Source organism: Hypanus sabinus, chromosome 7, assembly GCF_030144855.1.
Source record: "Hypanus sabinus isolate sHypSab1 chromosome 7, sHypSab1.hap1, whole genome shotgun sequence".
Lineage (NCBI taxonomy): Eukaryota > Metazoa > Chordata > Chondrichthyes > Myliobatiformes > Dasyatidae > Hypanus > Hypanus sabinus.
This window is the reverse complement of record NC_082712.1, coordinates 91,551,770-91,673,194: the sequence shown is the minus strand read 5'-3', so window position 1 is coordinate 91,673,194 and position 121,425 is coordinate 91,551,770. Positions and strand designations below refer to the sequence as shown.

The 121,425-nt window shown below is 51.0% G+C and overlaps 2 protein-coding genes across 4 annotated transcripts; both read left to right on the top strand.

Annotated features, from left to right (window-relative positions):
- The first annotated feature begins 47,012 nt into the window (after positions 1-47,012).
- LOC132396988 (transmembrane protein 272-like) lies at positions 47,013-67,078 on the top strand. Of its 2 annotated transcripts, none has more exons than XM_059975162.1 (5): positions 47,013-47,280; positions 53,863-53,941; positions 60,010-60,060; positions 61,424-61,627; positions 66,606-67,078. In XM_059975162.1, exons 2-5 carry the CDS (start codon positions 53,875-53,877, stop codon positions 66,809-66,811), a joined length of 528 nt encoding a protein of 175 aa, XP_059831145.1. In that variant the 5' UTR covers positions 47,013-47,280; positions 53,863-53,874; the 3' UTR covers positions 66,812-67,078. The 2 variants fall into 2 exon arrangements, with proteins under 2 accessions (XP_059831145.1, XP_059831146.1); XM_059975163.1 differs by lacking the exon at positions 47,013-47,280 and adding an exon at positions 56,998-57,186.
- A 16,247-nt stretch (positions 67,079-83,325) lies between these two features.
- On the top strand, positions 83,326-121,205 carry lamtor4 (late endosomal/lysosomal adaptor, MAPK and MTOR activator 4). 2 transcript variants are annotated; one of them, XM_059975161.1, is made up of 4 exons: positions 83,326-83,380; positions 84,528-84,608; positions 119,325-119,442; positions 120,879-121,205. In XM_059975161.1, exons 1-4 carry the CDS (start codon positions 83,372-83,374, stop codon positions 120,974-120,976), a joined length of 306 nt encoding a protein of 101 aa, XP_059831144.1. In that variant the 5' UTR covers positions 83,326-83,371; the 3' UTR covers positions 120,977-121,205. The 2 variants fall into 2 exon arrangements, with proteins under 2 accessions (XP_059831144.1, XP_059831142.1); XM_059975159.1 differs by lacking the exons at positions 83,326-83,380; positions 84,528-84,608 and adding an exon at positions 89,714-90,007.
- Positions 121,206-121,425: the final 220 nt, after the last annotated feature.

The window sequence follows — 121,425 nt, the reverse complement described above, 5'->3', positions numbered from 1 at the left end:
CTACAACCATCCGGCTCCTGAACCAGACTGGATAACTTCTCTCAGCTCAACTCTGAACTGATTCCACAACCTGCGCACTCACTTTCAATGACTCTGCAGCTCATGTATCAGTGTTATTCATTTATGTATCTACTCATCTATTTATTATCACTACTACTATTGTTTGTATTTACACAGCTCGTCCGCTTTTCCATGTTAGCTTTTGTCTGTTTTGTGTGTAGTTTTTCATTGATTCTATTGAACTTCTTCGTTCTTTGGTGAATGCCCGCAAGAAAATGAATCTCAGGGTAGTATATGGTGACATATGCAGTGCTGTGTGAAGGTCTCAGGCACAGTTCTGTATCTAGGGTGCCTGAAACTTCTGCACGGTACTCTATTTGTCAATGTGCAGCAGAGAGCGAGTTTGTAAATCTGGCGGGAGCAAAGGATGTTGAGAATGGTGTGGGTGGAGCGCCCCGGGAGGGGTGTGGGACAGGTGGCAGAGCAGGAGTGCTGGGGTGAGGGTGTGGCGTGGGTGCAGACACACCCAGCCCTGAAACACCAGGCAAGGTCATTTGATCCCAAAGAATTGGTTTATTGATCATTACAGAATGTCTCTGTGGTGAACTACATATACCTGTCTGGACACGCCCCCTGCTGACTGCTCCTGTGGCTCCTCCCACAGGCCCCTGTATTAAGGCGATTGAGGCCTGAGCCCGGCCTCTCAGTCTCCAGGATGTAGTATGGTGGTCAACCACTGTGTGTTCCTTCTTCCAGTCAATAAAAGCAGATATCTCGCCTTACATCTCAGAGTGAGTTATTGATGGTGCATCAGTCTCCCTGATGTTTCCTGCTCCCGCCCCCCTCCCTTCCCCTTTTCCCTACCACAATTCCCCCTCCCTGCCCCCTTCCCACTCTCAGCCCACAGTAGAGACCCAGATCAGAATTAAGTTCATCACTCACATATTTCATAGAATTTCGGGTCTTTTTGCAGCAGAGGTACAGTGCAATACACAAAATGGCCGCAGTACTGTGCAGAAGTGTTAGGCACCCTAGATATATATACAGTAACAAGCAAGAGAAAATCTGTAAATGCTGTGCATATATGCACACAGTAACCTGGGTACTCGCATTCAATTGACTACCTCTCCCGCTGCTTCTCCCAACGCGTTCTCCGCACCACGCTTTCCGCCATGAGGAGATACCCTGGGGTCCCTATTCCTGTTACTTCAACATCTCTGGGATTCCCCATCTGCCGCCCGCGTGGACCTGTCTCTCCGCCACCCACAGTGGACCCGTCTCTCCGCTACCCGCGGTGGACCCGTCTCTCCGCCACCTACAGTGGACCCGTCTCTCCGCCACCCGCGGTGGACCCATCTCTCCGCCACCCACAGTGGACCCATCTCTCCGCCACCCGCGGTGGACCCGTCTCTCCGCCACCCACAGTGGACCCATCTCTCCGCCACCCACAGTGGACCCATCTCTCCGCCACCCACAGTGGACCCGTCTCTCTGCCACCTACAGTGGACCCGTCTCTCCGCCACCCACAGTGGACCCGTCTCTCCGCCACCCGCGGTGGACCCGTCTCTCCGCCACCCGCGGTGGACCCGTCTCTCTGCCGCCTCCAATGCTACTTTATCCTCCGCCAGATCCAGCTTTCAATCGCAGCTTCTTTGGCTTTCTCAAGTCCTGGCATGATCGGAAGATGGTCCATCTACAGACTACAGAACCTGCTGTCTCCAATGCCGGAAGGCAGGGACGTCTCCAGACTGTGGTCCCTGCTGCCTACTTCAATGATCCGGAGCAGATTCAGAATCCAGGCTCCACCACCATCAATGCGGCTTCCAACGACCCCAGACACCTTCAAAGTGCTGCCTGCCCAACCTCCAACTCCGACTCCAGCCTTGACCAACAGCACCTCCAGGTCAGGACTTTACCCGCTGCCACTGGAACCCCCGTCTCCCCTTCCCCTACCACCACTCCACAGTCCCCTATCTCTCAGGTCCCACCACCAGCTCTTGGGTCCTCAGAGACTCCATCTTCCTCTATCCCACATTCCCTGAACAGCCCAACCCTGCCCTCTCCTCTGACACAACTAATTCCCTTCCCTCTTCTGACCCCAACACTCATCTGTGCCGGGCCTCATCTTTGTCCCCCTGTGCCCAGACCTCAGTGAGTTCCACGCCCACCATGACACTGATTTCCTGTTCAATGCCTTCGTCTCCATGCCAATTTCTTTGACAAGAACTCTTCACTCACACCAAGGACCGCTCCTCCCGTGTTTAACCCTCCTCCTCTTCCTGGACACTCCACTCTGGTCTTCTGCCTGCTCTGAACATTTTCATTGCCGTCTCTACTTCACCACTCCTCTCTCCAATTAAAACCTCGCTCCTTCCGAACGAACTGCTCTCCACTCTCTGTGCACTAATCCTAACCTCGCCTCACTGCCTATTAGTGGGGGTGGGGGTAATGCTGAAGAAGTCTGGTGGAAAGACTTCTACCTTGCTGAGGCCCAGCAATAACTGTCAGACACCTCCTCTTACTTACTATTCCAACAGGATCTCAATAAGGAGCATTAGGCCATTGTCTCCCATGCCATCACCAACCTTATAAACTCTGGGGATCCCCTATCCACTGCCATCTACTTCCTACCCAAGATCCACAAACCTGTCTGTCCAGGTAGACCCATTGTTTCTGCTTGTTCCTGCCCCACTGAACTCATATCTGCATATCTGGACTCAGTTTTATCCCTCCTGGGTCAGACTGTTCCCACCTTGAACACTTCACATGTTCTTGATCTTTTCAAAGATTGCAAGTTCTGGGACCCTGATCATCTTATTTTTCACTATGGATGTCCAGTCCCTGTACACCTCCATCCCCCACCAAGAAGGCCTCAAAGCTCTCTGTTTCTTTCTGCACACCAGACCCAACCAGTTCCTCTCCACCACCACTCTCCTCCGTCTAGTCTAGCAGAACTTGTTTTCACTCTTAATCAGCTCCCCCCACGGCCTTCAGAGATGTAACCATGGGAACTTGCATGGGTCCCAGCTAAGCCTGCCTGTTTGTGGGCCATGTGGAACAGTCTATATTCCAAGCCTACACTGGTATCACTCCCCAACATTTCCTATGCAACATCAACGACTGCATTGGTGCTGCTTCCTGCACTCGTGTGGAGATCATCGATTTCATCCACTTTGCCTCCAACCTCCACCCTGCCTTCTAATTTACCTGGTCCATTTCTGACACCTCCCTCTCCTTTCTCGATCTCATTGTCTCCATCTCCGGAGACAGCTTATTCGTCGATACCTATTATAAACCCATTGAATCTTACCTGGGACTATACCTCTTCCCACCCTGTTATGTGTAAAAGCGTCATCCCCTTCTCTCAATTCCTCCGTCTCTGCCACATCTGGGGTCGGGATGAGGCTCTTCATTCTAGAATGAAGGAGATGTCTTCCCTCAAAGAAAGGGACTTCCCTCCCTCCACCATCAATTCTGCCCTCAACTGCATCTCTTCCATTTCACTTCCATTCCATCCGCTCTTACCCCATCCTCTCACCACCCCAGAAGGGATAGGGTTCCTCAAACTCACCTACCACCCCACCAGCCTCCGCATCCAGCACAGAATTCTCTATAACTTCTGGCATCTACAGTGGGATCCCACCACCAAGTACATCTTTCCCTCCCCCCACCTCCCTTCCCAAATTGCTTGTCCATTTGTCCCTCCCCACTGATCTCCCTCCTGGCACTTATCCTTACCAGTGGAACAAGTGCTACCCCTGCCCCTGCACCTCCTCCCTCACTACCATTCAGGGCCTCAAACTGTTCTTCCAGGGTAGGTGACACTTCAGCTGTGAGTCTGTTGAAGTCATTTACCGATGTGGCTTCCTGTATATCGGGAGACCCGATGCAGTGTGGGAGACCACTTCCCCAAGTACCTATGCTCTGCTCACCAGGAAAAGCAGGATCTCCCAGTGGTCACTCAGTTTAATTCCCACACTCAGGTTGGAGGAGCAACAGCTTACATTCCGTCTGGGTAGCCTCCAACATGATGGCATGATCATCGATTTCTTGAACTTCCGGTGATGTGCTTCCCTCTACCCCACCCCACCACCGTCACCATTCCCCATTCCCATTTCCCTCTCTCACCTTATCTACTTACCTGCCCATCACCTCCCTCTGGTGCTTCTCCCCCCTTTTCTGCTCCCATGGGCCTTCTGTCCTCTCCCAACAGATTCCCCCTTCTCCAGTCCTGTATTTCTTTCACTAATCAACTTCTCAGCTCTTTACTTGAGCCCTCTCCCCCTCCTGGTCTCACCTATCACTTTGAGGTTCTTCCTCTCCTCCCCCACTGTCACACTCTGATCCTCATTTTCTCCTCTCCTCCCCCACTGTCACACTCTGATATTCTTCTCCTCTCCTCCCCCACTGTCACACTCTGATCCTCATCTTCTCCTCTCCTCCCCCACTGTCACACTCTGATCCTCATCTTCTCCTCTCCTCCCCCACTGTCACACTCTGATCCTCATCTTCTCCTCTCCTCCCCCACTGTCACACTCTGACCCTCATCTTCTCCTCTCCTCCCCCACTGTCACACTCTGATCCTCATCTTCTCCTCTCCTCCCCCACTGTCACACTGATCCTCTTCTCCTCTCCTCCCCCACTGTCACACTCTGACCCTCATCTTCTCCTCTCCTCCCACACTGTCACACTCTGATCCTCTTCTCCTCTCCTCCCCCACTGTCACACTCTGATCCTCATCTTCTCCTCTCCTCCCCCACTGTCACACTCTGATCCTCATCTTCTCCTCTCCTCCCCCACTGTCACACTCTGATCCTCATCTTCTCCTCTCCTCCCCCACTGTCACACTCTGATCCTCATCTTCTCCTCTCCTACCCCACTGTCACACTCTGATCCTCATCTTCTCCTCTCCTCCCCCACTGTCACACTCTGATCCTCATCTTCTCCTCTCCTCCCCCACTGTCACACTCTGATCCTCATCTTCTCCTCTCCTCCCCCACTGTCACACTCTGATCCTCATCTTCTCCTCTCCTCCCCCACTGTCACACTCTGATCCTCATCTTCTCCTCTCCTCCCCCACTGTCACACTCTGATCCTCATCTTCTCCTCTCCTCCCCCACTGTCACACTCTGATCCTCATCTTCTCCTCTCCTCCCCCACTGTCACAATCTGATCCTCATCTTCTCCTCTCCTCCCCCACTGTCACACTCTGATCCTCGTCTTCTCCTCTCCTCCCCCACTGTCACACTCTGATCCTCATCTTCTCCTCTCCTCCCCCACTGTCACCCTCTGATCCTCATCTTCTCCTCTCCTCCCCCACTGTCACACTCTGATCCTCTTCTCCTCTCCTCCCCCACTGTCACACTCTGATCCTCATCTTCTCCTCTCCTCCCCCACTGTCACACTCTGATCCTCATCTTCTCCTCTCCTCCCCCACTGTCACACTCTGATCCTCATCTTCTCCTCTCCTCCCCCACTGTCACACTCTGATCCTCATCTTCTCCTCTCCTACCCCACTGTCACACTCTGATCCTCATCTTCTCCTCTCCTCCCCCACTGTCACACTCTGATCCTCATCTTCTCCTCTCCTCCCCCACTGTCACACTCTGATCCTCATCTTCTCCTCTCCTCCCCCACTGTCACACTCTGATCCTCATCTTCTCCTCTCCTCCCCCACTGTCACACTCTGATCCTCATCTTCTCCTCTCCTCCCCCACTGTCACACTCTGATCCTCATCTTCTCCTCTCCTCCCCCACTGTCACACTCTGATCCTCATCTTCTCCTCTCCTCCCCCACTGTCACACTCTGATCCTCATCTTCTCCTCTCCTCCCCCACTGTCACACTCTGATCCTCATCTTCTCCTCTCCTCCCCCACTGTCACACTCTGATCCTCATCTTCTCCTCACCTCCCCCACTGTCACAATCTGATCCTCATCTTCTCCTCTCCTCCCCCACTGTCACACTCTGATCCTCGTCTTCTCCTCTCCTCCCCCACTGTCACACTCTGATCCTCATCTTCTCCTCTCCTCCCCCACTGTCACCCTCTGATCCTCATCTTCTCCTCTCCTCCCCCACTGTCACACTCTGATCCTCATCTTCTCCTCTCCTCCCCCACTGTCACACTCTGATCCTCTTCTCCTCTCCACCCCCACTGTCACACTCTGATCCTCATCTTCTCCTCTCCTCCCCCACTGTCACACTCAGATCCTCATCTTCTCCGCTCCTCCCCCACTGTCACACTCTGATCCTCATCTTCTCCTCTCCTCCCCCACTGTCACACTCTGATCCTCATCTTCTCCTCTCCTCCCCCACTGTCACACTCTGATCCTCATATTCTCCTCTCCTCCCCCACTGTCACACTCTGATCCTCATCTTCTCCTCTCCTCCCCCACTGTCACACTCTGATCCTCATCTTCTCCTCTCCTCCCCCACTGTCACACTCTGATCCTCATCTTCTCCTCTCCTCCCCCACTGTCACACTCTGATCCTCATCTTCTCCTCTCCTCCCCCACTGTCACACTCTGATCCTCATCTTCTCCTCTCCTCCCCCACTGTCACACTCTGATCCTCATCTTCTCCTCTCCTCCCCCACTGTCACACTCTGATCCTCTTCTCCTCTCCTCCCCCACTGTCACACTCTGATCCTCATCTTCTCCTCTCCTCCCCCACTGTCACACTCTGATCCTCATCTTCTCCTCTCCTCCCCCACTGTCACACTCTGATCCTCATCTTCTCCTCTCCTCCCCCACTGTCACACTCTGATCCTCATCTTCTCCTCTCCTCCCCCACTGTCACACTCTGATCCTCATCTTCTCCTCTCCTCCCCCACTGTCACACTCTGATCCTCATCTTCTCCTCTCCTCCCCCACTGTCACACTCTGATCCTCATCTTCTCCTCTCCTCCCCCACTGTCACACTCTGATCCTCTTCTCCTCTCCTCCCCCACTGTCACACTCTGATCCTCATCTTCTCCTCTCCTCCCCCACTGTCACACTCTGACCCTCATCTTCTCCTCTCCTCCCCCACCGTCACACTCTGATCCTCATCTTCTCCTCTCCTCCCCCACTGTCACACTCTGATCCTCATCTTCTCCTCTCCTCCCCCACTGTCACCCTCTGATCCTCATCTTCTCCTCTCCTCCCCCACTGTCACACTCTGATCCTCATCTTCTCCTCTCCTCCCCCACTGTCACACTCTGATCCTCTTCTCCTCTCCTCCCCCACTGTCACACTCTGATCCTCATCTTCTCCTCTCCTCCCCCACTGTCACACTCTGACCCTCATCTTCTCCTCTCCTCCCCCACTGTCACACTCTGATCCTCATCTTCTCCTCTCCTCCCCCACTGTCACACTCTGATCCTCTTCTCCTCTCCTCCCCCACTGTCACACTCTGATCCTCATCTTCTCCTCTCCTCCCCCACTGTCACACTCTGATCCTCATCTTCCCTCTCCTCCCCCACTGTCACACTCTGATCCTCATCTTCTCCTCTCCTCCCCCACTGTCACATTCTGATCCTCATCTTCTCCTCTCCTCCCCCACTGTCACACTCTGATCCTCATCTTCTCCTCTCCTCCCCCACTGTCACACTCTGATCCTCATCTTCTCCTCTCCTCCCCCACTGTCACACTCTGATCCTCATCTTCTCCTCTCCTCCCCCACTGTCACACTCTGATCCTCATCTTCTCCTCTCCTCCCCACTGTCACCCTCTGATCCTCATCTTCTCCTCTCCTCCCCCACTGTCACACTCTGACCCTCATCTTCTCCTCTCCTCCCCCACTGTCACACTCTGATCCTCATCTTCTCCTCTCCTCCCCCACTGTCACACTCTGATCCTCTTCTCCTCTCCTCCCCCACTGTCACACTCTGATCCTCATCTTCTCCTCTTCTCCCCCACTGTCACCCTCTGATCATCTTCTCCTCTCCTCCCCCACTGTCACACTCTGACCCTCATCTTCTCCTCTCCTCCCCCACTGCCACACTCTGACCCTCATCTTCTCCTCTCCTCCCCCACTGTCACACTCTGACCCTCATCTTCTCCTCTCCTCCCCCACTGTCACACTCTGATCCTCATCTTCTCCTCTCCTCCCCCACTGTCACACTCTGATCCTCTTCTCCTCTCCTCCCCCACTGTCACACTCTGATCCTCATCTTCTCCTCTTCTCCCCCACTGTCACCCTCTGATCATCTTCTCCTCTCCTCCCCCACTGTCACACTCTGACCCTCATCTTCTCCTCTCCTCCCCCACTGCCACACTCTGACCCTCATCTTCTCCTCTCCTCCCCCACTGTCACACTCTGATCATCATCTTCTCCTCTCCTCCCCCACTGTCACACTCTGATCCTCATCTTCTCCTCTCCTCCCCCACTGTCACACTGATCCTCTTCTCCTCTCCTCCCCCACTGTCACACTCTGATCCTCATCTTCTCCTCTCCTCCCCCACTGTCACACTCTGATCCTCATCTTCTCCTCTCCTCCCCCACTGTCACACTCTGATCCTCATCTTCTCCTCTCCTCCCCCACTGTCACACTCTGATCCTCATCTTCTCCTCTCCTCCCCCACTGTCACACTCTGATCCTCATCTTCTCCTCTCCTCCCCCACTGTCACACTCTGATCCTCATCTTCTCCTCTCCTCCCCCACTGTCACACTCTGATCCTCATCTTCTCCTCTCCTCCCCCACTGTCACACTCTGATCCTCATCTTCTCCTCTCCTCCCCCACTGTCACACTCTGATCCTCATCTTCTCCTCTCCTCCCCCACTGTCACACTCTGATCCTCATCTTCTCCTCTCCTACCCCACTGTCACACTCTGATCCTCATCTTCTCCTCTCCTCCCCCACTGTCACACTCTGATCCTCATCTTCTCCTCTCCTCCCCCACTGTCACACTCTGATCCTCATCTTCTCCTCTCCTCCCCCACTGTCACACTCTGATCCTCATCTTCTCCTCTCCTCCCCCACTGTCACACTCTGATCCTCATCTTCTCCTCTCCTCCCCCACTGTCACACTCTGATCCTCATCTTCTCCTCTCCTCCCCACTGTCACACTCTGATCCTCATCTTCTCCTCTCCTCCCCCACTGTCACACTCTGATCCTCATCTTCTCCTCTCCTCCCCCACTGTCACACTCTGATCCTCATCTTCTCCTCTCCTCCCCACTGTCACACTCTGATCCTCATCTTCTCCTCTCCTCCCCCACTGTCACAATCTGATCCTCATCTTCTCCTCTCCTCCCCCACTGTCACACTCTGATCCTCGTCTTCTCCTCTCCTCCCCCACTGTCACACTCTGATCCTCATCTTCTCCTCTCCTCCCCCACTGTCACCCTCTGATCCTCATCTTCTCCTCTCCTCCCCCACTGTCACACTCTGATCCTCATCTTCTCCTCTCCTCCCCCACTGTCACACTCTGATCCTCATCTTCTCCTCTCCTCCCCCACTGTCACACTCAGATCCTCATCTTCTCCGCTCCTCCCCCACTGTCACACTCTGATCCTCATCTTCTCCTCTCCTCCCCCACTGTCACACTCTGATCCTCATCTTCTCCTCTCCTCCCCCACTGTCACACTCTGATCCTCATATTCTCCTCTCCTCCCCCACTGTCACACTCTGATCCTCATCTTCTCCTCTCCTCCCCCACTGTCACACTCTGATCCTCATCTTCTCCTCTCCTCCCCCACTGTCACACTCTGATCCTCATCTTCTCCTCTCCTCCCCCACTGTCACACTCTGATCCTCATCTTCTCCTCTCCTCCCCCACTGTCACACTCTGATCCTCATCTTCTCCTCTCCTCCCCCACTGTCACACTCTGATCCTCATCTTCTCCTCTCCTCCCCCACTGTCACACTCTGATCCTCTTCTCCTCTCCTCCCCCACTGTCACACTCTGATCCTCATCTTCTCCTCTCCTCCCCCACTGTCACACTCTGATCCTCATCTTCTCCTCTCCTCCCCCACTGTCACACTCTGATCCTCATCTTCTCCTCTCCTCCCCCACTGTCACACTCTGATCCTCATCTTCTCCTCTCCTCCCCCACTGTCACACTCTGATCCTCATCTTCTCCTCTCCTCCCCCACTGTCACACTCTGATCCTCATCTTCTCCTCTCCTCCCCCACTGTCACACTCTGATCCTCATCTTCTCCTCTCCTCCCCCACTGTCACACTCTGATCCTCTTCTCCTCTCCTCCCCCACTGTCACACTCTGATCCTCATCTTCTCCTCTCCTCCCCCACTGTCACACTCTGACCCTCATCTTCTCCTCTCCTCCCCCACCGTCACACTCTGATCCTCATCTTCTCCTCTCCTCCCCCACTGTCACACTCTGATCCTCATCTTCTCCTCTCCTCCCCCACTGTCACCCTCTGATCCTCATCTTCTCCTCTCCTCCCCCACTGTCACACTCTGACCCTCATCTTCTCGGCTCCTCCCCCACTGTCACACTCTGATCCTCTTCTCCTCTCCTCCCCCACTGTCACACTCTGATCCTCATCTTCTCCTCTCCTCCCCCACTGTCACACTCTGACCCTCATCTTCTCCTCTCCTCCCCCACTGTCACACTCTGATCCTCATCTTCTCCTCTCCTCCCCCACTGCACTCTGATCCTCTTCTCCTCTCCTCCCCCCACTGTCACACTCTGATCCTCATCTTCTCCTCTCCTCCCCCACTGTCACACTCTGATCCTCATCTTCCCTCTCCTCCCCCACTGTCACACTCTGATCCTCATCTTCTCCTCTCCTCCCCCACTGTCACATTCTGATCCTCATCTTCTCCTCTCCTCCCCCACTGTCACACTCTGATCCTCATCTTCTCCTCTCCTCCCCCACTGTCACACTCTGATCCTCATCTTCTCCTCTCCTCCCCCACTGTCACACTCTGATCCTCATCTTCTCCTCTCCTCCCCCACTGTCACACTCTGATCCTCATCTTCTCCTCTCCTCCCCCACTGTCACCCTCTGATCCTCATCTTCTCCTCTCCTCCCCCACTGTCACACTCTGACCCTCATCTTCTCCTCTCCTCCCCCACTGTCACACTCTGATCCTCATCTTCTCCTCTCCTCCCCCACTGTCACACTCTGATCCTCTTCTCCTCTCCTCCCCCCACTGTCACACTCTGATCCTCATCTTCTCCTCTTCTCCCCCACTGTCACCCTCTGATCATCTTCTCCTCTCCTCCCCCACTGTCACACTCTGACCCTCATCTTCTCCTCTCCTCCCCCACTGCCACACTCTGACCCTCATCTTCTCCTCTCCTCCCCCACTGTCACACTCTGACCCTCATCTTCTCCTCTCCTCCCCCACTGTCACACTCTGATCCTCATCTTCTCCTCTCCTCCCCCACTGTCACACTCTGATCCTCTTCTCCTCTCCTCCCCCACTGTCACACTCTGATCCTCATCTTCTCCTCTTCTCCCCCACTGTCACCCTCTGATCATCTTCTCCTCTCCTCCCCCACTGTCACACTCTGACCCTCATCTTCTCCTCTCCTCCCCCACTGCCACACTCTGACCCTCATCTTCTCCTCTCCCTCCCCCACTGTCACACTCTGATCCTCATCTTCTCCGCTCCTCCCCCACTGTCACACTCTGATCCTCATCTTCTCCTCTCCTCCCCCACTGTCACACTCTGATCCTCATCTTCTCCTCTCCTCCCCCACTGTCACACTCTGATCCTCATCTTCTCCTCTCCTCCCCCACTGTCACACTCTGATCCTCATCTTCTCCTCTCCTCCCCCACTGTCACACTCTGATCCTCATCTTCTCCTCTCCTCCCCCACTGTCACACTCTGATCCTCATCTTCTCCTCTCCTCCCCCACTGTCACACTCTGATCCTCATCTTCTCCTCTCCTCCCCCACTGTCACACTCTGATCCTCATCTTCTCCTCTCCTCCCCCACTGTCACACTCTGATCCTCATCTTCTCCTCTCCTCCCCCACTGTCACACTCTGATCCTCATCTTCTCCTCTCCTCCCCCACTGTCACACTCTGATCCTCATCTTCTCCTCTCCTCCCCCACTGTCACACTCTGATCCTCATCTTCTCCTCTCCTCCCCCACTGTCACCCTCTGATCCTCATCTTCTCCTCTCCTCCCCCACTGTCACACTCTGATCCTCATCTTCTCCTCTCCTCCCCCACTGTCACCCTCTGATCCTCATCTTCTCCTCTCCTCCCCCACTGTCACACTCTGACCCTCATCTTCTCCTCTCCTCCCCCACTGTCACACTCTGATCCTCTTCTCCTCTCCTCCCCCACTGTCACACTCTGATCCTCATCTTCTCCTCTCCTCCCCCACTGTCACACTCTGATCCTCATCTTCTCCTCTCCTCCCCCACTGTCACACTCTGATCCTCATCTTCTCCTCTCCTCCCACACTGTCACCCTCTGATCCTCATCTTCTCCTCTCCTCCCCCACTGTCACTCTCTGATCCTCATCTTCTCCTCTCCTCCCCCACTGTCACACTCTGATCCTCATCTTCTCCTCTCCTCCCCCACTGTCACCCTCTGATCCTCATCTTCTCCTCTCCTCCCCCACTGTCACTCTCTGATCCTCATCTTCTCCTCTCCTCCCCCACTGTCACACTCTGATCCTCATCTTCTCCTCTTCTCCCCCACTGTCACACTCTGACCCTCATCTTCTCCTCTCCTCCCCCACTGTCACACTCTGATCCTCATCTTCTCCTCTCCTCCCCCACTGTCACACTCTGATCCTCTTCTCCTCTCCTCCCCCACTGTCACACTCTGATCCTCATCTTCTCCTCTTCTCCCCCACTGTCACCCTCTGATCATCTTCTCCTCTCCTCCCCCACTGTCACCCTCTGATCATCTTCTCCTCTCCTCCCCCACTGTCACACTCTGATCCTCATCTTCTCCTCTCCTCCCCCACTGTCACACTCTGATCCTCATCTTCTCCTCTCCTCCCCCACTGTCACCCTCTGATCCTCATCTTCTCCTCTCCTCCCCCACTGTCACCCTCTGATCCTTATCTTCTCCTCTCCTCCCCCACTGTCACCCTCTGATCCTCATCTTCTCCTCTCCTCCCCCACTGTCACCCTCTGATCCTCATCTTCTCCTCTCCTCCCCCACTGTCACCCTCTGATCCTCATCTACTCCTCTCCTCCCCCACTGTCACACTCTGATCCTCTTCTCCTCTCCTCCCCCCACTGTCACACTCTGATCCTCATCTTCTCCTCTCCTCCCCCACTGTCACCCTCTGATCCTCATCTTCTCCTCTCCTCCCCCACTGTCACACTCTGATCCTCTTCTCCTCTCCTCCCCCACTGTCACACTCTGACCCCTCATCTTCTCCTCTCCTCCCCCACTGTCACACTCTGACCCTCATCTTCTCCTCTCCTCCCCCACTGTCACACTCTGATCCTCATCTTCTCCTCTCCTCCCCCACTGTCACACTCTGATCCTCATCTTCTCCTCTCCTCCCCCACTGTCACACTCTGATCCTCATCTTCTCCTCTCCTCCCCCACTGTCACCCTCTGATCCTCATCTTCTCCTCTCCTCCCCCACTGTCACACTCTGACCCTCATCTTCTCCTCTCCTCCCCCACTGTCACACTCTGACCCTCATCTTCTCCTCTTCTCCCCCACTGTCACCCTCTGATCATCTTCTCCTCTCCTCCCCCACTGTCACACTCTGACCCTCATCTTCTCCTCTCCTCCCCCACTGCCACACTCTGACCCTCATCTTCTCCTCTCCTCCCCCACTGTCACACTCTGATCATCATCTTCTCCTCTCCTCCCCCACTGTCACACTCTGATCCTCATCTTCTCCTCTCCTCCCCCACTGTCACACTGATCCTCTTCTCCTCTCCTCCCCCACTGTCACACTCTGATCCTCATCTTCTCCTCTCCTCCCCCACTGTCACACTCTGATCCTCATCTTCTCCTCTCCTCCCCCACTGTCACACTCTGATCCTCATCTTCTCCTCTCCTCCCCCACTGTCACACTCTGATCCTCATCTTCTCCTCTCCTCCCCCACTGTCACACTCTGATCCTCATCTTCTCCTCTCCTCCCCCACTGTCACACTCTGATCCTCATCTTCTCCTCTCCTCCCCCACTGTCACACTCTGATCCTCATCTTCTCCTCTCCTCCCCCACTGTCACACTCTGATCCTCATCTTCTCCTCTCCTCCCCCACTGTCACACTCTGATCCTCATCTTCTCCTCTCCTCCCCCACTGTCACACTCTGATCCTCATCTTCTCCTCTCCTCCCCCACTGTCACACTCTGATCCTCATCTTCTCCTCTCCTCCCCCACTGTCACACTCTGATCCTCATCTTCTCCTCTCCTCCCCCACTGTCACCCTCTGATCCTCATCTTCTCCTCTCCTCCCCCACTGTCACACTCTGATCCTCATCTTCTCCTCTCCTCCCCCACTGTCACCCTCTGATCCTCATCTTCTCCTCTCCTCCCCCACTGTCACACTCTGATCCTCATCTTCTCCTCTTCTCCCCCACTGTCACCCTCTGATCATCTTCTCCTCTCCTCCCCCACTGTCACACTCTGACCCTCATCTTCTCCTCTCCTCCCCCACTGCCACACTCTGACCCTCATCTTCTCCTCTCCTCCCCCACTGTCACACTCTGATCATCATCTTCTCCTCTCCTCCCCCACTGTCACACTCTGATCCTCATCTTCTCCTCTCCTCCCCCACTGTCACACTGATCCTCTTCTCCTCTCCTCCCCCACTGTCACACTCTGATCCTCATCTTCTCCTCTCCTCCCCCACTGTCACACTCTGATCCTCATCTTCTCCTCTCCTCCCCCACTGTCACACTCTGATCCTCATCTTCTCCTCTCCTCCCCCACTGTCACACTCTGATCCTCATCTTCTCCTCTCCTCCCCCACTGTCACACTCTGATCCTCATCTTCTCCTCTCCTCCCCCACTGTCACACTCTGATCCTCATCTTCTCCTCTCCTCCCCCACTGTCACACTCTGATCCTCATCTTCTCCTCTCCTCCCCCACTGTCACACTCTGATCCTCATCTTCTCCTCTCCTCCCCCACTGTCACACTCTGATCCTCATCTTCTCCTCTCCTCCCCCACTGTCACACTCTGATCCTCATCTTCTCCTCTCCTCCCCCACTGTCACACTCTGATCCTCATCTTCTCCTCTCCTCCCCCACTGTCACACTCTGATCCTCATCTTCTCCTCTCCTCCCCCACTGTCACCCTCTGATCCTCATCTTCTCCTCTCCTCCCCCACTGTCACACTCTGATCCTCATCTTCTCCTCTCCTCCCCCACTGTCACCCTCTGATCCTCATCTTCTCCTCTCCTCCCCCACTGTCACACTCTGACCCTCATCTTCTCCTCTCCTCCCCCACTGTCACACTCTGATCCTCTTCTCCTCTCCTCCCCCACTGTCACACTCTGATCCTCATCTTCTCCTCTCCTCCCCCACTGTCACACTCTGATCCTCATCTTCTCCTCTCCTCCCCCACTGTCACACTCTGATCCTCATCTTCTCCTCTCCTCCCACACTGTCACCCTCTGATCCTCATCTTCTCCTCTCCTCCCCCACTGTCACTCTCTGATCCTCATCTTCTCCTCTCCTCCCCCACTGTCACACTCTGATCCTCATCTTCTCCTCTCCTCCCCCACTGTCACCCTCTGATCCTCATCTTCTCCTCTCCTCCCCCACTGTCACTCTCTGATCCTCATCTTCTCCTCTCCTCCCCCACTGTCACACTCTGATCCTCATCTTCTCCTCTTCTCCCCCACTGTCACACTCTGACCCTCATCTTCTCCTCTCCTCCCCCACTGTCACACTCTGATCCTCATCTTCTCCTCTCCTCCCCCACTGTCACACTCTGATCCTCTTCTCCTCTCCTCCCCCACTGTCACACTCTGATCCTCATCTTCTCCTCTTCTCCCCCACTGTCACCCTCTGATCATCTTCTCCTCTCCTCCCCCACTGTCACCCTCTGATCATCTTCTCCTCTCCTCCCCCACTGTCACACTCTGATCCTCATCTTCTCCTCTCCTCCCCCACTGTCACACTCTGATCCTCATCTTCTCCTCTCCTCCCCCACTGTCACCCTCTGATCCTCATCTTCTCCTCTCCTCCCCCACTGTCACCCTCTGATCCTTATCTTCTCCTCTCCTCCCCCACTGTCACCCTCTGATCCTCATCTTCTCCTCTCCTCCCCCACTGTCACCCTCTGATCCTCATCTTCTCCTCTCCTCCCCCACTGTCACCCTCTGATCCTCATCTACTCCTCTCCTCCCCCACTGTCACACTCTGATCCTCTTCTCCTCTCCTCCCCCACTGTCACACTCTGATCCTCATCTTCTCCTCTCCTCCCCCACTGTCACCCTCTGATCCTCATCTTCTCCTCTCCTCCCCCACTGTCACACTCTGATCCTCTTCTCCTCTCCTCCCCCACTGTCACACTCTGACCCTCATCTTCTCCTCTCCTCCCCCACTGTCACACTCTGACCCTCATCTTCTCCTCTCCTCCCCCACTGTCACACTCTGATCCTCATCTTCTCCTCTCCTCCCCCACCGTCACACTCTGATCCTCATCTTCTCCTCTCCTCCCCCACTGTCACACTCTGATCATCTTCTCCTCTCCTCCCCCACTGTCACACTCTGATCCTCATCTTCTCCTCTCCTCCCCCACTGTCACCCTCTGATCCTCATCTTCTCCTCTCCTCCCCCACTGTCACCCTCTGATCCTCATCTTCTCCTCTCCTCCCCCACTGTCACCCTCTGATCCTCATCTTCTCCTCTCCTCCCCCACTGTCACACTCTGATCCTCTTCTCCTCTCCTCCCCCACTGTCACACTCTGATCCTCATCTTCTCCTCTCCTCCCCCACTGTCACCCTCTGATCCTCATCTTCTCCTCTCCTCCCCCACTGTCACACTCTGATCCTCTTCTCCTCTCCTCCCCCACTGTCACACTCTGACCCTCATATTCTCCTCTCCTCCCCCACTGTCACACTCTGACCCTCATCTTCTCCTCTCCTCCCCCACTGTCATCCTCTGATCATCTTCTCCTCTCCTCCCCCACTGTCACACTCTGACCCTCATCTTCTCCTCTCTTCCCCCACTGTCACACTCTGATCCTCATCTTCTCCTCTCCTCCCCCACTGTCACACTCTGACCCTCATCTTCTCCTCTCCTCCCCCACCGTCACACTCTGATCCTCATCTTCTCCTCTCCTCCCCCACTGTCACACTCTGACCCTCATCTTCTCCTCTCCTCCCCCACTGTCACACTCTGATCCTCATCTTCTCCTCTCCTCCCACACTGTCACACTCTGATCCTCATCTTCTCCTCTCCTCCCCCACTGTCACACTCTGATCCTCATCTTCTCCTCTCCTCCCCCTCTGTCACACTCTGATCCTCATCTTCTCCTCTCCTCCCCCACTGTCACACTCTGATCCTCATCTTCTCCTCTCCTCCCCCACTGTCACACTGATCCTCTTCTCCTCTCCTCCCCCACTGTCACACTCTGATCCTCATCTTCTCCTCTCCTCCCCCACTGTCACACTCTGATCCTCATCTTCTCCTCTCCTCCCCCACTGTCACACTCTGATCCTCATCTTCTCCTCTCCTCCCCCACTGTCACACTCTGATCCTCATCTTCTCCTCTCCTCCCCCACTGTCACACTCTGATCCTCATCTTCTCCTCTCCTCCCCCACTGTCACACTCTGATCATCTTCTCCTCTCCTCCCCCACTGTCACACTCTGATCCTCATCTTCTCCTCTCCTCCCCCACTGTCACACTCTGATCCTCATCTTCTCCTCTCCTCCCCCACTGTCACCCTCTGATCCTCATCTTCTCCTCTCCTCCCCCACTGTCACCCTCTGATCCTCATCTTCTCCTCTCCTCCCCCACTGTCACCCTCTGATCCTCATCTTCTCCTCTCCTCCCCCACTGTCACCCTCTGATCCTCATCTTCTCCTCTCCTCCCCCACTGTCACCCTCTGATCCTCATCTTCTCCTCTCCTCCCCCACTGTCACCCTCTGATCCTCATCTTCTCCTCTCCTCCCCCACTGTCACCCTCTGATCCTCATCTTCTCCTCTCCTCCCCCACTGTCACACTCTGATCCTCTTCTCCTCTCCTCCCCCACTGTCACACTCTGATCCTCATCTTCTCCTCTCCTCCCCCACTGTCACCCTCTGATCCTCATCTTCTCCTCTCCTCCCCCACTGTCACACTCTGATCCTCTTCTCCTCTCCTCCCCCACTGTCACACTCTGACCCTCATCTTCTCCTCTCCTCCCCCACTGTCACACTCTGACCCTCATCTTCTCCTCTCCTCCCCCACTGTCATCCTCTGATCATCTTCTCCTCTCCTCCCCCACTGTCACACTCTGACCCTCATCTTCTCCTCTCTTCCCCCACTGTCACACTCTGATCCTCATCTTCTCCTCTCCTCCCCCACTGTCACACTCTGACCCTCATCTTCTCCTCTCCTCCCCCACCGTCACACTCTGATCCTCATCTTCTCCTCTCCTCCCCCACTGTCACACTCTGACCCTCATCTTCTCCTCTCCTCCCCCACTGTCACACTCTGATCCTCATCTTCTCCTCTCCTCCCACACTGTCACACTCTGATCCTCATCTTCTCCTCTCCTCCCCCACTGTCACACTCTGATCCTCATCTTCTCCTCTCCTCCCCCACTGTCACACTCTGATCCTCATCTTCTCCTCTCCTCCCCCACTGTCACACTCTGATCCTCATCTTCTCCTCTCCTCCCCCACTGTCACACTGATCCTCTTCTCCTCTCCTCCCCCACTGTCACACTCTGATCCTCATCTTCTCCTCTCCTCCCCCACTGTCACACTCTGATCCTCATCTTCTCCTCTCCTCCCCCACTGTCACACTCTGATCCTCATCTTCTCCTCTCCTCCCCCACTGTCACACTCTGATCCTCATCTTCTCCTCTCCTCCCCCACTGTCACACTCTGATCCTCATCTTCTCCTCTCCTCCCCCACTGTCACACTCTGATCCTCATCTTCTCCTCTCCTCCCCCACTGTCACACTCTGATCCTCTTCTCCTCTCCTCCCCCACTGTCACACTCTGATCCTCATCTTCTCCTCTCCTCCCCCACCGTCACACTCTGATCCTCATCTTCTCCTCTCCTCCCCCACTGTCACACTCTGACCCTCATCTTCTCCTCTCCTCCCCCACTGTCACACTCTGATCCTCATCTTCTCCTCTCCTCCCCCACTGTCACACTCTGATCCTCATCTTCTCCTCTCCTCCCCCACTGTCACACTCTGATTCTCTTCTCCTCTCCTCCCCCACTGTCACACTCTGATCCTCATCTTCTCCTCTTCTCCCCCACTGTCACCCTCTGATCATCTTCTCCTCTCCTCCCCCACTGTCACCCTCTGATCATCTTCTCCTCTCCTCCCCCACTGTCACACTCTGATCCTCATCTTCTCCTCTCCTCCCCCACTGTCACACTCTGATCCTCATCTTCTCCTCTCCTCCCCCACTGTCACCCTCTGATCCTCATCTTCTCCTCTCCTCCCCCACTGTCACCCTCTGATCCTCATCTTCTCCTCTCCTCCCCCACTGTCACCCTCTGATCCTCATCTTCTCCTCTCCTCCCCCACTGTCACCCTCTGATCCTCATCTTCTCCTCTCCTCCCCCACTGTCACCCTCTGATCCTCATCTTCTCCTCTCCTCCCCCACTGTCACACTCTGACCCTCATCTTCTCCTCTCCTCCCCCACTGTCACACTCTGATCCTCATCTTCTCCTCTCCTCCCACACTGTCACACTCTGATCCTCATCTTCTCCTCTCCTCCCCCACTGTCACACTCTGATCCTCATCTTCTCCTCTCCTCCCCCACTGTCACACTCTGATCCTCATCTTCTCCTCTCCTCCCCCACTGTCACACTCTGATCCTCATCTTCTCCTCTCCTCCCCCACTGTCACACTGATCCTCTTCTCCTCTCCTCCCCCACTGTCACACTCTGATCCTCATCTTCTCCTCTCCTCCCCCACTGTCACACTCTGATCCTCATCTTCTCCTCTCCTCCCCCACTGTCACACTCTGATCCTCATCTTCTCCTCTCCTCCCCCACTGTCACACTCTGATCCTCATCTTCTCCTCTCCTCCCCCACTGTCACACTCTGATCCTCATCTTCTCCTCTCCTCCCCCACTGTCACACTCTGATCCTCTTCTCCTCTCCTCCCCCACTGTCACACTCTGATCCTCATCTCCTCCTCTCCTCCCCCACTGTCACACTCTGATCCTCATCTTCTCCTCTCCTCCCCCACTGTCACACTCTGATCCTCATCTTCTCCTCTCCTCCCCCACTGTCACACTCTGATCCTCTTCTCCTCTCCTCCCCCACTGTCACACTCTGATCCTCATCTTCTCCTCTCCTCCCCCACTGTCACACTCTGATCCTCTTCTCCTCTCCTCCCCCACTGTCACACTCTGACCCTCATCTTCTCCTCTCCTCCCCCACTGTCACACTCTGATCCTCATCTTCTCCTCTCCTCCCCCACTGTCACACTCTGATCCTCATCTTCTCCTCTCCTCCCCCACTGTCACACTCTGATCCTCTTCTCCTCTCCTCCCCCACTGTCACACTCTGACCCTCATCTTCTCCTCTCCTCCCCCACTGTCACACTCTGATCCTCATCTTCTCCTCTCCTCCCCCACTGTCACACTCTGATCCTCATCTTCTCCTCTCCTCCCCCACTGTCACACTCTGATCCTCATCTTCTCCTCTCCTCCCCCACCGTCACACTCTGATCCTCATCTTCTCCTCTCCTCCCCCACTGTCACACTGATCCTCTTCTCCTCTCCTCCCCCACTGTCACACTCTGATCCTCATCTTCTCCTCTCCTCCCCCACTGTCACACTCTGATCCTCATCTTCTCCTCTCCTCCCCCACTGTCACACTCTGATCCTCATCTTCTCCTCTCCTCCCCCACTGTCACACTCTGATCCTCATCTTCTCCTCTCCTCCCCCACTGTCACACTCTGATCCTCATCTTCTCCTCTCCTCCCCCACCGTCACACTCTGATCCTCATCTTCTCCTCTCCTCCCCCACTGTCACACTCTGATCCTCATCTTCTCCTCTCCTCCCCCACTGTCACACTCTGATCCTCTTCTCCTCTCCTCCCCCACTGTCACACTCTGATCCTCATCTCCTCCTCTCCTCCCCCACTGTCACACTCTGATCCTCATCTTCTCCTCTCCTCCCCCACTGTCACACTCTGATCCTCATCTTCTCCTCTCCTCCCCCACTGTCACACTCTGATCCTCTTCTCCTCTCCTCCCCCACTGTCACACTCTGATCCTCATCTTCTCCTCTCCTCCCCCACTGTCACACTCTGATCCTCATCTTCTCCTCTCCTCCCCCACTGTCACACTCTGATCCTCATCTTCTCCTCTCCTCCCCCACTGTCACACTCTGATCCTCATCTTCTCCTCTCCTCCCCCACTGTCACACTCTGATCCTCATCTTCTCCTCTCCTCCCCCACTGTCACACTCTGATCCTCATCTTCTCCTCTCCTCCCCCACTGTCACACTCTGATCCTCTTCTCCTCTCCTCCCCCACTGTCACACTCTGATCCTCGTCCTTTCCTCTCCACAGGCTTGACGAAGGGTCTCGGCCTGAAACATCAACTGTATTCTTTTCCATCGATGCTGCCTGGCCTGTTGAGTTCCACCAGCATTTTGTGTGTGTTGCCTATATACACTATGTGCCCAAGACATTTGCACAGTCTGTCCTCTATGTTCAGTCCTTTGTCAATAAAGCTGCTCTCCACTTTGAACTTTGATATAGATCTAATAGAGGTATACAAAGAGGTTGGGTGAGACGAGAATTGGAGGTCATAGGTTAAGGTGAAAGGTGCAATATTTAAGAGAAAGCTGAGGGGGGATCTTCACTCAGAGGATAGTGCGAGTGTGGAGTGAACACCAGTGGAAGTGTTCAAGGCAAGGTCAATTGGCACATTTGAGGAATTCGGATAGGTTCATGGATGAGAGGTCAGGTCAATGGAACTAGGCAGATGAGGCTGGCATTGACTAGATGGACTGAAGGGCCTGTATCTGTGCTGTTGTGTTCTATGACTCTACAAGCTATCTCAATATGTAACTCTGTCTACACTTCTCACTACCTTGGTAAAGCAGCGTGGTTCACACAATACTTTGCAGTACGGGTAACCAGGGTTCAATTCCCGCTGCTGCTTGTACGGAGTTTGTATGACCTCCCCGTGACAGTTTCCTCCCACAATCCAAAGGCCTACTGGTTGGTAGATTATTGTGTCATTGTAACTTGTCCGGTGATTAGGCTGGGATTGAATTGGTGGGTTGCAGTGTGGTGTGGCTCGAAGGGCCACTGTATCTCAATTAATAAATAAAAATAATCCAAAATCCCACCTACAATGGACATTTTCTCTTCTCCTGTCTCCCGTTGGGTAGAATATACAAAAGCCTGAAAGCAGGTACCACCAGGCTCAAGGACAGCTTCTATCTCACTGTCATAAGACTATTGAAGTCCCCTAGTATAAGATGGGCTCTTGGCCTCACCATCTATCTCATTATGGCCGTGCACCTTATTGTCTGCCCGCACTGCTCTCTCCGTGCAACTGCAACAATTTATTCTGCATCCTGGTGTTGTTCTTCCCCGGAACTACCTCAATGTACTGATGCGATGAAATGACCTGCATGGATGACATGCGAGGAAGGTTCATCACTGTACCCCGGTAACGTGTGTCAATAAGCTAGTTTACCAAACTGAATGTCCATAAAGAGAATGCAAACTGCTGTAACGTTTGGGAACATAAGATCGAGTCTGAATTGAGATGGCTTTGACAGCTTGTGGATCGTTCATCATACAAGCACCTTTGCTCTGTCTACAGCAAAGTTCAAAGTACATTTATTATCAAAGTATGTGCATATTATACAAACATCCTTGAGATTTGTCTCCTTACAGGCAGCCACTAAACAGAACCCAAAAGAACCCATTAAAGACAAAGAAAACTCCCAAACACCCAATGAGCAAAGCGAAAAGAAAGTGGATTTCTCAGAGGCCAAGCATTTAAATTCCAATCTCCATTCTCGTTCCGACATGTCAGACCATGGCCTCCGCTACTGCCATGATGAGGCCACTCTCAGCTGGAGGAGCAACACCTTATATCCTGTCTGGATAGCCTCCAACTTAATGGCAGGAAAATCGATTTCTCTGACTTCTGGTAATTTCTTCTCCCACCCTCCACTTCTCTCTTTTCCCATTCCAACCCCCCTCTTACCCCTTCTCTTCTCCTCACCTGCCCATCGCCTCCCTCTAGTTCCTCTCCTCCCCCCTGTCTCCCACAGTCCACAGTTCTCTCCTATCTGATTCCTCCTTTGTCAGCACTTTATCTCTTCCTCCGATCACCTCGAGCTTCTCACTTCATCCCCATCCCCCGCCCACCTACCTTCCCCCTCACATGATCTCACCTATCACCTGTCAGCTTCCCTTCTCCCCATCTTCTTACTCTGCCTCCTTCCCTTCCCTTCCTGTCCTGACAAAGGGTCTCGGCCCGAAATGTTGATTCCTTATTCCTTTCTGTAGATGCTGCCTGGCCTGCTGATTTCTTCCAGTATTTTGTGTGCATTACCCTTCTTTCTGGGAGTTTGGGTTCTTACATATGATTAACTCTCTACCTCTCAGTCTAATCATTGGTGCTGGCTGTCCACTCTATCTGTGCCTGGTAAACACCCCTATCAATACCCTCTCACCCTCCTTTGCTCCAAGTTGCAACTTTGCACAGTCAGAAATAACCCAGGAGGAGGAGCTGACCAGCAGGTCAGAGGAGCCAGATTGCATTCAGAGGAGCTGACCTGGGTGCAGACCATGTTGCTGCCTGCGACTGGATTTGGTGCACAATGACGGCGTACAGTGAAACCTTGGGTGGTTGTCTTCGACGGTTCTCTTGCAAGACCCTGTTGTACATTTATAATGTAAGATGCCGCAAGCCTGTTGCCTTGTTTGGTGGTGAGACGGGTGGCGTGGAAGTAGCGTGGTGTTGGTTAGAGTGAGGACTAGGCCTCAAGCCGCAGGCTGGCCTACTGCTGCAGTCCAGATGAGAAGATGCTGGGGGCAGTGTAGCATGGATCGGTGCTCGGTTGGGGGCAGGAGTCTCCCATCAGTGCTGCCCTCTAGTGTTGGTGCAATGACAGGCTGGATTGCCAGGATCTGTACTGTCAAATTGTGGGACATTCTGTTCAGGGTCTTGTACTATATACTGTACGTGTTTTCTTACGTGTCTCTGTTTCGTTTTCTTTTTAATATGCTGTGTATGTTTTGCACCTTGGCCCCAGAGGAATCTGTCTCATTTGGCTGTATCTGTGTATGGCTCAATGATAGTTAAACCTGATTTGATTTGATTTGATAACATTCTGGAAACTTGGTGCCCTTGGGACTACAGTACTGCAGTTTAGGGCCAGTGTGGTAATGTAGTGGTTAGAGCAATAATTTTATATAGCCATCAATCCCCAATTAGGGTTCAAAACTCACCATTGGCTGTAAGGAGCTAATCCCTTCACCCTGTGACAGTGTGGGATTCCTCCGGGTGCTCGAGTTTTCCTCCCACAGTCCAAAGCTGTACGGGTTAGGGTTAGTGAGTTAGTGGGCAGGTTATGTTAGCGCCAGATGTGTGGCAAAACTTGTGGGCTGCCCCCACCACAATCCTCGGACTGTGTTGGCCGTTGACGTGAATGGCATATTGCACACCGCTCCATCTGCCAGACGTGGGACTTCCCGGTAGCCAAACATTTTAATTCCCGTTCCCATTCCCATTCTCAGGATGGAAGAGCAGCACCTTAAATTCCATTTGGGTAACCTCCACCCTGATGGCATGAATATCCATTTCTTCTTCCAGTAAAATAAGTTTTGCCTCCCCCTGCCCTCCTACTATTCCCCTCTCTAGCCTTTGACCTCTCTTCACCTGCCTATCGCTTCCTCCTGGGTCCCCTCCTCCTTCCCGTTCTCCTACGGTCCACTCTCCTCTCCTATTAGATTTCTTCTACTCCAGCCCTTCACCTTTCCCACCCACCTGGCTTCACCCATCACCTTCTGCTGGCCTCCATTCCTCCCCCCACCTTTTCATTCTGGTGCCTTCCCCCTTCCTTCTCAGTCCTGATGAAGGGTCTCGGCCTGAAACACTGACTGTTTGTTCATTTCCATGGATGCTGCCTGACCAGAGTTCCCCCAGTATTTTGTGTGTTGCTTTATATTGCACTGTTTGTTTCAAAACATACACAGCACATTCAAAATAGAAAGAAAAAAATATATATATTCACACAAAAAAAAACACATCTATAGTCCAAGAGCCTGAGTGTCCTGCAAATCGATGGCAGAGTTGCCGGCCGTCCAGCCAGTGAACACCGGAGGGCGGTACCTATAGGAGAGGCCCGCCCCCAACAGAGCTCGGACACCACGCTACACCACCTCCTGCGTGTCCACTCCTGGACTGCAGCTCGAGGCCCAGTCCACGCTACAACTGAGGCCCATTTGAGAAAGGATTTTCAGGTTAATCCAGAACAGAGTCCTAGGATGAGGTAGTGTCCCACCCCAGACAGCTACAAAAGTCAGCTTGATATTCTTTGGAATTTTGCAAAATGAGGGGTGACTCTATCGAGACATCGTGAGGGGTAGAGATATTTACACCAATGAGAGAGACCTGAATGAGGGGATGGAGTTACTTTAAATAAGACTATTGAAAAGTCCACTTGAATGATCAGACAGGTTAGGTCCTCAGAGATATTGACACCCAGGAACTAGAAATTGCTCACTCTCTCCACTTCTGATCCCTCTGTGAGGACTGGTGTGTATATCCAAACCTCTCCGGTTGTTCCAATCGGTTTGTTATTGTCACACGTACACTGAAAAGCTTGTCTTCCATACTGCAATTGGAATTGAACTTGGTTTCTTGTTGTCACAGTTCAACACATCACAGAAACCTGCCTCCCTCTCCAGACTCTGGCTACACTTCCCACTGCCTCGGTAAAGCAGCCAGCGCCTCCTGTGAAATCCGGTGCCTCTCCTCTGACGGTTCCCTGTTCCCTCAGTACCGCCAGCCTAGATCAAACCTCTTCTCGAACTGATGACGGTGACTCACTAAGCAGTGAAGGAAGCGAGGAGAGACAATGCAGGTCCGTCAGCTTACCTCTGATTTGCATTAGATGTAACCAGAGAATGGAGCCCAGCACTGCCTGTGAACTTCCAAGGCAGCCCATTGCCCAGTACAGTGACGATCAGAGAGGGCACAGGCTCTCCGAGAAGCTTCCTAGCATCAGGTCCTTACCATCTGAGTAAAAGAATTTATACCAGGGTTTCTGAAGGTCTGCAACCTCCCACAAAGTATGATGAAAGGCTTTGCACGTCAGCTTTTGCCTTCCATTGGCTGTGACTCATCAAAAGCCACAACAGATCTGATCTTATCGTTCGTTTAGGACTGCTTTCTGAAACAGTTCATCACTTGCTTACTTACTGCCCATTGCAACGCTGGTGTCTGGGGCGGCTATGAGGGTCTTCTGTCTATTGCGGTGTTCAGTGCTGCCTTCATTGTGTCAGTGGCTTCCTCTCGATTTTCACCCTTGTCAGTCATGCAAGTCCCGGGGGGTGGGGGCAGACCCAGGAATACTTTCACACCCAGATGTGGCCAGCGGTGATGTAGAGGCATCTGTACGAATGGCACAGGGTTTGAATCCAGCCAGCTCCTTGCACGCTTTCCATCGTGCTGGGTTGAGTGTCGAGCTAGAAGCTCAGCCTCATTAAAAAACAGCCAAGGTGCTAAGGAAATGGCAGAAAATGCCGACCGATGTGCCACAAGGTGTGGAAAGGGACAACAACAGATGTAGAAGGATTCTTCATTGCTCTGTCAGTAAAACAATTTGTTTTACCAGTCAGGGTTGTTCACCCTGAGCTGGATCGCTGACCTGGAGGACCAGTGGATCGGCCTTAGTCAGGCCTTTGCCCTTTGACCTGTTTGGAACGGGTCACCCTACCGAAAGCCAAACCATAAAGCTCCACCTCCAGCTACGTAGCTCCCCAGGTCATTGAGGCAAGCAAACCTCCAAACCCTACGAAGAGGTTGTGATTCTCTTGGAGGAAGCACTTCATCAGAGTAACAGGCCATTCGTCCCATTGAATCTGTGTGTACCATCAACCAACCATTTAGACCAAGCACATTTCACCTTATCAACATTCCTATTAACTATCCTAGCAGATGAATATCCCACCAATCAGAGAGAGACAGCAGCTCTACCCACTGTGTGCCCACGTGTCAACTCTGTCCCAAAGCTTTCTCATGATTTCTTTCCCATGATGCCCTCCATCCCAATAGATTGGTCAACACAATCCGCCAATCAGGCAAGAGCTTTCAGCACACAGAACTTTGAAGAGTTTAATCCAACTGCTCCCAAAGGTTTGTTCACCTTTGAGACGGGGAGGGGCTGAGTGTAAGAAAAAGTCAAACCCCTGGAATGCGTGGACATGCTCACTGGAGGAAACATGGCAGCCTGCTTGGGCACAGTAAGATGCCACAACTGTAGGCCAGGTTTATTGCCGGTGTTGCTGAATACTTGAATAAATTCTTAGATCCAGTTTCCAGACCCAAGCACCAACCACAAATTGCATATATTGGTTCTTGTTGGACCATTGGGAGGGAGTTGGGGGGGGAGATGAGAAAGTCAGCTTCTCTTACAGCATTGTGCCTCAGATATCAGCCAACCATGGCAGATCAACGAATTGGCGCAGACTACCCAAGCGCAAGAGTCTAGCCAACTTTCCCCACCTCTTCACCCCTCCCCCAATCTAATGATACACTGACCTGATCCGGTGGTCCCCACGACTAGCAGGAGAGCTGTCACCAGCCGCAAGATCTCCATGCTGGAGTAGTACTCACTGATTGTGAAGGTTCTGCCTCCTCTATTTATATTATCATTCATTGGAAATTCCCAGCTCAGCCAAATTCCCCTAAGATAGAAATCAACAATAATGACTTGCACATTGATGAAGCAAGAGCAAGAGATGTCGTGTATATGGATTTCAGCAAGGCATTTGATAAGGTACCCCATGCCAGTCTTATTGAGAAAGTAAGGAGGCATGGGATCCAAGGGGACATTGCTTTGTGGATCCAGAACTGGCTTGCCCATAGAAGGCAAAGAGTGGTGGCAGACGGGTTATATTCTACATGGAGGTCGGTGACCAGTGGTGTGCCTCAGGGATCTGTTCTGGGACCCTTACTCTTTGTGATTTTTATAAATGACCTGGATGAGGAAGTGGGGGGTTGGGTTAGGAAGTTTGCTGATGACACAAAGGTTGGAGGTGTTGTGGATAGTGTGGAGGGCTGTCAGAGGTTACAGTGGGATATTGGTAGGACGCAATACTGGGCTGAAAAGTGGCAGATGGAGTTCAACCCTGCTAAGTGTGAAGTGGTTCATTTTGGTAGGTCAAATATGATGGCAGAATATAGTATTTTTAAAAATTTATTACATTTTTAAAGAATTACATAGAAAATGAAATATTAGAATAATGAAAAAAATTAATATTGACCCTCCCCCCTCCCCTTAACCCTCCCCCCTTAAACCCTTATCTAAAGAGAGAAAAAAAAGAAAGAAAGAAGAGAAAGATTGCCTGGATATCGGAGGATCCCCACATGCTCCATGGAGTTCAAAATAATTTTAATTTTTATTTTTACTTTTCCCAATTACTTTGTAATTTTATCTTCAAAGGACCTATATATTTAGTCCTATCTTTTGTAGATATGGGTGCCAAATTTTCAAAAATATATCATATTCATTTCTTAGATTATAAGTAATTTTTTCAAGTGGAATACAGCTATATATTTCATTATTCCAACAATCCATAGTTAAATATAAATCAGATTTCCAAGTAACTGTGATAACTTTTTTGGCTACTGCCAATGCAATTTTTATAAATTTTTTCTAATACTTACTCAATTTAAGTTTCGGTATTGTCCCTTCAATGTCTCCTAATAAAAATAATACTGGACTATGTGGGAGTTGTATTCCAGTAATTTGTTCCAATAAAAGTCTTAGATTTATCCAAAATGGTTGAATTTTAAAACAAGACCAAGTAGAATGTAAAAAAGTACCAATTTCTTGATTACATCGAAAACATTGGTCAGACATATTTGAATTTAATCTATTTATTTTCTGTGGTGTTATATATAATTGATGTAAAAAATTATATTGTACTAATCTAAGTCGGACATTTATTGTATTTATCATACTATCGGAACATAATCTTGACCAACTTTTTCCATCAATTTTAATATTCAAATCAGATTCCCATTTTTGTCTTGATTTATGAATTCCTGATTTAATTGTCTGTTTTTGAATCAAATTGTACATACAAGATGTAAATTTTTTAATTTTTCCTTTTTGAATTAATATTTCTATTTCATTAGGTTTTGGCATTAACATTGTTTGACCCAGCTTTTCTCGTAAACAGGCCTTTAATTGAAAATAACAGAAAATATTTGATATTTTATATTTGTTTTTTAATTGATCAAATGACATCAATATACCTCCTTCAAAACAATCACCTATGTATTTAATCCCCTTTTGAAACCAATTATGTAAAAGTTTTTTATCCATTGTAAAAGGAATGAGCCTATTTTGAATTAAAGTTCTTTTTGCTAATAAAGATTTCTTTATCTCATCATCCATATTTACCTTATTCCATAAATCAATCAAATGTCTTAATATAAGAGATTCTTTTTTTTCCCGTATCCATTTGGATTCCCAGAATATAGTATTAATGGTAACACTCTTGTCAGTGTGGAGGATCAGAGGAACCTTGGGGTCCGAGTCCATAGGACGCTCAAAGCAGCTGCACAGGTTGGCTGTGTGGTTAAGAAGGTGTATGGTGTATTCATCAATCACGGAATTGAATTTAAGAGCTGAGAGGTAATGTTGCAGCAATATAGGACCCTGGTCAGACCCCACTTGGAGGACTGTGCTCAGTTCTGGTTGCCTCACTACAGGAAGGTTGTGGAAGCCATAGAAAGGGTGCAGAGGAGACTTAACCATATAACAATTACAGCACGTAAACAGGCCATCTCGGCCCTTCTAGCCTGTGCCGAACGCTTACTCTCACTTAGTCCCACCAACCTACACTCAGTCCATAACCCTTCATTCCTTTCCTGTCCATATACCTATCCAATTTTAATTTAAATTACAATATTGAACCTGCCTCTATCACTTCTACTGGAAGCTCATTCCACACAGCTACCACTCTCTGAGTAAAGAAGTTCCCCCTCGAGTTACCCCTAAACATTTGCCCCTTAACTCTCAACTCATGTCCTCTTGTTTGAATCTCCCCTACTCTCAATGGAAAAAGCCTATCCACGTCAACTTTATCTATCCCCTCATAATTTTAAATACCTCTATCAAGTCCCCCCTCAATCTTCTACACTCCAAAGAATAAAGACTTAACTTGTTCAACCTTTCTCTGTAACTTAGGTGCTGAAACCCAGGTAACATTCTAGTAAATCTCTTCTGTGCTCTCTCTATTTTGTTGACATCTTTCCTATAATTCGGTGACCAGAACTGTACACAATACTCCAACGCCTTGTACAATTTTAACATTACATCCCAACTCCTATACTCAATACTCTGATTTATAAAGGCCAGCATACCAAAAGCTTTCTTCACCACCCTATCCACATGAGGTTCCACCTTCAGGGAACTATGCACCATTATTCCTAGATCACTCTGTTCTACTGCATTCTTCAAAGCCCTACCATTTACCATGTATGTCCAATTTTGATTATTCCTACCAAAATGTAGCACCTCACACTTATCAGCATTAAACTCCATCTGCCATCTTTCAGCCCACTCTTCTAACTGGCCTAAATCTCTCTGCAAGCTTTGAAAACCTACTTCATTATCCACAACACCACCTATCTTAGTATCATCTGCATACTTACTCATCCAATTTACCACCCCATCATCCAGATCATTAACGTATATGACAAACAACACTGGACCCAGTCCAGACCCCTGAGGCACACCACTAGTCACTGGCCTCCAACCTGACAAACAGTTATTCACCACTACTCTCTGACATCTCCCATCCAGCCACTGTAGAATCCATTTGACTACTTCAGTATTAACACCTAAAGATTGAACCTTCCCAACTAACCTTCTGTGCAGAACCTTGTCAAAGGCCTTACTGAAGTCCATATAGACAACATCCGCTACTTTACCCTTGGCAACTTTCCTAGTAACCTCATCAAAAAAAATCAATAAGATATGTCAAACATGACCTTCCACCCACAAAACCATGTTGACTGTTCCTAATCAGACCCTGTCTATCCAGATAATTATATATACCATCTCTAAGAATACTTTCCATTAATTTACCCTCCACTGACGTCAAACTTACAGGCCTAGAATTGTTGGGTTTACTCTTAGAACCCTCTTTAAACAATGGAACAACATGAGCAATACGCCAATCCTCTGGCACCATCCCAGTTTCTAATAACATTTGAAATATTGCTGTCAGAGTCCCTACTATTTCTACACCAACTTCCCTCAAGGTTCCAGGGAATATCCTGTCAGGACCCAGAGATTTATCCACTTTTATATTTCTTAAAAGCATCAGCACTTCCTCCTCTTTAATCGTCATAGTTTCTATAACTTCCCTACTTGTTTCCCTTACCTTACACAATTCAATATCCTTCTCCTTAGTGAATACTGAAGAAAAGAAATTGTTCAAAATCTCCCTCATCTCTTACAGCTCCACACATAGCTGTCCACTCTGATTCTCTAAGGGACCAATTTTCTCCCTTACTATCCTTTTGCGATTAATATAACTGTAGAAACCCTTTGGATTTATTTTCACCTTACTTGCCAAAGCAACCTCGTATCTTTTTTTAGCTTTTCAAAATTTCTTTCTTAAGATTCTTTTTACATTCTTTATATTCCTCGAGCACCTCATTTACTCCATGCTGCCTATATTTATTGTAGATCTCTCTCTTTTTCCGAACTAAGTTTCCAATATCCCTTGAAAACCATGGCTCTCTCAAACTTTTAACCTTTCCTTTCAACCTAACAGGAACATAAAGATTCTGTACCCTCATAATTTCACCTTTGAATGATTTCCATTTCTCTATTACATCCTTCCCATAAAACAAATTGTCCCAATCCACTCATTCTAAATCCTTTCACATCTCCTCAAAGTTAGCCTCTCTTCAATCAGAAATCTCAACCCTGAGTCCTATCCTCCATAATTATATTGAAACTAATGGTGTTGTGATCACTGGACCCGAAGTGCTCCCCAACACATACCTCTGTCACCTGACCTAACTCATTTCCTTTCTTTTTCTTTCTAAATCTTTTTATTAATATTAGTAATATGGACAGAATACAGATGATATATTGATAAAGAAATTACCAACATACACATTCCATTACATATGAAAAAAAAACATACATAATAGTTACAATATAAATGAGTTTACCAAGACATAAGCCATAAGATATATGTATGGACATAGTAAATCTAAATATTTCATAATGTATAATATAAAAAAACAGAAAAAAGAAAAAAAACAAAAAAAAATTTATATAATGCAAAACTAACTAATCTAATCACTATAACTAATAAGTAATATAAAAGAAAAAAAAACAAACAAAAGAGAAGGAAAAAAAAGTGGGCTGTTTATAATATCTCACAAAAATAAGTATTCATCAATGCCGTCACTTCCGGTCCTCTCAAAATACATAAGCTAAAAGCCGGGAAATCAAATGTACTTGGCACAGGGTCATATTACATCATATGAAAATGTTGAATAAATGGTCTCCATAACTTTTCAAATTTAATAGAAGTCTCAAAAGTACCACTTCTAATTTTTTCTAAATTTAAACATAACATAGTTTGAGAGAACCAATTAAATACAGTGGGAGGATCAATTTCTTTCCAATTCAACAATATAGATCTTCTAGCCATCAGAGTTAGAAATGCAATCATTCGACGGGCTGAAGAAGATAAATGCTGTGAATCTAACATTGGTAAACCAAAACTTGCGGTAATAGGATGAGGTTGTAAATCAATATTCAAAACCGCAGAAATAATATCAAAAATATCTTTCCAATATTTCTCCAAAAATGAACACGACCAAAACATGTGAGTTAAAGACGCAATTTCAGAATGACATCTATCACAAATAGGACTTATATGAGAGTAAAAATGAGCTAATTTATCCTTGGACATATGGGCCCTATGTACAACCTTAAATTGTATTAGTGAATGTTTGGCACATAACGATGATGTATTAACTAATTGAAGAATTCTATCCCAATTCTCACTAGAAATACTAAAACTAAGCTCTCTTTCCCAATCCTGTTTAGTCTTATAAAGGGGCTCTGAACGTATCTTCATAATTATATTATAAAGTTTTGAAATAAGCCCTTTTTGAAAAGGGTTTAATTCAAATAAACTCTCCAAAGTATCTGAAGGCACAAAATTTGGAAACGTAGAGAGTACAGAACTTAAAAAATGTCTAATCTGTAAATATCTAAAAAAATGAAATCTCGGCAAGTTATATCTGTTGGATAATTGTTCAAAAGACATGAAACAGTTATCTAAAAATAAATCAGAAAATCTTAGTAATCCCTTAGTTTTCCAAGCTGAATAAGCTTGATCTATAATGGAAGGGTGAAAAAAACAATTAGATACAATAGGACTATTTAAAACGAATTGAGTCAACCCAAAAAATCTCCGAAATTGAAACCATATACGCAATGTATGTTTAACTATCGGGTTGTCAATTCGTTTCGGCAATTTAGAAAGAGCAAAAGGGAGAGAAGTCCCTAAAATAGAACCCAAAGCATAAGCTGATACCGATTTAGTTTCTAAACTCACCCAACAAGGGCCAAAAGATCCACCCCCATCTTTCAACCAGCATAACAAATATCTAATATTAACTGCCCAATAGTAAAATCTGAAATTAGGTAATGCTAACCCGCCTTCCTTTTTTGTCTTCTGTAAATATGTTTTACCTAACCTGGGATTTTTATTCTGCCATATATATAAAGAAATTTTAGAGTCAACATTAGTAAAAAAAGATTTCGGGATAAAAATTGGTATCGCTTGAAAAATATATAAAAACTTAGGTAAAATAACCATCTTAATAGCATTAATCCTACCTATTAGAGATAGAGACAAAGGTGACCACTTAGTAAACAAACCTTTAATCTGATCAATTAAGGGTAAAAAATTAAATCCAAACAAATCTTTATGGTTCTTTGTGATTTTGATCCCTAAATAAGTAAAAGAATCATTAACTAATTTAAAGGGTAAATTTCCATAAATTGGGACCCGTTTATTTAATGGAAACAATTCACTTTTATTAAGATTTAACTTATACCCAGAAAACTCACTAAATTGAGCCAATAATGATAAAACTGCTGGAATGGATTTCTCCGGGTTAGAAATGAATAGTAATAAATCATCTGCATACAAAGATAACTTATGAATATCTGTCCCACGATTAATACCCAAAATATCCTGTGATTGTCTGATGGCAATTGCCAAAGGTTCTAAGGCAATGTTAAATAGTAATGGACTAAGAGGACATCCCTGTCTAGTGCCCCGAAATAGGCGAAAAAAGGGAGATCTTTGATTATTGGTAACCACTGAGGCTACTGGAGTATGATAAATCAATTTAATCCATGATATAAATATCGGACTAAAATTAAACTTCTCCAACACATTAAATAAGTAAGGCCATTCAACTCTGTCAAATGCTTTCTCCGCATCTAATGAAATCACGCATTCTGAAGTATCATGTGAGGGAGTATAAACAATATTCAACAATCTCCTAATGTTAAAAAAAGAATAACGATTTTTAATAAAGCCAGTTTGATCATCTGAAATAATTTTGGGTAATACCTTCTCCAATCTAGATGCCAGTAACTTAGAAAAAATCTTGGAGTCTACATTCAATAAAGATATAGGTCTATAAGAAGCACAATTAGTAGGGTCTTTATCTTTCTTCAATATTAGAGAAATGGAAGCTCTATAAAAAGATTGTGGCAAATTCTCCAATCTAATGGCCTCCTCAAAAACCTTACCTAACCAAGGGGAAAGAGTAGCGGAAAAAAATTTTAAAAATTCAACTGTATAACCATCTGGACCCGGTGCTTTCCCAGAATTCATTGAGGAAATAGCCCCTTTAATTTCTACATCCGTAATAGGAGTATCCAATATCAAAAGATCATCAGATGATAACCTTGGAAAATTTAATTTCCCCAGAAAATCAGACATGGTATTATAATCTTGAGGAAATTCAGATTGATACAGGGAGGTATAGAAATCTTGAAATGCCTTATTTATCTCATCATGATTAACTGTCAAATTCCCATTCTGCTGACCAATCTTAGTGATTTGACGTTTAACCAGAGCATTCTTCAATTGACTAGCTAACAGTTTACCAGATTTATCACTATGCATATAAAAATCAGATTTAGTTTTCATTAATTGATTTTCAATCGAGGATGTAAGTAATAAACTATGTTCCATTTGAAGTTCAACCCTTTGTTTGTAAAGCTCCTTACTAGGAGCAATTGAATATTTCTTATCAATCTCTTTAATTTTATCAACCAATAAAAGAGTTTCCATCTTGATACGTTTCCTCAAACCAACAGAATAAGAAATAATCTGTCCACGTATGTAAGCTTTAAAAGTGTCCCAAAGTGTTCCATAGGAAATATCATCCGTAGAATTAGTTGAGAAGAAGAAGTCGATCTGCTCCTCCATAAATTTAATAAAGTCAGAGTCTTGCAACAAGGTAGAGTCAAATCGCCATTGTCTAGCATTAAAAGCTGTATCCGTAAATTTCATAGAAAGTAATAACGGAGCGTGATCAGAGATAGCTATAATATCATAGTTACAACCGATTACCAATGGAATAAAACAAGAGTCTACAAAAAAATAATCAATTCTTGAATAAGAGTGATAAACATGTGAGAGAAAAGAAAACTCTTTGTCATTAGGATGCCGAAATCTCCAAACATCAAAAACTCCATTGTCAGTCAAAAAGGAGTTAATACAAGTGGCCGACTTATTAGGTAAAGTCTGAATAGATAAAGATTTATCCATCAGAGGATTTAAACAACAATTAAAGTCACCACCCATTATTAACTTATATTCATTTAGATTGGGTAAAGAAGTAAATAAAGACTTAAAAAAGTCAGGACAATCCACATTTGGAGCATAAACATTAACCAAAGCAACCTTTTTATCACAAAGTAAACCCGTAATTAACAAAAATCTGCCATTCGGATCCGAAAAAATATCATGTTGAACAAATGAAATAGAGGAGTCAATAAAAATTGAAACTCCTTTTACTTTAGCATTCGAATTTGCATGATACTGTTGACCCCGCCAAAATCTAAAAAAGCAAAATTTGTCCTTCCTCACATGAGTTTCTTGTACAAAAATGATATGAGCATTAAGTCTTTGGAATACTTTGAAAATCTTCTTTCGTTTAATTGGATGATTTAAACCATTAGTATTCCAAGACACAAAATTAATGGTCTGAGCCATAATTCTATAATCAACCCTTTGGTATAGAAAGGGTTAACCAACTTATAAACTCATGCACCCGGAAGAGGAACAAAAGTAGTGAGAAGACCCGGAAGTGACGACAACACAGACATATTTGAAGTTCAAAAACAGCCCAAATAAAAAAACTAACACAAACTGGTACAAAAAAAATAGAATTAGAAAACAGACCATCCCCCCCACCCCCCGAGAAAAAGAGAAAAAGCCAAAATATGACTTAAAAAGAGAAAAAGTAAGACTAATCCTACCCCCATGTCAGCTGAAGAACACTCCATATAAAAAGGATATATATAAAAGAATCACCCCGACTTTAAAAATAAAATCGCTATAATAAAAACCATATTTCTAAGTATAGTTAGTTGTAAAAAGAATAATAATATAATCACTAAAAACAATTATAACTCGGGCTCTGGCCCAGACAAAACAAAAAATATTTAAACTGAGATAAGCGATGCCTTGTCTAGAAGAAACACGAAAAATATGAACATAATACCATCTTAAGCAAAACCAAAAATCTTTTCCAAAAAACCACCATCTTAATCAAGGAAAAATTTACCTTCAAAGAATTAAAAATATACCTTCGAAGGAACAAAGTTAATAGACAAGTATGTAGTTAAATGATTAAAGTGTATAAGGCAAAACAATTAACATGACGCAAACACACTTTAACTTGAGTATAAAGTGTAGGATGAACCTACACCAATAACCAGATTATAATTCTGGTTTAAGAGATCGAGAACCATCTTATACGATCAGAATCATTCATTTATTAAAGACTGGTGACTGTACCAGTAGGGAAGTTCTCCTCCAGATATTTTCTCACTTCTGAAGTTGAAAGGAAAACTTGTCGTGGAGCATTCGACGGAGAAATTCGAAGCTTCGCAGGGTATAGAAGCGCAGGTTTCAGATTTTTCTCATAACATTCAGCCATCAACGGTTTAAAAAGAAGCCTTTTTAAAAGATCTGAACTAAAATCTTCGATCAGGCGGAAGGAAAAATCTTTGATTTTAATCATTCCTACCCGACGAGCTGCTCTTATAACTTGTTCTTTGTCATGTACATAATGGAACCGGACAATTACAACCGAAGGTTTGTCTGTAACACTCGGTGATCGACGCCGAATTCTATGTGCCCGATCCAATAAAGGGGGGTGATTCGGGAAAATCGTCGGAAACGCTTCTTTTAAAAGTTGAGCAAAATATTTCGAAGGGTCATCTTTTTCTATGCCGTCTGGAAGACCAAGTATACGTACGTTCTGTCTTCTGGAGCGATTCTCAAAATCGTCACTCTTGGCTTTAAGGGCTTCCATCAGCTTAATGGTCGAAATTAAATCCTGTTGCAGTTTTCCAATAGTCAAATCTCGCTTCCGAGCTTCTTCTTGCAGAGACGCAATAAGAGCTTGTTGCTGTTTAATTACTAAATCCGTCTTAACCATGTACTCTTGAAAAGCCTTTATATCTTCTTTAAAAAATTGTTGTAGTTCAGCAAATTTTTGATTCAAAACCTCCATAAACAATTCAAAAGTTAATGGTGTTTGTTGAGTCGGAGCCTGCTTTTTTCCGTTACCGTTCGGATTACGTCCGGGATCCCGTCCCTTAGACCTGAGAGACATTTCTGTTTGCATATCATCAAAAGTTCACAACAAACGCTTGGCAGTAAATCCAAAAAAAAAGAATAAAGAAACTTTCGGTATAGGTAAAAATAAACTGAATAAGGGTGATCAAAGGTTAAAAAAAGTAAAAGTTATGGAGCGAATCCAAAACGGTACTCACTCCATGAGCGTCTCCAGCTGACCAATTTGAACTCATTTCCTAACAGGAGATCCAACACTGCCCCTTCTCGAGTTGTTACCTTTATGTATTGCTGCAAAAAACTATCCTGCACACATTTTACAAACTCCAAACCATCCAGTCCTTTTACAGTATGGGCTTCCCAGTCTATGTGTGGAAAATTAAAATCTCCCACAATCACAATCCTTACTACAGTGCTTACTACAAATATCTGCTATCTCCTTACAAATTTGCTCCTCCAATTCTTGCTCCCCATTATTTGGTCTATAATACACCCCTATAAGTATTACTACATCTTTCCCATTCCTCAGTTCCACCCAAATAGTCTCCCTAGACGAGCCCTCTAATCTATCCTGCCAGAGCACCTCTGTAATATTTTCTCTGATATGCAACACCTCCCTCTCTTGTCCCTCCAGAAATCCAGGAATATTTAGTGCCAATCACACCCCTCCTGCAACCATGTGTCACTAATAGCTACAACATCATATTTCCTGGTATCAATCCATGCTCTCTCATTCACCTTTCTTACAATGCTCCTAGCATTAAAATAAATGCATTTAAGAAATTCTCCACCTCTTCCTCTCTGTTTATCTCTAACAGTGCAAACAACTGACAAGGATGTTGCCTGGATTGGGGAGCATGCCTTATGAGAATAGGTAGAGTGAACTCAACCTTTTCTACTTGGAGCAATGGAGGATGAGAGGTGACCTGATAGAGGTGTATAAGATGATGAGAAGCATTGATCGTGTGGATAGTCAGAGGCTTTTTCCCAGGGCTGAAATAGTTGCCACGAGAGGACACAGGTTTAAGGTGCTGGGGAGTAGGTACAGAGGAGATGTCAGGGGTAAGTTTTTTACTCAGAGAGTGGTGGGTGCATGGAATGGGCTGCTGGCAATGGTGGTGGAGGTAGATACAATAGGGTCTTTTAAGAGACTCCTGGATAGGTACTTGGAGCTTAGAAAAGTAGTGAGCTATGGGTAAGCCTAGTAATTTCTAAGGTAGGACATGTTCAGCACAACTTTGTGGGCCGAAGGGCCTGTATTGTGCTGTAGATTTTCTATGTTTCTAATCAGAACCAGGATATTTAGATTAAAGTAGCAGTTTCGTAGCCAGTTTTAATTCATTCATGGAATTAATTTTAAAAAGTAGTTAAAAAAGACAAGCTGCTGTTTAATTAACAATTTTTGTATCCTTTAGGCCCTTGAACCAAAGGGGATAGCCACTCAGTTTCATTTGCCCCATCATTGAAATGTTCGCACAACTCATTTCCAATTCATAATTCAAGTCAATTAAAATATTCCCAACAACTTAAGCTGAAATGTTTTCTATCCTGTCCAGACGTACCTGGGCAAGCAGAGGCAGGGTAGGACATGTTGTAGAAAGGGCTGTACGTTTCCATGAAGGATTTTGATATTTGAGACAGACGTTTCCCAGAATAACTGATGCCAAGATTAAGGAAGGCATTTTTGTTGGCTCACAACTCAAACAGGTCATCACAGGCAATTCAAAGAACTTCCAGTGGGACTGGAAGGCATTCAAGGATGTTGTTGAAAATTTTCTTGGCAACGACAGAGCAACAAGTTACATGCAGCTAGTTAACAACCTGCTTCAAGCATAGAAAACCATGAAGTGCAACATGTCACTAAAGATTCATTTTCTGCATTCCCATTTAGACTTCTTCCCTGCAAATCCTGGTGAAGTCTGTGACGAGCATGGTGAAAGGTTTCACTAGGACATTGCAGTCATGGAGAAATGGTGTCAGGACAACTGGAATCCATCAATGTCGGCTGATTGCTGTTGGACTCTTCAGTGAGAAGCCTCAGACACTGAGTACAAATGAAAATCATCAACAAAACTTCTTCAGCTTAATTGAACTCTTGCAAAGTGTCAGCACCATAATGTAATTAAACAATTATATGCAATAAAAGTTAATTTCTAGTTTGTCAAAATTCCTACGTGATACAAATAGCCTGAAATTATATCTGTGTTTAGCTTCAATGGTCGATCTTAAACAAAGACAATCGAAGGGCTGAATAGCCTAGTCCTGCACCTATTGTCTATTGTCTAATAGTTGTTAACAGCAGAATTTATGTTGTTTTGATTTACTGTAAATGAACAAGACCAGCTGACGCCTGGTACAGATAATGGACTGCGTTATACAGTGCAGTCCCCTAATCGAAACCCTAACCTAATCTTTCATCAAGCGTCTCAGCATTTCCAGGAAACATCTCCAACTACACAATGAGGGAAGTGGATTGCTATTCAGACGGGGATTTTATATCTCCTGTGAGTCATTTCCTTTATGATATTGTTTTATAGGCAAAGATGTCATTTGTAGTCTATTTGGAGGAATTCAGTGGGTCAGGCAGCATCTATTGAAACGAGTGGCCGTTCATTATGTCAAGGGGCAAATCACGGTGCAAAAGACGGAAACGCCAGGAGTGAAAACAGAGAATGGAATCCCCCACCTACACAATGAAATTCCCTGAATTACATCAATAAACTGGCTGTGGGTTCACCCGCTGGACAGTCTGTTTATAGCCCAGCAGCAACGGTTGGTGGAGTATGGACAAGATATGAGCTGTTGTAGCGGTGTGCTACACGCAGCGCTGAAATAACGACACGCAGTCGGTGAGCTGCAGTTGCAAAAGAGATTTATTCGAACTTTGCGGCCTCGCTTTAAAGCCTTCCTGATCCCGCCCTCTCCAGGTGGGAATGCTGTAGGGGGCGCGTATTCACAGTCCCGACCCGCGCTCGGGCTTTTCCCCTCGCTGGTGATGCAGGCTTGGTGTCCCCTTTGGGACCGGCCTCAATGCCGGCGCATGCCACTTTGTGAGCCGGTTCGAGTTCGCTGGGAAGTGGGTCGCCACACTGTTACATTTAATTTTGAATTCAGATTCTGCAGCAGGGTACTCACATCTCCCGAAGCATTGAAGCGTCCACCCAGGGGGACCCTTGCGGGCCCATACTGATACGTAACGATCAGACAGGCTCCACTTAACCTGGCACCCAGTGACCTGGCCTCCACAGCCACCTATCGCAATGAATTCTGCAGATTCTGGCTAAAGAAATTATTCCTCATCTCTGTTCTAAATGGACATTCCCCTATTCTGAGGCTGTGCTCTCTGGTCCTAGATACACTCACCAGAGGAAACATCCTTTCCACATCCACTCTATCTGGGACTTTCAACATTCGATAGGCTTCAGAGATCCCCCTCATTCTTCTAAATCCCAGCATGTACAGGCCAAAAGGCTGCGATTGCTGCTTATATGATAACCCTTTCATTCCTGGAATCATTCTCATGAACCTTCACTGAACCCTCTCCAATGTCGACAAGTCCTCTCTTAAATAAGGGGTCCAAAACTACTCACAGTACTCCATGAGGCCTCACCAGTGCCTTATAAAGCAACAGCAATACATCCTGGCTTTTATTTTTTAGTCCTCTTGAGATGAAAATAACATCACATTCACCTTCCCCACCTCAGATTCAACCTGCAAATGAACCTTTAGGGAGTCCTGCACAGGATTCCCAAATACCTTTGCACCTCGGACTTTTAGACAATAGACAATAGGTGCAGAAGTAGACCATTCGGCCCTTCAAGCCTGCACCGCCATTCTGAGATCATGGCTGATCAACTACTATCAATACCCGGTTCCTGCCTTGTCCCCATATCCCTGATTCCCCTATCCATAAGATACCTATTTAGCTCCTTCTTGAAAGCATCCAGAGAATTGGCCTCCACTACCTTCCGAGGCAGTGCATTCCAGACCCCCCACAACTCTCTGGGAGAAGAAGTTTCTCCTCAACTCTGTCCTAAATGACCCACCCCTTACTCTCAAACCATGCCCTCTGGTACCGGACTCTCCCAGCATCTGGAACATACTTCCTGCCTCTATCTTGTCCAATCCCTTAATAATCTTATATGTTTCAATCAGATCCCCTCTCAATCTCCTTAATTCCAGCGTGTACAAGCCCAGTCTCTCTAACCTCTCTGCTTAAGACAGTCCAGACATCCCAGGAATTAACCTCGTGGATCTACGCTGCATAACCATACACTTCCCAGCAACTGTCTTCCATTTGCCACCTCTTTTACCATTTTCCTAATCTGTCAAAGTCCTTTTGCAGCCACTCAACACTACCTGACCCTTCACTCACCTTCATATCTTCTGCCTTCTTACCTTCATAATTTCATTGTCCAAGTCGTTGACATACAGGGTGAAACAAAGTGGTCCCTGTGAACACCACTGGTCACCGGCAGCCAATCCAAAATGAATCCCTTTATAAAAGCAACACACACAAAATGCTGGCGGAACTCAGCAGGCCAGGCAGCATCTATGGAAAAGCGTAAACAGTCAACGTTTGAGCCGAGACTCTTCATCAGGACTGGAGGAAAAAAGGTGAGGAGACAGAGTACAAAGGTGGAGGGAGGGAAGGAAGAAACCCAAGGTGATGGGTGAGGCTGGGGGGTGGGGAGGGTTCAAAAGAACTGAGAAGTTGATTGGTGGAAAAGGTACAGGGCTGGAGAAGGGGGAATACCTGTGCCCACACCTCAGTGAGTTCCGCACCTGCCGTGACGTTCTCATCTTCTGCCACCTCCGTCTCCGTGCTTGCTTCTTTGACAAGGACTGTCCACTTTGCACTGAGGACCCCTTCTCCCATCTCCAACCCTCCTCCTCTTCCTGGACAACCCACTCTGGTCTTCTGCCTGCTCTGGATCTTTTTATTGCCAACTGCTGACGGGACATCAACTGTCTCGACTTCAACACTCCTCTCTCCAATTCCAACCTCACTCCTTCTGAACGCTCTGCTCTTCACACCAATGCTATCCTCACCATCAAACCCGCAGATAAGGGGGTTGCTGTAGCAGTCTGGCATACTGACCTCTACCTTGCTGAGGCCCAGTGACAACTCCCAGACTCCTCTCTTACTTACCCCTTGAACAGGACCCCACTAAGGAGCACCAGGCCATTGTCTCCCACCCCATCATCACCTATCATCTCTGGGGATCTCCCAACCACAGCCACCAATTTCATAGTTCCCTCAGCCTGCACCTCCCGTTTCTACCCGCTAACTAAGATCCACAAACCCGCTTGTTCATTGTTTCAACTTGTTCCAGCCCCACTGAACTCATATCGGCATGCCTCGATTCTGTTTTATCTCCTCTGGTTCAGTCCCTTCCTACCTACATCCGAGACACCTCACACACTCTTGATCTTTTCAATGATTGCACGTTCTGGGACCCTGATCATCTTATTTTCACTATGGATGTCCGGTCCCTACTCACCTCCAGCCCCCACCAGGAACACCTCAACGCTCTCTGTTTCTTTCTGGACACCAGATCCAACCAGTTTCCATCCACCACCGTTCACCTCCGTCTTGCAGAACTTGTCCTCGCTCTCAATAATTTCTCCTTTGGCTCTTCCCACTTCCTTCAAACAAAAGGTGAAGCTGTGGGCACTCGCATGATTCCCAGTTATTCCTGCCTTTTTGTCAGCTACATGGAACAGTCTATATTCTAAGCCCACTGCTCTACTCAGGAACCATGCCAGAATTAATTGGTTCTTGAAAGATCGGTACTAATGCTTCCCCAGTCACTTCTGCTACCCCTTTTGAGAATCCTAGCATGTAGCCATCGTCTAAGTGACTTAACTACTTTCAGACCTTCCAGCTTCCCAAGCATTATCTCCCTAGTAATAGCAGCTGCACTCATTCCTGCCTCCCCCCCTCCCCCACACCCTCGAACTTCCAGCGTGCTATTAGTGTCTTCCACAGTAAAGACTGGTGCAAAATACTTACTCAGTTTGTCCGCCATTTCCTAGTCTCTACAGCACCATTTTCCAGTGGTCCAATATCTACTCTTGTCTTTTTTACTCTTTATCTGGAAAAACTTCTGGTATCATTTTTGATCCAATTGGCTAGCTTACCTCCATAGTCAACTCACCCCCAAGCCTTCTGATGGTTTTAAAAAATTTCCCCATCCTCTACCTTCCCACTAATTTTTGCTCCATTATATGCCCTCTCTTCTGCTTTTATGTTGGCTTTGACCTCTCTTGTTACATTATCCAGCCTTTAGAATACTTGTTCTCCTTTGGGATGTGTCTACCCTGTGCCTCCTGAATTGCTCCCAAACCTCCCACCATTGCTGCTCTGTTGTCATCCCTGGTAGTGTCCTCTCCCAGCTCCTCTCTCATTCCCTGTAGTTCCGGTTACTCTGTGGTAATACTGATACATCTGACTTTAGCTTCTCCCTCTCAAGTTACAGGATGAATTCTATCTTATTATGATCACTGTTACCTATGGGTCCCTTTACCTTAAGCTCCCTAATTATATCCTGTTCATTACACAACCTTGGTCCATAATTGCTGATTCCCTAGTGGGCTCAGCCTGAAGCTACTCTAAAAAGCCACCTCGGGCACATTCCACAAATTCTCTCTCTCGGGGTCCGGCATCAACCTGATTTTCCCAATCTATCTGCACGTTGAAATGCCCCCATGACTAACATAATACAGGTGTTCCCCCCCCCTTTACAAAGGTAGAGCGTTTCTATGAAACCTTTCTTAAGCCAAAATGGCATAAAGCGAAGAACCATTAATTTACATTGGAAAAAATTCTGTATAAACGAAAATCCTCTTTGTAATGCGAAAACAGGTTACCAATGTAGGTCTTTTGTAAAAGTGGAGTGGCATAAAGTGAACATTCATAAAGCGGGGGCACCACCCTCTCTTTCTGCTGTGCTTTTTCTACCTCCACAGATTTTTGTACACCACATCCTGCTGCTGTTCAGAGGTCTGTAAATAACTCTCCTCAAAGTGACTTGGAGTCAGTTCCATAGAGTAACAGTTATGGAACTCCACAGCACAAAATCTAGGCCTTTTGGCCCATCTAATCTGTGACAAACTTATTTTGCCTAGTTCCATCAACCTGCACATGGACCAAAGCCCTCCATACCCTACCCATCCATGTATTTATCTAAACTTCTCTTAAACATTGAAATTGAACCAGCATTCACCACTTCCACGGGCAGCTTGATCCACACTCTCACCAGCCTCTGAGTGAAGAAGTTCCTGCTCAGCTTCCCCTAAAGTTGTTCACCTTTCACTCTTAACCCTTGACCTCTATTTCTAGTCCCACTGACCTCAGTGGAAAAAGCCTGCTTGCATTTACTCTATCTATACCCCTCATAATTTTGTATACCTCTATCCAATCTCCACTAATTCTCCTACGCTTTAGGGAATAAAGCCCTAAACTATTCAACTTCAAAAGTTATAGAAGAAGTTTGACTAGGTTGGCATTTTATTCTGCTTTGTGCTATTCTGTGATTCTGCCCCTCACCACACACAGAGGGAGGGCGATTTACACTTTACCCACTGATCTCACCCATCGTTGGGATACAGGAGGAGGTGCAAACTACACACACACACACATCTCCATCCTAACCCAGAGTTCTCTGGTTCATAGCCCTGGGTCAAAGCCGTGTGCAGGTGAGGGATAGGAGACATGGGAAGTGGATTAGAATGTGGTGGTCATGAAAGGACTGGTGTAACAATAAACGCTGGGGATGGTGGATACTCAACGGGATCTCCAAGCCCCTTTAGCATGACCCAACAGTTGAACCTGGGAATTCAACCTGCCTGAGGGAGTGGTAGAAGAGGAAATGGACCAAGGGCTTGAATCTCCAAGGTACGGAAAGACCAAAGCAGCAGCACATCAGATCATCTCAGAGGGTCGGGCAGTGCCTAGTAGTGTGGGGGAGGGAGGGATTGGGTCAAAATCCTGCATCAGGACTGTCAGCATCCACAGCCTCTTGCGTCTCCGTTGAAAGAAAGATCAAAGGAATCCGAAGCAGGTTTAGGGGCAGCAGAGCAATGCAAGGCTTTAAATTACTATGAGAGAGATAGAGAGATAGAGAGATAGAGAGAGATAGCAAGATAGTAGAGAGAGAGATAGCAAGAGAGGTAGAGATAGTGAGAGAGATAGGGAGAGCGAGAGAGATAGATAAACATAGAAATAGAGACAGAGACAGACAGAGACAGGGGTAGTTCGATCATGGACCATTCAGAAATCTGATGGTGGAGAGGAAAATCTGTTTTGAGAGTTTTGAATGTGTCCTCAGGCTCCAATACCTATCCCTCAGTAGTAACAATGGGAAGGAGGCACGTCCCAGATATGGAGGGTGCTCCACCTTCTTGAGACCACCTTTCGAAGAAGCACTCAGTGGGGAGGACAATGCCCACGGCTGAGTGTACAACCCTCAGCCCTCCATACCAACTCCATGCATGGTGATGAAACCAACTCCGAAATTCTAAACACAAGAGACTCTACAGATGTTGAAAATCCAGGTGCAACACACACAAAACACTGGAAGAACTCAGCAGGTCAGGCAGCATCTATGGAAAAGAGTAAACTGTCAACTTTTCGGCTGTTCTTGACTTGCTGAGTCCCAGCGTTTTGAATGTCGTTCTAAAATAAGAGTAGTGTAGCTGGTCAGCACGGATATAGTGGGCCGGAGGGTCTGCGCCAGTACTGCGTGACTCTTGGAGACGGAAAGTTTGTAATTTGGAGACGCTTCCTAACATAGAACGGTCGCTGAGTCTTCTAGTCTCCGACGAATTGATGCAAACCGCTGAATACAGGAAGTAGGCTGCAAGATGATGTTGATATCTCTCAAATTGTCTTGTGAGCGAAAGGCTTTTTAAAAACTTCCTCCTTGTTCGGCAGAATTGGAAAAAGTCCAGCCCTCCTTAAGCAACACCAATCGACCACCTCTTCGTCCAATTGGCCGCAGGGCACCTTAAATGGGTCCATGTCGCAGTAGTTCCTGCTTTTAGTTCAGACTGTTCCCTCACTCTGAGAAGAAACAAGTTCGATTCCTGACTCGCCACCAAGAAGGTAAGTACGCCTTTACACTCCGCCCTGCCCGACAGAATTGGAAATTCCGTTTTCAAAGGTTATTTAAATCTTATGGCAGTTAATTCTCAAAAGTCCTGACCCAAAATTAACTTCACTCCAGTGGATAGACGCGTCGTTCTACCCAGCCAGCCACCTTATTTACGATTTACTTAGGACACGATGTCGTCTGCTAAACCGCTATTGAATTTTGGACAGGGAAGAAATATAGAACCGGGTGCTTTAAACTTTGAACAAAATTACACAAAACAGGACAGGTAGAGGCAAAATACAAAAAAAAAGTTGCCTTACATAGTCCAAGCTATTAATGCGTATCTACTAGCGAGACGGCTGATGCGGGAGACCCCGACAGACGCTCGTTCGTTATGTTCGGTGTCATATGACGTGGGCGATCACGGTCTTCCCATTGTTCTCGGCAAATTTTTCTACAGATCTGATTTGCCATTGCCGCCATCTGGACAGTGTCTTTACAAGACGGGTGACCCCAGCCATTATCAACACTCTTCAGAGATTGTCTGCCTGATGTCAGCGGTCGCATAACCAGGACTTGTGATCCGCACCGGCTGCCCGTACCACCATCCACCACCTGCTCCCATGGCTTCATGTGACCCTGATCAGGGTGGGTTGGGGGGTAAGTGGGTGCTACACCTCGCCCAAGGGTGACCTGCAGGCTAGCGGAGGGAAGGAGCGCCTTACACCTCCTTTGGTAGAGACATATCTCCACCCCACCACCCACTCGATAGAGGAGTTCTGTCTCGAAGGACGATGGAGTGTCCGATGTAGAGTTGAGTTATAGAACATGCAGAATGCTGTGCTGATGTATATTTTCTCCTCTATACATGCTGCCTGGCCCACTGAGTTCTGCCAAGATTCTCGGCAGAGAGATGCGCCCTCTTGTTACCACCCTCTTGTTTGGAGGTTCTGACGTCCACGCTCTGCCTCTCATATTACGCAAGTCTCCGTCACTCCAAGTAGGATTCTTTTTAACCTTGTACAATTTTTTGACTGTCAAAGTACACTGAAAATTCCAAACTCCTCTCTAAAATCCCCAAATCAGAATTGGGTTTAATATCTCCGGTATATGCCCTGAAGTTTGTAATGTGGCAGCAGTACATTGCAATATATAATAACAATTCTGAACTACAGAAAGAAGTATGTCAAATAAGCAGACCAGAAAGAGGAAAAAGTAGTGAGGTGGTGTTCATGGGGTCAATGTCCATTCAGAAATCGGATGGCAGGGGGGAAGAAGCTGTTCCTGAGTCGTTGAGGGTGTGTGCCTTCAGGCTTCTGTACCCCCTTTCCAGTGGCAGGTGATGAGAAGAGGGCATGTCCTGGGTGGTGGGGATCCTTAATGATGGGTATTGCCTTTTTCTGAGGCACAGCTCCTTGAATGCCTGGGGGGCTAATGGCGTGATGGGGCTGACCCAGTTTACAACTTACTGCAGCTTATTCTGATCTTGTGCAGTGCCACCCCTCCACCCCTCCCACATTTGGAATACCGTGTTTAGTTCTGTTGTAGGAACGATGGCATTAAGCGGAACAGTGTGTAGAGCAGATTTGTAAGGGGTGTTGCTGGGGCTAGATGTCCTGAGTTATAGGGAGAGGTAGGCCAGGTTTGACCTTTATTCCTTGCAGTGTGGAAAAATGAGTGATAATCTGTATAAAATCTTGAGGGACATGGGGTGTGTGCACAGTCTTTTTCCCAGGGGTGGGGAATCGAGAACTTGAGGACATAGCTTTGTGTTCAAAGCAAATTGATGATCAAAATGCATGTAAAACCCTGAGATTAATTTCCCTGTGGAATTTCCATGGTGACATATATTTGGGGTGGGAGAGGAGAGATTTAATAGGAACCTGAGGAGACGGTTGTCAGAGTGTGGAACGAGCTAATAGAAGAAGAGGCTGAGCCACCTAGACAGGTACGTGGATAGGAAGAGTTTATTGCAGGGGCTCCCAACCCTTTTTTTATGCCATGGACCAATTCCATTAAGCTAGGGATCTATCAACCCCAAGTTGGGAGCCTCTAGATTGCAGTCATGTTGGTTGGCACGTAGCCTGTCTCTATGCTGTGTGACTCTAACCCCTTCTAACCTCTTCCTGATTGGTTGGTGTAAATTGTCCCATGATTGGGTTGTCGGTTGGCTGAGGAGTGTGGCTCATTGGGCAGGAAGTGCCTAATCTGTGCTGTATCACTAGATAAATAATTGGTTTTCGGTCAAAGCCCCCTTAAACGTGCTCTTTCTTCATTGCCTGCATCTCAGTGTACTGTCATGCAGTGTAATTGATGATCTTCTTCCCCCCACCCCCACCACCCCAATCCACTTGTACTTTTTATTATTGCGATGCAGCACGGAATAGACCTTTCAAGCCGTGCTGCCCAGCAATCACCCAATTAACCCTAGCCTAATCACAGGACTATTTATAATGATCAATTAACCTACTAACTGGTGCGTCTTTGGCCCGTGGGAGGAAACCCATGCTGTCGCGGGAAGGAATGTGCAAACTTGCTTACAGAGGATGCTGGGACTGAATTCTGAACTCTGTCACTGAGCCATAATATTGTCATGCTGCCTGCTATGATCTGACCTTTCATCCCTCTACTACCTTTGGTTGTCTGTAATTGCCTCCTTAAACCTCTCTGGCTCCGTATTCCCCCCCCCCCTCATGTTTGTTAAAACCAGCCTAGTTACCAACATCTTATGATATTTCTTCAGCTCTCTACCCCATTACAACATTATTTTTCTCTTTGCTTGAACTATTTAGCAAGGTCATTTATTTAAGTAAGCACTGGTAATAAATGTAAACCACAGTTGTACAAGACATTGGCGAGGCTGAATCTGGAGTAAGATGTGCACACCTGGTCACCTACCTACAGGGCAGGTATCAGCAAGATCAAAAGAGTGCAGAGAAAGTTTACAAGGATGTTGCTGGGACTTGAGGGCCAGAGTTGTCGGGAAAGTTTGAACAGGTGGGGATGTTATTTCCCAGAGCACAGGAGAATAAGGGGTAGTTATGTGGATGGGAGGGGTATGCTATAGGCTGGCTGTGAGTCAATGGGGACTAGGCAGAATAAGAGTTTGTCACAGACTAGATGGCCTGAAGGGTGAGAAATGGTCTTCTCACTGCGGTTCTGGGTTATGGACTAGAGAGGGCCCCTCACAGTGGAGGGTGTGTTACTATGGTAACTGCCTCTGAGGGACTGGATTCTGGCTGAATGGCTCGGACCTGTTGAAGTGTTTAGATGCCGGTCGAGGTGCTTCTGTTTCTGACGGTGTGGGGCGAGGTTATCGGATGAAGCCATAATGCACAGGAGCAGAATCGGACCATTCGGCCTATTGAATCTGCTCCACCATTCAATCATGGTGAATTTTATCGCCCCTCTCAACTCCATTTTCTGCCTCTCCCCACTCTCTCCATAACCTTTGACACCCTGACTAATTTGGAAACCCATCAACTTCATCAGTGATTTTGCTACCACAGCTGTATATGGCAATGAATTCCACAGAGTCATCACCCTCCGGCTAAAAAATTCCTCCTCATCAGTTCTAAAGGTACGTCCATGTATTCTGAGGCCGTGCTCTCTTCCCATTACTGGAAACATCCTCTACATGTCCGCTCTATCTAGGCCTTTCAATATTCACTAGGCCTCTCATTCTTCTAAACTCCAGTGAGTCCAGGCCCAAACTGGCCTTGCGTGTTAACCCTTTCATTCCTGACACCTTGAGACTCCAGCATGCTGGAAGCTGCCTTCTTGAGAATCCTGCTGAAGGGTCTCAGCCCAAAACGTCAACTGTACTCATTTCCAAGATGCTGCCTGGCCTGCTGAGCTCCTCCAGCATTGTGTGTGTGTGTTTTGCTTGGATTCCCAGCATCTGCAGACTTGTTCGTTCTTGAGAGGCCTTTCTTTAGAAGAGTTCTTTTTGTGGGCTGTTCTAAAGGTGAGGGACAGGTAGCAGCCAATTATTGGCAGATCTGAGCCTGTACACGTGAGAGTTGGCATAAATGGGTGCCAGGCCAGGAGGCTTTCACTCCCTGAACAGCATTCAATGCAGAATCATTGTCTAAAAGCTCTTTAAAAAGAATTATTTTGATCAACAAAGACTGCCCATGCTGGGGTTGGTGCTGCATCCAGTGTTTACCATGGTTTGTATGATCCTGTTAATGTAGTAAGTAAGTTTGCAGGCGATACCAAATGTGATGTTGTTTTGGGATGAGTAGGGTTAGTTTAGATTATGGCAAGATTGAATTGATCAGGGGAGAAAGGAATTGAAAAATGGGATTTATTTAGGGATAGAGCATGGTAAGGGTGGAGATACATCTCTACAAAGGAGGTGTGAGGCGCTCCTTCCCTCCGCTAGCCTGCAGGTCACCCTTGGGCAAGGTGTACACCTGCTTAGACCCCCCACCCCCCCAATCAGGGTTATGTGGATGGTCGTGGCAGGTGGTGGATGGTGGTACGAGCAGCCGGTGCTCTTCACAAGTCCTGGTTATGCGACCACTGATACCAGGCAGACCATCTCCAATGAGTATTGATAATGCCGGGGGTCACCTATCTTATAAAGACACTGGCCAGAAGAAGGCAATGGCAGACCAGTTCTGTAGAACAATTTGCCAAGCATGATTGTGGTCATGGGAAGATCACGATCGCCCATGTCATATAACATGATGTGGTAACAGGCCCATTCTGGCTCAACGAGCCTCCACTGCCCAATTACACCATGTGACCAACTAACCTCCTGAGCTGGACGTCTTTGGAATGTGGGAGGAAACCAGAGCGCCCGGAGGAAGCCCATGTGGTCATGGGGAGAACGTACAAACCCCTTACAGACAGTGGAAGAGATTGAACACCAGTCACTGGTGTTAGTGCAGTGTCACTGTGGTGCCCGTACAACCAGGACATTGAGGTGTTCTGTAAACATGGAACAGGCCAGTAGTAATTAAATGCCTGACTTATCCAATTCCTTCTGCCCACACAATGTCCTTATCACTGTCTTGTCTGCCCCTTTTGCAACAGTATCTAAGAGCCTCATTATCTCTTATCTGCCTCCACTACCAGCTCTTGCAGTGCATTTCAGACGCTGCACTGCTCCAGATGTAGCCCAACCAGAGACTTGTAAAGTGGCACTTTAGAAGTTGGATTCTCCCACTCCCCAGTCTGGTTCCCTTCTCACCCCTTCTCTTCTCCTCACCCGCCCATCAGCTTGTTCCCTTCTGTTCCCCTCGTCCTTCCCTTTCTCTCTTGGTCCACTCTGCTCTCCTTCAGCTTTTCGACCTATCTCCTCCCAGCTCTTTACTTCATCCCCAGCTACTGATCTGACAAGATGAATGGTCAGTGTTCCCCCCCCCCACCCCCAGGGTAGGGTAGGGGGTGAATTAAGGCGGACCTGAGGGGCAAATTTTTTCCACATGGAAGGCGGTGCATATATGGAACAAGCTGCCAGAGGAAGTGGTAGATGTGAGTACAATTAACAGTATTTTAGAGACAGTTGGGTAGGTAGAAACAGGTTATGGGCCAAATGCAGACAAATAACACTAGTTCATTGGGCAACATGGTCAGTACAAGTGTGCTGGGCTGAAGGGCCCGTTTTCAGTGCTGTAAGACTCCAATATGAATGTCCTAAAACCTTTTCCATAGTTCATTAAAGAGTGAAAGCAGTCAGTAACCAACCTGTGAGTCTGCACACATTGTTTCCTTTCACAGATTGGTCGTTGGTCTAACTCAAAGTAAATTTATTATCAAAGCTTGTGTCTCTCACCATATACCACCCAGGATTCATTTTCTTATGGGCATTCACAGTAGAATAAAGAAAATAGAAGACATGAAATTGCACGCAAAGACTGACTGATGTGTGAAGGAAGAGAAATTGTGCAAATCCAATCACAGGCAAATAAATGATATTGAGGAGATGCTTCAACGTGAGTGCATAGCTTGTGGAATCAGAGTGTTGTGGTGGGTGGATTGAGGGGCAATAACTGAACATGGCAGGCTGGGGACCCTTCCAATAGCAGCAGTGAGAGAAGAGAGTGTGGCCTGGATGGTGGGGGTACTTGTTGGATGCTGCTTTCCTGTGGCACCTTTGTAGATGTGCACTTTTCTTGTGGACTCCGGGCTGTAACCGCCACTTTTCCATTCCTGTGCGTTGGTCTTTCCATGCCTATCCATGATGCAACCAGTCAGGGAACTGTGCGTCTAATCAAGTTTTAGATGACATGCTGAATCTCATAATTTTTTCATAGATTCTATTGTTTTTTCTGCATGAAAACCTCAAGGTAGTGTATGTTAACATACAGTATGTACTCCGATGATAAATTTTAACGTGACTGTCTCTGACTTTGGAGTGGTGGTACCAGGTAGGATAATTGCTGTTTGACTCTTTTTTACGAGGCCGAGTTGCTAGCTCGACATGCAACCCAGCGTGATGGCAAGCATGCAAGGAGCTGGCCAGATTCGAACTCGGTACCATGCGGCTCAAAGCCTGGCGCTGATGCCACAACACCGCCGGCTGGCATGGGTGGGGGTGGCCAGGTTGAAGTAATGTGTTCTGTCTCTTGCCTTCCTTCTAGTTCCTGCACAACATGGAACATGAAAGCACTCCGCTCCTGCAGACCATCAAGGAACACCCTCTCCACCCAGCTGTAAAAGGTATCATTGAATTGGTTCTCTGTGGGACATGGGGATGGGGCTGGTAGCTTCCAATACCTATAGCAGCTGATCCCAAATGATTTAAAGTTTTGTCCTAGGCAGACACAGGCAGGGTATAAATGCCATAAAAGGGTTTTGCAGCACTGGATTCAACACACTTAAATTAACAAATTATGTTGTATCTTGCTCTGCAGAATAAACGTAACGCATCCTTAAAATAAATGTATTGTAAGGAAGCTTGCCTTGGGAGCCAAGGTATCAGTAAGAACATGCGACAAAAGCAATGCGGTGTTCAGGATCACCTGTGGAGAGTGCAACAGGAACTATGTCGGCCAGACATGCCGTGAACTCTCCACTCATTTACGAGAACACAGACTGGTGCGGAGGCATCATCCACCGTCACTGGTCTCGGTACGTGAAGACCGAGAAGGCCACCACCTTAACTGGGGCACCAGGGAGGTTGTGGCACAGGCAACCACGAAGCAGGCATGAGATTTTTAGAAGCGCGGTTCTCATCTGGCAACTCCGTAAACGAACGTATCGATTTAGCTGGAAGAAACGTAAGCCCATAGCATTGAAAGTTTAACTGCAGGGTAGCCAAACAGGACCAAAGCAGGTGAACGGGCTGGGTGGGGGGTACTATATAAACACGAGCACTCCCAGAGAGAAACACCAACTACTGCCTGCGTACTCTAAGATTATGAGAAGCATAGATAAACCTCTGTCAGATCTCCTCTCAGCCTCCGGCACTTCAGAGAAAACAGCTTGTTTGTCCAGCCTCATGGTAGCACATGCCCTCTCACCCATGCAGCACCCTCCACAAAATCTCAACATCCTTCCTTCCAGGGTGAACAGAACCATATGCAAAGCTGCGACATTACTGCTTGACTTTTGAACTCAGTGCCTCTACAAATAAAAGTAAGCACGCCATATACCTTCTCAACCACCTTATCGGCTTGTGTAGCCACTTTAAGGAAGCTATTGACTTGGACCCCTGCTCATCAACACTGCAAAGAGTCTTGCCATTAACACTGTACTGTCTCTTTACATTTGACGTACCAAGGTGCAACTCTTAACATTTGCCCGGGTTAAACTGCATCTGCCATTTCTCTGCCCATATCTGCAACTGATCTATATTGTGTTGTATTCTTTGTCAGTCTTCTACACGGCCCACAACACCACCAACCTTTGTAACATCTGCAAACGTACTAATCTACATTTTCATCCAGGTCATCTACATCCATCACAAACAGCAGAGGTCCTGGTACAGACCCCTGCAGAATACCACTAATTGCAGACCTCCAGCTAGAAAAGGTAACTCCAGCCCCCACCTTCTGTCTTCTCTGCACAAGCCAGTTCTGAATCCAAAAGGCCAATTCACCATGGATCCCATGCATCTTAATCTTCTGGATGAGCCTCCCATGAGGGACCTTGTCAAACACCTTACTAAAATCCATCTAGACCACATCCACTGCTCTACCCTCATCAAAAAAACTCGATCAAGTTGGTAAGACAACACAAAGCCATGCTGGTTCTCCCTAATTAGGCCATGGTTTTCCAGATGCTCGTGAATCCCATCCCCAAGAATTCTCGGCAGTAACTTCCTCACCATTGAGGTGAGACTCGCCACACTATAGTTTCCAGGGTTATTTGCGGGTTCCTCCTTAAACAATATAATAATGTTAGCGACTTGCCAGTCATGGACCTCACCTGCGGCTAGGCAGGATGGAAAGATATTGGTCAAGGCCCCAGCAATCTCTTCAGTTGCTTCTCTCAATAACTTGGCATTTATCCCGCCAGGCCCTGGGGATTTATCTGCCTGAATAACCCAACACTACCTCCTCCCTTGCCTTGAAATGCTTCAGAGTATTGATAGTCTTGGCACTGAGCTCCCTGTCCTTGGTAAATGCTGATGGTGCCAGCAAGCAGGTGGTTCACTAAACTTCTAGTACTACTACTTCCAAATATTATTCTGCTGCCTGTGATAGGAACCTGGGATTTACATCTTAATGGTGTGTTTTTGGGTCAGTTGCCAACGGACTGCAGCATTAAGGCCAGCTTCTTTCACCAGGCACCAGATTGATCAATACACATCGATCTGATCATATATCTGACCGTACATGTATAGAAAACCGTTATGTATACAGTCTAAACATGAGGAAATCTGCAGATGCTGGAAATTCAAACAACAACACACACAAAATGCTGGTGGAACACAGCAGGCCAGGCAGCATCTATAGGGAGAAGAGCTGTCCACGTTTCGGGCCGACACCCTTCATCAGGACTAACTGAAAGGAAAGCTAGAAAGAGATTTGAAATCTGCCCGGCCTGCTGTGTTCTACCAGCATTTTGTGTGTGACGTATACAGCGTTTGGGCAATATCCTCCCAGATTTTCGTTCCCTATTTCTCATACATTGCGACAGAGATGCAACATAAAAGGTTTTTACTCCCTTGGACATAAGAAATTTAAAAAAAAAACACAAATCTGACACTTTGCCGTCTCCAGGGGAGTTTGGTAAGGTTTGGAACAGAGTGAGTCCTGAAAGCCTAGCGTTCATGACTTTGGGGTTCATGTGGCATGTGTGTCCTGGATTCTGTTTCTTTCCTGACTTTTGACTGCTTTGATCGGTGTGCATTTCGACACTTCGGTGAAGAATGGCCCTCACGGTCAGCAGTGGACAAGCAGCAGAGAGCGGAACTGACCAGAATATCCTGGTGTGATGTTTGAAATTCTACCCGTTGCTCGCCCACTTTTTGCCATTTGCACAATCAGTTCTGTTTTTGCACTTTGGGTGCCTGATGTTTTCTTTGAACGGGTCCCATGCCGTTACTTTGTTTTGTGGCTGCCGGTGGGAGGCCGAATCTGAGTTGTTTACGTACTTTGATAATGTGGTTTGAGTCTTTACAGTACTCATTAGGATCTCACTCCATCTTTCACACGTAAGCAAATGTTCCCCATTATCCTTGCAATATTTCAGCTAATACTTATGTTTAATTGGTTTTTCTTGTGAATGCTGCTTATGTGATGCCTGTAAGTCTGTTTTTATTGCTCCAGTACTTGTGCAAATGACCTGCTGGCCAAGAGATACTGGAAAGACAGGGTGTTGGGAGCCGATTTCGCCCGCTCTCTGTGATGGTCACTCCATTGCACTGAAGACTCTCCCATGCTGTGCTCCGTGCCTGCTAATGTGATAGGCGAGACTTTGTGCCTATTCTGGGACTCAGACATGAGGACTTGTTTTCGGTTCGGAATGTTATTGTTTATATGATTTGTTTTCTTTCCCTTGCATATCGGGTGTCGGTCTTTCTCTTTAATTGGGTTCTTTCAGGTTTCTTGCTTTGTGGTCACTTGTGAGCAAACAATATAGTTTATACATTCTTTGATTGTAAATGTACATTGGGCCTTTGAAATGCTAACAGACTTTGACAAGCACCTGTTTTATAGACAATAGGTGCAGAAGTAGACCATTTGGCCCTTCGAGCCTGCACCACCATTTTGAGATCATGGCTGATCAACTACTATCAATACCCGGTTCCTGCCTTGTCCCCATATCCCTTGATTCCCCTATCCATAAGATACCTATCTAGCTCCTTCTTGAAAGCATCCAGAGAATTGGCCTCCACTGCCTTCCAAGGCAGTGCATTCCAGACCCCCACAACTCTCTGGGAGAAGAAGTTTTTCCTTAACTCTGTCCTAAATGACCTACCCCCTATTCTCAAACCATGCCCTCTGGTACTGGACTCTCCCAGCATCTGGAGCATATTTCCTGCCTCTATCTTGTCCAAATCCCTTAATAATCTTATATGTTTTAATCAGATCCCCTCTCAATCTCCTTAGTTCCAGCATGTACAAGCCCAGTCTCTCTAACCTCTCTGCGTAAGACAGTCCAGACATCCCAGGAATTAACTTCGTGAATCTACACTGCACTTCCTCTACAGCCAGGATGTCCTTCCTTAACCCTGGAGACCAAAACTGTACACAATACTCCAGGTGTAGTCTCACCAGGGCTCTGTACAAATGCAAGAGGATTTCCTTGCTCTTGTACTCAATTCCCTTTGTAATAAAGGCCAACATTCCATTAGCCTTCTTCACTGCCTGCTGCACTTGCTCATTCACCTTCAGTGACTGATGAACAAGGACTCCTAGATATCTTTGTATTTCTCCCTTACCTAACTCTACACCGTTCAGATAATAATGCCTCCCTGTTCTTACTCCCGAAGTGGATAACCTCACACTTATTCACATTAAACGCCATCTGCCAAGTATCTGCCCACTCACCCAGCCTATCCAAGTCACCCTGAATTCTCCTAACATCCTCATCACATGTCACACTGCCACCCAGCTTAGTATCATCAGCAAACTTGCTGATGTTATTCTCAATGCCTTCATCCAAATCATTGACGTAAATTGTAAACAGCTGTGGTCCCAATACCGAACCCTGTGGCACCCCACTAGTCACCACCTGCCATTCCGAGAAACACCCATTCACTGCTACCCTTTGCTTTCTATCTGCCAACCAGTTTTCTATCCAAGTCAATGTCTTCCCCCCAATGCCCTGAGCTTTGATTTTACCCACCAATCTCCTATGTGGGACCTTATCAAATGCCTTCTGAAAATCGAGGTACACTACATCTACTGGATCTCCCCCATCTAACTTCCTGGTTACATCCTCGAAAAACTCCAACAGATTAGTCAAGCATGATTTACCCTTGGTAAATCCATGTTGGCTTGGCCCAATCCTATCACTGCTATCTAGATATGCCACTATTTCATCCTTAATAATGGACTCTAGCATCTCTCCCACCACCGATGTCAGGCTGACAGGTCGATAGTTCTCCGTTTTCTCCCTCCCTCCTTTCTTAAAAAGTGGGATAACATTAGCCATTCTCCAATCCTCAGGAACTGATCCTGAATCTAAGGAACATTGGAAAATGATTACCAATGTATCCGCAATTTCCAGGGCCACCTCCTTTAGTACCCTAGGATGCAGACCATCCGGACCTGAGGATTTGTCAGCTTTCAGTCCCATCAGTCTTCTCATCACCATTTCCTTCCTAATGTCAATCTGTTTCATTTCCTCTGTTGCCCTATGTCCTTGGCCCATCCATACATCTGGGAGATTGCTTGTGTCTTCCCTAGTGAAAACAGATCTAAAGTACTCATTAAATTCTTCTGCCATTTCTTTGTTTCCCATAACAATTTCACCCAATTCATTCTTCAAGGGCCCAACATTGTTCTTAACTATCTTCTTTCTCTTCACATACCTAAAAAAGCTTTTGCTATCTTCCTTTATATTCCTGGCTAGCTTGCATTCGTACCTCATTTTTTCTCCCCATATTGTCTTTTTAGTTAAGTTCTGTTGTTCCTTAAAAATTTCCCAATCATCTGTCCTCCCACTCTCCTTAGCTCTGTCATTTTTTTAATGCTATGCAATCTCTGACTTCCTTTGTCAACCACTGTGGCCTCTTTCCGTCCTTTGAATCCTTCCTTCTCCAGGGGATGAACCGATTTTGCACCTTGTGTATTATTCCCAAGAATACCTGCCATTGCTGTTCCACTGTCTTTTCTGCTAGGATATCCGTCCAGTCAACTTTGGTCAGCTCCTCCCTCATGGCTCCATAGTCTCCTTTGTTCAACTGCAAAACTGACACCTCCGATCTGCCCTTATCCTTCTCAAATTGCAGATAAAAACATCATATTATGGTCACTGCCTCCTAATGGCTCGTTTATTTCAAGATCGCTTATCAAATCCTGTTCATTACACAACACTAAATCCAGAATAGCCTTGTCCCTGGTTGGCTCTCGTACAAGCTGTTCCAAGAATGCATCCCGTAGGCACTCTACAAACTCCCTATCCTGGGGTCCAGCATCAACCTGATTCTCCCAGTTCACCTGCATGTTGAAATCCCCCATAACTACTGCGACATTACCTTTGAAGAAGGCATGTGGCATTACTTGTAGAAGAGGGGATGTTTGAATGGAATGAACTCGTTGCTGGGGCGGTTTTCTGTCAGAATCCACCTGTACAGTATACACATGGACTAATGCTTGCAATTCTTTTCGCAGTGTGCTTAAAGCTTCTGTCTCTCCCCATGGCGGTTGCTTCCATCGTGATCGGTGAGTTGTTCCTCAGTTTTAATGATTATCGGAGTGAACAAAATTATTCGTTGTCATGGCCAGTGGGTGCGGCCACCGTTGCGTTTGGCTTCAAAGCAGCAAGTGCAGGAAATGTTCTGCAGGCCGGGCAGCATCTGTGGAGAGAGGAGAAACAATCAAGTCCAGAATCCTTTGAAAATGGAACAGTATAGCGCAGGCTCTTCGATCCATGATATGGTGCTGAATGAATTAACTGTCTAACAAATCCCTTCTACCAGCACAGTCTCTATATCTCTGTACATTCACGTACCTATCTGGGAGCTTCAGACTCCTCCATCATATCTGCCTCTGCTGCCATGTACCAGCTATCCACTGCACATAATTTTAGAAATCTCTTTTCCAGGCGTTCCCAACCTGGGGTCCTCAGACCCCTTGCTTAATGGTGTTGGCCCATGGGAAAACCTGTTGTCAGGTCTCCCTGCCACAGCTGGCTGTGCAGCCCAAGTCACTGGGTGCATTTAAGGCAGAAGCTAATTCTTGATTAGTCAGGGCATGAAGGGACACGGGGAGAAGGCAGGTGTTTGGGGCCGAGATGGAAATGGATCAGCCACGATGAAATGGTGGAGCAGACCTGTTGGGCCAAATTCTGCTCTGATATCTTGTAGTCTCCCTTCACCCTCGGCCATTCCAGACAGAACAGCCCAAGTTTGTTCAACTTCCTTATAGCTCAAGCCCTTTAATCCAGGCAGCATCTACAGTACTCTCTCCAAAGCTTTCACATCTCCCTGTCTGTGCTCAACAAAGCGGTCCTCCAATCTCTGTTTCCATGTTAACTCTCAAAAGCTGTGCACCTGTCTCCGTCTCCTCTGCTCTTTGGCAAACAAACGTAATTTATCCCATCTTTGGTGATAATTATGACATTGGTTGGTTTATTACTGTCATGTGCCCTGAAGTCCAGTGAGAAACTTGTCTTGTTTGCTACTCATAGAGCTCATTTCATTACAATAGTGCAAAAGAAATCAGTTATTTGTAAACTCAAGAATTCCTGCAGATGCTGGAAATCCAGAGCCACACTCGCGTACATGCTGCCTCTGTCTCCCTCAGCTGGTAGAACTCGACAGGTCAGGCAGCATTTATGGAGGGGTTTCAAGGGGTTGTCAGGACCGCTATCCACACAATTTACACCTCAAGTCTTGTACACCTCTCACCCTCCTTTACGCTGTACATGGAATTCTGGGAACTCTGGAGTACTCAAGATATATGAACTGTCCTTGGTTTGTGCAATCAAATTGCTGTCTGTGCCTCATGCAAAGAAGGAATTTTAATGCACACTTGTACATTTGAATAAAACTAATCTTTTTTTTAATCCTCCTCTTTCACGCAGGAGCAATCTATTTGCATTCTTGTACCAAGCAGTACCTCATACCAATTTATCTGATTGTCTCTGGGAGCTTTACTATCTTCTTTGTGATCACGACACTGAAATCGTGCGGCTCCAGTGAGGAAAACTCCATGGAAGTGGCCCATAAATCGGGCAATGCGTGGTGGACCTTGTGTTCGATCTTCTCCTTCGTCTGGTTTATCTGTGGTGAGGGTGCTTTTGTGGCGTGTTTAGTTGCATGGGTGCATTGGAAAGTGGGGAGGGGAGCCTCCAACGCTGACTAGCTTTATTTCCTGCACATGCGCTGAAACGTAGAATGACGTGCGTTGTTTTTGTGTCAATGACCAACACGGTTTGTGTACGTGCTGGTGCTCAGCCTGCAAGTGCTGTCCAGCATCCGATATCAACGTAGCATCCCCACAGCTTATTAACCCTCAGGTGTACATCTTTGGACTGTGGAAGGAAAGCTAATCTTATGTGGTGACATGTATGTACATGGATAATAACTTTGAACTTTTTGAACGTTGATTAAAATACAAGTTCATGGCATAATGCCCATGTTAAACTTCTGCCAACATCTTTCCTGATAAAACATTTGTCATTGAAAGATGCTCCTTCGATGCAAAGACTCAACACTGAAGTATCAAAGTTGGTTTATTATTGCAGAGAGGTAAAGTGCAAAACATAGAAAACCGACAGCATAATACAGGCCCTTTGGCCCACAAAGCTGTGCCGAACATGTCCCTACCTTAGAACTACATAGGCTTACCCATAGCCCTCTGTTTCTCTAAGCTCCACGTAGCCATCCAGGAGTCTCTTAAAAGACCCTTTCATTTCCGCCTCCACCACTGCCACCGGCAGCCCATTCCATGCACTCACCACTCTCTGCATGTTAGAAAAAAACTTACCCCCGACATCTCCTCTGTACCTACCATCAAGCACCTTAAAACTGTGCCCTCTCATGCCAGCTATTTCAGCCTTGGAGGGGAAAAAGCCTCCAACTATCCACACGATCAATGCCTCTTGTTATCCTGTACACCTCTGTCAGGTCACCTTTCATCCTTCGTTGCTCCAAGGAGAAGAGGCCGAGTTCACTCAATCTATTCTCATAAGGCATGCTCCCCAATCCAGGCAACATCCTTGTAAATCTCCTCTGCACCATTTCTATGGTTTCCTGTAGTGAGGCAACCAGAACTGAGCACAGTACTCCAAGTGGGGGGTGAGACTCCAGTTTGTCTTGCGAGCCACCAAAACAGATCATTGTGTCGGGGTAAATAGTGACAACACAGAATAGAGTTCAATGTAAATTTGTTATCAGAGTACAGATATGTCACCATACCCGATCCTGAGATTCATTTACTTGATAAATTTATAATAGAACAATAACACTTGATCTTAGGCAAAAGGCTGAGAAGCTATGTTGGCTGGAGTCTGGGCTTTATGCTTTGGCTCTTGGTAGGGTCAGTCATGCCAAACAGGTCAAAGGGTAGAGGTCAGACTAAGAGTGGTCCACCGGTCCTCTAGGCTTGGGGGTTCAGCTCAGGGCGGACAATCCTGACTGGTCAAACAAAATTATTATGGAACCAGCAATGAGGAATCCTTTTTTTTAATCTGTACGTTTTGGTATGGACAGACAGAGATGGAGCATCTTCACTGTTACCCCAAACACCAGTAGTGTAATGGGCAGCAGGTCAGAATGATTGACCGTAACAGGATCAAGGAAAGACGGCACCAACTCGGGCATTCAGCCAGTGTGTGGGGGGTAAAAACAAACTGTGCAAATGCAAAGAGAAAGAAATAATAAAGAAATAAACAATAAATATCAAGATTATGAGATGAAGGATCTTTCAAAGTGAGCCCATAGGTTGCGGAAATGTTAGGGCAGGTAAAGTCGAGTGAAGTTATCCCCTTTGGTTCAGGAGCCTGATGGTTGAGGGGTAGTAACTGTTCCTGAACCTGGTGGTGCTGTGAGTCCTGAGGCTCCTGTGCAGCAGTGAGATATCCTGGATGGTGGGCTCCCTGCTTTCCTGTGATAGTGCTTCATGCAGAGGCTAGGGAGGGCTTTACCCGTGTTGGACTGGGCCGTATCCACTACAATTTGTTGGATTTTGCATTCGAGGGCATTGATGTTCAGAGCAAGTGGAGGGTGGCACAGCAGCACAACAATTACTGTGACGTTTTAACCGTGCTGGCGATCGGGGTTCAATTCCTGTCGCTGCCTGTAAGGCGTTTGTAAATTCTCCCAGTGTCTGCGTGCGTTCCCTCTGTGCTCTGGTTCCCTCCCACGTTCCAAAGGCCTGCGGATTAGTAAAGTGTGAGTATGATCTGTTGGTGCTGGAAGTACGGTGATACTTGTGGGCACCCCCCTCTCTCTCACCCCCCTCTCTCTCACCCCCCTCTCTCTCACCCCCCTCTCTCTCCCCCCCCTCTCTCTCCCCCCCCTCTCTCTCCCCCCCCTCTCTCTCCCCCCCCCCCTCTCTCTCCCCCCCCTCTCTCTCCCCCCCCTCTCTCTCCCCCCCCTCTCTCTCCCCCCCCTCTCTCTCCCCCCCCTCTCTCTCCCCCCCCCTCTCTCTCCCCCCCCCTCTCTCTCCCCCCCCTCTCTCTCCCCCCCCTCTCTCTCCCCCCCCTCTCTCTCCCCCCCTCTCTCCCCCCCCCTCTCCCCCCTCTCTCTCCCCCCCTCTCTCTCCCCCCCCTCTCTCTCCCCCCCCTCTCTCTCCCCCCCCCTCTCTCTCCCCCCCCTCTCTCTCCCCCCCTCTCTCTCCCCCCCCTCTCTCTCCCCCCCCTCTCTCTCCCCCCCCCTCTCTCTCCCCCCCCTCTCTCTCCCCCCCCCTCTCTCTCCCCCCCCTCTCTCTCCCCCCTCTCTCTTCCCCCCCCTCTCTCTCCCCCCCCCTCTCTCTCCCCCCCCTCTCTCTCCCCCCCCTCTCTCTCCCCCCCTCTCTCTCCCCCCCTCTCTCTCCCCCCCTCTCTCTCCCCCCCCTCTCTCTCCCCCCCCTCTCTCTCCCCCCCCTCTCTCTCCCCCCCCTCTCTCTCCCCCCCCTCTCTCTCCCCCCCTCTCTCTCCCCCCCCTCTCTCTCCCCCCCTCTCTCTCCCCCCCTCTCTCTCCCCCCCCTCTCTCTCCCCCCCCTCTCTCTCCCCCCCTCTCTCTCCCCCCCTCTCTCTCCCCCCCCCTCTCTCTCCCCCCCCCTCTCTCTCCCCCCCCTCTCTCTCCCCCCCCTCTCTCTCCCCCCCCCTCTCTCTCCCCCCCCTCTCTCTCCCCCCCCTCTCTCTCCCCCCCTCTCTCTCCCCCCCCTCTCTCTCCCCCCCCTCTCTCTCCCCCCCTCTCTCCCCCCCCTCTCTCTCCCCCCCCTCTCTCTCCCCCCCCTCTCTCTCCCCCCCCTCTCTCTCCCCCCCCTCTCTCTCCCCCCCCTCTCTCTCCCCCCCCCTCTCTCTCCCCCCCCTCTCTCTCCCCCCCCTCTCTCTCCCCCCCCCTCTCTCTCCCCCCCCTCTCTCTCCCCCCCCTCTCTCTCCCCCCCCTCTCTCTCCCCCCCCTCTCTCTCCCCCCCCTCTCTCTCCCCCCCCTCTCTCTCCCCCCCCTCTCTCTCCCCCCCCCCTCTCTCTCCCCCCCCCTCTCTCTCCCCCCCCTCTCTCTCCCCCCCCTCTCTCCCCCCCCTCTCTCTCCCCCCCCTCTCTCTCCCCCCCCCTCTCTCTCCCCCCCCCTCTCTCTCCCCCCCCCCTCTCCTCCCCCCCCCTCTCTCTCCCCCCCCTCTCTCTCCCCCCCCCTCTCTCTCCCCCCCCCTCTCTCTCCCCCCCCCTCTCTCTCCCCCCCCCTCTCTCTCCCCCCCCCTCTCTCTCCCCCCCCCTCTCTCTCCCCCCCCCTCTCTCTCCCCCCCCCCTCTCTCTCCCCCCCCCTCTCTCTCCCCCCCCCTCTCTCTCCCCCCCCCTCTCTCTCCCCCCCCCTCTCTCTCCCCCCCCCTCTCTCTCCCCCCCCCTCTCTCTCCCCCCCCCCTCTCTCTCCCCCCCCCTCTCTCTCCCCCCCCCCTCTCTCTCCCCCCCCCCTCTCTCTCCCCCCCCCCCTCTCTCTCCCCCCCCCCCTCTCTCCCCCCCCCCTCTCTCTCCCCCCCCCCCCCTCTCTCTCCCCCCCCCTCTCTCTCCCCCCCCTCTCTCTCCCCCCCCCCTCTCTCTCCCCCCCCCTCTCTCTCCCCCCCCCTCTCTCTCCCCCCCCCTCTCTCTCCCCCCCCCTCTCTCTCCCCCCCCCCTCTCATTCACAGCCTTCCTCGTACTGATCTGAATGTCTGCCTATAATCACGCACTAGCAGCTCCATCTTCCTGGAAAGTGGAATCAGTCCAACTTCGACTAAGGGGCCATTTTGGCTCTCCTGTCTTTCAATGCCACGTGCTTCACTGGGAATGGTGTAGGCAAAAGTTCAAGTTTACTGTCGTGGGCATGCATGTTCAGGGTATAAACACTGAGAACTGACTCTTTGCAGCAGTGGTACCTTAAACACAGAAGTTAACAAAATTGTGTATGAAGCTTCACAAAACAGTGAACAGAAGCATTTTCCAGGATCAAGAGCTTAATTCATTAAGAATTTGCTGTGGTGTGTTGGTGTAGCAAAGCCAGCATTCAACAATTCTAAAGAATTATATAAAATAAACTTAAAAAGCATTCAACAATTATTAACAAGAGAAATTCTGCAGATGCTGGAAATGCAAAGCAATACATAAAATGCTGGAAGAACTCAGCAGGTCAGGCAGCATCTGTGGAAATAAATAAACAGTCAACGATTCAGGCCGAGACCCTTCAGGACTGGAAAGGAAAGGGGGTGATGCCAGAATAAAGAAAGTGGGTTGGAGAGAGGGGAAGGAGGACAGCAGGAAGGTGACAAGTGAAGCCATGTGGGTAGGAAAGGGAAGAATCTGGTCATCAAGGAGAGTGGACCATAGGGGAAAGGGAAGGAGGAGGTGACCCAGGGAGAGGTGATGGGCAAATAAGGTAAGGATAGGCAAATAGATGAGGTAAGAGAGGGGGAATAGAAGAGGGGCGGTTGGAGGCTACCCAGATGGAATAGGTGTTGTTCCTCCACCCTGAGGGTGGCCTCATCTCGTCATGTCGGAATAATAATAAAGAATGGTTTATAGTAAACTAGGAGGTTAATGTATTGCGTGTTGTTCATTGCTTAATAACTATTTTCTCCTCCACCCCCAGGTAACGTCTGGATTTACAGCATCTATGAGCCAGAATATATCAACAAATTATCACCCAACTACTGTGATAAAACCCTCTATCTCTTTGCTTTCTGGCTGACCACCATTATGTACATCCTGCTTGGGCTAACACTGGTGCTTAGCTGCTGCTGGCTCATTGTGATATGTGCCATAGGCGGGAGCATCTTCATGAACCGACGTACATAGGAACTCTCCCAACTTTGTCCGTGGTTAGTGCAGGCCTTGTTGTCAGGCACTTTGGGCTTTTGCAGTTAATTCGGCTGGAATTCTTGTCATGTTATTTTACAAACCCTTGCATATCTTTATTTTGCCTGTTATTTGCATACAATTGACTTTAAGGAAGCTGATGTGAAAGAATTTGTATGTTAACTGATCAGTAACAATTTGAGTTTTAAGTAGGTCCTTGGGCAATATCGTTAAATCACTGCAATTAAATATCGCTTCAATTATTAAGTCTTGGTTTATTATTGTCACAGGCACTTGCTGAGATACAGTGAACAGCTTATCTGTATTCAGATCATTACACAGTGCATTGAGGCAGAACAATAACAGAATGCAGAGCAAGGTGTCACAGCCTCAGAGGGGGCAGTGCCTGTAAACAAAGTGCAAGATCATAATGAGGTAGACTGTGAGGCCAAGCATCCATCTTGTAGTACAATTGGTCAGTTCAAGGAGCGATGCCTCAGAAAGGTGGGGGCCATCACTAAGGACCCCCATTGCCCAGGACATGCCCTCTTCTCATTGCTACCATCAGGGAAGAGATACAGGAGCCTGAAGGCACACACTCAGCGATTCAGGAACAGCTTCTTCCCCTCTGCCACCTGGTTTCTAAATGGATATTGAACCCTTGAACACTACCTCACTACTTTCTTAAAAAAAAATTGTTTTCCTCACTTATTTGATTTAGCTATTTACTATACTTTAATTCACATTTCTCTCTATTATTATGTATTGCATTATACTGCTGCAGCACTGTTAATAAATTCCAGGGCATATGCTGGTGATATTAAACCTGATTCTGATAACAGTGCAGTAGAAACTGTCCTCGAACCTGGTGGTACGTGCTTTCAGGTTTTTGCATCTTCTGTCCGATGGGAGGGGGGAGAGTAGAGGATGTCTGGGGTGTGAGGGGTCTTTGAGACTGCTGGCTGCTTTACTGAGGCAGAGAGAAGTGTAGACAGAGTTGATGGAGGGGAGGATGGTTTCCGTGATGTGCTGAGCCACACCTCTCTGCGGTTTCTCATAGTCACCAGCAGAAAAGCTGCTGTCAAGTTGTTCATAATCTGGTTTAATATCACTGGCACATGTTGCAAAACTTGTTGTTTTGTGGCAGCAGTACAGTTGCACAATTTAAAATGTACTCTAAAACTATATATTACATAAAGAGAGCAAAAAAATCTTCATGGATTGGTTCAATGTCCATGAGGGGGAGAAGCTGTTCCCTAATCACTGAGTGTGGTTCTTCAGGCTTCTGTACCTCCTCCCTGATGGTAGTAATGAGAAGAGGGCATGTTCTTGGTGATGGGGGTCCTTACTGATGGATGCCACCATTTTGAGTCGTCATGATTTGACGATGTTCTGGATGCTGGTGCCCCTGATAGAGCTGCCTGTGTTTGCAACTTTCCACAGCTTTTTCTGACCTCGTGTACTCGCCCCTCCATACCAGATCCAGTCTGTTAAATATCCAGGCAGAATTAACATATTTTCCTGAGTGTTTGACTGCAGAATTGTGGTTCCTGCTGCCTGCAAATCCTCTGTCAGTTGTATGCTGCAGAGTTTAGGAAGGTGTGTGTGACAACTTGAGTAAAGGCCAGAATGCCTCGCTGGGAAAGGGGGCGGCGGAAACATGTGGTTAAGTCGTCATCAGTTATCTGATGGAAGCACGAGAGACTGCGGTGCCTGAAATTTGAAGCAGCAAGCTATCTGTTGGAGGAACTGAGAGGGTTGAGCCATGTGTAATGACAAGGTAATGACAATGTGTAATGACAATGACAATATGAGGGAGCTCCCAGTGGCCGCCCATTTTAATTCCCTTTCCCATTCTGATATGTCCACCCATGGCCTCCTCCACTGTCATGACGAGGCCACACTCAGGTTGGAGGAACAACACCTTGTATTCCATCTGGGTAGCCTCCAACCTGATGGCATGAACATCGATTTCTCAAGCTCCCAGTAATCCACCTTCACTATTTCCCATCCCCTTGTTATCTCCGTGCCTGCCCATCACCTCCCTCTGGTGCTCCTTTCTCCCCCCCACCCCCACCCCTCACTTTTTTCTTTCTTCCATGGCCTTCTGTCTCTTTCACCAATCAACTTCCCAGCTCTTTGCTTCACCCCTCCCTCCCTCAAGTTTCACCTATCCCTTTGTCTTCTCTTTCCTCTCCCCCCCCCCCCCCTTTCAAACGTCGACTGCACTTTTTTCCATAGATGCCGCCTGGCCTGCTGAGTTCCTCCGGCAATTTGTGCATATAACACAATAACACGGGAAAGTAAGAATTCAATCTACAAGTGAAGAGCACATTGATAAAGCAACGAGCATAAATTAAATATTGTAGGGCACGGTACAGCTTTACCAGTGTCACTTTGAATGAAATGTGGCAGGGAGTTCAGAAGCCTAACGGCCTGAGGGAAGAAAGTGTTTCCCATCCTGACCGTCCTTGTCTTTATGCATCAGAGTCTCCTGCCTGACGGTAGGAAGTCAGGAGATGCTGGATGGATGGGATCCTGCATAATATTAATGGCCTTGTGTATTATGCACTCCTAAAACCTGCAATAGTAAACATATTGAAGTGACCTTAAGCAAAGTTAAGCAGAGTTACGGGATTTCAAACATATTCAAGTGATACTAAGTGATCAACAAAAGATACAATACCTGTCGGTCCCAAGCTCTAAAACTAACCTGAGCAAAGCATAAGTACATAACTTTGCTTTTGCCATGTCCCCATCCATGTGACTGACTACCATACTAAACAAGGTAGACGGGCAACTCAGATAGAAAACAAATGCAGGGCTCCTACAGAGTGGTTGGAGAAACCTGTTTCCTGTGGATCGGTTGAGGCTGTGAGGATAACCGACAGGAATTTATAAGATTGTGAGAGGTACAGTTATGATAGAGAGCCAGTATCTTCTCCAAGGGTACAGATGTCTAACTGAATTGAATTGAGTGATCTTTATTGTCATTATACATAGGTACAATGAAACTCTGTTTAGTTCCTCTCAGGCAATCAAACAAAGCAGCAGATAAAAACAAGACAGTAATAGAAAAACAGTATTAAATGGATAAGTAGCAGAAAATAAGTTGCAGCAGCACCAGAATATCACGGTAATGCACGAAGTGCCGTTAGTGCAAGTATTTGAGTCCTTGTGTGTGCTCACAGTTTCAGTCATTGTTCTGTGGGGTGGTGTGATGGAGGCCACAGCTCTGGGGTAGAAGCTGTTCCTCAGTCTATTTGTTCTGGCTTTTAGTGTCCTGAACCTTTTGCTGGATGGCAGCGGGTCAAACAGGGAGTGGCTGGGGTGTGTGGTGTCTCTGGTTATGCTGATTGCTTTCCTCCTGCGTCTGCTGGAATAGATGGTGTCCAGTCCTGGGAGCTCCAACCCAACAATTTGCTGGGCCGCCTTCACCACGCGATGCAGGTCTTGTCACTCAGCGGCTGTGCAGCTGGCACACCACACTGTGGCGCTGTTGGTCAGGATGGTTTCAATTGTGCTTCTGTAGAAGTTGAGCAACAGCTTTTGTGGGAGTTTGGCCTGTTTCAGCTTTCTGAATCCATTGTTCCCTCAATGATTGTAAACTGTCCAGGCCCTGAGGCAGCAAAGCAGCCCCAACCATGATGCTCCTTCCACCGTGGTTCCCAGTTGGGATGTGGTTTTGGTGTTGGTGCGCAGTGAGTGCCCTTTTTCCTCCAAACATAGCAGTGTGCATTTTTGCTGAAAAGTTCAACTTTTGTCTCATCTGTCCACAGAACACTGTCTCAGAAGCATTGTAGAACATCCAGATGGTCTTTTGCAAACTTGAGGCACACAGCAACGTTTTCATTTTGGAGACCAATAATTTCCTTTGCGGTGTCCTTCCATGAACACCATTCTTGTTCAGTGTTTTTCTTATAGTGGACACATGAACAGATTTAGCAAGTTCTAGAGATTTCTGTATGTCTTCTGCTGTTACCCTTGGGTTCCCTTTCACTTCCTTCAGCGTTGCACGTTGTGCTCTTGGTGTGATCTTTGCAGGATGCCCACTGATGCACCATCAATAACTCACACTGAGACGTAAGGCGAGATATCGGCTTTTATTGACTGGAAGAAGGAACCAGGAGTGAGTGTCTATTATACAATGTCCTGGAGAATGAGGCAGAGGATCAGACCTCGATCGCCTTTATACAGGGGCCTGTGGGAGGAGCCACAGGAGCAGTCAGCAGGGGGCGTGTCCAGACAGGCACATAGTTCACCACATTCACCCCCACTTCGTTTGAAAGAGTCCTCATGTGGCGAAGTTTCTTACAAGTCAAGTCTATCAGGTGGTCGAATCTGTCGCTGCGATCTACGTAGCACCAGCTGTGACCGCATAGATGCCGGCAACATTGGTGATTGCACAGGGGACGGAGGTTGCGCTTGTTCTTGCCCACTAGGCGCCGGTGATCCCTCATGCATGTGCGAGGCGCCTGGTATAAATGCGTACGAAACGCCCGGTATACAAGTGTCGTGAGGAGTCTGTGTAGGGCCTGGTGAGCACGGTGTCACCTCCGGTGCAGGGTTCATAGTTACCGGAGAGTCTTCAGGGTAGTGGTCTGCTGCACCTGCGGGTGCCAGGTCGCGGATGGAGACCGTGTCCTCCCGCCCATCAGGTAAGACCACGTAAGCATACTGGGGGTTCGCATGTAGAAGGTGAACCCTCTCCACCAGCGGGGAGTATTTATTGCTCCTCACATGTTTCCGGAGCAGCACTGGCCCCGGGGACGTCAGCCAAACTGGTAGGGTGGTCCCAGTGACAGACTTCCTGGGAAAAGAGAATAGGTGTTCGTGAGGGGTGGCATTGGTGGACGTACATAACAGGGAGCGGATAGAGTGGAGTGCCTCGGGGAGGACCTCCTGCCATCGAGAGACCGGCAACCCTTTTGACTTAAGGGCTAAAAGTGTGGCCTTCCACACTGTGGCATTCTCCCGCTCCACCTGGCCATTACCCCGGGGATTATAACTCGTGGTCCGACTGGTAGCAATGCCCCTAGCTAGCAGGTACTGGCGCAGCTCGTCACTCATAAAGGAGGACTCTCTATCACTGTGGATATAGCAGGGATACCCGAACAGAGTGAAGAGCTGGCGCAGGGCTTTTATAATGGACGTGGCAGTGGTGTCGGGGCAGGGGATGGCAAAGGGGAACCATGAGTACTCGTCGATAACACTGAGAAAATAGACATTGTGGTCAGTGGAGGGAAGGGGGCCCTTTAAGTCAACACTCAGTCGTTCAAAAGGGCGGGTGGCCTTGACAAGTTGTGCCGTGTCAGGACGGTAGAAGTGCGGTTTGCACTCAGCGCAAATTTGGCAGTCCCTGGTCATCGTCCTGATGTCCTCCAGGGAGTATGGCAGGTTCCGAGCTTTCACAAAATGGTAAAATCGGGTGACCCCCGGATGGCAAAGTTGTGCATGAAGGGTGTACAGCTGGTCGAGCTGTGTGCTAGCACATGTTCCCCGGGATAGGGCATCAGGGGGCTCATTGAGTCTGCCAGGCCGGTACAGGATATCATAGTTGTAGGTGGAGAGTTCTATCCTCCACCGCAAAATCTTATCATTTTTGATTTTGCCCCGCTGTTGGTTGCTGAACAGGAACGCAACCGAGCGCTGGTCAGTCAGCACGGTGAACCTTTTGCCGTTGAGATAGTGCCTCCAGTGCCTAACAGCCTCCACTATGGCCTGGGCTTCTTTCTCCACTGCGGAGTGCCGAATTTCGGAGCCTTGGAGGGTGCGAGAAAAGAATGCTACTGGTCTGCCTTCCTGATTGAGGGTAGCAGCCAGAGCAAAATCGGAGGCATCACACTGCACTTGGAAGGGAGCGGTCTCGTCCACGGCATGCATCGTAGCTTTGGCAATGTCCGCTTTAATGCAGTTGAAGGCTGCGCAGGCCTCAGCAGAGAGGGGAAACGAGGTAGACCTGACCAGGGGGCGAGCCTTGTCTGCGTAATGGGGGACCCATTGGGCGTAATAGGAAAAAAAACCCAGGCACCGTCTGAGGGCCTTGAGAGTGGTGGGAAGAGGGAGTTCTAACAGGGGGCACATACGTTCGGGATCAGGGCCAATAACCCCGTTTTCCACGACATACCCAAGTATAGCAAGGCGGGTGGTACCAAACACACACTTGTCCCTGTTATAAGTAAGGTTCAGAGCTGCGGCCACTTGGAGAAATCGTTGGAGGTTGGCGTCGTGATCTGGCCAGTCGTGACCACAGATGGTGATGTTATCCAGATAGGGAAATGTGGCCTGCAGTTGGTACTGGTCCACCATCCGGTCCATTTCCCTCTGGAAGACAGAGACACCATTCGTGACACCGAAAGGGACGCGCAGGAAGTGATAGAGCCTGCCGCCCGCCTCGAAGGCGGTGTAGGGGCGGTCCTCTGGGCAGATGGGGAGCTGGTGATAAGCGGATTTCAGATCTATTGTCGAGTACACCTTGTACTGAGCTATCTGGTTGACCATATCCGCGATGCGGGGTAGGGGGTACGCGTCAAGCAGCGTGAACCTATTGATGGTTTGACTATAGTCCACAACCATCCTATTTTTCTGCCCAATCCGAACAACAACCACCTGGGCCCTCCAAGGGCTTGTGCTTGGCTCAATGATCCCCTCCCTGAGCAGCCGCTGCACCTCCGACTGAATGAAGGCCCTGTCCCCCGCGCTGTACCTCCTGCTTTTAGTTGCCACAGGTTTACAGTCGGGGGTCAGGTTGGCGAACAGCGATGGGGGAGGGACCTTGAGGGAGAGGCTGCAAGTGGTGTCGGTAGCGCAGCTGTCGGCCTGGTTCTGGATGGGATGTGTGTGCCCGTGTGTGTGTGTGTGGTCAGTAGCGGGGTATGTGAAGAAGTCCCACAAAACTGAGGATTCCAGACAGTGAGTGGTGGGAGGGGCCCGTCGTATACCATAGTCACACTTTCGAGGTGGCTCTGGAAGTCCAGCCCCAATAGCACAGGTGCGCACAGATTAGGCATGACCAGCAGCTCAAAGTCCCGATATTCTGTGCCTTGCACCACCAATGTCGCTACACAACCCACCCGGATGTCTGTGGACTGCGACCCAGAAGCCAAATGGAACCTCCGACTGACCGGCCGCGTTGCGAGTCCGCAGCGTTGTATTGTGTCCGGGTGAATAAAACTCCCAGTGCTGCCCGTGTCAAACAGGCATCTAGTCCAGTGCCCCTCCACCCGGATGTCCATCATGGACCTTGCAAGCTGGTGTGGGGCGCTTTGGTCGAGAGTCACAGTGGCCAGAGTTGAATCGCCGTCTTGGTGCCCGGTCAGCATCGGAGGGCCGGGGGCGGGGCGTGCTGACATCGACAAAGATGGCCGCTCACATCCGGGGTACCCGGTAAGCATCCGAGGGTCGGGGGCGGGGCGTGCTGACGACGACAAAGATGGCCGCCCACATCCGGGCATGCAAGATGGTGGCCCCCATGTCTCACCCACAGCGCTGCACACCGCTCGAGGTTGAGACTTACAGACCTTGGCGAAGTGGCCCCGCTTTCCGCAGCTGGAGCAGGTCGCTTCTCGCGCTGGACAGCGTTGTCGAGGGTGTTTTTTATGGCCACAGAAATAACACACGGGCTTCTGACGGGCCACCGCTGTGGTCAGGGTCAGGGAGCTCGTGGAATCGCGACTGGCGGCGTTGGCGAATTCGCTCCCGGGAGCCGGCGGTGGCGGGGTCTGAGGAGTCCACGGAACCGGCGGGGAATCGCGCGACTGGACAGCGTCGGCGTAGTGCAGCGCAGCTTCCAGAGCGTTGGCCGTCTCGATCGCCGAGCGTAAGGTAAGGTCGGCATTTTCCAGCAGCCGCTGGCGCATGTACACTGACCTCAGTCCCGTCACAAAGGCGTCTCGCACCAGCAGCTCAGCATGCTGTTCTGCCGTGAGCGTCTTGCAGTCACAAGCTCGGACGAGTGTCTGTAGTGCTTGGAGAAACTCAGCGCACGATTCGCCAGGCCGTTGTTGCCGGGTAGCTAAACGATGTCTTGCGTAGACGATGTTCACCGGCCGCAGGTACTGTCTTTTGAGGGCGTCCAGTGCCCCATCGTAGGTCGGCAGGTCCCGGATAATGGAGTAAACTTTGGGGGTGACCCTCGAGAGTAGGATTCTGTGCATAACGGCGGGTTCAGTCGCACGAAGCTCCGCCAAGTATGATTGGAAGCATGCAAGCCAGAGTTCAAAAGCGAGAGCTGCGTCAGGGTCTTGAGGGTCCAAATCCAACCGGTCCGGACATAAAACGGTTTCCATGTTTTAAAACTTCCAGTCAATAAAATTGATGCACCATCAATAACTCACACTGAGACGTAAGGCGAGATATCGGCTTTTATTGACTGGAAGAAGGAACCAGGAGTGAATGTCTATCATACAATGTCTTGGAGACTGAGGCCGAGCATCAGGCCTCAGATCTCCTTTATACAGGGGCCTGTGGGAGGAGCCACAGGAGCAGTCAGCAGGGGGCATGTCCCGACAGGCACATAGTTCACCACACCCACTCCCAGGGAGAGTAGCAACAGTACTGAATTTTCTCCATTTGTAGACAATTTCTCTTGCTGTGGACTGGTGAACAGTCTGGTATTTAGAAATGCTTTTGTAGCCTTTTCCAGCCTCATGCATCTCTACAATTCTTCTTCCAAGGTCCTCTGAAAGTTGTTTTGATCGAGGCATGGTGCACATAAACAGATCTTTCTTGAGAAGTGCAGTCTCCGTCAGTAACCTGACTTTGTGTGTGTTTTTAAAGGGCAGGGCATCTCTACAACCCAGAGCTCCAATCTCATCTCTTTGACTGGAACACCCGACTCCAAATAGCTTTTGTAGAAGTCATTACCCCAGAGGTTCACATACTTTTTCCAACAAAGACGTAATATTGGATCAATTTTCTCAATAAGTAAATGAACAAGTATAATCTTTTGTGTTATTTATTTAATTGGGTTCTTTTTATCTAGTTTTAGGATTTACATGAAGATTTGATCACATTTTAAGTGATATTTATGCAGAAATAGAGAAAATTCTAAGGGTTCACAAGCTTTCTAGCACTAACTTACTATAATTCAGAGTTTTTTTCTGTTATTAGGTATTCCATTGCACTGCTGCCACAAAGACAACAAATTTCACAACATATGCTGGTAATATTAAACCTGATTCTGATTCTGAAATGGTTAATACAAGGCGCCATAATTTTAAGGAGATTGGAAGAGCATATTGGGAGATGTTTATTATACAGAAAGCAGAAGGTGTGTGAGACACACTGCCAGGGTGTAATGGTAGACACAGACACATCAGAGACATTGATAGAAGAAAAATGGAGGGCTATGTGGGAGGGAAAGTTTATATTAACCTTGAGTAGGTTAAAGGGATGGCACAACATTGTGGGCTGAAGGGCCTATTCTGTGCTATGTTCTGTGTACTGAGATACAGTGAAAAGTTTGCTTGCATATTGTTCATTGAAGGGTTCCCAACCTGGCACCCACTGACCCCTTGCTCAATGGTGTTGGTCCAAGGCATAAATTTGAGGCGGTGTCAATGATGTTGATGTCAATGAGGTGGCCAAGCAGCTGATTGGAAAGAATTCACTGCAATTTTATCTTTCTCCAGTAAGCCCGTCCGCACGGATGTTTTTTCTGCCCCTCTTGCCCCCGCGTCCCGCATGATCCATTTTTGCCCATTATCCCTCTCCGGTTCTGTCCATTCACTCCCCGCACATTGGCCTTGGACACATGTAGATATTAAGGGACCTAGATCAAGCAGCCAGCTGGAGATTTCAATGTGGACTATATACAGTGAAAGGCTGGTCTTGCACCATCACACGGTGCTCTGAGCTAGAACAACTACACTGCAGAATAAAGTGTAGCAGACACAGAGAAAGTGCAGTGCTGGTGGACAAGAAGAGGCAAGATCATAATGAGGTAGGCTCTGAGGTGAAGAGCTCTTTGTCTCAGACAAGAGGCCCATTCAAATGCCTGGTCTCACTCAGCTTTCTGTTTCGTGCTGCCGTACACCCCTCTCCTGTGGTGGTTACCCATCGTTATTGTCTACGGTAAAAACCTGTGTGGAAGAGTTTTTTGAGCTCAGAAGTCCGGATCCAGGGGTACGAACAAGCGTCACAAACTGGGGCCTTCCTTCCTTGCAGTGGGTGACCGTGATGGCTTGTCATGCCTGTCGCTCTCCACGGAGCGTTGCAGCACCACCTCCCTGGCCGCTGGGTCTCACTGTAGATCTCATCTGCCCAGTCTGCCGGAGCTGCGCTCGTGTGCTCTCCCTTTCCTCACCAGGGTTTGAGGCCTACTGGCCACCCCCGCCTGTCGAAGCGGTGTACCGGGGTGTGACCACTGTCGCATGCAAGCTGCTACTGGGAACCATGGGTGAGAGCTGGGGAGCAAAGGTGAGTGAGCTGGCCGGGAATGGACACGTCACCAGAGGAGCTGCCCCTCCCTGGACACCCCACACACCCCAATGCTTAAGATGGACAACTGTTCATGCCTCTCCCCTAATGCTTCCCACTCTCACATCTTCAAAAGGTGATGCCTCAGAAAAGTGCCATCCATCACCAAGGACTCCCATCAACCAGGACCTGCCCTCTTCTCATTGCTACCGGAGGTACAGGAGCCTGAAGGCTCACACTCAGCGATTCAGGAACAGCTTCTTCCCCTCTGCCCTCAGAGAGGAGGTACAGGAGCTTGAAGAACCCCACAATGTTTCAGGAATGGCATCTTGCCCACTGTCAATCAAGGGTTGAAGGAGTATGGAGACCTATGGACCAGGTGCAGGTCGATGGGAGTAGGCAGAATAGTAGTTCAGTACAGACTAGATGGGCTGAAGAGCCTGCTTCTGTGCTATAGTGCTCTATGACACTACATGGATGGGAGGGGTATGAAGGACTAAGGTCTAGATGGGGGTCAATGAGACTAGGTAGGAAAACAGTTGGGTACAAACTAGATGGAGTGAAGGGCCTGTTTCTGTGCTGTAGTGTTTAGTGACTCTAATTGTTAATCTTTATGCAGGTATTGATTCAAGTGAAACTTTGTGCACTTTCTAATTCTGATATTTGCATATATAAGCCCAATCCTTTCAGGTGCTCATAATCAATAAAATCTATGTGTTAACGACCCATAACACTTTAGAATTAGTAGAATAACCATCCAGTAGTGAGTGTGTGTCCCACATTCCCCTGTTTACATCCTTATCTGGTCAGTATGTCTGGTGACCATATCTGGCACCAGGTTTGAGCAAAGAGCCTGTGTCGAGAGGAGTGAGGTTCTCAGCTTGGGTGTCTGTTCACTGTCTCTGTCAGCTCATCGTCTGAACACTTCCTTGCCTGCAACTTCCACAAGCTAATGCTACAGGGTTTTGACCCGGAACATTGACAGCTCCTTTCCTCGACCCGGGACATTCTGCGAATGCTGGAAATCCAGCGCAAAACACACAAGGTGCTGGAGGACCTCAGTAGGTCAGGCAGCATCACAGGAGGGGAATAAAAAGGAGGGTCTCTGGGCTGACACCCTTCATCAGGACTGGAAGGGAAGGGGACAGGCACCAGGAATAATAATGTACAGGGTGGGGGCCCCACAAGCTGGCAGCTGAGACCAGGTGAGGGGGAACGTGGGTGGGTGAACTCAGAAGCTGGGATGTGATAGGTGGAGGACATAGAGGGCTGAAGAAGAAGGAATCTGATAGGAGAGGACCAAAGGGAGGTGACATGGGGGAAGTACAAGAGGAGGTGTAAGAGGGCCACCAGAATGGGAAAGGAAAAAATGGAAAGGGTGGGGGAGAAGTAAAAATTCCTTTCATCCCGCAGATGCAGGCTGGCCCAAAGAGTTCCTCCACCAGATTGTTTGATGTTGAGGCCTCTGTTGATCAGGGCCGACCATGGATTTGCACCCTAGTGATACGTAAAATACTGAGAGCATGCTGAACCCAAAGGAACGGCAGAGTTTGGCACCAACAGCACCTCAGGAGTTGCCAGTCAGCGTTGAACTCAACGTCAGACAGCCTTAGGGACTCCAGCTCCGAATTTTCCTTGGAGTTTACTCCCAAAGCCTTCTCCGTGAGTGGGGCACAGCCACAAGGCAGCTGAAGTCTGAGATCAGAGTTTTCCTTCTCCCAGGTGACCTGCCAACCACGGCTGTCGAGGCCCATCTGCCCAAAATGACCGGTCTTAGGGTGCTAGTAACCCACCTTCGCCTCTTCTCCCGTCAGTAGAAATGGTTCCGCCGGGCTTAGGAGCCGAGTCACACACGAAGGCCGGGAGCTGGATGTGGTTGTCAGAGGCTACTGGAGGTGCACAACATCGGGAGCATTTAATAGGTAGTGGGCGCTTTTCCCTGCTTTCAATCCCAGCTATAACAACCTTAAAGAACCAGACGTATGACTGAAGGAGGCTGTCCTCCGTGGTGGGAGGTCTGTACTTCATTCCTCAGAAGACAGGAGACTCTATGTGGTCCATATCTCTCCGTTGTCTGCATATTCATGGGCTTGTCTTAGACACCACTATCATATCTGCCTCCAGTATCACCCCTGACAGTGCACTGCAGGCACCCACATCCTCTGTGTGAAACAAAACCTTCCCTCGTATATCTCCTTTATGCTTTCCCCATCTTCCGTAAGTGCTGTCCCACTCGTATGAGGCACTTCTACCATTGGAGACGAGTTACATATATATATATATAAATTACACAACCTTGAAATTTGTCTCCTTACAGGCAGCCACAAAACAAGAAACCCGTTCACACAAACCCCGGAGCCAGAACAGGCCCACAGCCTCAGCCTCGTTTCACCACACAGCAGAGCTTTCAGACACAAACCCTGGAGCAGCCAGAACAGGCCCACAGCCTGTGGTGAACTATGTGCCTGTCGGGACACGCCCCTGCTGACTGCTCCTGTGGCTCCTCCCACAGGCCCCTGTATAAAGGAGACCTGCGGCCTGAAGCTCGGCCTCAGTCTCCAAGACCTTGTATGATAGACACTCACTCCTGGTTCCTTCTTCCAGTCAATAAAAGCCGATATCTCGCCTACGTCTCGGTGTGAGTTATTGATGGTGCATCACAGCCTCAGCCTCAGTTCACCACACAGGAGAGCTTTCAGACAGAAACCCCAGAGCCAGAACAGGCCCACAGCCTCAGCCTCAGTTCACCACACAGCAGAGCTTTCAGACACAAACCCTGGAGCCAGAGCAGGCCCACAGCCTCAGCCTCAGTTCACCACACAGCAGAGCTTTCAGACACAAACCCTGGAGCAGCCAGAACAGGCCTACAGCCTCAGCCTTGGTTCACCACACAGCAGAGCTTTCAGACACAAACCACAGAGCCAGAACAGGCCCACAGCCTCAGCCTCGTTTCACCACACAGCAGAGCTTTCAGACACAAACCCTGGAGCAGCCAGAACAGGCCCACAGCCTCAGCCTTGGTTCACCACACAGCAGAGCTTTCAGACACAAACCACGGAGCCAGAACAGGCCCATAGCCTCAGCCTTGGTTCACCACACAGAAGAGCTTTCAGACACAAACCACGGAGCCAGAACAGGCCCACAGCATCAGCCTCGTTTCACCACACAGCAGAGCTTTCAGACACAAACCACGGAGCCAGAACAGGCCCACAGCCTCAGCCTCGGTTCACCACACAGCAGAGCTTTCAGACACAAACCACGGAGCCAGAACAGGCCCACAGCCTCAGCCTCGGTTCACCACACAGCAGAGCTTTCAGACAGAAACCCTGGAGCAGGCAGAGCAGGCCACAGCCTCAGTGCCACGGAGAGAGGAGAGAAACTCGCGGAGCAACCAGCACGACCCTCGTCTCTGGTCCCAACATCCTCCCTTTTCAATCCCCACCTGGCCTGGCATTTAAACTGACCAAACACTGGGTCATCCCTTGCATGAGGAGCGGGTTCTGTCGCATTGATGTGCTCTGGGCCTGGACCCCACTCAACCTTCGCAAATTGGCCTCCCTTTTGGTTTAGGTGGACGGGCTCCTTATCTCTTCTGCTCCAATTTTTCTCCGCTTCGCACGCCCCAACCACATCTTGACCTCACTTGGACAACTTCTCCTTGAACCTGCCTTGATGTCGTTCCAGCTTTGCATCACAACCACAAGTCTCGACCCTCGAGTCAACCTTGCCTTCAGTCACCTGTTCATCGTTTGCAGTGACAGTTTACCACAATTTTCCACAGAAAAAGTGTTTAATAAAGTACTTCTTGCTTTAAGAACTGCCAATAAATTATCGTCTGTCTTAAGCAGCGCCATCTTATACCAGAAGTATCCTGACTATCTTTCATAATTACGTACATTTCTATTAAGTCCTCCTTCAGCCTCTGATGCTCCAGGGAAAATAATCGGTCTTAGTCCAACTTCTCCTTATATCTCATGCTCTCTAATCCAAGCTTTATCCTGGTGAACCACTCCTGCACCCTCTTCAGAGCCTCCAGATCCTTCTTATAATGTGGCGACCAGGTGGAGGGGCCCGGGCCTGAGATCGGCGATGAGCCTCTGTCTGGCCGTCGTTGGAGCAGACTTGGGGGCAGATTGATCCGGCAGAAGTGATGCGAGGTAGAGTCCGTGCCCAGGCCCGGGCCTGAGATCGGCGATGAGCCTCTGTCTGGCCGTCGTTGGAGCAGACTTGGGGGCAGATTGATCCGGCAGAAGTGATGCGAGGTAGAGTCCGTGCCCAGGCCCGGGCCTGAGATCGGCGATGAGCCTCTGTCCGGCCGTCGCTGGAGCAGACTTGGGGGCAGATTGATCCGGCAGAAGTGATGCGAGGTAGAGTCCGTGCCCAGGCCCGGGCCTGAGATCGGCGATGAGCCTCTGTCTGGCCGTCGTTGGAGCAGACTTGGGGGCAGATTGATCCGGCAGAAGTGATGCGAGGTAGAGTCCGTGCCCAGGCCCGGGCCTGAGATCGGCGATGAGCCTCTGTCCGGCCGTCGTTGGAGCAGACTTGGGGGCAGATTGATCCGGCAGAAGTGATGCGAGGTAGAGTCCGTGCCCAGGCCCGGGCCTGAGATCGGCGATGAGCCTCTGTCTGGCCGTCGTTGGAGCAGACTTGGGGGCAGATTGATCCGGCAGAAGTGATGCGAGGTAGAGTCCGTGCCCAGGCCCGGGCCTGAGATCGGCGATGAGCCTCTGTCTGGCCGTCGCTGGAGCAGACTTGGGGGCAGATTGATCCGGCAGAAGTGATGCGAGGTAGAGTCCGTGCCCAGGCCCGGGCCTGAGATCGGCGATGAGCCTCTGTCTGGCCGTCGTTGGAGCAGACTTGGGGGCAGATTGATCCGGCAGAAGTGATGCGAGGTAGAGTCCGTGCCCAGGCCCGGGCCTGAGATCGGCGAAGAGCCTCTGTCCGGCCGTCGCTGGAGCAGACTTGGGGGCAGATTGATCCGGCAGAAGTGATGCGAGGTAGAGTCCGTGCCCAGGCCCGGGCCTGAGAACGGCGATGAGCCTCTGTCCGGCCGTCGCTGGAGCAGACTTGGGGGCAGATTGATCCGGCAGAAGTGATGCGAGGTAGAATGATGCCCAGGCCTGAGAGTGAGAGCAGACCCGAGGTTTGTGCCAGGCCAAATTGGAAAGGTCAGGTATGGACCAAATCAAGGCGGGAGAGCCTGTGAGTGAGGAACAAATCGAGGTTTGGACGATTTAAGTGCCGGGCCGGATTGAAACGATCAGAGTGCCAGTTCAGCTCAATGCTCCTCGTGGTTTCCTCGCTGTGCTGAACTGAGGCTGTGGCCAACAACAAATGGGCTACTGGATTGGCTGAGGGTGCGGTGAATACTGGCTTTGTAGCCGTGGATTCACTTTCATGATCTTCAATTGTCTGCACGATTTTTTTTTGCACATGGAGTGTTGGACGGTCTTTTCATGGGTTTCTTCGGTTTGAGGCTGACTGTAAGGAGACTAACCTCAAAGTTGTATATAGAATGCATACTTTGATATAAGTTGTACTTTGAACATTGAACATTTGTTTTCCGGTTCATATATGATTTATATAATATTGTATGTGTATTAGTTCCTTATTTTTTGTAATCACAAGAGTTTGCCTCTTGGCTATCAATCAACATTGATGGCCCTCCAAGGGAAGGGGGCGGAGAGGAAGGACAATGATTGACGTATAAATAAGCAAATAGGCGTTCAGACACTGCGACAAACAAAACAAATCAGACGAGACGGGGACAGGCAAAGAAGACAAATGAATGACGTTTAAATGGACCAATGAAAATAGCCAGGTGTTTGGAACAAGACGAGGGCCGACCGATTCCCCAGTGAACCAATGGAAATTCCGAAGTGTTCGAGTCGTAGCGAATCAGGTAACGGATTTCTGGCCAATAGGAGTACAGCAGCCCTGACTCTGGCAGCGAATCGGTGCGAGGTAGAAGGATGACCGACCTCTCAGTTAATCAATTAGAGAGCGGAGAGGCGGAGTCATTTGCGGCGGGATGGGGCGGATGCGGACCAGTTGCAGCCAATGAAGCGAGGCCAGGGGCGGGGCCGGGGCCGGGTGAGGGGTCAGGTGATTGAGGAGACGCGTCGGGAGGGGGGGAAGGAGATGGCGATGGTAAGTGGGGTCGCATGGGCAGAGGGGGCCGGTGGGGGGCCCGGCGACCCGGACCTGGCGCGTTGTCATGGCGATTCATGAGCCCGAGAGGTCAGAGGGCAGGGGGTGACCGGCGCTTTGTGAAATAAAAACCCTGCTGTGGGCTGGCAGTATTCACTTCCTAATGAATGCAGAGGTAGCGTCAGCACTGGCACGGCAAGAGCAGGTTGATCGTGACAAGAGGCTGGAAATTTTGAGCAACACACTGAAAATGCTGGAGGAACACAGCAGGTCAGGCAGCATCTACCGAGAGTCATAAACAGTGGCTGAAATGTCGACACTGCTCAACCTGCCGAGTTGCCCCAGCATTTTTGTTTGTCGATCGAGTTTACCATCATCTGTACGTTTGCACAGGCTGTCTTGGAGTGTCATCACAGGCACATGACATCAGATATAGTCGGGGTTACAGTGCAGGCCCGATCGTTGGGTATATTTAAAGCGGAGGTCGGTGGTTCTTGATTAATCAGGGTGTCAAAGGTTTTGGGGAGAGGACAAGTGAATGGCAGAACAGACTCGATGGGCCGAATGGCCTAATTCTCCTTTGTTTTATGGTCTACACGTACACACAGGTGTAGTGAAAAAACAGCATTGCTGGCCCATTCAAAGTACATTTATTATTAAAGTATGTATGCAGTAACAACCCTGAGATTCTTCTTCCCACAGCCAGCCATGAAACAACCAGCATGGAACCCGTTCAGAAAAACTAAACATCAATTCCACCCACCCACATGTGCAATTTGCGCAAACATCAACCAAAAAATAATCACAGAATATAAAACACAAAATTGAAAAGTCCAGGCATATTCAGTTCATCTCAGTATTAGTTATCTGCGGGCTGTCCAGATTTCAAAGAGTATTCACAAGGAAGTCATGAATTAAACATAAATAATACACATCTTTTTAAGGAAGAACACAAGTACAACCAAAAATTCCAAGTCCATGTTAGGTTGTATGATTTTAGTTAGTGATTTGATGTGATCTCGCTGGGAAGAGGCTTGCCACTGTGTTTCCTCCCAGGGTCCAGATGCTGCCCACCGTCCAACCCTATGTTTAACAGTCCACGGCCCCACTCTCTCACACGACTTCTGTTGCTTTTCTGTTTCCCCAGACGTCGGCTTTGACTCAAGGGTTGGAGAGGATTCCGGATCAGCTGGGCTATCTGGTCCTCAGCGAGGATGGTGTGCTGTCTGTAAGTCCGGATGATGGGAGGGTTAAACACGAGCTGTCTGATCCTCAGTGAGGATGGGGTGCTCTCTGTAAGATTGGGAGATGGGAGGGTTAAACACGAGTTGTCTGATCCTCAGTGAGGATGGGGTGCTGTCTGTAAGATTGGGAGATGGGAGGGTTAAACACGAGCTGTCTGATCCTCAGTGAGGATGGGGTGCTGTCTGTAAGTCCGGGCGATGGGAGGGTTAAACACGAGCTGTCTGATCCTCAGTGAGGATGGGGTGCTGTCTGTAAGTCCGGGCGATGGGAGGGTTAAACACGAGCTGTCTGATCCTCAGTGAGGATGGGGTGCTGTCTGTAAGTCCGGGCGATGGGAGGGTTAAACACGAGCTGTCTGATCCTCAGTGAGGATGGGGTGCTGTCTGTAAGATTGGGAGATGGGAGGGTTAAACACGAGCTGTCTGATCCTCAGTGAGGATGGGGTGCTGTCTGTAAGTCCGGATGATGGGAGGGTTAAACACGAGCTGTCTGATCCTCAGTGAGGATGGGGTGCTGTCTGTAAGTCCGGGTGATGGGAGGGTTAAACACGAGCTGCTGGGCTGTCTGATCCTCAGTGAGGTTGGGGTGCTGTCTGTAAGTCCGGGCGATGGGAGGGTTAAACACGAGCTGCTGGGCTGTCTGATCCTCAGCGAGGATGGTGTGCTGTCTGTAAGTCCGGATGATGGGAGGGTTAAACACGAGCTGTCTGATCCTCAGTGAGGTTGGGGTGCTCTCTGTAAGATTGGGAGATGGGAGGGTTAAACACGAGTTGTCTGATCCTCAGTGAGGTTGGGGTGCTCTCTGTAAGTCCGGGCGATGGGAGGGTTAAACACGAGCTGCTGGGCTGTCTGATCCTCAGTGAGGATGGGGTGCTGTCTGTAAGACCGGGCGATGGGAGGGTTAAACACGAGCTGCTGGGCTGTCTGATCCTCAGTGAGGTTGGGGTGCTCTCTGTAAGTCCGGGCGATGGGAGGGTTAAACACGAGCTGTCTGATCCTCAGTGAGGATGGGGTGCTGTCTGTAAGTCCGGGTGATGGGAGGGTTAAACACGAGCTGCTGGGCTGTCTGATCCTCAGTGAGGTTGGGGTGCTGTCTGTAAGTCCGGGTGATGGGAGGGTTAAACACGAGCTGCTGGGTTGTCTGATCCTCAGTGAGGATGGGGTGCTGTCTGTAAGTCCGGGCGATGGGAGGGTTAAACACGAGCTGCTGGGCTGTCTGATCCTCAGCGAGGATGGTGTGCTGTCTGTAAGTCCGGATGATGGGAGGGTTAAACACGAGCTGTCTGATCCTCAGTGAGGATGGGGTGCTGTCTGTAAGTCCGGGCAATGGGAGGGTTAAACACGAGCTGTCTGATCCTCAGTGAGGTTGGGGTGCTGTCTGTAAGTCCGGGTGATGGGAGGGTTAAACACGAGCTGCTGGGCTGTCTGATCCTCAGTGAGGTTGGGGTGCTGTCTGTAAGTCCGGGCGATGGGAGGGTTAAACACGAGCTGCTGGGCTGTCTGATCCTCAGTGAGGTTGGGGTGCTGTCTGTAAGTCCGGGTGATGGGAGGGTTAAACACGAGCTGCTGGACTGTCTGATCCTCAGTGAGGTTGGGGTGCTCTTTGTAAGTCCGGGCGATGGGAGGGTTAAACACGAGCTGCTGGGCTGTCTGATCCTCAGTGAGGATGGGGTGCTGTCTGTAAGTCCGGGCGATGGGAGGGTTAAACACGAGCTGCTGGGCTGTCTGATCCTCAGTGAGGTTGGGGTGCTCTTTGTAAGTCCGGGCGATGGGAGGGTTAAACACGAGCTGTCTGATCCTCAGTGAGGATGGGGTGCTGTCTGTAAGTCCGGGCGATGGGAGGGTTAAACACGAGCTGCTGGGCTGTCTGATCCTCAGTGAGGATGGGGTGCTCTCTGTAAGATTGGGAGATGGGAGGGTTAAACACGAGTTGTCTGATCCTCAGTGAGGATGGGGTGCGCTCTGTAAGTCCGGGCGATGGGAGGGTTAAACACGAGCTGCTGGGCTGTCTGATCCTCAGTGAGGATGGGGTGCTGTCTGTAAGTCCGGGCGATGGGAGGGTTAAACACGAGCTGCTGGGCTGTCTGATCCTCAGTGAGGTTGGGGTGCTGTCTGTAAGTCCGGGTGATGGGAGGGTTAAACACGAGCTGCTGGACTGTCTGATCCTCAGTGAGGTTGGGGTGCTGTCTGTAAGTCCGGGTGATGGGAGGGTTAAACACGAGCTGCTGGGTTGTCTGATCCTCAGTGAGGATGGGGTGCTGTCTGTAAGTCCGGGCGATGGGAGGGATAAACACGAGCTGCTGGGCTGTCTGATCCTCAGTGAGGATGGGGTGCTCTCTGTAAGATTGGGAGATGGGAGGGTTAAACACGAGCTGTCTGATCCTCAGTGAGGTTGGGGTGCTCTCTGTAAGTCCGGGCGATGGGAGGGTTAAACACGAGCTGCTGGGCTGTCTGATCCTCAGTGAGGTTGGGGTGCTGTCTGTAAGTCCGGGTGATGGGAGGGTTAAACACGAGCTGCTGTGCTGTCTGATCCTCAGTGAGGTTGGGGTGCTGTCTGTAAGTCCGGGTGATGGGAGGGTTAAACACGAGCTGCTGTGTTGTCTGATCCTCAGTGAGGATGGGGTGCAGTCTGTAAGTCCGGGCGATGGGAGGGTTAAACACGAGCTGCTGGGCTGTCTGATCCTCAGTGAGGATGGGGTGCTCTCTGTAAGATTGGGAGATGGGAGGGTTAAACACGAGCTGTCTGATCCTCAGTGAGGTTGGGGTGCTCTCTGTAAGTCCGGGTGATGGGAGGGTTAAACACGAGCTGCTGGGCTGTCTGATCCTCAGTGAGGATGGGGTGCTGTCTGTAAGTCCGGGTGATGGGAGGGTTAAACACGAGCTGCTGGGCTGTCTGATCCTCAGTGAGGTTGGGGTGCTGTCTGTAAGTCCGGGTGATGGGAGGGTTAAACACGAGCTGCTGGGCTGTCTGATCCTCAGCGAGGATGGTGTGCTGTCTGTAAGACCGGGCGATGGGAGGGTTAAACGCGAGCTGTCTGATCCTCAGTGAGGTTGGGGTGCTCTCTGTAAGTCCGGGCGATGGGAGGGTTAAACACGAGCTGCTGGGCTGTCTGATCCTCAGTGAGGTTGGGGTGCTCTCTGTAAGTCCGGGCGATGGGAGGGTTAAACACGAGCTGCTGGACTGTCTGATCCTCAGCGAGGTTGGGGTGCTCTCTGTAAGATTGGGAGATGGGAGGGTTAAACACGAGTTGTCTGATCCTCAGTGAGGATGGGGTGCTCTCTGTAAGATTGGGAGATGGGAGGGTTAAACACGAGTTGTCTGATCCTCAGTGAGGATGGGGTGCTGTCTGTAAGTCCGGGCGATGGAGGGTTAAACACGAGCTGTCTGATCCTCAGTGAGGTTGGGGTGCTCTCTGTAAGATTGGGAGATGGGAGGTTTAAACACGAGCTGTCTGATCCTCAGTGAGGATGGGGTGCTGTATGTAAGTCCGGGCGATGGAGGGTTAAACACGAGCTGCTGGGCTGTCTGATCCTCAGTGAGGTTGGTGTGCTGTCTGTAAGTCCGGGCTATGGGAGGGTTAAACACGAGCTGCTGGGCTGTCTGATCCTCAGTGAGGTTGGGGTGCTCTCTGTAAGTCCGGGCAATGGGAGGGTTAAACACGAGCTGTCTGATCCTCAGTGAGGATGGGGTGCTCTCTGTAAGTCCGGGCAATGGGAGGGTTAAACGCGAGCTGTCTGATCCTCAGTGAGGTTGGGGTGCTGTCTGTAAGACCGGGCGATAGGAGGGTTAAACACGAGCTGCTGGGCTGTCTGATCCTCAGTGAGGATGGGGTGCTGTCTGTAAGTCCGGGCGATGGGAGGGTTAAACACGAGCTGCTGGGCTGTCTGATCCTCAGTGAGGTTGGGGTGCTGTCTGTAAGTCCGGGCGATGGGAGGGTTAAACACGAGCTGCTGGGCTGTCTGATCCTCAGTGAGGTTGGGGTGCTGTCTGTAAGTCCGGGCGATGGGAGGGTTAAACACGAGCTGCTGTGCTGTCTGATCCTCAGTGAGGTTGGGGTGCTCTCTGTAAGTCCGGGCGATGGGAGGGTTAAACACGAGCTGCTGGGCTGTCTGATCCTCAGTGAGGTTGGGGTGCTCTTTGTAAGTCCGGGCGATGGGAGGGTTAAACACGAGCTGTCTGATCCTCAGTGAGGATGGGGTGCTGTCTGTAAGATTGGGAGATGGGAGGGTTAAACACGAGCTGCTGGGCTGTCTGATCCTCAGTGAGGATGGGGTGCTGTCTGTAAGTCCGGGCGATGGGAGGGTTAAACACGAGCTGCTGGGCTGTCTGATCCTCAGTGAGGTTGGGGTGCTCTTTGTAAGTCCGGGCGATGGGAGCGTTAAACACGAGCTGTCTGATCCTCAGTGAGGATGGGGTGCTGTCTGTAAGATTGGGAGATGGGAGGGTTAAACACGAGCTGCTGGGCTGTCTGATCCTTAGTGAGGATGGGGTGCGCTCTGTAAGTCCGGGCGATGGGAGGGTTAAACACGAGCTGCTGGGCTGTCTGATCCTCAGTGAGGTTGGGGTGCTGTCTGTAAGTCCGGGCGATGGGAGGGTTAAACACGAGCTGCTGGGTTGTCTGATCCTCAGTGAGGATGGGGTGCTGTCTGTAAGTCCGGGCGATGGGAGGGATAAACACGAGCTGCTGGGCTGTCTGATCCTCAGTGAGGATGGGGTGCTCTCTGTAAGATTGGGAGATAGGAGGGTTAAACACGAGCTGTCTGATCCTCAGTGAGGTTGGGGTGCTCTCTGTAAGTCCGGGCGATGGGAGGGTTAAACACGAGCTGCTGGGCTGTCTGATCCTCAGTGAGGTTGGGGTGCTGTCTGTAAGTCCGGGTGATGGGAGGGTTAAACACGAGCTGCTGGGCTGTCTGATCCTCAGTGAGGTTGGGGTGCTGTCTGTAAGTCCGGGTGATGGGAGGGTTAAACACGAGCTGCTGTGTTGTCTGATCCTCAGTGAGGATGGGGTGCAGTCTGTAAGTCCGGGCGATGGGAGGGTTAAACACGAGCTGCTGGGCTGTCTGATCCTCAGTGAGGATGGGGTGCTCTCTGTAAGATTGGGAGATGGGAGGGTTAAACACGAGCTGTCTGATCCTCAGTGAGGTTGGGGTGCTCTCTGTAAGTCCGGGTGATGGGAGGGTTAAACACGAGCTGCTGGGCTGTCTGATCCTCAGTGAGGATGGGGTGCTGTCTGTAAGTCCGGGTGATGGGAGGGTTAAACACGAGCTGCTGGGCTGTCTGATCCTCAGTGAGGTTGGGGTGCTGTCTGTAAGTCCGGGTGATGGGAGGGTTAAACACGAGCTGCTGGGCTGTCTGATCCTCAGCGAGGATGGTGTGCTGTCTGTAAGACCGGGCGATGGGAGGGTTAAACGCGAGCTGTCTGATCCTCAGTGAGGTTGGGGTGCTCTCTGTAAGTCCGGGCGATGGGAGGGTGAAACACGAGCTGCTGGGCTGTCTGATCCTCAGTGAGGTTGGGGTGCTCTCTGTAAGTCCGGGCGATGGGAGGGTTAAACACGAGCTGCTGGACTGTCTGATCCTCAGCGAGGTTGGGGTGCTCTCTGTAAGATTGGGAGATGGGAGGGTTAAACACGAGTTGTCTGATCCTCAGTGAGGATGGGGTGCTCTCTGTAAGATTGGGAGATGGGACGACGACGTTGTCTGATCCTCAGTGAGGATGGGGTGCTGTCTGTAAGTCCGGGCGATGGAGGGTTAAACACGAGCTGTCTGATCCTCAGTGAGGTTGGGGTGCTCTCTGTAAGATTGGGAGATGGGAGGTTTAAACACGAGCTGTCTGATCCTCAGTGAGGATGGGGTGCTGTATGTAAGTCCGGGCGATGGAGGGTTAAACACGAGCTGCTGGGCTGTCTGATCCTCAGTGAGGTTGGTGTGCTGTCTGTAAGTCCGGGCTATGGGAGGGTTAAACACGAGCTGCTGGGCTGTCTGATCCTCAGTGAGGTTGGGGTGCTCTCTGTAAGTCCGGGCAATGGGAGGGTTAAACACGAGCTGTCTGATCCTCAGTGAGGATGGGGTGCTCTCTGTAAGTCCGGGCAATGGGAGGGTTAAACGCGAGCTGTCTGATCCTCAGTGAGGTTGGGGTGCTGTCTGTAAGACCGGGCGATAGGAGGGTTAAACACGAGCTGCTGGGCTGTCTGATCCTCAGTGAGGATGGGGTGCTGTCTGTAAGTCCGGGCGATGGGAGGGTTAAACACGAGCTGCTGGGCTGTCTGATCCTCAGTGAGGTTGGGGTGCTGTCTGTAAGTCCGGGCGATGGGAGGGTTAAACACGAGCTGCTGGGCTGTCTGATCCTCAGTGAGGTTGGGGTGCTGTCTGTAAGTCCGGGCGATGGGAGGGTTAAACACGAGCTGCTGTGCTGTCTGATCCTCAGTGAGGTTGGGGTGCTCTCTGTAAGTCCGGGCGATGGGAGGGTTAAACACGAGCTGCTGGGCTGTCTGATCCTCAGTGAGGTTGGGGTGCTCTTTGTAAGTCCGGGCGATGGGAGGGTTAAACACGAGCTGTCTGATCCTCAGTGAGGATGGGGTGCTGTCTGTAAGATTGGGAGATGGGAGGGTTAAACACGAGCTGCTGGGCTGTCTGATCCTCAGTGAGGATGGGGTGCTGTCTGTAAGTCCGGGCGATGGGAGGGTTAAACACGAGCTGCTGGGCTGTCTGATCCTCAGTGAGGTTGGGGTGCTGTCTGTAAGTCCGGGCGATGGGAGGGTTAAACACGAGCTGCTGGGCTGTCTGATCCTCAGTGAGGTTGGGGTGCTGTCTGTAAGTCCGGGTGATGGGAGGGTTAAACACGAGCTGCTGGGCTGTCTGATCCTCAGTGAGGTTGGTGTGCTGTCTGTAAGTCCGGGTGATGGTAGGGTTAAACACGAGCTGCTGGGCTGTCTGATCCTCAGTGAGGTTGGGGTGCTGTCTGTAAGTCCGGGTGATGGGAGGGTTAAACACGAGCTGCTGGGCTGTCTGATCCTCAGTGAGGATGGGGTGCTCTCTGTAAGATTGGGAGATGGGAGGGTTAAACACGAGCTGTCTGATCCTCAGTGAGGTTGGGGTGCTCTCTGTAAGTCCGGGCGATGGGAGGGTTAAACACGAGCTGCTGGGCTGTCTGATCCTCAGTGAGGTTGGGGTGCTCTCTGTAAGATTGGGAGATGGGAGGGTTAAACACGAGTTGTCTGATCCTCAGTGAGGTTGGGGTGCTCTCTGTAAGATTGGGAGATGGGAGGGTTAAACACGAGTTGTCTGATCCTCAGTGAGGATGGGGTGCTCTCTGTAAGATTGGGAGATGGGAGGGTTAAACACGAGTTGTCTGATCCTCAGTGAGGATGGGGTGCTGTCTGTAAGTCCGGGCGATGGAGGGTTAAACACGAGCTGTCTGATCCTCAGTGAGGTTGGGGTGCTCTCTGTAAGATTGGGAGATGGGAGGTTTAAACACGAGCTGTCTGATCCTCAGTGAGGATGGGGTGCTGTATGTAAGTCCGGGCGATGGAGGGTTAAACACGAGCTGCTGGGCTGTCTGATCCTCAGTGAGGTTGGTGTGCTGTCTGTAAGTCCGGGCTATGGGAGGGTTAAACACGAGCTGCTGGGCTGTCTGATCCTCAGTGAGGTTGGGGTGCTCTCTGTAAGTCCGGGCAATGGGAGGGTTAAACACGAGCTGTCTGATCCTCAGTGAGGATGGGGTGCTCTCTGTAAGTCCGGGCAATGGGAGGGTTAAACGCGAGCTGTGTGATCCTCAGTGAGGTTGGGGTGCTGTCTGTAAGACCGGGCGATAGGAGGGTTAAACACGAGCTGCTGGGCTGTCTGATCCTCAGTGAGGATGGGGTGCTGTCTGTAAGTCCGGGCGATGGGAGGGTTAAACACGAGCTGCTGGGCTGTCTGATCCTCAGTGAGGTTGGGGTGCTGTCTGTAAGTCCGGGCGATGGGAGGGTTAAACACGAGCTGCTGGGCTGTCTGATCCTCAGTGAGGTTGGGGTGCTGTCTGTAAGTCCGGGCGATGGGAGGGTTAAACACGAGCTGCTGGGCTGTCTGATCCTCAGTGAGGTTGGGGTGCTGTCTGTAAGTCCGGGTGATGGGATGGTTAAACACGAGCTGCTGGGCTGTCTGATCCTCAGTGAGGTGGGGGTGCTGTCTGTAAGTCCGGGCGATGGGAGGGTTAAACACGAGCTGCTGGGCTGTCTGATCCTCAGTGAGGTTGGGGTGCTCTCTGTAAGTCCGGGCGATGGGAGGGTTAAACACGAGCTGCTGGGCTGTCTGATCCTCAGTGAGGTTGGGGTGCTGTCTGTAAGTCCGGGTGATGGGATGGTTAAACACGAGCTGCTGGGCTGTCTGATCCTCAGTGAGGTGGGGGTGCTGTCTGTAAGTCCGGGCGATGGGAGGGTTAAACACGAGCTGCTGGGCTGTCTGATCCTGAGTGAGGTTGGGGTGCTGTCTGTAAGTCCGGGCGATGGGAGGGTTAAACACGAGCTGCTGGGCTGTCTGATCCTCAGTGAGGTTGGGGTGCTCTCTGTAAGTCCGGGCGATGGGAGGGTTAAACACGAGCTGCTGGGCTGTCTGATCCTCAGTGAGGTTGGGGTGCTCTCTGTAAGTCCGGGCGATGGGAGGGTTAAACACGAGCTGCTGGGCTGTCTGATCCTCAGTGAGGTTGGGGTGCTCTCTGTAAGTCCGGGCGATGGGAGGGTTAAACACGAGCTGCTGGGCTGTCTGATCCTCAGTGAGGTTGGGGTGCTCTCTGTAAGTCCGGGCGATGGGAGGATTAAACACGAGCTGCTGGGCTGTCTGATCCTCAGTGAGGCTGGGGTGCTCTCTATAAGTCCGGGCGATGGGAGGGTTAAACACGAGCTGCTGGGCTGTCTGATCCTCAGTGAGGATGGGGTGCTGACTGTAAGTCCGGGCGATGGGAGGGTTAAACACGAGCTGCTGGGCTGTCTGATCCTCAGTGAGGTTGGGGTGCTCTCTGTAAGTCTGGGCGATGGGAGGGTTAAACACGAGCTGCTGGGCTGTCTGATCCTCAGTGAGGTTGGGGTGCTGTCTGTAAGTCCGGCCGATGGGAGGGTTAAACACGAGCTGCTGGGCTGTCTGATCCTCAGTGAGGTTGGGGTGCTGTCTGTAAGTCCGGGCGAACGGAGGGTTAAACACGAGCTGCTGGGCTGTCTGATCCTCAGTGAGGTTGGGGTGCGCTCTGTAAGTCCGGGCGATGGGAGGGTTAAACACGAGCTGCTGGGCTGTCTGATCCTCAGTGAGGTTGGGGTGCTCTCTGTAAGTCCGGGCGATTTGGAGGGTTAAACACGAGCTGCTGGGCTGTCTGATCCTCAGTGAGGCTGGGGTGCTCTCTATAAGTCCGGGCGATGGGAGGGTTAAACACGAGCTGCTGGGCTGTCTGATCCTCAGTGAGGTTGGGGTGCGCTCTGTAAGACCGGGAAATGGGAGGGTTAAACACGAGCTGTCTGATCCTCAGTGAGGTTGGGGTGCTGTCTGTAAGTCCGGGCGATGGGAGGGTTAAACACGAGCTGCTGGGCTGTCTGACCCTCAGTGAGGTTGGGGTGCTCTCTGTAAGTCCGGGCGATGGGAGGGTTAAACACGAGCTGCTGGGCGTGTCTGATCCTCAGTGAGGTTGGGGTGCTCTCTGTAAGTCCGGGCGATGGGAGGGTGAAACACGAGCTGTCTGATCCTCAGTGAGGATGGGGTGCTGTCGGTAAGTCCGGATGATGGGAGGGTTAAACACGAGCTGTCTGATCCTCAGTGAGGATGGGGTGCTGTCTGTAAGACCGGGCGATGGGAGGGTTAAACACGAGCTGTCTGATCCTCAGTGAGGATGGGGTGCTGTCTGTAAGTCCGGATGATGGGAGGGTTAAACACGAGCTGTCTGATCCTCAGTGAGGTTGGGCTGCTGTCTGTAAGTCCGGGCGATGGGAGGGTTAAACACGAGCTGCTGGGCTGTCTGATCCTCAGTGAGGTTGGGGTGCTCTCTGTAAGTCCGGGCGATGGGAGGGTTAAACACGAGCTGCTGGGCTGTCTGATCCTCAGTGAGGATGGGGTGCTCTCTGTAAGTCCGGGCGATGGGAGGGTTAAACACGAGCTGTCTGATCCTCAGTGAGGATGGGGTGCTCTCTGTAAGATTGGGAGATGGGAGGGTTAAACACGAGTTGTCTGATCCTCAGTGAGGATGGGGTGCTCTCTGTAAGATTGGGAGATGGGAGGGTTAAACACGAGCTGCCTGATCCTCAGTGAGGATGGGGTGCTGTCTGTAAGTCCGGGCGATGGGAGGGTTAAACACGAGCTGCCTGATCCTCATTGAGGGTGGGGTGCTGTCTGTAAGTCCGGGCGATGGGAGGGTTAAACACGAGCTGTCTGATCCTCAGTGAGGTTGGGGTGCTGTCTGTAAGTCCGGGTGATGGGAGGGTTAAACACGAGCTGCTGGGCTGTCTGATCCTCAGTGAGGATGGGGTGCTGTCTGTAAGTCCGGGCGATGGGAGGGTTAAACACGAGCTGCTGGGCTGTCTGATCCTCAGTGAGGTTGGGGTGCTCTTTGTAAGTCCGGGCGATGGGAGGGTTAAACACGAGCTGCTGGGCTGTCTGATGCTCAGTGAGGATGGGGTGCTGTCTGTAAGTCCGGGCGATGGGAGGGTTAAACATGAGCTGCTGGGCTGTCTGATCCTCAGTGAGGATGGGGTGCTTTCTGTAAGATTGGGAGATGGGAGGGTTAAACACGAGTTGTCTGATCCTCAGTGAGGATGGGGTGCGCTCTGTAAGTCCGGGCGATGGGAGGGTTAAACACGAGCTGCTGGGCTGTCTGATCCTCAGTGAGGTTGGGGTGCTCTCTGTAAGTCCGGGCGATGGGAGGGTTAAACACGAGCTGCTGGGCTGTCTGATCCTCAGTGAGGATGGGGTGCAGTCTGTAAGTCCGGGCGATGGGAGGGTTAAACACGAGCTGTCTGATCCTCAGTGAGGATGGGGTGCTGTCTGTAAGTCCGGATGATGGGAGGTTTAAACACGAGCTGTCTGATCCTCAGTGAGGAAGGGGTGCGCTCTGTAAGACCGGGCGATGGGAGGGTTAAACACGAGCTGCCTGATCCTCAGTGAGGATGGGGTGCTGTCTGTAAGACCGGGCGATGGGAGGGTTAAACGCGAGCTGTCTGATCCTCAGTGTGGAAGGGGTGCGCTCTGTAAGACCGGGCGATGGGAGGGTTAAACACGAGCTGCCTGATCCTCAGTGAGGATGGGGTGCTGTCTGTAAGACCGGGCGATGGGAGGGTTAAACGCGAGCTGCTGGGCTGTCTGATCCTCAGTGAGGTTGGGGTGCTGTCTGTAAGTCCGGGGGATGGGAGGGTTAAACAAGAGCTGCTGGGCTGTCTGATCCTCAGTGAGGATGGGGTGCTGTCTGTAAGTCCGGGCGATGGGAGGGTTAAACACGAGCTGCTGGGCTGTCTGATCCTCAGTGAGGTTGGGGTGCTGTCTGTAAGTCCGGGCGATGGGAGGGTTAAACACGAGCTGCTGGGCTGTCTGATCCTCAGTGAGGTTGGGGTGCTCTCTGTAAGTCCGGGCGATGGGAGGGTTAAACACGAGCTGCTGGGCTGTCTGATCCTCAGTGAGGTTGGGGTGCTCTCTGTAAGTCCGGGTGATGGGAGGGTTAAACACGAGCTGTCTGATCCTCAGTGAGGATGGGGTGCTGTCTGTAAGTCCGGATGATGGGAGGTTTAAACACGAGCTGTCTGATCCTCCGTGAGGAAGGGGTGCGCTCTGTAAGACCGGGCGATGGGAGGGTTAAACACGAGCTGCCTGATCCTCAGTGAGGATGGGGTGCTGTCTGTAAGACCGGGCGATGGGAGGGTTAAACGCGAGCTGTCTGATCCTCAGTGTGGAAGGGGTGCGCTCTGTAAGACCGGGCGATGGGAGGGTTAAACACGAGCTGCCTGATCCTCAGTGAGGATGGGGTGCTGTCTGTAAGTCCGGGCGATGGGAGGGTTAAACACGAGCTGTCTGATCCTCAGTGAGGATGGGGTGCTGTCTGTAAGACCGGGCGATGGGAGGGTTAAACGCGAGCTGCTGGGCTGTCTGATCCTCAGTGAGGTTGCGGTGCTGTCTGTAAGTCCGGGGGATGGGAGGGTTAAACAAGAGCTGCTGGGCTGTCTGATCCTCAGTGAGGATGGGGTGCTGTCTGTAAGTCCGGGCGATGGGAGGGTTAAACACGAGCTGCTGGGCTGTCTGATCCTCAGTGAGGTTGGGGTGCTGTCTGTAAGTCCGGGCGATGGGAGGGTTAAACACGAGCTGCTGGGCTGTCTGATCCTCAGTGAGGTTGGGGTGCTGTCTGTAAGTCCGGGCGATGGGAGGGTTAAACACGAGCTGCTGGGCTGTCTGATCCTCAGTGAGGTTGGGGTGCTGTCTGTAAGTCCGGGCGATGGGAGGGTTAAACACGAGCTGCTGGGCTGTCTGATCCTCAGTGAGGTTGGGGTGCTGTTTGTAAGTCCGGGCGAACGGAGGGTTAAACACGAGCTGCTGGGCTGTCTGATCCTCAGTGAGGATGGGGTGCTGTCTGTAAGTCCGGGCAATGGGAGGGTTAAACACGAGCTGTCTGATCCTCAGTGAGGATGGGGTGCTCTCTGTAAGTCCGGGCAATGGGAGGGTTAAACACGAGCTGTCTGATCCTCAGTGAGGATGGGGTGCTGTCTGTAAGACCGGGCGATGGGAGGGTTAAACGCGAGCTGTCTGATCCTCAGTGAGGTTGGGGTGCTGTCTGTAAGACCGGGCGATAGGAGGGTTAAACACGAGCTGATGGGCTGTCTGATCCTCAGTGAGGATGGGGTGCTGTCTGTAAGTCCGGGCGATGGGAGGGTTAAACACGAGCTGCTGGGCTGTCTGATCCTCAGTGAGGTTGGGGTGCTGTCTGTAAGTCCGGGCGATGGGAGGGTTAAACACGAGCTGCTGGGCTGTCTGATCCTCAGTGAGGTTGGGGTGCTGTCTGTAAGTGCGGGCGATGGGAGGGTTAAACACGAGCTGCTGGGCTGTCTGATCCTCAGTGAGGTTGGGGTGCTCTCTGTAAGTCCGGGCGATGGGAGGGTTAAACACGAGCTGCTGGGCTGTCTGATCCTCAGTGAGGTTGGGGTGCTGTCTGTAGGTCCGGGCGATGGGATGGTTAAACACGAGCTGCTGGGCTGTCTGATCCTCAGTGAGGTTGGGGTGCTGTCTGTAAGTCCGGGCGATGGGAGGGTTAAACACGAGCTGCTGGGCAGTCTGATCCTCAGTGAGGTTGGGTGCTGTCTGTAAGTCCGGGCGATGGGAGGGTTAAACACGAGCTGCTGGGCTGTCTGATCCTCAGTGAGGTTGGGGTGCTCTCTGTAAGTCCGGGCGATGGGAGGGTTAAACACGAGCTGCTGGGCTGTCTGATCCTCAGTGAGGTTGGGGTGCTCTCTGTAAGTCCGGGCGATGGGAGGGTTAAACACGAGCTGCTGGGCTGTCTGATCCTCAGTGAGGTTGGGGTGCTCTCTGTAAGTCCGGGCGATGGGAGGGTTAAACACGAGCTGCTGGGCTGTCTGATCCTCAGTGAGGTTGGGGTGCTCTCTGTAAGTCCGGGCGATGGGAGGGTTAAACACGAGCTGCTGGGCTGTCTGATCCTCAGTGAGGTTGGGGTGCTCTCTGTAAGTCCGGGCGATGGGAGGGTTAAACACGAGCTGCTGGGCTGTCTGATCCTCAGTGAGGATGGGGTGCTGTCTGTAAGTCCGGGCGATGGGAGGGTTAAACACGAGCTGCTGGGCTGTCTGATCCTCAGTGAGGTTGGGGTGCTGTCTGTAAGTCCGGGCGAACGGAGGGTTAAACACGAGCTGCTGGGCTGTCTGATCCTCAGTGAGGTTGGGGTGCGCTCTGTAAGACCGGGCGATGGGAGGGTTAAACACGAGCTGCTGGGCTGTCTGATCCTCAGTGAGGATGGGGTGCTGTTTGTAAGTCCGGGCGATGGGAGGGTTAAACACGAGCTGCTGGGCTGTCTGATCCTCAGTGAGGTTGGGGTGCTGTCTGTAAGTCCGGGCGAACGGAGGGTTAAACACGAGCTGCTGGGCTGTCCGATCCTCAGTGAGGTTGGTGTGCGCTCTGTAAGACCGGGCAATGGGAGGGTTAAACACTAGCTGTCTGATCCTCAGTGAGGTTGGGGTGCTGTCTGTAAGTCCGGGCGATGGGAGGGTTAAACACGAGCTGCTGGGCTGTCTGATCCTCAGTGAGGTTGGGGTGCTCTCTGTAAGTCCGGGCGATGGGAGGGTTAAACACGAGCTGCTGGGCGTGTCTGATCCTCAGTGAGGTTGGGGTGCTCTCTGTAAGTCCGGGCGATGGGAGGGTTAAACAAGAGCTGTCTGATCCTCAGTGAGGATGGGGTGCTCTCTGTAAGTCCGGGCGATGGGAGGGTTAAACACGAGCTGTCTGATCCTCAGTGAGGATGGGGTGCTGTCTGTAAGTCTGGATGATGGGAGGGTTAAACACGAGCTGTCTGATCCTCAGTGAGGATGGGGTGCTGTCTGTAAGTCCGGATGATGGGAGGGTTAAACACGAGCTGTCTGATCCTCAGTGAGGATGGGGTGCTGTCTGTAAGTCCGGGCGATGGGAGGGTTAAACACGAGCTGCTGGGCTGTCTGATCCTCAGTGAGGTTGGGGTGCTCTCTGTAAGTCCGGGCGATGGGAGGGTTAAACACGAGCTGCTGGGCTGTCTGATCCTCAGTGAGGTTGGGGTGCTCTCTGTAAGTCCGGGCGATGGGAGGGTTAAACACGAGCTGTCTGATCCTCAGTGAGGATGGGGTGCTGTCTGTAAGTCCGGATGATGGGAGGGTTAAACACGAGCTGTCTGATCCTCAGTGAGGAAGGGGTGCGCTCTGTAAGACCGGGCGATGGGAGGGTTAAACACGAGCTGCCTGATCCTCAGTGAGGATGGGGTGCTGTCTGTAAGACCGGGCGATGTGAGGGTTAAACGCGAGCTGTCTGATCCTCAGTGTGGAAGGGGTGCGCTCTGTAAGACCGGGCGATGGGAGGGTTAAACACGAGCTGCCTGATCCTCAGTGAGGATGGGGTGCTGTCTGTAAGTCCGGGCGATGGGAGGGTTAAACACGAGCTGTCTGATCCTCAGTGAGGATGGGGTGCTGTCTGTAAGACCGGGCGATGGGAGGGTTAAACGCGAGCTGCTGGGCTGTCTGATCCTCAGTGAGGTTGGGGTGCTGTCTGTAAGTCCGGGTGATGGGAGGGTTAAACAAGAGCTGCTGGGCTGTCTGATCCTCAGTGAGGATGGGGTGCTGTTTGTAAGTCCGGGCGATGGGAGGGTTAAACACGAGCTGCTGGGCTGTCTGATCCTCAGTGAGGTTGGGGTGCTGTCTGTAAGTCCGGGCGATGGGAGGGTTAAACACGAGCTGCTGGGCTGTCTGATCCTCAGTGAGGTTGGGGTGCTGTCTGTAAGTCCGGGTGATGGGAGGGTTAAACACTAGCTGCTGGGCTGTCTGATCCTCAGTGAGGTTGGGGTGCTGTCTGTAAGTCCGGGCGATGGGAGGGTTAAACACGAGCTGCTGGGCTGTCTGATCCTCAGTGAGGTTGGGGTGCTGTCTGTAAGTCCGGGCGAACGGAGGGTTAAACACGAGCTGCTGGGCTGTCCGATCCTCAGTGAGGATGGGGTGCTGTCTGTAAGTCCGGGCAATGGGAGGGTTAAACACGAGCTGTCTGATCCTCAGTGAGGATGGGGTGCTGTCTGTAAGACCGGGCGATGGGAGGGTTAAACGCGAGCTGTCTGATCCTCAGTGAGGTTGGGGTGCTGTCTGTAAGACCGGGCGATAGGAGGGTTAAACACGAGCTGATGGGCTGTCTGATCCTCAGTGAGGATGGGGTGCTGTCTGTAAGTCCGGGCGATGGGAGGGTTAAACACGAGCTGCTGGGCTGTCTGATCCTCAGTGAGGTTGGGGTGCTGTCTGTAAGTCCGGGCGATGGGAGGGTTAAACACGAGCTGCTGGGCTGTCTGATCCTCAGTGAGGTTGGGGTGCTGTCTGTAAGTCCGGGCGATGGGAGGGTTAAACACGAGCTGCTGGGCTGTCTGATCCTCAGTGAGGTTGGGGTGCTGTCTGTAAGTCCGGGCGATGGGAGGGTTAAACACGAGCTGCTGGGCTGTCTGATCCTCAGTGAGGTTGGGGTGCTGTCTGTAAGTGCGGGCGATGGGAGGGTTTAACACGAGCTGCTGGGCTGTCTGATCCTCAGTGAGGTTGGGGTGCTCTCTGTAAGTCCGGGTGATGGGAGCGTTAAACACGAGCTGCTGGGCCTTCTGATCCTCAGTGAGGTTGGGGTGCTGTCTGTAAGTCCGGGCGATGGGATGGTTAAACACGAGCTGCTGGGCTGTCTGATCCTCAGTGAGGTTGGGGTGCTGTCTGTAAGTCCGGGCGATGGGAGGGTTAAACATGAGCTGCTGGGCAGTCTGATCCTCAGTGAGGTTGGGTGCTGTCTGTAAGTCTGGGCGATGGGAGGGTTAAACACGAGCTGCTGGGCTGTCTGATCCTCAGTGAGGTTGGGGTGCTCTCTGTAAGTCCGGGCGATGGGAGGGTTAAACACGAGCTGCTGGGCTGTCTGATCCTCAGTGAGGTTGGGGTGCTGTCTGTAAGTCCGGGTGATGGGAGGGTTAAACACTAGCTGCTGGGCTGTCTGATCCTCAGTGAGGTTGGGGTGCTGTCTGTAAGTCCGGGCGATGGGAGGGTTAAACACGAGCTGCTGGGCTGTCTGATCCTCAGTGAGGTTGGGGTGCTGTCTGTAAGTCCGGGCGAACGGAGGGTTAAACACGAGCTGCTGGGCTGTCCGATCCTCAGTGAGGATGGGGTGCTGTCTGTAAGTCCGGGCAATGGGAGGGTTAAACACGAGCTGTCTGATCCTCAGTGAGGATGGGGTGCTGTCTGTAAGACCGGGCGATGGGAGGGTTAAACGCGAGCTGTCTGATCCTCAGTGAGGTTGGGGTGCTGTCTGTAAGACCGGGCGATAGGAGGGTTAAACACGAGCTGATGGGCTGTCTGATCCTCAGTGAGGATGGGGTGCTGTCTGTAAGTCCGGGCGATGGGAGGGTTAAACACGAGCTGCTGGGCTGTCTGATCCTCAGTGAGGTTGGGGTGCTGTCTGTAAGTCCGGGCGATGGGAGGGTTAAACACGAGCTGCTGGGCTGTCTGATCCTCAGTGAGGTTGGGGTGCTGTCTGTAAGTGCGGGCGATGGGAGGGTTTAACACGAGCTGCTGGGCTGTCTGATCCTCAGTGAGGTTGGGGTGCTCTCTGTAAGTCCGGGTGATGGGAGGGTTAAACACGAGCTGCTGGGCCTTCTGATCCTCAGTGAGGTTGGGGTGCTGTCTGTAAGTCCGGGCGATGGGATGGTTAAACACGAGCTGCTGGGCTGTCTGATCCTCAGTGAGGTTGGGGTGCTGTCTGTAAGTCCGGGCGATGGGAGGGTTAAACATGAGCTGCTGGGCAGTCTGATCCTCAGTGAGGTTGGGTGCTGTCTGTAAGTCCGGGCGATGGGAGGGTTAAACACGAGCTGCTGGGCTGTCTGATCCTCAGTGAGGTTGGGGTGCTCTCTGTAAGTCCGGGCAATGGGAGGGTTAAACACGAGCTGCTGGGCTGTCTGATCCTCAGTGAGGTTGGGGTGCTGTCTGTAAGACCGGGCGATGGGAGGGTTAAACACGAGCTGCTGGGCTGTCTGATCCTCAGTGAGGTTGGGGTGCTCTCTGTAAGTCCGGGCGATGGGAGGGTTAAACACGAGCTGCTGGGCTGTCTGATCCTCAGCGAGGTTGGGGTGCTCTCTGTAAGATTGGGAGATGGGAGGGTTAAACACGAGCTGTCTGATCCTCAGTGAGGATGGGGTGCTCTCTGTAAGACCGGGCGATGGGAGGGTTAAACATGAGCTGCCTGATCCTCAGTGAGGATGGGGTGCTGTCTGTAAGTCCGGGCGATGGGAGGGTTAAACACGAGCTGTCTGATCCTCAGTGAGGATGGGGTGCTGTCTGTAAGTCCGGGCGGTGGGAGGGTTAAACACGAGCTGTCTGATCCTCAGTGAGGATGGGGTGCTGTCTGTAAGACCGGGCGATGGGAGGGTTAAACGCGAGCTGTCTGATCCTCAGTGAGGATGTGGTGCTGTCTGTAAGTCCGGGTGATGGGAGGGTTAAACACGAGCTGCTGGGCTGTCTGATCCTCAGTGAGGTTGGGGTGCTGTCTGTAAGTCCGGGTGATGGGAGGGTTAAACACGAGCTGCTGGGCTGTCTGATCCTCAGTGAGGATGGGGTGCTGTCTGTAAGTCCGGGCGATGGGAGGGTTAAACACGAGCTGCTGGGCTGTCTGATCCTCAGTGAGGTTGGGGTGCTCTTTGTAAGTCCAGGCGATGGGAGGGTTAAACACGAGCTGCTGGGCTGTCTGATCCTCAGTGAGGATGTGGTGCTGTCTGTAAGTCCGGGCGATGGGAGGGTTAAACACGAGCTGCTGGGCTGTCTGATCCTCAGTGAGGTTGGGGTGCTCTTTGTAAGTCCGGGCGATGGGAGGGTTAAACACGAGCTGTCTGATCCTCAGTGAGGTTGGGGTGCTGTCTGTAAGTCCGGGAGATGGGAGGGTTAAACACGAGCTGCTGGGCTGTCTGATCCTCAGTGAGGATGGGGTGCTCTCTGTAAGATTGGGAGATGGGAGGGTTAAACACGAGTTGTCTGATCCTCAGTGAGGATGGGGTGCGCTCTGTAAGTCCGGGCGATGGGAGGGTTAAACACAAGCTGCTGGGCTGTCTGATTCTCAGTGAGGTTGGGGTGCTCTCTGTAAGTCCGGTCGATGGGAGGGTTAAACACGAGCTGCTGGGCTGTCTGATCCTCAGTGAGGATGGGGTGCTGTCTGTAAGTCCAGGCGATGGGAGGGTTAAACACGAGCTGCTGGGCTGTCTGGTCCTCAGTGAGGTTGGGGTGCTGTCTGTAAGTCCGGGCGAACGGAGGGTTAAACACAAGCTGCTGGGCTGTCTGATCCTCAGTGAGGATGGGGTGCTGTCTGTAAGTCCGGGCGATGGGAGGGTTAAACACGAGCTGCTGGGCTGTCTGATCCTCAGTGAGGTTGGGGTGCTCTTTGTAAGTCCAGGCGATGGGAGGGTTAAACACGAGCTGCTGGGCTGTCTGATCCTCAGTGAGGATGGGGTGCTGTCTGTAAGTCCGGGCGATGGGAGGGTTAAACACGAGCTGCTGGGCTGTCTGATCCTCAGTGAGGTTGGGGTGCTCTCTGTAAGTCCGGGCGATGGGAGGTTTAAACACGAGCTGCTGGGCTGTCTTATCCTCAGTGAGGATGGGGTGCTGTCTGTAAGTCCGGGCGATGGGAGGGTTAAACACGAGCTGCTGGGCTGTCTGATCCTCAGTGAGGTTGGGGTGCTCTTTGTAAGTCCGGGCGATGGGAGGGTTAAACACGAGCTGTCTGATCCTCAATGAGGTTGGGGTGCTCTCTGTAAGTCCGGGCGATGGGAGGGTTAAACACGAGCTGCTGGGCTGTCTGATCCTCAGTGAGGATGGGGTGCTGTCTGTAAGTCCGGGCGATGGGAGGGTTAAACACGAGCTGCTGGGCTGTCTGATCCTCAGTGAGGTTAGGGTGGTCTTTGTAAGTCCGGGCGATGGGAGGGTTAAACATGAGCTGTCTGATCCTCAATGAGGATGGGGTGCTGTTTGTAAGTCCGGGCGATGGGAGGGTTAAACACGAGCTGCTGGGCTGTCTGATCCTCAGTGAGGTTGGGGTGCTGTCTGTAAGTCCGGGTGATGGGAGGGTTAAACACGAGCTGCTGGGCTGTCTGATCCTCAGCGAGGTTGGGGTGCTCTCTGTAAGATTGGGAGATGGGAGGGTTAAACACGAGCTGTCTGATCCTCAGTGAGGATGGGGTGCTCTCTGTAAGATTGCGAGATGGGAGGGTTAAACACGAGGTGTCTGAACCTCAGTGAGGAAGGGGTGCGCTTTGTAAGACCGGGCGATGGGAGGGTTAAACACGAGCTGCCTGATCCTCAGTGAGAATGGGGTGCTGTCTGTAAGTCCGGGCGATGGGAGGGTTAAACACGAGCTGTCTGATCCTCAGTGAGGATGGGGTGCTGACTGTAAGTCTGGGCGATGGGAGGGTTAAACACGAGCTGTCTGATCCTCAGTGAGGATGGTTGCTGTCTGTAAGACCGGGCGATGGGAGGGTTAAACGCGAGCTGTCTGATCCTCAGTGAGGATGGGGTGCTGTCTGTAAGTCCGGGTGATTGGAGGGTTAAACACGAGCTGCTGGGCTGTCTGATCCTCAGTGAGGTTGGGGTGCTGTCTGTAAGTCCGGGTGATGGGAGGGTTAAACACGAGCTGCTGGGCTGTCTGATCCTCAGTGAGGATGGGGTGCTGTCTGTAAGTCCGGGCGATGGGAGGGTTAAACACGAGCTGCTGGGCTGTCTGATCCTCAGTGAGGTTGGGGTGCTCTTTGTAAGTCCAGGCGATGGGAGGGTTAAACACGAGCTGCTGGGCTGTCTGATCCTCAGTGAGGATGTGGTGCTGTCTGTAAGTCCGGGCGATGGGAGGGTTAAACACGAGCTGCTGGGCTGTCTGATCCTCAGTGAGGTTGGGGTGCTCTTTGTAAGTCCGGGCGATGGGAGGGTTAAACACGAGCTGTCTGATCCTCAGTGAGGTTGGGGTGCTGTCTGTAAGTCCGGGCGATGGGAGGGTTAAACACGAGCTGCTGGGCTGTCTGATCCTCAGTGAGGATGGGGTACTGTCTGTAAGATTGGGAGATGGGAGGGTTAAACACGAGTTGTCTGATCCTCAGTGAGGATGGGGTGCGCTCTGTATGTCCGGGCGATGGGAGGGTTAAACACGAGCTGCTGGGCTGTCTGATCCTCAGTGAGGTTGGGGTGCTCTCTGTAAGTCCGGTCGATGGGAGGGTTAAACACGAGCTGCTGGGCTGTCTGATCCTCAGTGAGGATGGGGTGCTGTCTGTAAGTCCGGGCGATGGGACGGTTAAACACGAGCTGCTGGGCTGTCTGGTCCTCAGTGAGGTTGGGGTGCTGTCTGTAAGTCTGGGCGAACGGAGGGTTAAACACGAGCTGCTGGGCTGTCTGATCCTCAGTGAGGATGGGGTGCTGTCTGTAAGTCCGGGCGATGGGAGGGTTAAACACGAGCTGCTGGGCTGTCTGATCCTCAGTGAGGTTGGGGTGCTCTTTGTAAGTCCAGGCGATGGGAGGGTTAAACACGAGCTGCTGGGCTGTCTGATCCTCAGTGAGGATGGGGTGCTGTCTGTAAGTCCGGGCGATGGGAGGGTTAAACACGAGCTGCTGGGCTGTCTGATCCTCAGTGAGGTTGGGGTGCTCTTTGTAAGTCCGGGCGATGGGAGGGTTAAACACGAGCTGTCTGATCCTCAGTGAGGATGGGGTGCTGTCTGTAAGTCTGGGAGATGGGAGGGTTAAACACGAGCTGCTGGGCTGTCTGATCCTCAGTGAGGATGGGGTGCTCTCTGTAAGATTGGGAGATGGGAGGGTTAAACACGAGTTGTCTGATCCTCAGTGAGGATGGGGTGCGCTCTGTAAGTCCGGGCGATGGGAGGGTTAAACACGAGCTGCTGGGCTGTCTGATCCTCAGTGAGGTTGTGGTGCTCTCTGTAAGTCCGGGCGATGGGAGGGTTAAACACGAGCTGCTGGGCTGTCTGATCCTCAGTGAGGATGGGGTGCTGTCTGTAAGTCCGGGCGATGGGAGGGTTAAACACGAGCTGCTGGGCTGTCTGGTCCTCAGTGAGGTTGGGGTGTTGTCTGTAAGTCCGGGCGAACGGAGGGTTAAACACGAGCTGCTGGGCTGTCTGATCCTCAGTGAGGTTGGGTTGCGCTCTGTAAGACCGGGCGATGGGAGGGTTAAACACGAGCTGTCTGATCCTCAGTGAGGATGGGGTGCTGTCTGTAAGTCCGGGCGATGGGAGGGTTAAACACGAGCTGCTGGGCTGTCTGATCCTCAGTGAGGTTGGGGTGCTCTTTGTAAGTCCGGGCGATGGGAGGGTTAAACACGAGCTGTCTGATCCTCAATGAGGTTGGGGTGCTCTCTGTAAGTCCGGGCGATGGGAGGGTTAAACACGAGCTGCTGGGCTGTCTGATCCTCAGTGAGGATGGGGTGCTGTCTGTAAGTCCGGGCGATGGGAGGGTTAAACACGAGCTGCTGGGCTGTCTGATCCTCAGTGAGGTTAGGGTGCTCTTTGTAAGTCCGGGCGATGGGAGGGTTAAACACGAGCTGTCTGATCCTCAATGAGGATGGGGTGCTGTTTGTAAGTCCGGGCGATGGGAGGGTTAAACACGAGCTGCTGGGCTGTCTGATCCTCAGTGAGGTTGGGGTGCTGTCTGTAAGTCCGGGTGATGGGAGGGTTAAACACGAGCTGCTGGGCTGTCTGATCCTCAGTGAGGTTGGGGTGCTGTCTGTAAGTCCGGGTGATGGGAGGGTTAAATACGAGCTGCTGGGCTGTCTGATCCTCAGTGAGGTTGGGGTGCTCTTTGTAAGTCCAGGCGATGGGAGGGTTAAACACGAGCTGCTGGGCTATCTGATCCTCAGTGAGGATGTGGTGCTGTCTGTAAGTCCGGGCGATGGGAGGGTTAAACACGAGCTGCTGGGCTGTCTGATCCTCAGTGAGGTTGGGGTGCTCTTTGTAAGTCCGGGCGATGGGAGGGTTAAACACGAGCTGTCTGATCCTCAGTGAGGTTGGGGTGCTGTCTGTAAGTCCGGGCGATGGGAGGGTTAAACACGAGCTGCTGGGCTGTCTGATCCTCAGTGAGGATGGGGTACTGTCTGTAAGATTGGGAGATGGGAGGGTTAAACACGAGTTGTCTGATCCTCAGTGAGGATGGGGTGCGCTCTGTATGTCCGGGCGATGGGAGGGTTAAACACGAGCTGCTGGGCTGTCTGATCCTCAGTGAGGTTGGGGTGCTCTCTGTAAGTCCGGTCGATGGGAGGGTTAAACACGAGCTGCTGGGCTGTCTGATCCTCAGTGAGGATGGGGTGCTGTCTGTAAGTCCGGGCGATGGGACGGTTAAACACGAGCTGCTGGGCTGTCTGGTCCTCAGTGAGGTTGGGGTGCTGTCTGTAAGTCTGGGCGAACGGAGGGTTAAACACGAGCTGCTGGGCTGTCTGATCCTCAGTGAGGATGGGGTGCTGTCTGTAAGTCCGGGCGATGGGAGGGTTAAACACGAGCTGCTGGGCTGTCTGATCCTCAGTGAGGTTGGGGTGCTCTTTGTAAGTCCAGGCGATGGGAGGGTTAAACACGAGCTGCTGGGCTGTCTGATCCTCAGTGAGGATGGGGTGCTGTCTGTAAGTCCGGGCGATGGGAGGGTTAAACACGAGCTGCTGGGCTGTCTGATCCTCAGTGAGGTTGGGGTGCTCTTTGTAAGTCCGGGCGATGGGAGGGTTAAACACGAGCTGTCTGATCCTCAGTGAGGATGGGGTGCTGTCTGTAAGTCTGGGAGATGGGAGGGTTAAACACGAGCTGCTGGGCTGTCTGATCCTCAGTGAGGATGGGGTGCTCTCTGTAAGATTGGGAGATGGGAGGGTTAAACACGAGTTGTCTGATCCTCAGTGAGGATGGGGTGCGCTCTGTAAGTCCGGGCGATGGGAGGGTTAAACACGAGCTGCTGGGCTGTCTGATCCTCAGTGAGGTTGTGGTGCTCTCTGTAAGTCCGGGCGATGGGAGGGTTAAACACGAGCTGCTGGGCTGTCTGATCCTCAGTGAGGATGGGGTGCTGTCTGTAAGTCCGGGCGATGGGAGGGTTAAACACGAGCTGCTGGGCTGTCTGGTCCTCAGTGAGGTTGGGGTGTTGTCTGTAAGTCCGGGCGAACGGAGGGTTAAACACGAGCTGCTGGGCTGTCTGATCCTCAGTGAGGTTGGGTTGCGCTCTGTAAGACCGGGCGATGGGAGGGTTAAACACGAGCTGTCTGATCCTCAGTGAGGATGGGGTGCTGTCTGTAAGTCCGGGCGATGGGAGGGTTAAACACGAGCTGCTGGGCTGTCTGATCCTCAGTGAGGTTGGGGTGCTCTTTGTAAGTCCGGGCGATGGGAGGGTTAAACACGAGCTGTCTGATCCTCAATGAGGTTGGGGTGCTCTCTGTAAGTCCGGGCGATGGGAGGGTTAAACACGAGCTGCTGGGCTGTCTGATCCTCAGTGAGGATGGGGTGCTGTCTGTAAGTCCGGGCGATGGGAGGGTTAAACACGAGCTGCTGGGCTGTCTGATCCTCAGTGAGGTTAGGGTGCTCTTTGTAAGTCCGGGCGATGGGAGGGTTAAACACGAGCTGTCTGATCCTCAATGAGGATGGGGTGCTGTTTGTAAGTCCGGGCGATGGGAGGGTTAAACACGAGCTGCTGGGCTGTCTGATCCTCAGTGAGGTTGGGGTGCTGTCTGTAAGTCCGGGTGATGGGAGGGTTAAACACGAGCTGCTGGGCTGTCTGATCCTCAGCGAGGTTGGGGTGCTCTCTGTAAGATTGGGAGATGGGAGGGTTAAACACGAGCTGTCTGATCCTCAGTGAGGATGGGGTGCTCTCTGTAAGATTGCGAGATGGGAGGGTTAAACACGAGGTGTCTGAACCTCAGTGAGGAAGGGGTGCGCTTTGTAAGACCGGGCGATGGGAGGGTTAAACACGAGCTGCCTGATCCTCAGTGAGAATGGGGTGCTGTCTGTAAGTCCGGGCGATGGGAGGGTTAAACACGAGCTGTCTGATCCTCAGTGAGGATGGGGTGCTGACTGTAAGTCCGGGTGATGGGAGGGTTAAACACGAGCTGTCTGATCCTCAGTGAGGATGGTTGCTGTCTGTAAGACCGGGCGATGGGAGGGTTAAACGCGAGCTGTCTGATCCTCAGTGAGGATGGGGTGCTGTCTGTAAGTCCGGGTGATGGGAGGGTTAAACACGAGCTGCTGGGCTGTCTGATCCTCAGTGAGGTTGGGGTGCTGTCTGTAAGTCCGGGTGATGGGAGGGTTAAACACGAGCTGCTGGGCTGTCTGATCCTCAGTGAGGTTGGGGTGCTCTTTGTAAGTCCAGGCGATGGGAGGGTTAAACACGAGCTGCTGGGCTGTCTGATCCTCAGTGAGGATGTGGTGCTGTCTGTAAGTCCGGGCGATGGGAGGGTTAAACACGAGCTGTCTGATCCTCAGTGAGGTTGGGGTGCTGTCTGTAAGTCCGGGCGATGGGAGGGTTAAACACGAGCTGCTGGGCTGTCTGATCCTCAGTGAGGATGGGGTGCTGTCTGCAAGATTGGGAGATGGGAGGGTTAAACACGAGTTGTCTGATCCTCAGTGAGGATGGGGTGCGCTCTGTAAGTCCGGGCGATGGGAGGGTTAAACACGAGCTGCTGGGCTGTCTGATCCTCAGTGAGGTTGGGGTGCTCTCTGTAAGTCCGGTCGATGGGAGCGTTAAACACGAGCTGCTGGGCTGTCTGATCCTCAGTGAGGATGGGGTGCTGTCTGTAAGTCCGGGCGATGGGACGGTTAAACACGAGCTGCTGGGCTGTCTGGTCCTCAGTGAGGTTGGGGTGCAGTCTGTAAGTCTGGGCGAACGGAGGGTTAAACACGAGCTGCTGGGCTGTCTGATCCTCAGTGAGGATGGGGTGCTGTCTGTAAGTCCGGGCGATGGGAGGGTTAAACACGAGCTGCTGGGCTGTCTGATCCTCAGTGAGGTTGGGGTGCTCTTTGTAAGTCCAGGCGATGGGAGGGTTAAACACGAGCTGCTGGGCTGTCTGATCCTCAGTGAGGATGGGGTGCTGTCTGTAAGTCCGGGCGATGGGAGGGTTAAACACGAGCTGCTGGGCTGTCTGATCCTCAGTGAGGTTGGGGTGCTCTTTGTAAGTCCGGGCGATGGGAGGGTTAAACACGAGCTGTCTGATCCTCAGTGAGGATGGGGTGCTGTCTGTAAGTCTGGGAGATGGGAGGGTTAAACACGAGCTGCTGGGCTGTCTGATCCTCAGTGAGGATGGGGTGCTCTCTGTAAGATTGGGAGATGGGAGGGTTAAACACGAGTTGTCTGATCCTCAGTGAGGATGGGGTGCGCTCTGTAAGTCCGGGCGATGGGAGGGTTAAACACGAGCTGCTGGGCTGTCTGATCCTCAGTGAGGTTGTGGTGCTCTCTGTAAGTCCGGGCGATGGGAGGGTTAAACACGAGCTGCTGGGCTGTCTGATCCTCAGTGAGGATGGGGTGCTGTCTGTAAGTCCGGGCAATGGGAGGGTTAAACACGAGCTGCTGGGCTGTCTGGTCCTCAGTGAGGTTGGGGTGTTGTCTGTAAGTCCGGGCGAACGGAGGGTTAAACACGAGCTGCTGGGCTGTCTGATCCTCAGTGAGGTTGGGTTGCGCTCTGTAAGACCGGGCGATGGGAGGGTTAAACACGAGCTGTCTGATCCTCAGTGAGGTTGGGGTGCTGTCTGTAAGTCCGGGCGATGGGAGGGTTAAACACGAGCTGCTGGGCTGTCTGATCCTCAGTGAGGTTGGGGTGCTGTCTGTAAGTCCGGGCGATGGGAGGGTTAAACACGAGCTGCTGGGCTGTCTGATCCTCAGTGAGGTTGGGGTGCTGTCTGTAAGTCTGGGCGATGGGAGGGTTAATCACGAGCTGTCTGATCCTTAGTGAGGATGGGGTGCTGTCTGTAAGTCCGGGCGATGGGAGGGTTAAACACGAGCTGTCTGATCCTCAGTGAGGATGGGGTGCTGTCTGTAAGTCCGGGCGATGGGAGGGTTAAACACGAGCTGCTGGGCTGTCTGATCCTCAGTGAGGTTGGGGTGCTCTCTGTAAGTCCGGGCGATGGGAGGGTTAAACACGAGCTGTCTGATCCTCAGTGAGGATGGGGTGCTCTCTGTAAGTCCGGGCGATGGAGGGTTAAACACGAGCTGTCTGATCCTCAGTGAGGATGGGGTGCTCTCTGTAAGTCCGGATGATGGGAGGGTTAAACATGAGCTGTCTGATCCTCAGTGAGGATGGGGTGCTGTCTGTAAGACCGGGCGATGGGAGGGTTAAACACGAGCTGCTGGGCTGTCTGATCCTCAGTGAGGTTGGTGTGCTGTCTGTAAGACCGGGCGATAGGAGGGTTAAACGCGAGCTGCTGGGCTGTCTGATCCTCAGTGAGGTTGGGGTGCTGTCTGTAAGTCCGGGTGATTGGAGGGTTAAACACGAGCTGCTGGGCTGTCTGATCCTCAGTGAGGATGGGGTGCTGTCTGTAAGTCCGGGCGATGGGTTGGTTAAACACGAGCTGCTGGGCTGTCTGATCCTCAGTGAGGTTGGGGTGCTCTCTGTAAGTCCGGGTGATGGGAGGGTTAAACACGAGCTGCTGGGCTGTCTGATCCTCAGTGAGGTTGGGGTGCTCTCTGTAAGTCCGGGCGATGGGAGGGTTAAACACGAGCTGCTGGGCTGTCTTATCCTCAGTGAGGATGGGGTGCTCTCTGTAAGTCCGGATGATGGGAGGGTTAAACACGAGCTGTCTGATCCTCAGTGAGGATGGGGTGCTGTCTGTAAGACCGGGCGATGGTAGGGTTAAACGCGAGCTGTCTGATCCTCAGTGAGGAAGGGGTGCGCTCTGTAAGTCCGGATGATGGGAGGGTTAAACACGAGCTGTCTGATCCTCAGTGAGCATGGGGTGTTGTCTGTAAGACCGGGCGATGGGAGGGTTAAACGCGAGCTGTCTGATCCTCAGTGAGGTTGGGGTGCTGTCTGTAAGTCCGGGTGATGGGAGGGTTAAACACGAGCTGCTGGGCTGTCTGATCCTCAGTGAGGATGGGCTGCTGTCTGTAAGTCCGGGTGATGGGAGGGTTAAACACGAGCTGCTGGGCTGTCTGATCCTCAGTGAGGATGGGGTGCTGTCTGTAAGTCCGGGCGATGGGAGGGTTAAACACGAGCTGCTGGGCTGTCTGATCCTCAGTGAGGTTGGGGTGCTCTTTTTAAGTCCAGGCGATGGGAGGGTTAAACACGAGCTGCTGGGCTGTCTGATCCTCAGTGAGGATGTGGTGCTGTCTGTAAGTCCGGGCGATGGGAGGGTTAAACACGAGCTGTCTGATCCTCAGTGAGGATGGGGTGCTGTCTGTAAGTCCGGGCGATGGGAGGGTTAAACACGAGCTGCTGGGCTGTCTGATCCTCAGTGAGGTTGGGGTGCTCTCTGTAAGTCCGGGCGATGGGAGGGTTAAACACGAGCTGCTGGGCTGTCTGATCCTCAGTGAGGTTGGGGTGCTGTCTGTAAGTCCGGGCGATGGGAGGGTTAAACACGAGCTGCTGGGCTGTCTGATCCTCAGTGAGGATGGGGTGCTCTCTGTAAGTCCGGGCGATGGGAGGGTTAAACACGAGCTACTGGGCTGTCTGATCCTCAGTGAGGTTGGGGTGCTGTCTGTAAGTCCGGGCGATGGGAGGGTTAAACACGAGCTGCTGGGCTGTCTGATCCTCAGTGAGGTTGGGGTGCTCTCTGTAAGTCCGGGCGATGGGAGGGTTAAACACGAGCTGTCTGATCCTCAGTGAGGTTGGGGTGCTGTCTTTAAGTCCGGGCGATGGGAGGGTTAAACACGAGCTGCTGGGCTGTCAGATCCTCAGTGAGGATGGGGTGCTGTCTGTAAGTCCGGGCGATGGGAGGGTTAAACACGAGCTGCTGGGCTGTCTGATCCTCAGTGAGGTTGGGGTGCTGTCTGTAAGTCCGGGCGATGGGAGGGTTAAACACGAGCTGCTGGGCTGTCTGATCCTCAGTGAGGTTGGGGCGCTGTCTGTAAGTCCGGGCGATGGGAGGGTTAAACACGAGCTGCTGGGCTGTCTGATCCTCAGTGAGGATGGGGTGCTCTCTGTAAGTCCGGGCGATGGGAGGGTTAAACACGAGCTACTGGGCTGTCTGATCCTCAGTGAGGTTGGGTTGCTGTCTGTAAGTCCGGGCGATAGGAGGGTTAAACACGAGCTGTCTGATCCTCAGTGAGGTTGGGGTGCTGTCTTTAAGTCCGGGCGATGGGAGGGTTAAACACGAGCGGTCTGATCCTCAGTGAGGTTGGGGTGCTGTCTTTAAGTCCGGGCGATGGGAGGGTTAAACACGAGCTGCTGGGCTGTCAGATCCTCAGTGAGGTTGGGGTGCTGTCTGTAAGTCCGGGCGATGGGAGGGTTAAACACGAGCTGCTGGGCTGTCTGATCCTCAGTGAGGTTGGGGTGCTCTCTGTAAGTCCGGGCGATGGGAGGGTTAAACACGAGCTGCTGGGCTGTCTGATCCTCAGTGAGGTTGGGGTGCTGTCTGTAAGTCCGGGCGATGGGAGGGTTAAACACGAGCTGTCTGATCCTCAGTGAGGTTGGGGTGCTGTCTTTAAGTCCGGGCGATGGGAGGGTTAAACACGAGCTGCTGGGCTGTCAGATCCTCAGTGAGGATGGGGTGCTGTCTGTAAGTCCGGGCGATGGGAGGGTTAAACACGAGCTGCTGGGCTGTCTGATCCTCAGTGAGGTTGGGGTGCTGTCTGTAAGTCCGGGCGATGGGAGGGTTAAACACGAGCTGCTGGGCTGTCTGATCCTCAGTGAGGTTGGGGTGCTGTCTGTAAGTCCGGGCGATGGGAGGGTTAAACACGAGCTGCTGGGCTGTCTGATCCTCAGTGAGGTTGGGGTGCTGTCTGTAAGTCCGGGCGATGGGAGGGTTAAACACGAGCTGCTGGGCTGTCTGATCCTCAGTGAGGTTGGGGTGCTCTCTGTAAGTCCGGGCGATGGGAGGGTTAAACACGAGCTGCTGGGCTGTCTGATCCTCAGTGAGGTTGGGGTGCTCTCTGTAAGTCCGGGCGACGGGAGGGTTAAACATGAGCTGCTGGGCTGTCTGATCCTCAGTGAGGTTGGGGTGCTGTCTGTAAGTCCGGGCGATGGGATGGTTAAACACGAGCTGTCTGATCCTCAGTGAGGATGGGGTGCTGTCTGTAAGTCCGGGCGATGGGAGGGTTAAACACGAGCTGTCTGATCCTCAGTGAGGATGGGGTGCTGTCTGTAAGTCCGGGCGATGGGATGGTTAAACACGAGCTGCTGGGCTGTCTGATCCTCAGTGAGGTTGGGGTGCTGTCTGTAAGTCCGGGCGATGGGAGGGTTAAACACGAGCTGTCTGATCCTCTGTGAGGTTGGGGTGCTGTCTGTAAGTCCGGGCGATGGGAGGGTTAAACACGAGCTGTCTGATCCTCAGTGAGGTTGGGGTGCTGTCTGTAAGTCCGGGCGATGGGAGGGTTAAACACGAGCTGTCTGATCCTCAGTGAGGATGGGGTGCTGTCTGTAAGTCCGGGCGATGGGAGGGTTAAACACGAGCTGTCTGATCCTCAGTGAGGTTGGGGTGCTGTCTGTAAGTCCGGGCGATGGGAGGGTTAAACACGAGTTGTCTGATCCTCAGTGAGGTTGGGGTGCTGTCTGTAAGTCCGGGCGATGGGAGGGTTAAACACGAGCTGCTGTGCTGTCTGATCCTCAGCGAGGTTGGGGTGCTCTCTGTAAGTCCGGGCGATGGGAGGGTTAAACACGAGCTGCTGTGCTGTCTGATCCTCAGCGAGGTTGGGGTGCTGTCTGTAAGACCGGGCGATGGGAGGGTTAAACACGAGCTGTCTGATCCTCAGTGAGGTTGGGGCGCTCTCTGTAGGACCGGGCGATGGGATGGTTAAACACGAGTTGTCTAATCCTCAGTGAGGTTGGGGTGCTGTCTGTAAGTCCGGGCGATGGGAGGGTTAAACACGAGCTGCTGGGCTGTCTGATCCTCAGTGAGGTTGGGGTGCTGTCTGTAAGTCCGGGCGATGGGAGGGTTAAACACGAGCTGTCTGATCCTCAGTGAGGTTGGGGTGCTGTCTTTAAGTCCGGGCGATGGGAGGGTTAAACACGAGCTGCTGGGCTGTCAGATCCTCAGTGAGGTTGGGGTGCTGTCTGAAAGTCCGGGCGATGGGAGGGTTAAACACGAGCTGCTGGGCTGTCTGATCCTCTGTGAGGTTGGGGTGCTCTCTGTAAGTCCGGGCGATGGGAGGGTTAAACACGAGCTGCTGGGCTGTCTGATCCTCAGTGAGGTTGGGGTGCTGTCTGTAAGTCCGGGCGATGGGAGGGTTAAACACGAGCTGTCTGATCCTCAGTGAGGTTGGGGTGCTGTCTTTAAGTCCGGGCGATGGGAGGGTTAAACACGAGCTGCTGGGCTGTCAGATCCTCAGTGAGGATGGGGTGCTGTCTGTAAGTCCGGGCGATGGGAGGGTTAAACACGAGCTGCTGGGCTGTCTGATCCTCAGTGAGGTTGGGGTGCTGTCTGTAAGTCCGGGCGATGGGAGGGTTAAACACGAGCTGCTGGGCTGTCTGATCCTCAGTGAGGTTGGGGTGCTGTCTGTAAGTCCGGGCGATGGGAGGGTTAAACACGAGCTGCTGGGCTGTCTGATCCTCAGTGAGGTTGGGGTGCTGTCTGTAAGTCCGGGCGATGGGAGGGTTAAACACGAGCTGCTGGGCTGTTTGATCCTCAGTGAGGATGGGGTGCTGTCTGTAAGTCCGGGCGATGGGAGGGTTAAACACGAGCTGTCTGATCCTCAGTGAGGATGGGGTGCTGTCTGTAAGTCCGGGCGATGGGAGGGTTAAACACGAGCTGCTGGGCTGTCTGATCCTCAGTGAGGTTGGGGTGCTCTCTGTAAGTCCGGGCGATGGGAGGGTTAAACACGAGCTGCTGGGCTGTCTGATCCTCAGTGAGGTTGGGGTGCTCTCTGTAAGTCCGGGCGATGGGAGGGTTAAACATGAGCTGCTGGGCTGTCTGATCCTCAGTGAGGTTGGGGTGCTGTCTGTAAGTCCGGGCGATGGGAGGGTTAAACACGAGCTGCTGGGCTGTCTGATCCTCAGTGAGGTTGGGGTGCTGTCTGTAAGTCCGGGCGATGGGATGGTTAAACACGAGCTGTCTATCCTCAGTGAGGATGGGGTGCTGTCTGTAAGTCCGGGCGATGGGAGGGTTAAACACGAGCTGTCTGATCCTCAGTGAGGATGGGGTGCTGTCTGTAAGTCCGGGCGATGGGATGGTTAAACACGAGCTGCTGGGCTGTCTGATCCTCAGTGAGGTTGGGGTGCTGTCTGTAAGTCCGGGCGATGGGAGGGTTAAACACGAGCTGTCTGATCCTCAGTGAGGTTGGGGTGCTGTCTGTAAGTCCGGGCGATGGGAGGGTTAAACACGAGCTGTCTGATCCTCAGTGAGGATGGGGTGCTGTCTGTAAGTCCGGGCGATGGGAGGGTTAAACACGAGCTGTCTGATCCTCAGTGAGGTTGGGGTGCTGTCTGTAAGTCCGGGCGATGGGAGGGTTAAACACGAGTTGTCTGATCCTCAGTGAGGTTGGGGTGCTGTCTGTAAGTCCGGGCGATGGGAGGGTTAAACACGAGCTGCTGTGCTGTCTGATCCTCAGCGAGGTTGGGGTGCTCTCTGTAAGTCCGGGCGATGGGAGGGTTAAACACGAGCTGCTGTGCTGTCTGATCCTCAGCGAGGTTGGGGTGCTCTCTGTAAGTCCGGGCGATGGGAGGGTTAAACACGAGCTGTCTGATCCTCAGTGAGGTTGGGGCGCTCTCTGTAAGACCGGGCGATGGGAGGGTTAAACACGAGTTGTCTGATCCTCAGTGAGGTTGGGGTGCTCTCTGTAAGACCGGGCGATGGGAGGGTTAAACACGAGTTGTCTGATCCTCAGTGAGGTTGGGGTGCTGTCTGTAAGTCCGGGCGATGGGAGGGTTAAACACGAGCTGCTGGGCTGTCTGATCCTCAGTGAGGCTGGGGTGCTGTCTGTAAGTCCGGGCGATGGGAGGGTTAAACACGAGCTGTCTGATCCTCAGTGAGGATGGGGTGCTGTCTGTAAGTCCGGGCGATGGGAGGGTTAAACACGAGCTGCTGGGCTGTCTGATCCTCAGTGAGGTTGGGGTGCTCTCTGTAAGTCCGGGCGATGGGAGGGTTAAACACGAGCTGCTGGGCTGTCTGATCCTCAGTGAGGTTGGGGTGCTGTCTGTAAGTCCGGGCTAAGTCATTGAATATATGAGTGGATGCTGATGGGTTCTGGATTCGGAAGGACATGGGAGATAACGGCGGGAAGGCAAGGGATTGAGGTTGAGAAGGATAGTAAAGCAGATGTGATTGGCCTAATTCTGCTCCAGTGTCTCATCGTCCCAGGATAATAGCAGAGGAATAGGGATTAGCCATGTTTCCGAAGCCACTGGTCACAGAGCGGGCTGGCTCGGCTCTCTAGAGTTGGAGATTAGATTTATGCGTCACGTGTACACTGAAAATTCCAGTGAATTGTGTTATTTACAACACAATGAGAATCAGAACCAGGTTTATTATCACTCACATATGTCATGAAATTTGTGTGTTTGTGGCAGCAGTACGATGCAAAATATAAAAATATAGATCACAAAGTATATGCACTGTGAGTGTGTGTACATATATATATATATATACACACACACACACACACACACACACACACACACACATATATGTAAGTAAAAGGTTTGCTCATCATCAATGAAGACCTTGACACCATTAGTACTTTTTACGAGGTTGAGTTGCTAGCTCGATACTCAACCCAGCACAGATGGAGAGCATGCAAGGGAGCTGGCCGGATTCGAACTCGGGACCTCTCACCCCAAGGTCCAGCACTGATGCCACTATGCCACCAGTCAGCTTGTTGATGGTGTCAAGACTAGCACTTGATTTATGTTTAAGTGAGTGAGAGTTGTGCAGTGTCAGCCTCACTCTCTCTTCCCAATTCCCATCTGGATCCAGTGGCAAGACAAGAGTCGAGACGGCTGGAGATGGGACTAGGCGCAGTGAATGACCAGGACGTCTTCTGTGTCTTGTCGTGATCTGCGCGTTCCACGATGCTTGCAGAGACCGCCTTCTTGACCGTTGGACCTTCCATTGGTCTCGTCCGCTCAATCCGCCGCAGTCTGTCTTCACATGCTGGGACAGACGACTCCGTCTCACCGAGGGTTCGAGATCCGTCGGCTGCCCTCACATGGTTTAGCCGGCTTGTTGAAGATGTTCTTGAAAGATTAGATAGAGATTAACCTTATTTGTCACATGTAGATAGAACTCCCAGTGAGATGCATTGTTTTCTCTCGGCGACGAGCACTGTCCAAGGATGTGCTGGGGCAGGAAAGCAGTACCCCTTGAGAAAACGCATAAAGAAAACAAAATGCAGAATTCTAGTATTAGGTTACAGAGAAAGTGCAGTGGAGACAGATAAAGAGTGAAGGCAACGGTTGAAATAGATTAGGAGGTCGAGTTCGTCTTTTACCGTGAGAGCGTATGATCCCAGCGGGATAGAACTGTCCTGGCGGTAAACACTTTCAGGCTTAGGTATCTTAGGTCCTGAGGAAGCGTTGACGGTTTATTCCTCTCCATAGATGCTGCCTGACCTGCTGAGTTCCTGCAGCATTGTGTGTGTTGCTTAGCTGTCTTCTCGAACAGGAGGGGGGAGAAGGGAGAATGTTCAGGACGGGTGAGGCATGCAGACGGAGTCCGCGGAGGGCAGGTTGGTTTCCGTCACGTGGAGCTATGTCCACAACTTTGCAGTTTCGGGTCGTCTCGAGTCGAGTAGTCGCCGTACCTAGCTGTGATGTGCCCGGATAGGATGCGATCTGTAAAGCAGTTGGGGACGTGTGGAATTTCCCTCACCTGCTATGGAAGCAGAGGGGCTGGTGTAGAAGGTCTGACGGTGGTGTAACTTGGTGCTGTGTACAGTCAGCAGGGGAGCTGGAGAACGACGAGCGCACTGCCTGGGTGATGATGCGAATGATGCAGACCGCTGTCAAGCTGTGTGTGAGTGGCAATACCAACCCCTCCTTCAAGAGAATGTCAGGTGAGTGAAGCAGAGTCCCCCTCCTTCCGAGCGGTAGTGGGCACCGACAAAGGGGTTTCCCTTTGATTAGAGCAGAATTGGGCCATTTGCCCATAACCTGCTCCACCATTCAATCTTGGTTGAGTTTTGTTCTCAACTGCCCCCCCTCACTGATCAAGAATCCCTGTCTTAAATACACCCATTAACTTTGCCCCTACAGCTGTCTGTGGCAATGAATTCCACAGATTCTCTGCCCTCTGGCTAAAGAAATTCTTCCTCATCTAAGTTCTAATGTGACATGCCTATACTTTGAGGCCGTGCCCTCAGATGAGACGCAGATAGAGGCCTCCTCTCCACATCCACTCTCCCCAGCCCTTTCTGTGTCGGGGGAGTTTCAGTGGGATATCTCAACCCCCGCTGTCCCGATTTCTGTCGAGTACGGCTCAGAAACTACAAAAGCTCCTCACACGTTAAACCTTTCATTCCTGGGATAGTTCTCGGAAACTATTATTTCCTGAGATACGGTGCTCAAAATTGCTCTCGATATTCCAAATGTGGTCAGTGTAACACCATAAAAAGTCTCAGCATTACATCCCTGCTTCTACGTTCTCCTCTACTTAACGATAAGATGAACTCTTGACCTCATAATCGACCTCGTTATGCCCCATTGTCTGCCTGCGCTCACTTTTTCTGTTGCTGTTACACTTTCCCTAAGGAATCATGTGCTGACATTGGAAAGGGTTCAAAAGAAGTTCACGAGAATGATTCTAGGATTGAAAGGCTTGTCATATGAGGAGGTTTGGATGACTCTGGGCCTGTACTCACCAGAATTCAGAAGAATGAAGGGGGTTCATTGAAACCTGTCGAAAGTTGGAAGGTCACCATGGAGTGGATGTGGAGAGGATGTTTCCTAGGGAGGGAGTCTAAGACCAGAGGGGACAGCCTCAGTTTAGAGGGACGTCCATTTAGAACAGAGATGAGGAGGAATTTTGTTAGCTGAAGAGTGGTGAATCTGTGGAATTTGTTGCCGTGGAGGCCACGTCATTGGGTATAGTTTACACAGTGGTTGACAGATTCTTGATTAGTCAGGGCATGAAGGGATATGGGGAGAAGGGAGGTGATTGGGGCTGTGGGGGAATTGGATCAGCCATGATGAAATGGTGGAGCAGATTCGATGGGCCAAATGGCCTAATTCTGCTCCTATATATTATGGTCTCCACTCTTGATGATGGGGTCCCAGCCGAAACATCACGTTTCTTCCCCTCCGTAGATACTGTCTGACCTGCTGAGTTGCCCCAGCGTCTTTGTGTGTGCTCCTCACACTTGTGCATTGTTACTGTGTTCCCTTGTTCTACCTCCGTGCACTGTGTGATGGCTTGATCTGTGTGCAAGGCAGGCTTTTCGCTGCCAGTAGCCCCTCTCGCAATGAATGCTAACGTTGTGTTTGCACTTTTCAGTGGTGTTTGGTGAGCACACCTACATGGCGACCATCTCTGGGCAGAAGGTGTTTGTGGTGAAAAGGCAGAACAACCCTCACGAGGCCCTGGAGGTGTGAGCTGGTCTCTCGCTGTCTCACCCTCGGAAACAGAAGCCTCCAGCTCCTCGTCACCACCTCCAACTCTCCCCCTCCACGGATCCGGGTAGCAAAACCCCTGGCTCCTACTTCGTTCGACAAGCACCTCCCTTCTTCACCTACAGAACAAAATCTTCCGACTGTCAAGCCTGCCATGTATTTTTTCCTGTCTGGATTTTCAGTTGATGAATGAAGCAGGTTTTGGGCACGGGGTGGGTGGGGGTGGGATGGAATGGAGGGGGGTTTTGGGCACGGGGTGGGTGGGGGTGGGATGGAATGGAGGGGGGTTTTGGGCACGGGGTGGGTGGGGGTGGGATGGAATGGAGGGGCAGAAGAGGAAGACGGTAAAAATTAAGGACGTGCAGGTGGACTGCTGAATCTGCTTTGCTCTCGTCTGTCGGATCGAAATAAACCTCTTGTTGCACACACTC

Bases quoted from the DNA above. Each gene is read 5' to 3' on its own strand.
- LOC132396988 (XM_059975162.1), top strand. From the start codon at position 53,875: ATGGAACATGAAAGCACTCCGCTCCTGCAGACCATCAAGGAACACCCT. The intron at 53,942-60,009 runs GTATCATTGAAT...TTCTTTTCGCAG, and splicing joins TCTCCACCCAGCTGTAAAAG to TGTGCTTAAAGCTTCTGTCT. The intron at 60,061-61,423 runs GTGAGTTGTTCC...TCTTTCACGCAG, and splicing joins GGTTGCTTCCATCGTGATCG to GAGCAATCTATTTGCATTCT.
- lamtor4 (XM_059975159.1), top strand. From the start codon at position 89,729: ATGGGAGGGTTAAACACGAGCTGTCTGATCCTCAGTGAGGTTGGGGTG. The intron at 90,008-119,324 runs GTAAGACCGGGC...TGCTGTGTACAG, and splicing joins GCGAGGATGGTGTGCTGTCT to TCAGCAGGGGAGCTGGAGAA. The intron at 119,443-120,878 runs GTGAGTGAAGCA...TGCACTTTTCAG, and splicing joins CTCCTTCAAGAGAATGTCAG to TGGTGTTTGGTGAGCACACC.